Source organism: Tympanuchus pallidicinctus, unplaced genomic scaffold (genome assembly GCF_026119805.1).
Source record: "Tympanuchus pallidicinctus isolate F22 unplaced genomic scaffold, pur_lepc_1.0 scaffold16, whole genome shotgun sequence".
Taxonomy (NCBI): domain Eukaryota; kingdom Metazoa; phylum Chordata; class Aves; order Galliformes; family Phasianidae; genus Tympanuchus; species Tympanuchus pallidicinctus.
Genome location: NW_026294679.1, coordinates 15,979,960 through 16,124,138, shown reverse-complemented (window position 1 = coordinate 16,124,138; position 144,179 = coordinate 15,979,960). Strand labels below are relative to the sequence as shown.

General features: G+C 41.3%; 5 protein-coding genes and 2 long non-coding RNA genes across 7 annotated transcripts; 3 read left to right on the top strand and 4 right to left on the bottom strand.

Annotated features, from left to right (window-relative positions):
- The first annotated feature begins 10,823 nt into the window (after positions 1 to 10,823).
- Positions 10,824 to 25,166, top strand: FAS (Fas cell surface death receptor). The gene is made up of 9 exons (XM_052677209.1): positions 10,824 to 10,941; positions 16,941 to 17,109; positions 17,705 to 17,836; positions 20,580 to 20,688; positions 21,124 to 21,188; positions 21,498 to 21,581; positions 21,736 to 21,800; positions 22,282 to 22,306; positions 23,086 to 25,166. Exons 1-9 carry the CDS (start codon positions 10,912 to 10,914, stop codon positions 23,499 to 23,501), a joined length of 1,095 nt encoding a protein of 364 aa, XP_052533169.1. The 5' UTR covers positions 10,824 to 10,911; the 3' UTR covers positions 23,502 to 25,166.
- LOC128077707 (uncharacterized) lies at positions 12,039 to 43,086 on the bottom strand. Its single transcript, XR_008205137.1, has 6 exons — positions 42,720 to 43,086; positions 41,859 to 41,932; positions 41,366 to 41,488; positions 38,500 to 39,278; positions 36,802 to 36,946; positions 12,039 to 12,116 (listed from the first exon to the last, which is right to left on the bottom strand). It is a non-coding gene; the product is annotated as an uncharacterized LOC128077707 (long non-coding RNA).
- Positions 43,087 to 44,192: 1,106 nt separating this feature from the next.
- Positions 44,193 to 50,698, top strand: LOC128077708 (uncharacterized). The gene is made up of 2 exons (XR_008205138.1): positions 44,193 to 45,674; positions 46,044 to 50,698. It is a non-coding gene; the product is annotated as an uncharacterized LOC128077708 (long non-coding RNA).
- Positions 50,699 to 83,230: 32,532 nt separating this feature from the next.
- On the bottom strand, positions 83,231 to 87,944 carry CH25H (cholesterol 25-hydroxylase). Its single transcript, XM_052677377.1, has 3 exons — positions 87,925 to 87,944; positions 87,063 to 87,160; positions 83,231 to 84,714 (listed from the first exon to the last, which is right to left on the bottom strand). Exon 3 carries the CDS (start codon positions 84,596 to 84,598, stop codon positions 83,774 to 83,776), a length of 825 nt encoding a protein of 274 aa, XP_052533337.1. The 5' UTR covers positions 84,599 to 84,714; positions 87,063 to 87,160; positions 87,925 to 87,944; the 3' UTR covers positions 83,231 to 83,773.
- Positions 87,945 to 89,614: 1,670 nt separating this feature from the next.
- LIPA (lipase A, lysosomal acid type) lies at positions 89,615 to 103,888 on the bottom strand. The gene is made up of 9 exons (XM_052677367.1): positions 103,574 to 103,888; positions 102,468 to 102,588; positions 98,319 to 98,517; positions 97,851 to 97,960; positions 97,134 to 97,270; positions 95,574 to 95,720; positions 94,078 to 94,149; positions 92,416 to 92,487; positions 89,615 to 91,557 (listed from the first exon to the last, which is right to left on the bottom strand). The coding sequence occupies exons 1-9, from the start codon at positions 103,676 to 103,678 to the stop codon at positions 91,324 to 91,326; spliced, it is 1,197 nt and encodes a 398-aa protein (XP_052533327.1). The 5' UTR covers positions 103,679 to 103,888; the 3' UTR covers positions 89,615 to 91,323.
- Positions 103,889 to 111,454: 7,566 nt separating this feature from the next.
- IFIT5 (interferon induced protein with tetratricopeptide repeats 5) lies at positions 111,455 to 115,279 on the top strand. Its single transcript, XM_052677360.1, has 2 exons — positions 111,455 to 111,699; positions 113,341 to 115,279. Exons 1-2 carry the CDS (start codon positions 111,695 to 111,697, stop codon positions 114,773 to 114,775), a joined length of 1,440 nt encoding a protein of 479 aa, XP_052533320.1. The 5' UTR covers positions 111,455 to 111,694; the 3' UTR covers positions 114,776 to 115,279.
- A 2,274-nt stretch (positions 115,280 to 117,553) lies between these two features.
- Positions 117,554 to 143,956, bottom strand: SLC16A12 (solute carrier family 16 member 12). The gene is given in 9 exon segments (XM_052677359.1): positions 117,554 to 119,750; positions 120,649 to 120,908; positions 121,943 to 122,534; positions 124,748 to 124,891; positions 126,000 to 126,103; positions 127,632 to 127,824; positions 143,583 to 143,616; positions 143,619 to 143,656; positions 143,659 to 143,956. Coding segments are annotated over 9 exon segments (1,917 nt in total). The 5' UTR covers positions 143,948 to 143,956; the 3' UTR covers positions 117,554 to 119,487.
- Positions 143,957 to 144,179: the final 223 nt, after the last annotated feature.

Below are 144,179 nucleotides of genomic sequence, written 5' to 3'. Positions count from 1 at the left end.
ACACGTCTTTGCAATTTCCTTCCATCTTACGCAAATTCTTATGACGAGGGACAGTGATAATTTTCTTCCTATACCCTTCCAGCTTTCTTGTGAGCAGTAGAAGGATTTCCTGAGACAGGATTTTGTATCAATATCATCATGTAGAATAGATGCTGACAGATTCTTTTCCTCCAAAAATTTGCTTGATTTAAACATAGTTTTGGAGATACTTCATTCTCCATGATTTGCTCTGGAAATAAACCCTGCATTTCATCTGCAAGACACCACCCACAGCTCAAATTGCAGCTGGAGTGGACATCGCTCATGTCAGAAAGAAAACATCAAGTATATGAGAAGCACAGTCAAAGGAATGCTGTCTCCATACCAAGAGCTGCAAATCCAGCAGAGAGCCTGGATCAGTATTTGGGCCACTAGCCAAGGCTGAGCTCTGCCCTATTGTTCCTTAATACAGCAGCTACTCAGTAGCTAGTCCACAGTTCATGAAGGCTGATCTGCCCTAAATGACACTGCATACAAGGGTTCCAGATAACATTACATCAACATGTTTCCTAAGAGTCATGAGAGAACAGATTCCCCCAGACTCAGAACTACTCTGATAATACAGTCTAAACTTGCCCAAATATAAATGACATCTTCCTACTGCATTACTTTGAAAAACAAGCACTGTACTTGTAAGAAACTCAGAACACATGACATTTGTACATGGGCAGGCAGGAAGCAGGGGTCCTTCCTCCTCTCTTCTTTCACATATGTTCTTAGCTCCTTAATCAACATATTCCTGTACTGGCAGCAAAAAGAAAACCTAATGGCTGCATGGAAGAGAAGCCCTACTGCTAGCTCACCAAAAGAAAAGTTTCGAGATGAGCTTGTGCACTGGGAGAGATCAGATATTTCCCATCAGAAAAAAATATTCTGAAAGCAGGTTTCATAAGGCTTCTATTCACAGATTAAGATGTGGACTCATGGCATGTCTAGTCAAATCACAGTTCCATGAGCTTCAGTGCCTCTATCAGCCAGTCAGCTGCCCCTCCAGAGAGCAGCAGGGAAAAGGACCTCTAGAGGGCAGTTTTTCCACTATTGAATTTACCAGTTCTTCTAGAGTTAGAATTTCATTTTTTCTGATCAACACACAGCTTCTTTGCATGCAGGCTCTGGCTGATAGCAAACTTTACGGTTCTCCTCAAGACGGATTTTCACAAGAAGGTACTTACCTCTCCAGATGGGCCAGCCATGGCTTCCAGCTTTTTTCTCCTGGCTCCTTGGCTGGGCACATGCAGCATAACTAAGTATCATTGCTAGGCAGGACCAGAAAAACCCATCCTCATAGCAAATTCTTTGTCTCCTAGAGGAGTTACTCAGCACAACTAACAAACAACTCCTGAGAGTACAGTTGTACTTTCTTTTTTTTTTTTTAAAGCTTACATGAGAAATACTATGTCCCAATGGAAGAATGAGCATCAAATATCAATAAACTGAAGGACATTTGAAAACAAGTGGAAATATAAAACCAGTAAGAATGAAGTTAACACAAAGTTTTGAAAATATCTTAGGGTAAAAAGGAAATATACTTTTGAGACCAGCATACTACTACATGGAAATATATGCACATACATAATTGTTAAAAACAACACACCAAATGCAAACACATTTAATACATGTTTGTTTTCTGTATGAGAAAAGAGCCACGTGGCAATTCAAAGCATTGCAAAATGGATTTGGGCTATTTCATACCCACTGCAAGAGAGTGAAAGAACAGGCAGTAAAGTTAGACACATGCAGTGCAGCAGTTCTGGATGGCGCACGTCCATCCACGTAGTCCAAGACAACAGGCTGAACCGCGTCCAGAGTAATTAAAGCTTCTTTTTATTGGCTCTTAGAAGTGATTAAGGGGATTTTACAAAACAGGAAGAAAGATGGCTTACCAAAAATGTCAAGCATGTAACTGGAAAAAGTAGCCTCTTGCAAACTTGTCAGGTAAACACATTCTAACTGCCACAGCCATCACCACAGAATTGAAATAATTTAAAAAGTAAAACGGGATATTACAACAGATGATGAAGATGGCTTTACAAAAATTACTTCTCAAACTTTTTTTTTTTTTTTAAAGAGAAATATTACAAATTCAGGTGTAAAAGATTAGTCCTAAAGTTTCTAACTTTCTAAATCTTTCTATTGTTAAAAATTAGGCCAATACAGAGTTGACATACAGATGTCTGTAAGTCTCACAAAAAGCAGTGCAGGGATGTTGCTGCTGAGTGGGTGTGACTGTGTGGGACTTTCCCTACTCATCACTGGCTATGACATTTATTGCTTTTAGCAGTGGTCTGAATGATAACAACTACAGATCAACAAAGTGTCTGCAAGTATATTTGCAACTTGCTATAATCTATATTGCAGATCTAAAAGACAGAGTCCTCCCCTGCAGGATACTGTATATAATATGAAGCCCAGATAATGAGATGCCTTTGCATCTCTGAACTGCACAAAAGGATTTCCACTTCTATGTGTATGATTTTTGCTGGGTGTCTCTTTGGTTGATGAAAACAAGGTGCAGACAAACACACCTGGTAAAGGGGTGCCTAACTCGCTGCTGGTGGTAGGAAGGACAGAACAACACTGGTGCCATCCTCTGTCCTCTATGCAGTGTCCAACTGCCTCTGTGACATCTCCCCACACACATCTTGGCTGCAGCCTGGGCCTAGAATAGCCACTCTTGTCCTCTGTAGTGCTCCAATCGACCGATGGCTAAAGATGTTTGGTCACTTAGCCAGGATAAATTTACCACACAGCAGCTGTTCATATTCTGGTACATTCAGTTTGTGAACTTCTCCTCAAGTGACAACCAAGTCTCACAAAAAGATTGAGATAGGCAGGTTTTCACCTTTGCTTTGCAGATGCATTTTGTTTACTTAAGGTAGGTCCTTCCTCTTTCTTGTCTTGTCAACTATAGAGAAGCACAAGATTATGTCATTTTTCTTTATAATAATTTGCTTGGTTTTCTGAAAGCATACCACCATTTTCTAGCCAAATGCTCCTTTTTCCTTTCCCACTAAAAGTATTTTACATGCCTACCTGTAACTATTTACTCAAATTTTCTATCATAACAAAGAATATTTTGCTGTTTTCCTTTTATGAATGTAAGAGACGGTTGGACATATATTTCTGAAACAAACAAACAAACAAACAAACAAACCAGAAAAACAAACAAACAAACAGAATTCTACAAAGTTTTCATTCATTCCAGCCTATTCAAGTTCATTTTTTCACTAGAATCAATGGCAAGACAACCTCTGGCTTCATAGGGGGTGGAAAAGAGAGGACTTGGATCTGATCTGCTGGTTGTCCAGCTGCAGTCTTCTCTGACCTCAACTGCTTTTTGGTGTATTTCTTAACAAGGAAAGGATCACAGGTACTGTTCTGTATTGCCCATACACATTTACTGTACATGTAGAGATTGTTACAGACACAGCTCTGCTGCACTGCACTGCAGACTGGCCTCTGTTCCACAGATGGAAAGCTAACATCCACACAATTTCACTGAGGTTATCAGGACTTCATGAATATTCCAAGTACTCACAAGCAGAAAATGATATAACATGCTTGTTCATGTTCTGTTTTTCTAGCAAGTCTAACAGCACTAAGTAAAAGACAAGCTTTTGTAAACTTCTGTCCCAGAATTACTGTTTCTACCACACTGTCTCTGTTTTGGGTACTTCCCAGGTTTCTCTTTCTTTCAGTTCCTCGCTAGGAACTCCTTGAACAGACTTAGTAACTTCTTTCACTGCTGCAAAACACTACTATCCAGGCATCTGAAAATGTCTGGACAGCTTTCACAGGAGGATACCAGAACTACACACACATCTTTTGGCATCCTAATTAATCTGTCACTTCCTGTATTGTACTTAGCTGTCTCTGGGAATTCACTGACAAGTCCAAATGCTCGTACCTCTTCAACACAGCATAAATCTTTCCTTTGCACTCTGATTGGTCTGCATTACGCAGCACGAACACACTGCTTAACAAAAGGAGAAAATTAACTAATTAGCCAGTCTGCAGCATAAACACATTTCTGAACTGTATATAAATAAAGCAACGTTGGGACAGTAGTGGCAGCATTAAAAACTCAGCACCACTCTCACTGCAAAACAGCCTGGCCTCCTCAGAAACAAGAGCTGCAGGGGGGAGTGGGGAACAAACCACTTGGGAAAAAGGGCTTACATCTGTTTTCTTTTTTTCTGCTTACACCATGGAAACAACAGTCTGTATGAACTTAAATCTTCCCTACTTTGTTGATTTTTAGTAATTTATAGTTACACTTTGACAGACTTTTTTGCCAGATCCCTTTTTTACATGTAGGCCCTCTAAAGAGAAAACAAGACAGTGAGTTCTGAACCAGGTCACTCAGGAATAGAGGAGCTGTGGCTGGGAGAGCCAAGAAGATGCTCCTCATTGTAAAAGCCCTTCAGTACACCAAGCCAGGGTGGTCCAGGCTCTGCCACATGTGAGGCACAGGGCAGAGCATCTGCTCCTCTCTGAAGCTGAGAGAGAAGGGAACCAGCCCTGCCCTGCAGAGGGCGGGAAGTCCCCTGTTAACGACACAACACATCTCAACATCCGCTTGGTGCACATGTGGTAAAATCGTAGCTTCACTCGAGAAAACATCAAAATGACCACTGATCTCACATATGGCTCACCGAAGTGACTCAATAAGAGTGGAGAACCCTTCTGCTTGTTCCCCCTCAGGAACTCCCTCCTTCACCCCATCTACTCTTGCAGGAGACAGGCTGGTGGCAGCAGGAGAGAGGGGGATCCCATGCAGCGTGGAAAGAATGCCATTTCAGAAGTGCTTGGCTTCAAATAAGTACGTATGTGAGAAATGAGTCAGCTGAAAAGTATCACGAACATACTATCTGGGAACTAAGACTGCTACATCAAACACCAACATTACTGTCTCCCTTGTTGTTACAGCCACCCTCGGAGACATACAGGATTCTAAACCCATAATTTAATTGCTGAGAATACTGACAGAAAACAATCAACTGTTTTTTCACAGAAATATAAATTAGTCCATACTCCTTTTATCTGCTTCATGCTCACAAAAGCTCAGCTCAGAGGAGGTTGTGCAGCTGAGCACAGGAGATATGACTCATCCCTGTCACTGTATGATCTGCCCAGGCCTGTTTGTGCAGATGTGCAGTGAATGTGGGTGTGTGAGTGAGGGAAGGGAATGGTGATAGTCCACCAGGTCCAAACCTGCTCCTGCCACAAGTTTACTTTACCAACATTTTGCTCTTGGTCATCTCCCTGAAGCTCAAATCCCATTGAAAAAGCACACAGCAGTGCCTGGAGACAAACGTTCAGAGTGAGAACACTGCATCCTGTTCTCGCTCTGAAGAATGTTTGATGTTACACAGGATGGCAAATCATATCTGAGATGCTAATGGGAGGGATAAAATTTTCCACTTCACTTTCCCTCCCCAAAAAGAATTTTAAAGGTTAAGTGATATTAAAAGCACAGGAGAGTTGGGAGCATCAGTCACCAGGCACCATGTTATCTCCCTGTGCTAATCTCAATTGTCAGATGATATCCCACAAACAGAGCATGACGGAACAAAGCTGACTGGAGGTCCTAAATCACAAACACACAGTATTTGTTACAGTTTTAGAAGCTGTGATCAGGAACAGTGTGCTAAGATCTTTCAAGATGTTTCTTTTAGTTTCTCCTCCCTACCGTCACCTTTAATAAAATCTTTGTTAACTTTAAACACATTATGAAAATGCTTTTCCCCAGAGTGTGGCTGGTTTCATGTCCCTTACTACCTGAAATTAAGGCAACTGCCATGCTCATTACTTCCACCTTCAGACCAACAGTTAAAAGCAAAGCTCCTTTTACACACATTTACCTTTTAACTTCAGACATTCCTCTACAGATATTTCTGTCTCACTGTCACTGCTAGGACTCAGCCTTGGATTTTATTCACAGTTGTAGAAAACTGTAACACAACTCAAACCAAATCATGGCCAAGCACTGTCCAAAGGAATAGGTGTAAGCACTTCGTCACTCATCCCCTGGAGGACATGTAGACTGCCTTGTACATAATCTCTAGAGCTTTTACAGTTCATCTGTTACACATTGGATAGTTAGCATTTGCTTTAAACTAAGCTTTGCAAGGAGAAAGCATGATCTCAGTAACACTATCCTCAAAAATGCTGCTAAGAGAAAAAAGCCTACCAGCAAGCCACTGAAGCTAAGCTGCCAGCTGTAAGCTCTGGATAAAGACAGAGGTCTGCAAAAGTTTCCAAAGAGATGTATTTACAATGTATTGGATGGTCACATAGTCAAATTTTAACTGAGCCAGTGAGACGTGCAAAATATTCGCTAAAAAGTGCAGCTTTCAGGATCTCAGCACTCACAGTCATAGGGCACATACTCAAACGACTGGGACAGGACAGTCCCATGGCTAAAATAAAATCAATAATCAACCCTAAGATAGAAATACATCTACATTTATGGTAAGGTTATAGTGATTGGCTGTGAGAGCTACCAGGCATCCAGCCAATTTGCTTTTCCAGTCTAAAGAAATGCTCAGTTTGTTTGAAAAATGATTTTTTTTCCTGCTGTGAAGAATGCATTGACGTCATCAAACTGGGCCTGCTGAACAAGAGCCTGGAGCAGTAGTGGCATCAAGAAGCTGAACTGTGGGAGTAAGGGTACACATCTATTTTACCTTTCAGTGCCAGGGACAGTTCCCAGGTCTTATTCATCCCCTCTAGAAGAGAACTGCTAATGGGATAAGTGACTTGTAACAAGTTTCAGTTTCCTGCTGTTTTTTTTTTTTTACAGCAGTCACACACACAGACCAGAGAAACAGAGGCTCCTGAGATGCTCCCGCTGAGAGGTCTTTAGTTAAACACAGCTGCTACCCTGGATCTCACTTGGGTTCAGACATCATCTATATCCCTCATTCCAGCAGTCCTACTACTGATACTTCTATCACCAGTGAGAGTTTTACATTTACTCCCTTCCCTATCCCCTCTTTTTTATTTTTAAATACACCATCATCTGCAGCTCTGCATGTCAGATTATCCAACTACTATTTCTTCTGACAGCAACATGCTGGAACTCTCCAATCTGTTTGATTAACACCACACAGCAGCAGCCTTACAGAACAACACAGGAAGCAGCAGAGTTTGCAAACTTCTGAGTGGACACACTGCTTTCCCATTTCTATGCTGCCATGCCGACAGGGTGTTTGGGCCCACCCAGGGCCCTGCTACCACATCATCTGTCCAAGATCCTTTCACTATTACCAACAACCTAAGTGCTTATCAGTAGCACTTTAGAAAGAGCAATCCTGAGATTTTACAAACAGGCCATATCACAGTGCAATATAAAAGCCAACACAGTCACTGAAGATTACTAATATTCTCTCACATTTTCTTCCCTTTTCATTCAAATCAGGTTGCCAAAGTACAACTTTTATCCTCCTTAAATTGAACTTCAGGGCAAATCTATTGTCTACTGAAGAACAGCCAACATATTCAAAACCAGAAAATGCAAGGTTAAGAGATGAAGACAATTGTATTGAGTTCATTACCATTCTAAATTTCTAGAGATCCTACATCTAGCTCACTAATGTACTCCAGGTTTAAGTCTTCTGTGCAACAATGTTCTAAAGTGCATTACAGGTCAAAGGAGAATTTAAGTTTGATGGAAGCACTTTGGCTAAATTATATTGTTTTAATCTAAATTGCCCAATTTTAGCACAAAAAAAAAAATTTGTTAAATAATCACCAATACACAGAAACCAAAACGAAATTGAGTATTAAAAAAATAACAATATATTTTAATTAGGAAAGAAAAAGAAAAAACAAAACCAAACACCAACAATGTGTAACAACCAAAGAACAAAGTGGTAGGAAGCAAGTCAGATCTTATGCTTTTCCCCCCAGAACACAAATGTGGATTCAATGTTTTGAAGTTCAGACCAATACAATGCACAGACCCCAGGTTTATGCTTATTTAACTGTGACATCTTTCCTTCATCTAAGAGACAAAGTGTGATGGCCTTCTCAAAATTTAAATGTTCATAATGTCATAATACCCTGATGGAGTCAGTTTTAATCTGTTCAAGTAGGCTTCTGGGTGAGAAAGAAAGTTTAATGCCAATTAAGGCTTGACTATAAATTCCCAAAACCAGAACACTGCAGTAATATGTTTAAACTCATCCCTATGCCATTTTTGCAGCTATTTTTAACAGAATTTTTTATGATCAGTGCCTGCATGCAAGCACGGAACAACAGTAAAACCCAATGCACAAATCAGAACAGCGCAGTGAGTAGGTCAACAACTTCACCTTAGATTCAAAATCTTACATTTCTAAAGGTAGAGCTGCAAAGAAGCCAAAAAACTCAGGCTGCTACATGGTAACTGTTTCTTGAGTTTGATCCTTCTGAAATCTGCTCCCAATTTGCATATTAGGAAACACGCAGGGACATCTGCTGGTAGAAAAAATTATGCAGCCATCCAAAGGGATTTTGATATACTCAAAAGGTGGGCCTATGGGAACTTTATGAGGTACAACAAAGCCAAGTGCAAGGTGTCGTAATTGGGTCAGGGAAATCCCAGATATGATTACAGAGTGGAAGAACTCCTTGAGAGCAGTCCTGTCAAGCAGTTCTTGGTGGATGAAAATCTGAACTTAAGCCAGCAGCCCATAGGCCAGCTGTAATCCTGGGCTGCATCAGAAAGAGGAGTGCCCAGCAGGATGAGGGGGGTGATTGTCCCTCTCTCCTCTGCTCTCATGAGGCACCACCTGGAGTACTGCATCCAGATCTGGGGCCTCCAGCACAGGAAAGATGTCATGCTTTTGGAGAGAGTCCAGAGTAGGGCATCAAAACACTCAGAGAGCTGGAGCACCTCTCCTATGAAGACAGACTGCAGAAGCTGGACTTGCTTTGGAGTTTTGGAGATGAGAAAGCTCCAGGGAGACTTCATTATGGCCTTTCAGTATATGAAGGGACATTATAAACAGGAAAGAAATCAACTTTTTACATGGGTAGATAGTGATAGGACAAGTGGTAATGATTTTAAACTAAAGGAGTGGAGATTTAGGTCAGATGTCAAGGGAAACTTCTCACTGAGAGAGTGATGAGGTGCTGGTGTGGGCTGCCCAGAGAGCAGTGTATGCCCCATTCCAGGAGGTGTTCAAGGCCAGGTTGGATGGGGCTCTGGGCATCCCGATCTAGTGCTTGATCTAAAGTCGACAACCTGGCCACAGCAAGTTGGAACTTGACAATCTTGAGGTCCCTTCTAGCCTAAGCTGTTCTATGATCTCATACTTTTGCACAGAACTCAGCTGACACATGAATTAAACCTCAGATGGTGGGTAAGTAAGAAATACATTCAAAGCTGCCACTTCTGCCAGCCTAAAAGTGCTGCTACAGCCCAAAAAGGAGCACAAAGTTGGGCACAGCAAAGCAGTGCTTTCATAAGAATAACCAGTCAACAAACAAAACCCCTCCAAACACAGTGCTCTCTCTTGGTTTGCATCTATTACATAAGGAAACTCCAAACAGCTACAGTTACCAGCCAGAAGGCACAACTCCAAGTCATGGGTAGTCACTCTCATTTTCACAAGAAGGTGGCGGCTTCTGAAAGATCTCTTAGAGCTAACTACCAAGAAAAAAACACTCCACCGCAAAACTGATCTGCACACGCTCTCAGTTACACCTCCTGGGGGGCAGGGAGGAATGCAAACGACTTGTACCAAATAGACGTTCCTTACGTTACTAGAAGATATGCAATAGTTAGGGCAAGGGGAATACCTTGATGTTGTTAAATGCTAAGCAATGCTTGGTGAGGACCCAGTTGTGTTAGATTTTGTTTACTGGACAAACCACAATCCTGTAAGTGATGCATTTGGAAATAACACTGTTGCAGTGCAATCTGCAGAGCCAGGCAACACTGTTTGCAGTAACCTCTTTACCCTTATGCAAACTTCCGCTAAAATAAACAACCCTGAGTGCATACCAGTTTGGGTTTGGCCTGTAGGAATGACAGGCCCATAGCAAAGGTACCACACCAAGGAGGGCTGTTACCTCCCAGCTTCTCTCCGTACTGCCAGTCGGAAGGAAAAGAGCTGATTGCTATGGGATACTCCAGAGGCAGCACCTCCAAAAACTGTGTCAGTGCTGCAATTTGTTCTGTCCGGAAGTGGTCAAAAACCTAAAATATTTTATACAGCATCTTTTTATCTTTTTTTTTTTTTTTTTTTTTTTTTTAATGATACACTGAACTCAGTCATCTGCAAACATGGCAGCTAGGAGACAAACCAATAGAAATCTGAAGAGGTGAGTCATAAACTACTGAAAAATGGAGTTTAAAATGAAAATGCCAGCTCAATTACAACCTTCCGAAGGCAGCAGCATCACCTCGAAGATCAAAAGATGCATTGGTAACTGTTACTGTCATGTCAATCCTAACACAGCTAAGGAGGCCACTGTTACATAGGAACTCTGAACCACTAAAAGTCTGTAGGAAAAACAGAAAATCACTGAAAATAGCTTTGAAGTCACAGAAATCCTTCCAACGAGACAGCACAAGAAAGCACAACGCACTTAACTCTGTCCAAACACCTGCTGCACTTCTGAGGATTCAGGATCTTACCCTGCCCCACGCTGCCCATACCAGTACCACACAGTGAGAGCACAGCACATCCGCTACCCAGGGCTGGCTCCGGGCTGCGGCAGCCAGGATCGTCACACACCCGCGCTGTGCAGGAATACCCCGAGGGGCCGGGCCGGGGCGGGCTGGAGCGATGTTTATCAACATGGGAGGAGCCGGACTCGGGCAGAAGCCCGGAGGCTTTCGTTTTGTAGGCGGGTTGCGAGACGGCGCTGCGCGGGGACATGGCTCGGGGACTCTTTCACCTGCTCCTCGTAAGTGGCCGCCTAGCAGCGGGGTGCCGGCATGGGACGTAGGAAGCTGCGGTAGCGGTGCCGAAAGCGCTGCCCGGCCGCCAAACAAAGAAACTTGTTCTATTTTCCTGGGGAACTCATGTAATTAATTCAGGTTCAGACTCGTAGCTATGTTATAGTCACCGCGTAGGGCGGCGGGAGCTGAGGAACAGCGGTGGGAAGGAGGGGACGGGTGCCGGTGGGGCTGCTGTCCGTGGCGACGCTGCGGGGCGCGTATCGTCACGGTGAGGGGGCACGGCGGGCCGGGCCGGGAGGGCAGCGCGGAGGAAACGGCTTCGACGGAGGAGCTGCTGGCGGTGACCAGCGGTGAGCCCAGAAAATCTGGAGACGTTGAACGTAGCACCCTGGGCAGAGGCACTTACTGGAAAGCGGGGCAGGGCGTTTCTTTCTCGCGTGAATCATTGCCCCGTGCAGAGTACACGTCTTGGTACCCTCAGGGCACGGGTCAGCCGCCTACGTTTATTACTACCGATGGAGATACCTTCACATCCATTTTGCCACATGGAGGTGGTTCAGCACCCGCAGCACGGGCAGCCTGTAGGAGCATTAGACCCTGGGGAGAGCTGGACGCTGGCTGCAGCTGCGCCCAGAGGGGGGACGGCGGGGAGGTGGCCTGAGACAGCCAGCCCTGTGCCATGGCAGAGCTGCGCCTGTCCATCCCTGTGGACACTGCATGCGTCACTGCCCCCGCCTGGCCCTCGCCCCTTGGAACGTGCTGGGATTCACACTCACAATCTCTTTGTACTGTTGTTGTGTTCCCTCTGAATATGAGTTACCTTGGGTTTGGCAGGTGTGAAAGTTAGAAACAGTATAGATATGATTTATTATACAACAGGTAGTAAACAAAAGGATTTATAGCGTGATTTTAAGGTTCTATGCACACCCTTGCACAAAGTGTAAGTAAATACAAAGAGCTGCTGACGGAAGTATGCATTATCTCTTGCTGTACAGGCAGCAAACAAGTGGCAGAAATGTATACATGCAGAATTGGCCTCGCTCAGTGTCTCAGAGCTATTCAGAACAGAAATTAAGATTTAAAAAAAAAATACATTCTCTTACCACACAGCTTCCGGAGTAGAAAGATCATTCTTATTCTTACTTTCCGATTGTTTCCAAACAGCACTCCTACATGCATTCTATTAAAAATATATATATATTTTTATTAGCATGTGGTTCCACTACTTATAAATCAGTAAGTCTGACAAATGTTTGACTTACTAACTTGATTAAACCAGAATGTGAAAGGAGTCTGCTGAATTAAACGTCAATTTTGCAAACCCTCTGCTGCGCTAAAGTAAAAGCAGTTGCAAGGATACTAATGCAAAATAGCAACGAGACCCACAAAACTAGAAAACATCTAACTTCACCCTAATTCAAAAAACACATATTATTCAGAGATGCACTCTAGAGAGGAATAAGCCATTTTGCGAAATGTTATCTAAATATTTTGTAATGATTTATACAATTATTTACAAAGCAGGCAGTCTTCTGGGAAGTTAGAAGATATGCCTTTGAAAACAGTGCCACACAGCTGTACTGACCCCTCTTTCTTGCTTTGCACAGGATCAATACAAATATTTAAATGTATGCATATAAGCAGCCATAAAATCATAGGATGACCCCGGAAACAACTGAAAAGTGTAAGCATTCCAGCTCTAGAGGAAAATGGAAAAAAAATCTAAATTTCTACCACTCCACCTCTTGGCCACAGTATCACAAAGTGAAATGGTAGCTATTACTACCCTCCAACTTTCTGAAAGTCGGTAGTGTACAGAGCTCCTAAAAAAAGAAAAATTAACAAACAACCAAACTACTCCCATCCCCAAATATGTTGCTGTGATTGGCACGTGAGACAACTGAGATGTGAAATAGTAATGGATTGAATTTGGATTGCGATTTTAAGACATGGCAGTAACTGAGGGTTGTTGCCATTGCAGGTGCTGAACACATACACTTCAGATTTCAGGAGGTTGGGATGCCTCTATGTGTGGGGAAATACCAACTCCCATTCCTAGGCCTCAGAAAATAAAACTTTCTTAGTTCTCCTCATACAAAGACTTACAACTTGAAGAAATACTACCTTCAGTGCCCACTTTGGTGCTAGCTACCAACTTCTGCATTAGTGGGGGAAAAAAAAAAAAAAAAAAAAAGAGATGGGGAAAAATTGATACTGGAAATACTGGAAGCAGTAATTTTTGTTGTACTGAAAGAACTGAAGCAGAGAATACTTGTAACAGGCACTATATCATTTCTTACTCTGAAAAAGCATCTTGAAATGTTTGTGAAAGTGAGACTGCTTACAAGGAAAACTGTACTAAAGTGGAGCTAACTCTAGAAAGTCAAAGAAATAACAGAAGCAAGTTAAAAAAAAAAAAAAAGGCTAAGGTTTTTCTTGGCAAAAAAAAGAAAGAAAAAGAGAAAATCCTCAAATCCTCCCTCCCCCTCTTTTCTTTTTTTAACACTTAGAAAGCCCCTGATGACCTCATGCATGTTGCCCCAGGTAATAAACATGGAAGGAAAATAGTCACCAACTTCTGAAAGCATCAGCTCTCTCATCTGTAGGCATCTATAGCTTAGGAAGGGGGAAAGTGGCTTAATAAAGGTCAAAGGTATTATAACAGAAAAAAAGCAGTGACAAATTTTTACTTACAGGGTGAAATATCATAAAGCTTTAAAAAGGCCTGCATGCAAGTAAAAGATTCATGCACTTCCATAACGATCTTACAGCCCCACAAGGTGTGTCTGCTGAAAGGTTTCCAGTCAAGGAAGTTGACCCATTATGAAGAACACTTGGATACAGGAAGAATCTGAGGACTGAGAGTTACAATACCGCAAGTTTTCAAGGGAACTGTAACTCTTGTCATTGCCTTGGGAACATAGATGGAGACAGATTTTCTATCTCTCATGCTGTTGCAGAAAGCATTTTTGAGGAAGGAAAAGAGGAGAGGGAGAAGATAAAGGTCTCTTAAATTCCTATGCAACGCAGAAAGAGCAAAACCAAAAAATTTAGGCCCACGCAATAATTCTTATGGAACCTGTTAAGATCAGATCTCCCTGTTGACTGCCCAGTTCAGTCAATTTTTAGATATGAAAACTGTTTTTTAGTTTAGGATGAGTAGAACAAAGCATTTGTGAATCATTTTAGACTGAAAATACACGGCCTCTATTTGAACATACACATCATAAAAAAGCACCTTTCACCCCTGCCTCTCTGAAACCCCCTAAAACACTTCCTTTCTGCTGGCTGCACTCACTGCTCAGCAGCAGCAAGAAAAAGAATTAAGCTGTGCTCTGAATGCTAAACAACAGTCCAACACTTACAGAGCAAGTGAAGTTATCTTCATAGAGTGCAAAACCAGGAGAAAAAAAAATTCAAAATAAAAATGTTACTTGGAAAACTAAAATCCTCTAACTTCTGTCATTGTTCCTTATGCAGGAAGGCCCCTGCAAGCAAAAGCTATGTAGGTGTTGGGTGCTGCTTAAAGTCAGGTTCTGAGAAGTGATCCCCACTTCTTGTAAGTGTACCAGGAAGTTCATCTCTGCAAGTGACAGTGGCAGGCTTCCATAAAAAAAAAAAAAAAAAGCAAATTTCTGCCTCTCCCCACTCTATCAGCTTAGTTTGTCTGTATAAAAATGCAAAATTGAGTTTTGCTTGGCAGAAGTATGTCCATGCCTGCACTGTGATTGCAGTGGTTCAGTAAACCCTGAAAACAACTCTACTAACTTTAACTGATAGTAGTCATTTAGAAAGAAGTTTCCTTCTTTCATTTTATCCCATTTCCTACATGATTCTCTCTATGTTTTCTTTCACGGCACACATCCTGTTCTTTGCCAGTATCATTCAGTTCTTCTGAGAGAAGAACTGAACGATAAACCTGAGACGTTTATAGATGTGTTAGGGATGCAGTAGGGCTATAGTAATCTTCACTCTCCATTAGTGTGGCTTGGGGTTGTCCTCTTATTCCCCAAAAACCACAACTGCTGCTTCACAGCTCTAAAGTGGTAAATTTGAGTGCCTAAAGCACGATGGTGGCTGCTCCCCAGCAGGCATATTACATAGCCAGGCAACAGGTGAGGGCAGATGAGGAGGAAGGAACTGCTTGGTGCTATGGTGGAGCAGAGAATTCTGAGATGCAAGTGGGTACATCCAGGAATTGGCTACATGCTCAGGACTGGCACTGCTACTCATCACTGCTGAGTCACAATATCTCCATCAGAGAGGAGAGAACCAGCTACTTCCCCACTGACTTCCTCATGCTGCAAACACTGCTCACATCTGTCTTCTACGTGCACAGATGGGGGCTGAAAGCCTGGTGCCAATGAATTTCCTGGAGCTGGCTTCCACAGAGCTGCCAGGACCTCCAGATCCAAATTCCCTGCACCATTTTCTTTCACAAATGGATGTTCTTGGTCCAGCTCAACAAACAGTGCACCCACTAGTTTCCTCAGCCCAACTCCAGATTTGGCAGAGGAGTAGAGACAAGGGGCTCTGTCTTCATCCATGGGAAGCCAAACCAGGCTGATGGCAGGCAGTGGTGGTCACCCCTGCAAGGCTGCCCTTGAGGCCTGGCCCCCAGAGGCAGCAGCATGTAGAGCAGCACACTCCACCACCACCTGACAGAAAACAGGCACTGCGCTGCAGGGAGAGAGACCTGCTTTTTGGTAACTGCCTTCTGATTGGACTTTCTATCCCAGCTGTTAGACTGATCTCCCAGGCAAAAGGAAAACAAATCACATGCGGCACAGCAGTTTGAGAGTTTCTGTAAAAGTTTACTTTGTAAACAACTTTGCATGCAGTTTCTGAGAAGCATGTCCAGAAAGCTTAGGCACCAAAGTCAAAGTGCTGAACAAGAAAAGTCATGCATCCAGCCCAAGCATTCAGTTAGTTTTTTGGCTGCTGAAACCCCTCCTCCAGGTGCAAACAAAGGCCTTCCTAAGTTCCATCTAGGAGCTGATGGATATACATTTTGAAACAGATGAGTATTAGGAAAAGGTTCCTGTCTGTGAATAGCCTAGAGGATCAATAGAAGTGGCTACTTGTAGAAGTCTCCAGTCAGTATACTGATTACTTCTGTTCATCAGCTACAGATAATGCTTCCTTGACATCAGAAGCCAGTCTGAAATCCAACTCCCTTTTCCAGTAAGTTCATGACATACACTTTTTTGCATCTAACTGAAGTAAAAGTGTTGAAGCAGTTTCACACAAAACCACGAGGATTACATGAATTAGCCACTAAATATCATCCTCTGGCAGACAAAAGCAACAAACCCAGGCATTATGCAGCTTTACTTGAGAATGCATTCAAAGAAATGGAATAGGGTGTAAATTAGATAGAATGGAGAATGAGACTTCTTTAGGACTGTATAAACATCATCTGCTGAGGAGAAAAAGGAGTTGAATTGGAAAGCAAAGTAAGAATAAGATCAATTTAGAAATCAGGTATTTGGGGTGATATTAAAGCACAATTATTATTTTTTTCTTTAGAGAATTATTAACATTCAGTTTGCAAGCAACACTACAGTAATAAAAACATAAAATATATCATTTGAAATAAGGATATTCTGTAAGGAAGAATGTTACCAATGACTCAGAAAAATAAGATTATAAAACAGTGATGTGATGCACAGAATGCTCTTCAAGAAAATAATGGAAGTTTCTTTGCTTTGCACCATAACTAGGCATATGAGGTTATCTTTTACATCTCAGATGTATGGGCCTGTTCTCAAGCACTAATTTTCAAACAATCAGTGCCTGCAATGGTAGAGATGATAGCATTAAATCTGATATGTCTTCTCATTTTCCATTAACTCTTCTGACCTAATAGACAACTTTAGTAAGGGGGGTGAGTGCCAACATCTTTAGCAATGGAATAAGAGTGCTGATGTACTCTGTGCTAGCAGTAACATGCACCCACAGTCCTTGGTAATTTCCTATATAATTTGCTGTTTTTCTCTCCTAGATGGTTGCATTAGTTATGGAAACACATTGCAAAAATGATACAGAGATTCCCATACACACAGCACACAATAAATCTGTTACAAGGAAGAGAAACATTGCTAAGCGAGAGATTATCTGTGCAGAGGAAGAGTACATTTTAAATGATCAGTGCTGCAAGAAATGTAGACATGGTGAGTATCATTGTAAGACTGTGCTGAAAAGTCATTAAAGTAGAAACCACAACACATGCAGATGCTTTCTTCTGGGATTAGCTCAGTTATGGTCTTCTGGATGCACTTCATTCTAGCTGCATCTTTCTCTATTGCAGGACTTAAACACATCAAAAGCATTTCTTGATTCAGTGCACCTGTAGCTTTTCACTACAGATCACACATTAAATGCTTGCTGCAAATAATAATAATAGTCTCACATTACTTACACAGCTTTAAAAGAGGTTAAAAAACTGCAAAAATGAGGTTTTGCCAACAAGATACTCTATATATTCATGGGTTTTCTAATTTTGCATGCATAGTTTTGTTCGGTGTGTTTTCTTTCTCTCCTGGATAGGAGAAGGGGGGGTTGGGGGGGGGAGAGAGGTGGAAATAATCTCTTACAAACACTGCCCTCCTGAAGAGAATATATGTATGCATAACGAATATGGATTCTATCTGTATTTGTAAACTGAAAGGTATTAGAGATTAAAAAGAAGTCTGATAGGTCTCAAAGCTGATGGCCTTTGTCCAAAGGTATTACATATGTTTTTCTTGTTTCTCTGTCTTTCTGCAGGTCATGTCAAAAGTACTGAGTGCCCAAACACTCTAGCACATTGTGTACCATGCAAATCTGGAGAGGAGTACATGGATCATATCAATGATTTGGACAAGTGTATGAGATGTCGTTCATGTGACATAGCACTTGGTATGTCTATAGAAACAACAACTCTGTTTAGAGGCAGGATTCAATTGAAAGATCTCTTCAATCCCCAAGTAACAGGTAGCATATAGATCAAAACGTTTTACAAGTTCGACCCTGAGAAGTTTATGACAAAGTCTTAAATTTATCCTCTGGTTTCTTTTCTAAGCACAGAGTAGGAAGAGGAACAAGGTAAGTTGCCCCATTATTTATTCTTATATCTGTCTTTGCTCAGTCAGGAAGCATTTGGAGAGCAACATCCCATCTCTTCCACACTTGCCTCTGCAGTGCCTTTCTTCACACAGAGGCAGGAAATCCAACTGTCCTGAGGCACTCTGATGTTGCTAGTTTGATTTACAGCAGTTAATGCTTGTGCACTAACCTCAACTTTGGGTTATGATATACTCTTATTAAATTGTCTTACAAGCACTGTATTATTTTCCCTATAGTAAGGGACTCTACAGATGATGATTTTATTTGGTATGTAGTAGTCCACTCATTAGAAGCATGACAAATATCTTTACCCAGTAACTTCACTGATAATAATGTAGGAAAAAAACAAAAAAAGACTGACAGGATACCGCACCTTATTCCCTCCATCAATCTTGAGATGCAGATAGTTTCTGAGTTCTCAGAGGTCATGTATCCCCAGAAGAGTGTGTTTATCTTTAACTGCCCTCTAAGTACATAGAATTATAGAATCACTCAAGTTGGAAAAGACCTTTCATTGAGTTCATTGAGTCCAACTGCAACCAACCATACTACCCTAACTCTAGCAACCCTCTGCTAAATCATGTCCCTGAGCACCACATCCAAACAGTTTTTAAACACATCCAGGGATGGTTACTCAACCACCTCCCTGGGTGGTTGGCACAAAAAAACCCACGTTGGTTGTAGTTTTGAAGTGATGGTGGAAAAGTGAAATAGAATATAAAAATCAATTCAGTTCTGAGCATGGGCTTTTCTTCTCAAAAAAAAAAAAAAAAAGAAAAAAGAAAAAAGAAAAAAAAAAGAAAAAAAGAAAAAGAAAAACCACCCAATACAGAGTGGTTAGATTCAGTGAAGGAAAGTTGCTCTCTCCTCTTCATTCTCTGTTTTAAAAGGAATGTTGTAAGAAGTAGAGAAGGGAGCATTCCCAGTCATTTCCTTTGCAGTCTTTCATGTAATTAATATTATCTGAAACTTCTGGAGCTGATAGAGTGATGCTTTTTATACATTCAATGTACAGCATGGAATATAGGATCAAATCATTATACTATAAGGCTTGCTCTCCTGTGTCAGACAAGCAGTCACCCCCCCCAGTATTCAGGCAAGAGATGCTATTCACAGAATCATAGAATCACCAAGGTTGGAAAAGACCCACAGGATCACCCAGTCCAACCATCCACTTATCACCAATAGTTCTTACTAAACCATGTCCCTTGACACAATGTCCAAACATTCCTTGAACACCTCCAGGGTCAGTCACCTGCTCCTGGTGACAACACTGTTTCTGATGCAAGCCAGGATGCCACTCGCCTTCTTGGCCACCAGGGCACACTTCTGGCTCATGTTCAGCCAAACATCAATCAATAACCCCAGAGTAGAAATACACAAACCTAATTTCTGTGTTCTAATTCCTGCAAAGGCTGCTAGCATTCACAGTTGTGGAAGAGGATGTTTGAAGGTCCATCTCTACCTAGATAATTTCCTATCTATTAATGAGCCCTTTGTGTATTTATCTGCTGGTCTCACCAAGTCTCAAAATCCAGTGACAGTCATATATATATATATATATATATATATATATATATATATATATATATATATATATATATATTTGAATTCATAAAACACATTTCCCTGCCAGCTTCACCAGGTTTCTGGTATAGCTGGATTCAGGGAAGAATAGTTCTGCATTCATCACATCAAAAATCCAGATTGGTAAGTAGGGAGACAGTTTTTAATTCCAATGCAGTGGAAGGATGGCTAGTCACATTATCTCATGGAAAATAATGTTGAAGAGAAGTTAGTTAGAAAGTGCTAGGCAGGAGGAAGGCTACCACTTAAGCTCCTAGAGGACCATTCTTAGGATCACTTATGTTTTGTATCTTCATGAATGGTGTCAGCATTGGTTTCACAGTAATCAATTTTTAGAAATAACATGGTTTCCTGTTATAGAAGGACACTGAATATGGTAACTCAAAAGTTCCCTTCATAGCCAAGAAAATAGCTTCCACAGTAAATAATAAAACAAAAATACTTCTTTTGAGATGGAAATCATCTCTTCATACACATTGAGGCCAAGAAAAAAATAAACTTGGTTTGAAACTTATGCAGGGAACATGTTAGATAGAGGGAGTAGAATTCCTCACTACTGAAGGTTCTCAGGAAGAGATAAAACCTGTCTGACAGACAGAAAACCAGGAGGGTTATGTGATATCTTTTAGTTCCTTCTGGCTTTACGCCTTTTTCCTATGGGGAGGAAAAAACAACAAACAACAACAACAAAACCGACAACACATGACAATGCCAAATGAGTCCTTTACTGTGTGATCAGCTTTTTGAGCTCTTAGCCAGCAGAGGTCTCTTTGCCATCTTGGTGTTTCCAGTACTGTCAAAGCAAGGCTCATCATAAAAGCTACGTTGTTGTTATTAAGTGCTGCCAGCGCCAGCAGTGGTGGTGCTAAAGACATGCAGGTCTGAGGACAAGAGCTTGTAAGCAAAGACTTGTGTTTTCAAACTAACGAACTTTAAGAATTCATTTTAGGTTGGAAGGTTGTAAAGAACTGTACCCCAACAGAGAATACAGAATGCTCCTGTGCAAAGAACCATTATTGCAATCCTCCTCAATGTGAACACTGCGAGTCATGTACCGTGTAAGTGGATGCCTTCATTGTTAAATATGACACTGTTAAGATCATGTTACCACACTTTTTTTTCCAGTCAGTTTCAAGACAGAGTCTATGATAATATATAAGCTAAGAGAAAACAGCCTAGTTTTGCTTTGCACTTAGCATATTCAGCTGGCTTTGCTCAGTTTAATTAATTAAAACGTATGCAGAAAAACATAAGTACTCTTCAAAACCTCTAATTAAGCATCTAAGCTTTCCTGTTGCTTTTGCGTTATCTACTGTTATGTCATTTCCATACTTTCTCCCATACTGTTTTTCATACTTGTTAAGTTCCGAAGTCTAGCATCCTGGTGTATGACACCATTGGCTGATTAGAAAGCAATAGAAGATTGTGATTTGCTCTCTTAGGCAATTTATAAAGAGAGAAACAAATTCCAAAGTCATTTATATTTTCTGCAGATGTGAAAATGGCCTAGTTGAAAAGGAATGCACTTCAACTTCAGACACTGTGTGCAGAATGCAAGGTACCATCTTAAAAACTAGAGTGGACTACCATCTGCTATATTTTGAGAGGCTATTGGAATTGTACTGTGTTCTGCACAGTGCCCCATAGCCATTCCTAACACTATCTGCTGGGTCTTGTACTGACTTATGGACCATGACTGCTCTTTTGATCACAGTGGAGATGGGGTGGCTCAAGTGCTACCTTCTGCTATTTGGAGAGAGTAGAAGGGTGCCTATAATCTGATGAAATCTTGTTAAATTTTTCAAGTGTGTTGCTGTATTGCACTGCTTGACTCAGCTTTACTGTAATGTTTCCAATGTTCCAACAGAAGCAGGAATGCCACCTTTGGGCACCGCATTTATTGCCGTATTTGTGATAGCATTAGCAGCTGCAGCAGGATTCATATACTACCGTAAGTGATTCCCTGTTCCTTGTTACTGCCATACTCTGAATAAGATATTCAGCTGCTTACTCAGATGTAATTTTATGTTTTTGGAGTCCAGAGAAATACATTGCCCTGGATTATTAAAATGTTTTTTTTTTGTTTGTTTGTTTTATTGTTGTAGGTAAGAGAAAACGGGAGAATATTATTACCCAAGGTAACACAGCCACTGGTAGAGACAGTTCTGATGTAAGTACTATTGCTTAGATCAGATAAAATTCAGCTTGGTGTGGGGAACTTTGCTCCATTTAAATTACTGTGGGATTGCCCAAGCGTGTGCATGCCTCTCTTCTACGACATCAGTGAAGTAAATTTCACTGTGAGGAATCTTGGCAGAAGCAAAAGAAACTCCATATCATTTCTTCAGGATTTGCTGGTGCACTCAGTTACATGACCAAGATCAGAAGTTCATAAATCATCACACCTCCACTGAATTGATATCCTATCCCTGTGCATATTTTTATTCAATAGCAATTGTGAGGTGACTCCTCAAGATTACTGAAGTGAAAAGAGGGGTCCAGTCTGATTCCATATCTCATAGAACAGAAGAATCACAGAGAAAGCCAAAAGAAAATTTCAGAAGTGTTATGACAACTATTTATTCTGTTATATGGGGTTGGCCTTTTATAAAACATTTTTGCACTCATTTCTTGCTTGCTTCTCTTTACAGGAGACTTTGACACTCGTATCTATAGGTAAGAGACAAGTAGTTTCTCAAACTTCAGTAAAATAAAAATGCAGACATAAACTCTATTATACTAAAGAAAGGGTATTTTTCTGTATAGACTGCCACTTTGTAGAGCTGTCACTCTGGCACAACTGTGAACACTTATAGAAATGCCAGGTCATAATGTGCTTAAGGCATTTAGTGGTGCCACTAAACTTTTGCCTGAGGAGGAGTTGTTGTTGTTTAGGAAGCAACTACTGATTGACAGCAGGTAAATTTCTATTCTGTATATGGTACAGACACTAGGAGGCAGCAAGCTGGATTTCTGGAATCACAGATAATTTTAATAATTGAGCAGCCCTGCAGCCAGCAATGGAATCACAGAAACCTACCTTAGCACAGGACCTATCTTATGTTCATGAGCAAAAACACAGTGGTAACACTCAACAGGAGAACAATACAAGCTCTGAGACTACGTAATAATAAAAGACCTGTCTTGCTCTTTTATCTGCTATTTTGAGCAAAACAGGTAAATGAGGAATGACAAGGCTTTGTAGTGGTTACATATGATGAAGGGGTTACAGAGGAAACAGGTTCTAGTTCAGTTGCCAGAAGGCAATAGTTACTTAGTACAGAATCAAATTGAAAACATATGGAGTCATGAATATCTGAATCTTGATCTGTTTTAAATAGAAGTATTAGCTCTGAATATAGATGATTAAAAAAAAAAAAAAAAAAAAAAAAAGCACACAAAACCAACAAACAGATGTCAGTGTCCAGGGCATTCATTTCTTTTCATGTTTCTAGATGATGAGCTGAGCCGCCATATCCCTGACATCGTGAGGGAGATGACACTAGATGAGGTCAAGGCATTTGTTCGTCATCACGGTCTTTCAGAACCTACCATAGATGAAATTATCCAGGATAACTTCAATAACACATCTGAACAGAAGATTAAGCTCTTTCAGAAATGGCACCAAATGCATGGGATAAGAGGAGCCCATGGAACCCTAATAAGCAGCCTGAGAGATTTAAAAATGCGTGCAGTAGCTGATAAAATTGAGGAAAAACTGAAGGCAGCTGTTTCAAGCCACCAGGAAAGGAGGGAGTCTTATAATGATAAAACTGTGCAAAGCAATTCCTACAGTCAGGAAGGTGGAAAATCTTATCACGATAAAGCTGAAATAAGTAAAACCTACCCTGAGAGTTTGGAAGAAACATAGCATAGAATTATATTAAAATTATTTCTGACTGAATTAGTATTTTTTTACTACTACAAATAACAAAGCTTCTGAAAGCCATTTGGTTGGCAGCTCAGGGAGTTTTTCAGGGTACTTATAACACGAAGAAATTTTGGATTTTTGTAAAGGTATGTTTCCTTTAAAAAGAAGTCTTAACTGTTTATTTTGATTGTTAAAAACAGGACAGATTTATGGCTTATTAAAGGTAACAATAGAAGAGTTCAGCCATAGGACTTGCTACAAAAAGAACAAAGTAGTAACTGGCAGAAAGGTTTAACTCAAATGTGGTAGTCCTGAACACTGACTCAATGTAGAGTTTCAATTACATTGTAATTATGGGATGTTACATTTTTCAAAGCAAAAAGTCTGATGTTAAAAGTCAATGAAATAAACAAGGAAGAATGCTTCAACAACAAAATAATAAGCCTTTGTATAATATACCCCTAATTAATTCTAAATATATATCTTAATCATAGAATGGCTTGGTTTGGAAGGGACCTTTAAGGATCATCTGCCATGGGCAAGGTTGCTAACCACTAGATCAGGCTACCCCAGGAACCTTGTTATAACACCTCCAGGAACTGGGCATCCATAGCTTCTTTGGACCATCTGTTCCAGTGCCTCATCACCCTTTGAGTAAAGAATTTCCCCCTAACATCTAACCTAAATCTCCGCTCTTCCAGTTTAAAACCATTCCCCCTTGACCTATCACTACCTACCTCTGTAGAAACTCAATCTCACTCCTGCTTATAAGCTTCCTTTAAGTACTGAAAGGCTACAGTGAGGTGTCCCTGGAACCTTCTCTTCTCAAACCTAAACAAAGCCCAGCTCCCTCCACCTATCTCCACAGGTTAGATGCCATCCTCTGGATCCACTCTAACGCCTCCACATTTTTCCTGTGCTGGAGGCCCCAGACCTGGATACAGTACTCCAGGTGGGGTCCTCACATCCTCCCTGATTCAAGTGCAACACGTTGCATTTGTCTTTGTTGAACCTCATTATGCTTATGCAGCCCCACTTTTCAAGCCTGTTCAGGTCCCTCTGGATGGCATCTCTCTCTTCTATGTCAGCTGTACACAGTATTAGTGTCATCAGCAACTGTGCTGAGAATGCACTTGATTCCATCATCATTGATAAAGGCATTACAGAGCACTGGTCCCAAAATGGAATCCCAGGGGACACCACTTGTGACAGGCCTCCACTTGGACATAGAGCAGCTGAAAAAAACCCTCTGGCTGTAACCATCCAATTAACTCATCATCCACCAAATAGTTCACCCTTCAAATTATTTTCTCTCTAATTTAGAGATAAGGATGTAGTATGGGAAAGCACCTGTGGTTTTATATGTCTATATTTATCTGAATGTATAGATGTGTTTTCTTTCTCAAAGCCCTCAGTACTAAGTAAGATTACTTCCTATATTCTCTGCACTGATTACAAGCCTATTTTCATATTAAAAACAAAAAAAACAAAAAAAAATACCCCACAAATACAAAACCTTCAAAGAATCAGAAAGAGAGATAGAGCGGCACAACAAAGCCATCGCTATTTGAAGGCAATCTGCACAAACTGTGATGTCTCCATACCCAGATGTGTAGCAGTCAGCACCATGCTTTGAAAAGAATAAAAAAAAATAATCAACCAAAATCTTACCTTCCTTTCATCACAGATTCCAAAGGTCTCCTAAATTCAATGATCAATAGCACTGAGCTGCTTTGTAGTGAGGCTTTTCTTACTCATGCACAGATTTATGCTATCATTCCAAATCTTTCAGCAGAAAACCTTACTGGAAAGGTTAGATTTTTTTTTTTTTTCACCCAGGACCTTTTTTAGTTCTACCATCCATTCCCTAGAAGGAATTTCTTATTAAGCATCAAGCAAAATACAAGAAAACCTTTCCAAAAGCTGAAGGCTGGGGTCTGTAATCAGGTTCAATTTTTGCCAGCTGGCCCTAGGGTGTGGCCAGAGCAGAGTGGGTATACAAGCAGGGAGCCAGGTGCTGGGAATCAACCCCAGTGCAAGGCTGAGTGTCCACAGGTGCTATAGGGATGCTCACAAAGTCATGCTGCTGGCAGGGCAGTGTTTAGCCCCTGAAAACAATTGGGAGTGCAACCACAGTTCTGAGTGTTGTGCTAAGCTAAAATGAAGAATAGGGCTTACATTAGTTTCAATAACTTACAACTTTTCATAAACTAACTTGTCCAATGTCTGAAGGTCACTAACTATTTTGTTGCCAAACCTAGCTTGGCTCTTTCTCAGTTTTCTAACACCACAGAAGTCCATGAGCCTGGAAAACCCTTTAAGCCTGCATTACAGCCTTTTTCCTCTAAATATTCCACTTTTTCTACGTGACCTGATAAGTCAGCTTACTATACTACCAAATTCCCCACAGTGCTGCTTTTGGGCAGCCATAGCTGAACAGTTTAATATATGTGCACTTGGACATTTAAGGACTAACTCCACAATGTGGTTAAGGCATTGTGTTGTATAGCTGACTTGTGTCTGTTCTAGCTGTGTACAGATCTGATACTCTGGAACAGTGTGTTACTCATTGCCATGTTTTGATCAGACTCTATGTATAGGAGAATAAGCTGTCTGCCTTTTGGAAAAGCAGCACAGCAGTGGTGTAGGCAGTGCTGTAATTGTTTCCCAGGCTGCAGTTATGCAGAAGTACAGCCAAAACAGGAAGGAAGAAATGTTCTATGCTCTGATAACTCCAATCCTGGTAGGCAAGCTGCTCCCAGTACCACGTCCCACCCAGGAAGACTTACATATAGCTTAAAGGTATGTTGGCATTTGCTTGACTTGAATCTTGGCTTTTCTTGGTTTCCGGCTTCATCTCTCAAAGATGGCATCTGGTCACCAGAAACCAAAGTTCTTAGGACTTTAGTGTCAGTTAATATAACTGGTCTGAATAAGACAGATTTTAAAATGGAAGCAGCAAATCTCATAAACTGTGGCAGTGAAAAAGAATGTGGATTCTATCTTTCAATACATTGGAATTCCCCAACCTCAGTAAAATGAGGATGGTTAACTTTAAAAAAGTCCCTGAACAATGAGTCATATTCTCCTTAGGAGACATCTACATGGCTGAAACCAGGCTGCCATGAACTCTAGTAGTCAGCACACATTCTAATTTTTTTTTCTTTACCAGGACATTGTGCAACAAATAAAAGGACTGATAATATCATGAAGTTGTTTTTTCTAAGCACTGAATATATGTCTACATTGACAAGTGTAAAGCTACCTGTCAAGCTTAAAGAAGTTGGACCAGGGACCAAAAGTGATTTAGTTCTGCTGAGTCACACTAGCACATCCAAATTTCCATTGCCTCATGCTTCTGGCCTCATTCTCAAATTTGGACTGCAAAAGAAAATATCACTAGTATGGTGTCACCTTTTGCTCTCACCTTTCCTTCTCCAAAAGTCTGCAGCGAGTTTCATGCTGATGAGATGGCAACCACCACAGCTGCTGGCTGAAACTTATTTCTGATATCTTTATCCTGTGCACTGCAATCTACACACAAGCAATAATTAGCTTCTATCTCCTCAGTAACAACGTTGTGTAAACAGACAGCCATGTAAAATAATACTTTTCAGCTCTGAGGAAAAAGGAAAAAATAAAAATTAAAATAAAGAAAAAGGAAAACAAAACAAAACAAAAAAAAGCAACAGAAATGGCTTTGACTAATACAGCTGTACAGTTAGTAGAAACCCAGCACCAGAAAAGCAAGTGGAAAGTGAAACAGAAATTTGTCCAGGGAATGAGTTGGCATGTTTTGAAAAAGGGGAAGCTCCCTCTTCAGGAAAGCAAAATTTTGCAAAACACCTGCATTTATTATAGAAAAAAAATAAAAATAGAAATAAAAATAAAAAGGAGTGCAAAGCCTGAAGGATGAAGTTCAGTCACCTGCAAACTGAAGGTGACCCCATGAGAGATGAGTCTACTCAGAAACTCATGCACTCCTAGCAGTGCACACCCAGCCATCCCCTCACCCATGCTGCAAACAGTAGAATGGTTGCTGCAAGCAGACCTGACCTGAAGGACATTAGCGAGATCACAGTGACAGCCTAGCACAAGAAGAAAGCAGGACACTCCCAGGATGCCTACAAAGACAGCAGTGCTGCTGTAATTGCTGTTTTAAAGTCATACTGCAAGCTGCCAGTTTGTGAAAAGGCACAGCGGAGAAATAAAGTGATTAGGACAGAAACAAAAATGCTTCTTTACAGCCAATATGACAAGCACACTAAAATGCGAGAGAGCCATAGCTTATTTTCCTGCATGGAGGAGACAGAAGGAATACAATAAAAACAAATTTGGGAGAACAATAAAACTGTGTTGCAAGAAGCTTCAGAACTGGACAGATGTCCATTTTGAGGAAAGATACAAACTTATAACATACAGCCGTCTCTTACTGTTGTTAGGACTTTGATTCTGGACTTGAAACGGGTGCTTCCATTCCTGCTGTCCCACTGCAAGCAAGCAGAAAAGTGCCCTCTGCATGCATCTGGCCTCCAGCACGGAGCTGTGGCTGAGAACTAAGAGAGATGTGGGAACAGTGACAAAACCTAACGCACAAGCAGTATGTTCTGGATAGCTTTTCAGTGGTTTTAGTTCCTTTCCAAACTGAAAGCATGGTTTTTAATGCAGACAGTGCTAGAGGGCTCTTTCCCACAGCTTTAAGCCAAGGCTTCCTGCACCCTCAGTGAACCGGTGACTGTGACAGAGTGCTGTTCTTCATTGAAGGCAGGCACAAAACACTCTGGTGATGGCAGCATTCAGAACAGAGGGCACTGAACAAATCCAGGGAGGAGGCTGACCGAAAGCCTAGGCAGAAGGGAGCCAGAGAGCAGAGCTGGGGGGCAGTGCTTGGCCCCCTGCATAGTGAATCTCATAGCACACCAAGGCCCTCCTTGCATCCTTGTACCCTGAAAAGCAACACATTTCTGATTGCAAACATCTCACCTCTTACATTTGCTTTTTTGGCCTTATATAGGGTGTAGGAAGAAGGAAGGCAAGCCAGGAGGCTATGGGTTTGCCTCTGTGATGTGAGAACAACAAATACTTGTGTACTTTATGGAGGGGTGTGACTGGGTTTATAACAAAGAGTGTTCTCTTGTATATAACGGATAGCGGTCACTCAATAGTTGAGTATTTTTGAACCTCTCAATCAAATCTCTTCACATTTGAATTCCTCTAAACTCGGAACTTCCAAATAGCAGAACTTCCCACCGCACCAGAAGGCAGTGATCGGGGCCTGGTAGGGGCAGCTCAGCAGGTGGCAGCCTATCACCATACAGCCCATGTATACCTCTTGCTGGCAGGACGCTGCTGTCTCACCCACGGTCTGCAGCAGAGCATGAGGCCTTGGCCTGGCTGTGCAGAGCCAGGCTGGGCTAATTCCAGCTCCTCATGTTCCTCCTGCAGCCACATCCATATCCTGAAGACACATTCCACCAGCATGCCACCTCAGTGCCACAGAATGATGCCTACTGGCTTGTCTGGTATGAGGATGGGCACGACCTGGCTCCCTTTCAAGTTGCACAAGCATTAAGAGGCTCAAGGAAGTCCCATGGTGCTATGCCAAGCTCTGCAGCAGCACAGCAATGAGTGGTATCACTAGTTTTAATGTTAACGACACATGGAAAGAAAATGTAATAGTAAAATATTCTGACTGCAAACAGAGCACTCCAAAGCCTGGAATTGGCACTATTAGTGAAGTACGTGCAGCACTACCTGTGCCAGCATGGATGTGCGCTGCAGTGAAGCCTTAATAATTGTTCACATATAAGCCAGCTGTGAGTCATTCACTCAATCAATGCCTACGCAACATACCATGCAAAGGCTGGTGTTAGCAGCAGCTGAAAAAGTCAAGAGAAGAGGGGACAATTGTCCTGAAATCTGGCTCTCCTAGGAGTAATCTTCTTATCATTACAACTAAGTGAAAAAGTAACTAGGGAAGACAGGGAGGAGAAGGGGTGGGCAGTGACAATTCGGAAGAACTTGCTTATGAATAACAACCTTAATTGTTACAACACGCTATTGTAAATGGTTTTGTCTTCCTTCCCTTTCAGATTTGTAAGTTATCCTATCACTTTAAATAACTCTACATTAAACGCAGTTTTGATTTCTGTTTTAGCAATGGGAACTTTGGGAATAGCAACCTCAGAGAGCTCACTTGCCAAGTTTTTTTTTTAGTATTACAAGATCTGTGGCTGTTGCTTCAATTAGAAAAACTGGAACAATCATTACTGCTTAAAAATATACAACTCTGTACCAGGAGATATCAGAGCTTGCAAAGTACTCCACATATTATCCTTTTCGTTAGCATAAATAATTTAGCAAGAAAGCTTTTTCTTTTGTGGAAGGTACACAGCTCCCTTTCTGAGATATTTCTCCTGAGAAAGGGCCTTCTTGTAGGAATTCATTCCAGTCTCCCTGCAGCACTCAAAAGGCCTTTCCCTGCCATCAGACATGCTGCTATAAGAAACTTCCAAACATCCCAGGAAGAAAGGAATGAGCAGTGTTGCTCAGCACAGTGTAAGTAATAGGTTACAGGGACAGGCACTCAGGCACCCTTTTGGAAAGCATGTGTTAATTAACTTGTTGAACAGTTATGCTAACAGGTGCTTTCTAGTCTCCCTGAGCTGTGACCCCTGCAAGGTACTTGTGTCTCAGCGTCTACGGAGTGCAGGACAGCACCACATTTACCTGGTGACCTGCAGTGGGACTGTAGGGGAGAGCCAAGGAGAGACACACAAAATTTGTGGGGCTGTTTCTCCTTTCCTCATTGCTTTCTTTTTCAGTTTGTGAGACTCTATGAGCCTGCTGTCTGTGCAAATTCTTAGGATCTTTTTTTTTTTTTTTTTTTCTTCATTTGGGAATGAAAACAGATGAGTCAGTTAATGAGTTGGAATTTTGAGGCTAGACAAAAAGTAAAGGCTCTGTTCTGCATAGGGGCTGAAGTCAAGTCTTCCAGAGACCAGTTCCCTCCTCTAAAGGCATCCCTACACACATCACAATAAATATGTACAGATCCTCCAGGAAATTCGGTTTTCACCGTCTCTGAACTCACTGAAGTCCAAATGAACTGCCAACAAAATGTGCAAAAGCATTATTCAGAAGGAAATAATGTTTTCCTACTTTCTTCTCAGCTATGGACCTATTCCAAAGAAAGAGGGGTCATTTTTAAAATACATGGAGGAAATAGTTCTTCCAACTGTGACTGAAAATTTTGCTGGTCAAAGTAAATCAATATATTATGTTCAGGCAGCAATCATCTCCAGAAAATTTCAGCAAAGAAAAGTAAGCTTTAGAAGCTGTAAGTAGTTCAAAATAGGAATTCATGTGAAATCCTGCTTTACACAGATTCAAGACAGCAATTGGATCAAAAGGGCAAACTATCACTAAAATCAAAAAGAGAACTTTTTTTTCTAGGCAGCATTCCACCCAAGGATCTAATCAGTCATCAACTTATACGTTAACAAATCTGGGCAGACTTACAGATAGCTTTAGAAGAAATAAATCTACAGGGGGAGTCCATGACAGAGCCAAAAAGCAAAAGCAGGCTTCTTGAATCTAAAAATACTCAAATAACCTTCTTGGATTAAAAGTCCTATTCTAAAATGGGATAACGCTTATCACATTAATGTCTGGCCACACCACCAGACACAGAAATGCAAGTCAAATATTCTTTCCCATTCTTCCACTCTAACTGTACACACATTGGCACAGTAGATTTTAGAACTCATAAGGTGTGGCAGAACCTGGCTGGAATCCCCTTCCTTGGTTTAGCGAAGAAAATTGCATTCAGGTCTCCCATCTCCCAGAAGCATGAGCTTGGGCTATCTGAGGACACCTCTTGAAGCTGTTCCATCATGTCCAATCAAGTATTCATTGCTGAGTACATATGAAATTGATTCTTTCTATTCCAGAGAATTCTTATTCCTCTACTGGGTCATCACATCACAAACAGTCTGCATGCTGCAGGTAAGGCAGATGGAGAATTGTCTGATTTGTGAACCTGCTAAGCCACAGGGGATCGGCAGCTCAGCACTGGGAACTCACTTTTAGACACTGAAATATGAGGTATCTACATTCTTCTGTGGGCATAAATGTAGTTAGGATCAGATAACAGTTGATAGCTAAAGGAAATAACTTGCTTAAAGGCAATGTTATACTAGAAAGTTTTTTACTTTGTCACACTACCCTGTTCGTTGGGATTTTTTGGATGTTTCTTCTTCTGTTGTTGTTGTTTTGTTTTGAATAAGATATCTGGGAATTTCTTCTTTGACAATACAATATTATCTATGATATCAAGCAGGAAATTAAGTCTTCCAGCTAAGGTGAAATCCAAGAATTATTCCTGTTGAACAGTGAACTCTAATGCGAGTTCCTATTTAGTTGGAAATTCCAGCCTCATTAAAATAAACACAGAGAACACTGCCTTAAAAGCTGCTTGTTACTTTCTCAGAATCAAAAGACTTAGAAAGGCCACTTATTCCAATCCCATGCCTCAAAGCAAGATTAACTAAGATGTTTTTGCTTTATCTCCAGAGATGGAGATTTCAAATCTCTCCAGGAAATTCACACTGATGCTTCAAAATCTCCACTGTTAAGAAGTCTGTCTTAATGTTGGAGAATCCTTGGTGCAGCTGCAGTTGTCTACACCTTGTTGTATCTACTATGATATGGGGAAGAGATTGTTCCTTTTCCTTTTTTACAATAGCCTTTTACATAGAGAAGACTACTTACGTCAATCATTAAGTTAGGAAAGGCAATAAGCACAAACTGAAACAGAAACACAAGCAGCTTTGACTGAACATGAGGAAAAACTTCTTTTTTGTGAGGGAGACTGGAATGAGTTGCTCAGAGAAGCTGGAGTCTCCTGTCCTGGAGATATTCAACACCTACCTAGGACTGTGTCCAGGCAATGTGCTGAAGAGAATTTTGCTAGAACAGCGAGGCTGTATGAGATGATCTCCAAACATCCCTTCCCACCTCAACCATTCTGTGATTGCCTTATTCTGTGAAAACAAGTAAGGCCAATTGAACAAGTAAATCTTATGTTCACAGCATTTTTGCAAGTAATTTAGGAAAAAGATACAGCATGGCTATATAAATTGTCTACTTTTGCAAACAATCAAGTGTTATTGCAATACTATATTTTAACTCCATACTGTAATTTGCAAAAATGCTGGTATATTATTTATGTCTGTCCTTGCTCTCTTCAGCATTTTAAACACTCGAGTCAGTCCGTCATTTTAAATATAGCTACATTTCTGCAGAGGTATTATTACCATCTCAACAAAGGAAGTACTAACAGCATAAATTCTGCTTAAGTTCCAAAAATGGATGCCAGAACAATAATAAATTGGTTGAAATAAATTTCCTTAGTCCCTCACAAGGCACCTTTCATAAATATTTTATAAATGGCAAAATCTACTGTCATAACAAGGTCTTAGCCTATTCCAGCACATTTTTACATATTCTCTAAATACTGGTGCATGAGAATCCCCACAGAATTGGTCTCTGTATGAAATTGTTGGGAATTACAGTGCATCGGATTTGAATTTCCAGGAGAAATTTCGCATTCATCATGGTAAACTTTGTATTCCCCTAGTTTAGATAAGTGATCTATGCATCTGTTTTCTTTATTCTGCTGTCATGCTATGGTTCAGCTGAAGAGTACTCTTTCCTGCCTCATTCTTCTTGTAGTAATGCCACAAATATTCAGTTGGAGCTGAAGTGTGTTTCTCAACTTTTACTGAATCATTAGGTCACTGGAGTTCTGTTATATATTACGAGAATAAGATATTATTAACACACTGCACTAACCAGAGTCCTTTGACCCCCCGCCATGACAACTTTGCTACTTCATCCATTTTCTCAGTATTTACTTAGAAGATGCAGGAAGACTATCACCAGAAAAATTGATGTAGGTATGACTTCTCTAAAATAAGTTATTTCCTAGAATTAGTCTATAACATTTCATTTCAACGTCAGTCTTATGCTTCTTGTGACTGCAGCTCTTTGTGAACCAAATTAATGAATTTCTGAATCATTAATCAGCTCCTCCTACCTTGCTGGAACACTGCAGTCAAAAAAGGTGCTATGTTCCTAAAGCCTAACTCCACACGTGCCTTGCATCAGCTGCCAGCCCCGTGTGCAGCCAGAACATCATGCAGTATGTCATTGCTCTGTTGGCAACAGCCACAAGCTGTTACTGAAGACTTCCAGTGCTCCCTGCTATTCTTCCTTCATGAAGCAGAAGCATTAAGAAGGTATTGAGGTGAAGGTCAGCCTTTTTATCCAGGTAACAGTGAAAAGAGAAAAGGTAATGGCTTTAAGTTGCAGCAGAGGAGGTTCAGGTTGGATATTAGGAAAACTTTCCTCTCAGAAGGAGTGCTGATGCACTGGCACAAGCTGCCCAGGGAGGTGGTGGAGTCATTGTCCCTGGCAGTGTTCAAGAAACAGATATGGCTCTGATGGATACAATCAGTGGTCCTAGTGGTGATGGGTTGACAGTTGGACTACACGGTCTTATGGGTCTTTTCCAACCTTAATGATTCTGTGATTCTAAGGTGAATTACAGTTATGTCTCAGGTCTACAATGGCAAGTTGTTTAGCTAATATATCTGCAATGGAAAAGCAAGGCCCAGTCAGATCTAAGTAAGCAGCTAAGGTGAAGTGATAACACAGTACAAGTTTTATGCTTATAGAAATAACAGTAGGACAGCATAAACATTTATAACAATGCCAGGAGAAAATCCAGTATGCTTCCTAAATGAGAGCATTGACTTTTCTCTCTGCAATAATCTAGATGAACAAAGACTACTGGGAAACAGGAATAACGTTCCCAAATACCCATTTATCCTGCATGTCACCCAATTCTGGTGTGACTCATGTCCCTAGTTAGGCACAGACTATAGATTACATAATTAAGGCCCTACAGATGTAATTATTTTGTGATCTGTCTCTGCCCTGAGGGGAGGCTAGCATCAGTTGTCAGATGATTCTGGTGAGCCAGTTTGTTACCAGCATAACTTCAGATTCCAAACTGTCTTTGGAGCACAAGCCCAGACAGGGATCTGATCTGACTTTTGGATCTAAATGATTGGAGATGTTGGGAAGAAAATGTAGGGAAATGTAAGGAAGAACACAGTTCTAGAAAGTTGAAAGCAGTCACATAGCTAACACACTTCCAGGTAATGGCCCATCAGTTACGGTATTTGTCATAAGCCAAAATAAATCCTGATTCAGCAAAGCAATCCACCACTGGACTCCACTAATATCTAAAATGTCATTCTGTGGGGACTTATAGGTGTGTTGTGGTTTAGATATCAGTAGCATTTGACAATCTCAGCTACTCCTCCACAAATCTACTAACCTGTCAAAGCTCTGTGTTTACAGTGGCATTTAAACATCCATGTTAAAATATGCAGAGCATTACTGCAAATGCATTGCAACTGCAGACACTAATATATCTATATTTTGACATTTACACGCTATTGCTTTATGTGGCCACAGTAGTACAGATGTCCAGAACACAAACACTTGTCAAAATTCACTTTCTAACTTCATGATATGTTTTTCTTTTTCCACTTGCCCGCCTCACGGGGGGATTAGCAGTGCTGATGACTTAGAGACAATAGATCTCTGTCCAAGGGTTCAAGGTAACATTGTCATGGAGCAGATGTAAGACAGATTAGCTTGAGACTGTAGGAAGACGGTCCTAATAATTAGGAAGAACTATAAATACATAGTAGGGATCTAGCTAGAAATGTCAGCTGATTAGATACGGGATGCAAGCAGGAACCTAAGACTGAGCTGGAAAGGACCTGGCCAGATTCCAGGCTGGGAAGGAGGCAGATACAGGACAGGGGAGTCCCAACAGAGTCCCAACCAAGTCTGTATTTTCACAGGAACACACACTGTTATCACTTGCTGATTAGATGTGCTGCCTAAACAGAACCTAAAGAGGAGGAGCTTGTGCAGGCACCACATTCAGTCCAGCACTCCAGACTCAGCTGTGGAATTCCTTTTTTTCCCTTTTAAACTTTGCCTTAATATCAGAGCCAGACAATCACAATTTGACATCCTCTGTGAAAGTCTCCTGCCATATTGTAAAAACCTTGCTTATATCCAATTTCAATTTCCCTTCTTTCAATTTGAAACCATTTTCCCCTCCCTATCAAAATAGACCTTCTAAAGAGTCTGTTCCTTTCCTTCTTCCAGCTCACCCTTTAAATACTGAAAGACTGCTCTCAGGTCCCCCTGGAGCCATCTATTCTCCAGGCTGAACAGCCCCAGCTCTCTCAGCCTGTCCACACAGGGGAGATGTTCTGTCTCACGGATCACATTTGTGGACATCCTCTGGATATGCTCTAGCAGATTCATGTCTCTCCTGTACTGAGGATTCCACATCTGGATGCAGTAATCTAGGTGAGGTCTCACCAGTTCAGAGCAGATGGGCAGGATCACCTCCCTCACCCTGCTGACCGTGCTTCCTTTGATGCAGCCAAGGATACAGTTAGCTTTCTGGGCTGTGAGGGCACATTGCTGGCTCACGTCCAGCTTACCAAGTCCTTTCAGCAGGGCTGTGATAAATCCTTTCATCCTCCAGCTTGTACTGACAGTGGGAGTTGCCATAATCCAGGTGCAAGAACCTGCACTTGGATTTGTTGAACCTTATCAAGCCTACTGCTCAGCCTGTCTAGGTCTCTCTGAATGGCATCTCAGGCATGTCGCCTGCACCACACAGCTTGGTATCATCTGCAAACTTGCTGAAGGTGCACTCAATTCCACTATTAATGTAATTAATGAAGATGTTAAAGAGCATCAGTCCCAGTATTGACGTCTGGGGGACACTACTTGCCACTGATCCCCATCCCAATATTGAACCACTGACCACCACTCTCTGGGTATGATCTCACAACCAGTTCCTTGTCCATTGAGCATTCCAACCATCAAACCCACATCTTTCCAATTTGGAGAGAAGGATGTTATAGGAGACTATGTCAAAAGCCTTAGTATCCCAGCATTAGGGTGCTTTCAGCTAAGTCACAGATTTAGGATCTTGAGGCCTTGTTCGTAAGTGCACTGGATGAGTACCAACCAAGAGCACCCTGTGACTGAACTAAATGCAGGTACCTTCAGGCTTACTCTGTCATAAGGTGGATTTTTTCAATATCCTAGAACTACATGCACCATGCCAATAATGCTTTGCTGTGCCCTATAGAGGCTTTATGTGGAGTGTCTAGAAGCAAAGTGGGGTGGTTACCATGCCTGGTGGAGTTAGAGACAAGCAGATAATCTGGAGAGAGCAGCAGGTCCAGGTCAGATCCTGGCAGCTCTGAGATGTGGCAGCAGACTGCAAATATTGCAAGAGGCAGCATAACGGTATCTGATCCATGGGAATGTGGAGTCTGTATGAGAAGAAGAGTAGACAAAATATTTACAGTAAAACAAAAAACAAAAAACAAAAAACAAAAAAACAAACAAAAAAAAAACTGCAAATGAAAGTAAGAAGAGATAAAACAGATCTTAAGGCGTCTGTAGTGCTTGATTGCTATTTTTCTGCGTTAGCCTGACCAATGCCAGGATAGAATATTTCCCAAACATCTGCTGTAAGTAATTAATGTAGCTAACCACAGCTAATTGTACACATCTAGACATAGTCAAAGTGCTTCCTTGTTTACAACAGGCACTAAATAATACTTAAACTTATTACAAGGAATTGTCCCTTGGAAATTTTTTAGATCAAATTTTCCCCATGTTTAGATGGCTGGCCTAACTCATTCACTTCTACAGCATAATTTTTAATTTTTACCAATGTAAGTTACAGTAGAATCCTAACAGGAAGATGTCTACTTGCCAAAGGACTCAGACCAGATCTCCAAGACAGCTGGTAGCACCTAATAGTTGTGTTATGTAACGGCTGCAGAAAATTCAGTTCCATCTGTGCATGAGAAGAATAAAAATACAGAACTGAAGACATCTCAGGTTTTGAAATGTGCAGGAAAAAGCCAAAACCAAAGGCTGTGATGTGTTGCGTCATGGTAAATGAGCACAGGAACAGAACTTCCTTTTGCCTAATATAGAAGGAGAAAGGAAGAAGAAAGACAATACATACAAGTCTGATGTCTAATGGGATGTTGGCCCAAAATAATTATAGGACCTAAACATCAAAAGAAATATATATTTGGGTGTGGCTTTTACTGAGCTAATTTCAATCCGTTTTCCCATATTTTTAATTTCCAATAAATAAAACTGCAAATGAAGAGATTTTACTGACTTTCAGAAAGATAGACTGTTCAAACAGCTGCAGCCACAGCACTTAAAGCAGCAGATAAAACTTTCACATGTTAAATGACATGACAATGGCTCTATATAGGCCACAACTGCAAAAACTTGGGTTCCTCCTTCACTGTTAAATGATGGTGTCAAAAATAATAGCAAAACTGCATGTACAGTCACGCATCTTTCTCCTTCACCTTCCTATTCCCAAATCTCAGGCTGCTTTCTTGGGATGTATTTAACTTTCTGCCATGAACGCTGGCATTCCCAGTGCTGAGGACAGAAATACAGCAGAATATCTGAGGTCTTTTTGTTGATATACTATAGAGGTCATCAATTCAATTGCTCTTTAAAGGCCATCATATGCTAGCCCTGTGCTTTTTCCCTAAGGTGCAGCTCCTCTGCCTGTCCTCCATTGGAGCAAGAGATTGATGGCTATGCATTACCGCACAGCAAAGCCCAGTCTGTTCTCTTAGCCCTCTCCAGTAAGCCCTACATGCAGCTCACTCCCTGTGTGTTCAGGAAGGACACCATCAGGGACCAGTGTGTCACCAACAGGACAATTGCTATGAGCTACTCCCAGATATGTTCTTCCTCTATAGTAATTTGAGAGCACTCAGGGACTGAATCAAGTAATTGGAAACAGAAAAAGCTTGGCAAAGAGTTTCTCAGCCTCTCCTACCTGTTATGTATGCATCTTCTTGCTTGGAAATCACCAGCATGTGCAGTTCAGGATGACAGGCAAGAAGGTTCTCAGTTTTATTTGTTGAGGTATACCTGGAGCAAACAGGAAGAAGAATGTCGAAATGCTTTGCCTGACCTTGAGGGCATCTGCTTCTCACCTGGCGGTGGTGTATCCTTGCCAAGGATCTTGTTCTGAACAGAAATTTTCCACTGATCCTGCAAGGCAGTTTTGGAAGGAAGAGGAATTTTCTTAGCCTTCCCTCAAGGATCTTCATTTTCTCTTGTCTATCATAAAATGTACTTCTATGAAGTAGAGAAGCCCAAGTTTCCATCCTAGTCAGAAGTAAGGGTCAGAAGTCCTGCCTTTCATCTTTACCAAAGGAAAAATTTTAAGTTTCAGGCACCTTTGCAGAGCATTTCTGAAGGTTTGCTTCTGGAGACAGCTTAGTGTGCTTCTCTGCTCTTTTCCCCAACGGACTCCCTCTGTGCCTGGCAAATTCACCATGGCATATGCCACCAATACATCTCACCACAACTTCACATAGAGAGCTGATTCCCAGAACTGCTGTCCTGAGGGAGTTTGCCAGAGAAGAAACAATAGGCCATTTCCAGTGTTATTACTCTCTTGTTTCCTGCCTTCTCTGTAAAGCAGTCTTAAGAAGTTTGTACTTTGTAGAAGTGACCAGGCTAGCACCAAGGAGATGAAAGAAGAGACAGGATATGTCTGCAGAGCCATTGATGTCATCAGCTGAGGTATGGGCAGAGCAATCAAGCACTCTGGAAAGAGACATCAGGAGAAAATGTGATGAGTAAACAGAAAAGAAGAGGAGCTGAACGATTATGCCATGTTTCTCAGGCAGTAGGTAATACAATTGCTTTACAAATAGCTAGACCACTGTCACAGTAAGCACTCCTATCCTGATAAAAAGCTTCAGATGTCTTGCCAGCAAGACAGAAAATGTTCACCCAATATGCAGTAGTATTAGCCATTTTTTCCCTCCTTCCATCATTATTTCTTGTCAGAACACAGGAATCTCCACTCAAGCTCCTCCACTGCTCAATACAGCAGCATCTCTTCCTCTCCCTTACAACAATGTATGAAGGTTCTTTCCCCTCTGCCCCTTAAAAACCAAACATCTGGTCAGTCTAACCAAAGCTAGCTAAGTCCCTCCATATTCCCACTTCACTACTTCTCAATTCCCCTTTGGAGCAGTTCCACTTTGCTGTGGTACAAGCACTCCCACCTCCAAATATTTCCCTCATTGTGGCTGAAAAAGAGAGGAGTAAGATGTTGTGAACAGAATCAACCTGCTGAAGGTCTCAGATGCTGCCTCTTAGTCAGAGCTTGGTATGACATACTAGCCACAGTTTCCATGAGTGTTTACATGGAAGTGGTTTGCTTTCTTTTGGCTGCCTGCTTGAGATTTGCTTTCTCTGTTTGTTTGCTTCCTTCCCTCAGTTCTCATCCCAAGCAAAAGTTTATTTGCAGTGGTATGCAGATCTCTCTTTGACCACTATAAAACCACACACAGGCTGCATTTCCTTTCTTCCTTTGTCTGAGCTGTCTTAAAGCTAGGTGCAAAGACAAACATCAGTGCACTGCCCAAGTGCCTTTTCAACATGACAGAAAGCTTTTTCTTTCTTTCTTTCTCTTTTTTTCTTTCTATCTCTTTCTTTTTTTCACTGACTTAGCATAAGGCTATTCAAAATCAGCAAACAGCTCTTTTATTCCCTCCTACCACACGCTAAGCAAGACGTTGTCTCTCATCTTCCAGGACATGCCACTGCCCTGCCTATAGAGCTGTAGGAGCGTATGGCACAGCAAGTCCTGCATAAGGCTGCTCTCTATCAAGGCACAGGGCACCGTGGCATCCACACACCTCTCAGAGCTACAAGCTAAACTTCACATTACAGGCACAGTTTCTGCTGAGTCCCTCTCACTTTCCTTGCACTTCAAGCTCGAGTTGGCTTCCTTTGTGGAATTAGGGTAGGAGCAGCTACGTGCTTCAAAGCCCTACTTTACCCTTCCTGGATTCCAGTGAGGCAGTGGACCTGTGTCTGCATAAGTAAAATGTGAATGAATAAATCTATTTAAACATCACTGAAAAAAAAGAATCATATTTCGTAATGAGAAAGGTAACCACTAGTGTCATGATGTTATTTTCCTTTTCCACTCAGTAAAGTCACTAAAACTAGAAAAAAAAAAAAAAAAACACACTAAATTCCCTTCTAGTTAAATGAGAGAAACTCTGCTGAATTCAATACTTCTGCACTGATGCATGCAAAAACATGCCCATGTTGTTTAAACTTTTAGGCTGGCACCTCTGCAAATTGTCAGAACTTGAACGCAAAGTCCAACCACTGCTGAGAAGATTTGAGCTTTAAGCACCACATGGAGCAAACAGATCAAATCCAATCACCCCTGCAAAAACTGCAGTGAACAGTAGTACTGGGGGCTTGATGTTCACATTTTAGAAATGTTTTCGTAACTTAGAGATTCCTGTAAGAATAATTTTTTGGTTGCATATTGACGTCATGACTTTTTTCTTTTAAATTAATGCAGCAATTCATCTGTGCTATTTTTTTTTTTCATTCAAACTTCTGCAGAATCAGAACAGTCCCTGATGAATTAAAAAAAAAAAACAAAAAAGGAAAAAATAAATTAAATACAAGCCTTGTTACAAAGTTAGTACTATCTGAAATTCTGCATCTAGTTACTGTTAATAGGGAAGCTATTAGCACATTTGGTCAAAGGTCAGGAAACAGCAGGAGCTAGTTTGTAAGTTTGCTGTAGTGAATTAATAGATACAAATGGAAATGTGATTGGAAAATATTTTTTGTATGTCAAACAAAATTCACCTTACCAGCAAATCTCAGAAGAAGCAGAAGTATTCTATGCCCTGGAACAAACAGCCCAGCAAGTCTGATCTTGTACACACTGAATTCAGTGGGAGTTCTTCCAGTAGGTTCTCCGGAAATCTTAACCACTCAAACGAAACATAAGCAAAAATAAAACCTATTTAGAATCAATGTTTTAACAGAAAACTTGACATCTTATTGATTTACACAATATACTCAAAGGCCTATGGAAGAGAAATCTCCCTTATCCTGCCAAAAGGCAAAAAATTCCCTGCTTTGCATGGGTGAGGATTCTACCAGTGCTGGCACCTTGGAGCGCAACCATAGGGTAGGGAAGTACATTTGCACAGCAAACAAAGCAGTAAAATGCCTGGGTTTTGTTCTGAACCATGAACCAGTCATGACTTACATAAACTCCCAATTCCATGCAATTACACCCCAGTTTCTTCCAACTCCCAGAACATAAATGGTAGTCACAAAGCCTTCGCTACTACATACCTGAGAATCACAGCCCAGAAACTTCACCTTCAGACCTCCCTGAAGTTATTGTGCAGCCAGGATCCTTAAAGAGCCTGCAAGTATTAGCACAGGTAACCAGCAGTTGGCAAGCAATTTGATTTTTAACTTGAATACTTTTTTTTCAAAATTCTGTCTCAGCAAGCTGATCTGGACGTACCATTCAAATTTTAAAGAGTTACAAGCACTTTTCTTTCCAGATGCCCTTAGAACTTAGCTGGCAATAATGTCAATAACGTTATGTAAGCATAGTACACCTGCCTATTTGCCAACAGAAAATTAATTGAGCATGAAATACTGTAAAGACACCAAACGGTGAAACTTCTCCTCAGTCTCTGTTCCTCTACTCACTTTCCAAAGAGATCATGCCTGTGGTCTTGGCAGATGCTTTCCATTCTATTCCTGAACAGAGATCTCTATGGATCTGCTGTGGGCATAAACACGCATCTGTAAGAGAGGCAGCTATAGATTCTGTGGCAGAGAAGCAAGAAGATACTAAGAAAAGCTAATAAGAAAGTTGTGGAACAATTTCTGCACATTCCATTGCCTTTTCAGTTATTGCCATCAGAAAACATTTGATCAGTGGTTAGTTTATATTAATCTATCACACACACACACACACAATAAGAAACAGAAGATTGAAACCAGTAATGAATAGAAGTCCGCAGACCTCTGTAGATTCAGAGTTGTCCCAAGGGGTAGGCTAGTTATGTAAAAGAATGAAATTTAAATTATTCTACTCCATGCAAATAAAATCCAGCAAAATACCAGAAATAGGCTCCTTAAAGTCAAAGGAAAACATCATGAGACAAGAAAATAGGCTTTCAGAATGACCATGCTTACATTCCTCGTGAAGAAATGGATTCTGTGGGATGAAGAAATTCTGTGGAGTGACCTTTGGCCTCTTCAATCCTGGAAAGAGATATACAGGCATGCCAGCAGACTCCTCCAACACTGACATCCCTACCTCTCCACAACACCAAAGTTTTAAGGCCCCTGCTCTCCTGCAGATGAGAGCTCCTCAGCTCCCCAGAAACAGCAAGGCAGAATGCACAGTACTGCCTGCATAGCTGGAACAGTCTCTCCTGCAGCCCACAACTGTGATCCACACAGGTTTACAGCAAGAACTACTTAGCCCTTGCTATAGTTAACCAGCTCACAAACACTGATATATATTTTGGTGCGAAAGTTGTTCAAAGCAGGCATTCAGAGCACTAAAGAATTCCCCTGCATCACTTCCTCTGCTCCTCTCCATCCTCTACTTCCTCTGCTCCACTGCAAGGCAATAAAACTGCAATCCAGTAGCAATTAATGCAGACTTATTTGATTGCTCTGCCTCCTGTATAGCACTCCGTCTGTCTTTGACATTATTGCTTCTCCAAATCAATTCATTCCCACTGAACAACTCAAAGATCTGACAGTAGGATTCCAGCCAAAGCACATTCTCCAAATGGCATAAAACCAGACAATAAGAAGGGAGATTTTATAACGAAGAAAGAGTTATGGTGCAAGTTCACTTAAATTTGACATCAGGGAGTCCAGACATAATCTACCACCACAGGAGACTGGCATCCGATTAACTCTTCTGCTTGCACAATGCTGGCAGCTGTGCCTTCGGAAGTGCTCAGTCCTTTGGTTATTTGTCTGGGGAAAGTGGGTATGATATCATTACAGGAAGTCCAAATAAGCTGATAACCCCACTGTGTTTTCACACCTGGGGAAACTTGCTGTCTTTTAAGAATGTCAGGCCACCATCAGATTTGCTTGAAACCGGCCAAAGGGTGAGTGGGAAGTTGCTGGGAAATTGTTGATGCTGTATAACAGATGACTGTATTAGTCACTGACATTATTCTGTTTAGACAGAGATTACCAAAATATAACAGCAGTAATTTGTTAAAAAGTAAAGTTAGTGCTGGAATTGTTTAATGAGGAACCAGCTTCTATAAACACAGATTTCTGGGGATCTCTACATAATTTGTATATAATTTGTCAAGGCAGTGAAAGCTTCTTGAACAGATGGCTGTTCAAAATGCAATGATTTAAGCATTACAGCATTAGGGAAAAGTCACACACTGTACAAGAAAGCTTGAATTATTCTCTACAGAAAACTTATTTCCATTTGTCAAGCTCCCATCATCCTCTGCCTTTTCTGTCCTGGCATTCAGTAACTAATCAAACTTACATTCAGCTCTCTGTACTTCAAAGGAAGTCAATGTGAAGGAGAACAGGCACTATAATGATTCAGCAAAACCAGAAGCAGTATGATTATCTACCACTACCCTATGGTTTTTCCAGCATCTGTAGTAAAATTCATACTGTAATTTAATACAAATCTCTGGTGGCAACCCTGCCTCAAGTAGCCCTGCTGAGGCTGCCAGTCACAGACTCCTTCTCCTTGCACGCTGCACCAGGCCACCATGGCAGACCACACCAAGGCATAGCACCGCAGCAAAGTCAAAGCATTATAGACTGACTGCAGCCTCCATTCTGCCGCACCACTCAGAGAGAGGAGATAGGACAGGGTTGGATGGGGTGACAGCATTTGCAGTTTTCTTTTAGCTCTCGCTACTCTAGTTTGTAAGCAATACTCAATAAATTATGTTCATCTCTCTACATTAAGTCTGTTTTGCCCATGACAGTAATTGGTGAGCGACATCCCTATCCTTACCTCAACTCGTGAGCCTTTTTCATCATATTTTCAATGCCAGTTCTTTTTAGGAATGGGAATGAGAAAGCAGTATGGTGGAACTGAGCTGTCAGAGTGACACCACTCAGCTGTGGGCCTTTGTGTAGCCAGGTTGGGCATGTCACAGGCGAATCAGACAGCAGTATCCCAGCAGCTTCAAAACATCTGCTGGTCTGCAGCCGTGCTAAGATTTATGGCGCAGGTGCCACCCATGCAATCAACATTGCCCTCAGGTCCCTGAGCTACCTATTCTTTTCTCAAGTTCTCTGTTCTTCTTTAAACACAGCTGTGTGCTCTGTTTTTTACATTTCTCTTCCCTCCTTCATTTTCAGTTATTTACACCTAGATCTTGACCTCAAATGTCTCCCTGGATTGTGACTTTGAGTTACTCCCATAAGTCCCCCCCAGCTCTTGGTTTCACAATCAATATCACAGCACATTGGTGCTCACTCAGAACCCCTCCCCGTGCCAAACCAAGCCTTAACTTCCTGCTGGATCTGGTCCCATACCACAAGCCCTGCTCAAGAACCAGGCAGAGCTGGCAGACTTGTTCGTGCCTTGGTGAGATGCCTCTGGGTAGCAGGGCCTCAGCAAGAGATGCTGTGTCAAGCAAATGGTGACGCAGGGTGCAGGACACCATGTGAAGCCAGAGATGGCTGCTCCAAGAGGAAGCGTCTTGCTGCTGGTCCTGAAGAGACTCCGAGGACTTCACAGGATAATCCTGTGCTTTCCTGCCCTTTTCCTGAGGATGAAGGATTTGTGTGAGGTGACTGTGAGGTGTGGAGGAAAAGGAAAATCCTCAAGTGAAAGACAGGGCTTTTGGAAGTCAGAATAATCTCGTTTTGCTGGTAATTCCAAAAATAACTGAATGACACTAAGATGTTTTTGCGACTACTTAAAATGCTGTTCTTTACACCTCTGTATGTTTCTCACTGTTTTCTGGCCTCACAGCTAGAGATGGCCCACACCAACAGCATGCTGCTGCCCTCTCCCTGCGCTACTTGGCCTCTATGCCTGCATAGCCTCTACAGTAGTGCCACAGTGCCCCAAGAAAACTCCCTGTCTGAACAGCAGGCTTCACTGACCCTCTGAAGATACCTTTCTCTGTTCACGTAACCTGGATCCCTATCTGTGGCTTGTACAAATCCTAACATTTATGAGGGCTGTATGATGCTAGCCTGTGAAAAAGATCCTCGTGGAATCTTCTTTCTCCATTGCACCTCATTCCCCTGCTTGATCCATCTTGCTCACACAAGAGATCCAGGATCACTAAAGCTTTACCAAACTCATACATGTTCCAGAAAAGCAGCATTCATTTTTCCCCACACATACTCCATGCAGGACCAGCACTGCTCAAGACCATTCATTAAGTACTAGCTACTACAAAAGGTGTCCAAGCAGATAACCACAGCTCTTTGAGTGAATCGATAAAACTTAGAGCTGATTGGGAGAAGATAACAGGTTTTATTTTCTCACTTCAGGAATAAAGCCAAAGCTTGGTGACTACTGGTGGATGATCTACAGCTACAGAGAACAGTCTGGAAGCCACCTTCTCAGACCATGAGGATGAATCATTCCGTGGCTATCATGAATCAGGGTCCTGTGACAAGTGCCCTGAGCTCTTGCAAACATACATCAAAAGGGAGCAGCATGAGGTGAGAAAATATTAAAGGCTATATGAGATCTATCACCATAACAAGATCCCTGAAGCAGTCATCCTCACCTCTCCAATACCTTTACTTATCTCTGCTTCATGGACCCAACCACTCCAGCCCATGTTCTGCACAACAGGTTCCATGATCTTGGGTACCATCAGCAGGCTGCAGGACTTATTTTGTGTCTGAGTATCAGCAAGACTCCATCTGGAATTTAATCCAGCATGGTATCTCTGCAATACCTGAATACCCCATGCAGCCTAACACCAAATACAGTCAGTGGTAAGCCACACATTTTTTTTTCTACAGAGGCTGTCAGAAGCTTAGCAATGACAAAGATCTACACTGTGGCTTTGTGGCAGCATTCACCAATAGTTTTTGGGAGGAGGGTAAAGATGAACACTACTTTCACAATGACAAAATGAGAATAATTACTGGTTCTAACATTGCTTACAAAAGCTTTTTCCTGAGACAGTAATTGATCTGAGAAACAGAAGCTGAACCACCAAGAGAACTGACCCAAAATCCCCATAAGGGAACAGACTATACACCAGACAATCTATGACAAAACACATCTATAATTCAAGCCAGCACAAAACTACCGTTATCATATTATCTTAATAAACAGGCCAAGGGAAAATAGATCTGCCTATAACCACACCTTACACCATCCCAAAATTTTTCAGCTGGCATATTCATTGTGCACATTTGTTACAGCTGTTCATCAGAGCCTGGCCTCATTGTTCTCTGGACTTCTATTTTCTGTGCAGATCCACATCTTTTAGCTCTCCTTTTTCAGCTTAGGCAAGAAAAACAACCATTTAGTGAGTGTCCATGTTCTACTTCTCTTCCTGGGGAGTGACTTGGAGATCAGATCTTACTAATTCAATCATTAACAGGCAAGAATTCCTAAAGATGTTGCCTGGGTCTGTGAGTTTGCCAGGAACACTACCACAGGCACTAAAACATTCTTTGTTGTACGAGACACTTCTGCCCTTCACACACACCTCTCAGAACTCACAACAGGGTTTTCCTCCTGATGTCTTCTCTTGGTCAAGCAGAAGTGCTTGTAAAGAACTTTTAGTGTTTTGATCCTGTAACACACAACAAAGCAGATGGATGACTGAAATCATGGTATTTTATTTAATTAGCAGATTGGTATATCTCAATGATGTAGTGGGGTATTAGCACAGCACTTCACCCATCATCATTTGCCATAGTCTCTTTCATTGCACAAGGCAAAGATTTAGGTGTCTAAGTTCCTCTGTATCTTATGCTTTTGGAGACAGACTAAACTTGTTGAGAGAGTAAGGCTATAAAACCACCTCACAGAGGAGAATAGGAAGAAAAAGACTGAGAACAGAAAGACAGCGTAATTGCTCTTATTTGAAAAACAAAAGCTAACAACACGATGTGAAGAAAAGGAATTAAAGAAGTACTGGCATTGTTAAGTCAAGAACTTCAAAGTTAAACAATTATGTTTGTCCAGCCCATGTGGGCCAGTAGCAATGGGAAGGGCCCTGTGACTTTTGCTGACCCAGTGCAGAACTGCACACCAGTGATACCCCAGGTCCAGATACCCAGGCCACCAGTTACCCACCTGCCTGTTTAACATGGGTACACCTCTTTCCCTTTGGACAGACTAGCAGGATGAACTAGAGAAAGCGAGTTCTTGTTCTGAGAAGGAAGCATCTCAGCCCATTGCATCCCTAAATGCACTGGTGAGGGAGGTCTTGCTCTTGGATGAACCTTAAGATTTACTCACCCCAAAACAGCACTGAACTTATTCAGATGCTTATTTTTAAATGAGATTTAAGTCTATTGCCCTTAAGCAGTACTGGAAGTGAGTGGCCAATTCAGGACAATCATTAGTTTGAGATGACTGTTCCCCCAGAATTTTTAAAATATGCTTTACCACATTCTGCGTGTATTTTGCAAATCATCTCCACTGCTTATTTTTCACAGACAAGTGGGAAACACCCCCAGTCTGAGGACACACTGAGACATTTTTCAGATACATGAGGGTTAAAATAATAAAAATGAGTGCATATTTTCTCTTCTTCCCGCCAACCACAGACTTGAAGCTGCTTCATGTCACTCCTGTGTCTTTTTCCCTTGCCATCTGGTCTAGCTCTTAACTCCTCAGTATTCAAATCAAGTGGCTTCTTCCTTCTAGCTGAGACAAGCTGGGGACCAGGGACCGGGAGCCTTTGCCCTTATGAGTCAGAAAGGACCAAGACTACTCAATGTCAAGAGAGCTTCAGGAAATTTTGACATTCTATTTTAAGACAACAGTTCTGAGTTACTTGTGAACGGTTCAAATGTAGGACATTTTTAATTAGAAAAGTAGTATGTTTGTTATAAACTCAGAGGCCACCCGCTGCTGGTTTCTTAGGCCTCTGACATGCAGGGGCAAAAGACTGTCTGAAAGAAATTAACATCAGAATATTTTTAGCACTGCAAACAAGCTCATTTTCAATCCCTAATGTTAATTTATTTCTTTCATTTATCTATTCTGGGATTTAATCAACTGTCCTGTTTTGTTTTGTTTTTACTATCCTGTTTTATCCTCCTAGCCTTAAGGAACAATAGACTTTTAAGTATTTGGAGCAGACACTGTGTGATGCCTTTCATGAGGGACTGGCTCAGGATTTTTACTTTTAAGGTTTACACTACAAGCAAAGCAGTCTATTTTGTAGCATTGCGTAGTTTGGCAGGAGATCTTGTGTTCCTTGTATGTGTGCAAAGTATATGGGATCTTGGATGTCTTTTCTGGCCAAGCTCTTGATGTTCTTAGTTAATAGTATGTAGTATGCATTTGCAGTGATATGTGCTTAAACTAAGTATATATATCCCTGCTGAAATACAATTGCTTTCGGTGTGTGGTCTGTGGAGAACAGCAGTTGAAGTTTGGCCTCAGTGCACACAACTATGACAGTAAATGGTCATCTACACAGTCCTTTTCGATATCAGAATGTACAACTCCTAAGAAGGCTCTCAAAAACAAAACAAAGATCTGAAGATATTTCCAGCTCTCAGCAGAGTCAGTTTACAGTATTTAACTACGAAGATTAGACAGACTGCACTTGACACTGCTGGGAACTGACAGATGTTTTTGGAAAAAAAAAAAAGTGAAAATCAGCTAAAAGATTCCCAGTTGTTTACTACATTGTTAATAAAATGAAGCTTCAAGAACACTCACAAAGGAGAACTGGGAATTACCCGACATTTTCAAAGTTGTTATCCACCTATGTTCCTGTTCATACTTATAATCAAATCTACCTTATGTAACAGAAGGAAGAGAGTTATAGTCTGCAACATTAGCCAGTGGCTCATTTCTAGCAATTGAGTAAAAATGACATTCATGACATTCTCTTCATTACAAATGAAGAGAAATAGCACAAGAAACCATCTGGAAGATCCAGCCTGTACAGTGGGTAACTTAAATTCACAAGGGAATGCTGCTTCAATCTTTCCACTTGGTATGAGATCTGTTTGACTAAATCACCATAGCTTCCCTCATCAGAAATCCAACTACTAACTTTTCTAGTTTATTAGTAATTCTGTTCATAGTTCACATGCATCTACTTGCCTAAAGTCACAGAATGCACAGATAGCCAGGAACTGAACTGAAAGCTCTGAAGGGGGCTAAATGCAAACACAGGGTAACAGAGGAGGTTGACAGCTGCTAATGGGGCAGAAAGATGCTCCACACAATATACAGCAGATCTGTACCATCACCCACTAAACCAGCCTGGTTTTCTTCCCAGAACTGTACAGAATTAAGCAAGAGGAGAGCCAAAATGATATCTAAACACTTCCTCTTTGAGGAATAAACAGTGAATCCATGCAGATATTAATGCCTGTCTCTTTAGACTGCTATTTCTGTTGATGAGGATGACTGATAAACCTCCTGAGAATTATCTTTAAAACTTTCATGATTTTTAACCTCACATGTTTTCCTAATGTGGTCAAATCTTCCTTATTTTACTCAAGACTTACTTTCTCTATCCTACTTACAGTAGATAAAGGAAGGGGGGAGATGTGGTTTCCTTCTTTGAAGCAGCCCTTTAAGCACTGAATACCAGTATGCCTCCCTTAGTCATCCTTTTTGATTAAGTAGCTCCAAAATGTCATTTATTTCCCATCTTTTCTCATAGGTCACATATACCAGAAGCTCTTTCATTGCTTGCCTCTTCTCTGAATTATGTTGAAACAGCCCACATACTTATTAAAGCTATGCTGCACCAACTAAATAGTACTGAAAAGTGAAAAGCTTTCATGCACTCTTCAAGCTATGCTTTTTGTTTGTATGAATAAGGATTTGTCACTTGAATAGCAGCAGTGCTGTTGATGCATTTTTATGTTTTCACAAATTCAATCCTTGTTCTGCCACTTAACCATTGACTCTCCAACAGCACGCGACTGACTGTTCTTTGTGCTCAATTCAATTAAAAATCACATCCTTTATGCATCCTGTAGTAGGTTAGCATACATTGTTTCCCTGATTTACTAATCTGAACAGCATCAAAAGCATTGGTAAAATCAAAACCTCTGAAACAAGCTCTTTCCTCCATGCTCAGAAGGCCAATTTCACAAAGTCTTAGAAGGAAAATAGGCTGTTGTGCTTAGAAATAGTTTCATAGCTTATTATGACTTGAAATTAATCTGAAAAGTCTTCAGTTTTTCTTTCCTACTGTCCTTCTCACGGTCATGGAAAAAAATATAAAAGAGGATCTGAGCAGAGGATACAAGCATGTATTCAGCTCAACTATGAACAGTTTTGCAGATGAAGTCACTGAAGTCAGTATACAAGGAAATAGCAGGAAAAAATAATTACAGAATTCAACTAGGACTCAGTTACTGCAGCAATGCAGAATCTATTGGAAGCTAACAGATTTCACAGCTAAATGTCAGATAACAAATATTCAAAAGGATAGAATGGAAAGCTACATCAAAAGCACATTAAAATTGTTAGGTCAATGCTGAAAAACGTTTCTAAATTGTGTTCTAGAAGTGAATTTAACAATCAGAGGACACTCTGTCATTTCCAGGAAAACAGAAAAGCTTATTTTATCCTGCTTATTCTTGGCAAGTAAAAGTAAAATTGTATGTTTTGAATTCAAAGAATCCAAGAATTCTGTCTGGATACTAAGTGAAGAAATAGAGCCAAGCACCTTTCTTGAATGAGAAAGTAACTTCTGTTTAGAAAATTCTGTTTAGAAAATTGGTTTTAATGGACCGATCAGGTTCTCTCTCACCTACCTATAAAAGTGCTTCAGTCCCTACAGTTAAGTATATTAAAGCCAATTTTCCTTCCATACAGATAACCCTTCTGTAGCTTCCTACTACTATGAGAATGAAATACTTCCATTTGCATACGTTACATCCCATGAAATCATTAAAGAAGTTAACCAGTGAAAGATTACAGCTAAGATGCATTCAAATCATAGAAACCCTGAAGTAGGCAGTGGTTCCTAGAGGCCCTCTGCTCCAAATCCTGCTCAGGGGAGGGATAGCTTTGGAGTCAGATCACACTGCTCAGAGCCTTGCCCAACTCTGGCTCACGTTACTATTCCAGTAGTTATTTCACCATTAAACCTTTTTTCAGAGAAACGTTGTTGCAGTTCGTCAGGTTTCTGTGGCTTTACCACACACAGTAGCTGTGATGAGCCCCTGCTCCTCCCACGCTGAATTTCACTGTACCCCATTACTGCACCATCAGCACTCTACTTGCCACATACCTTTTATATTCTATTCAAGAAGGCACTTCTAAAAGAAATGCTGCCAGCATATTTGAGAAGAATTGAAATGGTTAAGTAGCATCTGATCAATATGAAGAGTTTCTTCTGTCCTATATTCATGCTTACAGAATGACCTACAGAAACCTTCCAAACAGTACTGGAACTACACCTTCCACACATTTTTATGGTGTTATTCAGTAAAGAAAGAAATCTTTAGGGGATTCATATCAAACAAGGCAGTCAGGATTTGGCATCAGCAAGCTATTTAAAAAAGCTTCTCAGTTTTACTTAAAGCAAGGAAGATTTGTCTGCTGAATAACTATGCTGTGCAAAGTACCCCTGGGGCAAGAATATGTTCTGGAGCACCTCACTGTTGGAATGGAAAGTATGAATGCCTCGGAATGCTGACAAAGTACACGTAGGAGTGTAAAACAATTATATTCCAACTGTTCCATAAGCCTACCTGCATTTCAATCACTCAACATTGGCTTGCAGAAACAAGTCTAACAAAGGCAGGTCTTCCGGTAGCATTCATGGCACTGGTGGAAGAATGTGTGGGTAGATAACTATTCTCATTAGCAAAATTTCTATTCACCTCATCTATTCATTCTAGCTCATTCATGTACTCATTCTAGCTTCAAGAAATGGAGAACCTTCGTAAAGTAACAGCAATCCTCCAACATTATTTGCCACATATTAAGGCATGCAAGGAAGTATCAGGCTCAGAGGGCTTAGACTTAAATTATCTCTTCTCTCTTGATCTCTGTGCAGGAGGTTGAACCTTACATGTTAAAATACATTGTTTCATCCACTACAGGTTTACAGTAAACAATAATTCCCTCAGGAAATAAAAATAAAAATGCAGAGCTCATCTCAGTACCCATAAATCACGATTTTAATTTAGGCTCCTTTGAAAAAATATTCAAAAATCAATATAGTCTCATCACTGAGTATCGCTGTCATTACTGAAAACAAGACAAAAAATATATCTGTGCAGTGCAATGAATCACCCAGGTGGGCTTAAAATCTCAGCTTCCTCTGAAGAGTAAAATGAATGAGCCCATCCTGCTTCCTACCAACTATGGCTGCTTTTCATCCTCACTGTTCTCAAAAGCACAGCTAGATGAACTCACACTAGAATGGCTGAACTGCATTTTCTTCCTCTCTGCCAGCTTACTGTCTGATAAAGTATCCCTTCTTTCCGTATTCATAACATCATCCTAACCAACACTGCAACCATGTTAACGTATTTGCAGAGAGACATAGTCTACAGAAGCTTTCAGCCTTATAACTCCCTCAATAGTTTGAATGGATTGCATGCATTTTACTTGAGAGGAGGGGAATAAAGAGAAACATAGAGACTTTGTGCCAGACATACAATATGATACCCGGGAAGTGGTATCAGTATCTGAGAGTAGGCGTCAGATCCACCGAAAAAGAATACCCCACTGAGGAAATGATACGTTGCTAGTATTTCAACTGAGGAAACATTCATTAATAACTTTATAAGAGCAAACACTTGTCCTGACTACAAAAGAGAACTCCACAGTGTAGATTCCAGCCTTTCGGCTCCTGACAAAAAGGAAACTTTTAATAGTTTGGCAATGGCATGATCACTGAAAGAGACAATTTGATGACATCACTGCACTGAGATCCCAAACAGAAGGGCATGTCCCCAGAGGAAACATCTGGAAAGATCAAGGGCTTTTTAGCTTGTTTTTTCTGGAATCCAAAACCTTTCAAGCCTACCTTCTTCTCATAATTAGGCAAAAGTCTTCTTAGCAGGTGACTAATTGTCCCAAAAAATACAGCCTCCATTGTATTTGTTGAATAAACATATCTGTTACAGACACACGTGATATGTGAAAATCTGCCAGAGATAAACGTATGCCAGGGAAATTCCTTTGTTATCAGAATTATTTAATATTAAAATCAAAGGGTACTGTCTGAGAAATTGAAACCAAATTGATTTCGTTTTCTAAAATTCAAGGCTTACTTGTCTAATTACCCTGCCTTGGTCCAAGCTTTGGAATGTTTAATAAGTTGTGGAAGAGACAGCTGGAAGCACATTGAGTCTTTGAAAACTACACATGAAGCAAAGGCAGACAAATTTCTCAAACTTCACAGTGTTCACTTTTCAAATGAAATTTAGTTCAGTGCTGGCTTACAGCTGTCCCCAGACGTCAGTAGGCTGACCTCTCTGCAAGAATTTCCTCTGATAAAAATCTCATGTCATTTGCTAACGTTTCTCACAAGAACCATAAAAATTTAGTTGTCCCTGCTGACCAGGAGCTTCAGGACACATCCATTGCTGTCAGAATGGAGATGGTCAGAACATCAGGTGAACAACCTGCTACCTTTCTATAGTGATTCTCACTGATACGACCAGAAAAAACACCTTGTTCTTAACTCTCACCTTGCTTGGTAATGGCACCAGGGGTTGTCAGCAGAATACAGTGAACACTTGGCATCTCTCAGACCTGCTGCAAAATTATACCAACTCAGACCAATTACTCTTTTAAACTATCTCCCCACTCTTGAGAGTTTACCCTGTAACCTGATTTGAGGGGGAGTGCAGCCACTGACAAAGAGAACTTCAAACATAAACTCATCATCTCTGCTGTCATACAAGGGAGAGGCATACATCCAAAGGAACAGGAGAAATTTTAGAACAGAAATAACTGTTGTAATGAGTGGGAAAATATGGATTATTAAACTGTATAAGAACAATATTTCCAAAAAAGCAGGAACTCCACGCACAGCTGGAATTCATATGTAGAGTTAGCAAGTGCTTGAGGAAGTAGCCATGTTCTGGGGAAAATTTCATTATACAAATATGAATCTACACTGTTTTCAATAGATTAAAATGTTTAGACATAACACCAGTCACTGATTCATGCAATATTTGCTCAGAATATTATGTTTATTTATAATTAATATAGTTTATAATTAAAGAAAGCTGTGGAATTTGTCAGTAAACATTGCCTTTGTAGGAAAAGGCAGTAAAGTTTGGATTTTCCTGTGTACACATAAAGGACTGTTCATTGCTTCTTATTGTTGTTATTTTTGCCAAAACCAGCAATAACATAATCAGTCCCACTTAAAAAGCATGTATTCATCTTGCATACACTCATCATTCTTTCAGTGACATCTTTACTAAGGAGCAAACATTATCCCACAGAAAATGACTTTCCAAAATGGGCCTGCAGGGACTGTAAGAAAATTAATACAATGTTTTGCATCATCAAATAAAATTAAGTAACACTGTAGGTGACTTTTTAATATAACTTTATAGTCTAGTGCTACCAATTTCTGAAAGTGGTGTGCTGCATCAATGTTTTGTCAATGGGAAAACAACCAGGAATAAGGATGCTGAAAAAAATAAACAAAATTGAAACTACGAGCCTGGATTCAAAACTACTGGTCTTGTTAATATTCTATATGGCAGCAGCCCTAGAATTCCCCTAGGAAACAGAATATGGATATAGAAGTCTGAAAAGCATACATTTTATCATATTTAGAATGTTGCTTGGTAGTCGAACAAAGATGCACTGTGTTGCCCACAACTGTGAGACTCCTAACTGAAATAGTCTATGTGCCAAAAGCTTTCAGTGTTGCTAAGTAGGACAAAATGGGGCACGTTTAAATTTATGAATAAATGCGTGCTACTAGTACCGATGCCTCCAGTATGCTTCAGGACTTACTTTTCCCCACTGACCAGTCTGCTGATCAAATCTGCAGAGTCCTTATGTCTATGAGGTAATTTTAAAATAATAATGGTAATAGGAGTAACACATTCATCACTAGGAAATCCACTGTGATAATACTAAGGAACAGTTTACAATTCAAAGTGATTCTTTAATAAACTGTCACCTATTCAGACAATTATTCTGTAGTAAGTCCTCACTCCTCAAGCAACAAGCAAAAAAAGTTTGCTGCCCTCAGTACACTCTGCCCTTCTTTTCAAATGAACAGAGTAACAAAATACTTTTCATCATACATCTCACAAGAAGGAACAGTTTAAATAGCCTTTTAAATAGCTCCCAGAGTAGAACACTTATGACAATACAGTGTTTAAAACATCTGTTACACTTCTCTCAAAGCCAAGAATAAAAGTACAAAAATAACAGGAACCAATCCACATGACAGTGCCAAACATACCCATAGTATAAATCAACAGCATCGTCCTGTCTTTTATCCCAGGCCTAGTACACCTCCAAATGTATCTCATGTGGGTTACTTCAAAATATTTATCAAAAAAGACAGGCTTACCATGTTGCTGAAAGGCATTCTTCCATTGCATCTTTGGCACAAGCTGAAGGCCAGGTCCCTGCTCCCAGAAAAATCTGGTCCATCACTGTTATGTCCAAACAAGGAAAGAGGCAAGCTGCAAGTCCTACCTGAAAGGTAGCAAGCACCACCCCCATTAAGAGTTCACAGTAATACTGCCATACAGCTGCAGAAGTGATTTTCCATTATCTCAAGGGTAAAGGACATGGGAAACAATCCATACCTGGCCTTAGTTAACGTTTTCAAAATACACATACCCCTCAGTGTTCAAGGCTTCCTTGGAAGTACAGCTTTTCACTGAAATCTATTTAATTAAGAAAAAAATAACTTCCATGAAGAAAATATTCATCTATTACCAGTGGCACAAATTTTAACATAGTCAATGCTGTAATTTTCAACTCTTTCTGGAAAGCAAGTCAGATAAAACCATAGTTAGAAGGCCACCTCCCTGCAGGAAATGTGTTTTAGGGCTAGTGGTGGCAATGGTGATGAGGAGATAGTTGGACTAGATGATCTTGTAGGTCATTTCCAACCTTGTTATTCTACGATTCAGGCAAAGGTGATGCAGAACTCAACCGAAGGAACAAATGGGTCAGGTTTCAGGCAGCTCACAGTAAAGTCTTCATTCTTCTCTTCTTCTAAACAGCATGCATTCAGTCTTTTAGATGGAAGGAAATCTGTTGCTCTTCAGTTTGCTGGCCATCTAAGAAGAGTCTGAGAATGACTTAAATTGATGGAGAGATTCAGATCTTTAACAAGAGAGGAAAGAGGCAGCCCAGCTAACACATACAGATAACCAAGTGCTCAACGTTTGCCTGAAGAGTTCTGACAATATTTTCTCAAAACATATCTGCAGGGTTTCTTCTGGTTCTGCTGTTACTGCATGTCTCTGAACACACTTTTGTGGTAACTGGTTATGGAAGAGGCCTATGTAATTCAAAGACATATTGTTAAATAAGGGAATGAAATTATCTGGGAAAAAGTACTGTACAGAAAGATATTTTTCTTCTGGGTTTCTCCAAATTAGAGTTGGTTTTGATATGGTCAGGAATGTGTGAGGTCAGCTTCATCTGAAACTTGTCAGCTGTCCAGATGTAATGCCTAAATCAAATCTGGAGCTGACTACCTCATTTCTTGCGAAGCTGTTTGTCTTCCAATCATTTTCTTTTCCTCTAGACAAATATCTTAGAAGTTAGTAAGTTTTTTCCTTATAAAACTCAAGAAAAGAAAGTTAATGCTCATGCCATCCTCTACTCTTCTCTGGAAGAGAGTAGTGTTTGGTAGTGCACACATTCAACTCACGCAACAGTTCCGGGACTTGAATCCAACATTCAATTTTTTTGATCCCTGACAGCTCGAGGTGTGAATTTTCACGAGGGCCACAAAGATCATTCAATCACACAATATGTCCTCCTCTGCGACATAGGCCAAACATTTCATTTAGCTAGAGGTCCAAAATTCTTGGTCAGTTCCAAAATAGATGCAGAGAAGAAGAGAAATAAAAGGTGGCGGCTGCTGCTTCTTCTTGTGGATGTAGGGGCATGAGGCAGCTACGGGCATCTGACAGCAAATCCCAAGGCAGTGAGAAGGTTGAATGAAAGGAAAGGAAAGAAAAGAAAGGAAAAGAGAAAATGAAAGGTAACTGTGTCTAAAATTGACTCTACTGTTACTCATCTAATTCTCCTCCTACAGTTGCACATAATCTTTCCATCTCTGTCAACTTCCTTTTAATTTCACCCAAAATATCACTTCCCCTGTTCTCAGCCCTTCATCCCTTTTTCCTCTTCCACTGATTTCACACTCCCCTTTTTTTTTTTCCCCTCCCCCTCTTGCTGAATAAAATTGGAAGGCTCCAACATCCTCTGGGTAGAAAAACTCAAATAGGCCTACCCAGCTAGACAGGCTTTGACTGCCTCTGCCAGCCAGAAGTTTCCTAGCATAACAGCCCCGATTAATGTGATACTTGGAAGTCAAACATCATTCATACCTACATTTTCAAAATAGACCTAAAAATAGTAACAGAAGTTGTTATTATGCTTCCACAGCAGAGATGTTCCCTAATTTTCCATAATTACAGCTAAGCCTCATGCACAGAGGATATAATTAGAAAAATAAAAATGTTTGTTGAAGCATTCAGTTGGTAGGCCTAAAATTGTAGTTTTAAGCTGTATGCTTGTGATTTCTAAAAATTACAAGCATTGGTTCTTGTAACAGGAAGTACTTTCATACAGGAATGTCAAGTCAGTTCTATATTGGAAATTTTTTTTCTGGAATGCAGAAACAAGAGATTGCTACTGTGCCTATTCACTGTTAATGTCAGCAGAAACTGATGCTGACTTCAAGCAGAGCTGGTACAAACTCTGCAACTGAAAGAAATCCATTGATAAAATTAGATTCCTCTCTAATCTGCTCAGAAATGAATTTGTGCTTTATTGAATGAAATAGAAAAAAGCATTTCACAAATATGTTTGGTGCCTTACTACTGCCCTTTCACATATAATTAATCATCCTCTGTATTTTTCAAAGGAAGAAATTACACATGTGAGAATGAGAATTTGGAATTTGAGATAGACTCTACCACAGTATATATAGCCAGGCTGGTTCTCATCTTTATTCAAATCATTTCACACTACTCTTGACAACCCTCATAATGACTGAAAACTCCTTGAAGCCACACTGCTTGTGCTGTTTGTCCAGTGTGAAGTTAGATATCAATTGAATATTTCTCCCAGAATTTTAGAGATAACATGGCTAAATTACAGCATCAGTGATAAATCGTGTGAATTAGGAAACTACCTTTGTGGTGAAGAAACATTAGCTCCCACATCAAGTTTATTCACATCTCCTTCATAATTGAAGAAAATATTCACAGCACATAGCCCACAAACATATAGAGGCTCTTTGCATTAGCAGAATTTTGAAATCAGATAAATTAATCATAAGAAGAAAAATCTAGAGCTTGAAGTATCCTCTTGGAAAAAAATGATAATAAAAAAGACAAAAGTCTCCACAGGAAGAGTGAGTAATGGATATCTGGAAAACTCAGTTGGTCCAGCAGAACAAGATAAGGCAACTCAATACTACAGAATTAACTAAGGTACAGTTGACCTTCACCTACAAAGCAGACAGAAGTTCAGTTCAGCTGGAATTAAAACATCAGTCATAATTTTCTTTTGTTATCTGGATGCTCCAGAAACTCTTATAGGTCTAAAGACAATGAAAGCTCAAATAAAAGCAGTCACATTATTTGCATACAATTAAAAGAAACGAGCAGCTATCACCCTACTCAGAACCTCTGTGTTAGCAGATCCTCCAAAATCCTGTCCTTAGTCCCTGTACAGCAATCTCTGTAGTACTGAAAGATGGAAGCCATCTCTGCAGTTAATACCATTTTCCAGGCTACGTTTGCTTGAAGCTTATTTCAGTGTCAAACCCCCATCCAATATTAAAGCACACGTAATTGCTCAGCGGGACCTGAATTCAGTGCAGTGTTTAGTGGCCAGAGGAACTCTCTCCCACTGCATTACTGTATATATTCCCTGATGTGACAGCAAATCACTTTTCTAGACTTCACTTTATCAAACTCTAGTCTCAGTCTCACAACTCAAGACAGGTTTAAGCACTATATGCTGCCTCAGCCAAACGCAAGAGCTGCTTGCTTTCAGAGATCCCAGTTTTTGCTTGATCTTTATAACATTACAGGATCCAGCAAGAAACTTTGCTTTCCCAGCCCTACTTGTTCAAACACTGACCCTGATCTCAACTTTAAATACACAGCAGATAGCTCAATGTTTCCAAAAAACAATAATAGTCTTTGTTCTTGGGTGATCAGGATCCCACTCTACCTCCGATCTGACAATATCCAACTAGACAATATCTCATTGCTTGTTTGCTTCAACAGTCTCTCTAACTCCAACCCTAACTTACCCATCTCCACGACCAGAAATTATCATTTCAGTCATTACCAGATGTAAATAAAATACATCCTGCAGCAGTCTGTCAGCTCTTGGTTTCTATTGTTTCCACCAGTAAATCTTCCTCCGAATCCCCAGAGAAATCAAACACTAAGCCTAATCCCAAAAGCCTACCTCAAATTCTAACACAGATATCCCAGCCAGCAATTGAATATGACGCAAGCCATACTTTCCCAGTGGTTCAGACTTGAAGCCTGTTTTTACAGACAATACAGGCTTCCTCCTCATGGCAGCAAGAGACATTTGTCAGGGAGAAGTTATACAGTGCAGACTGGACAGGGGTCATCCAGTAACGCCTTTGTAATGTAGAAGATCCAACCTTCCAGGGTGCATTTCCGGAGAGAATAGATGGGACAGGAAATGGGCCAGCCCACATGATAACATCAGTGTTAACTTTAGTAAAATGATATAAACACGGTATCCTGTTCATGGAAAGATGGAGGAAGAAATGCTATTCAGAATTCATATAACAGTAATTACACTTCCTCATTAAGGTTCATGTTACTGATTACATTTTCCAATTATATTAAACAAGCCAAGCTTTTGTAGTGCATTTTAAATAAACTGAGTAAAAGAACATTCATGCTATGAAACTTCCTGTCAAATCATTAATGAATTAAAAAAAAATCATTTTTGAGAATCTTATATTCAAGTGAGTTTGTAATACTCTTTATTTACCTGTCTTAGCTGGAATAGCACAAATAAGTTTATAAATTTCTCCTGACATTTTTCAGCATAAAGGTTACAGATGGACTTTACTCTCAGTAAATTTAGCTGGCAGTCAGTTGATTCTCAGAACATTACTAATTCTTAAATCCAGCCCTGAAATGCCCAGTATACATCTCAATTGTGCAATTTTTTTCCCTGAGTATGGAAGAGGGAATTCAAGAAAGTAATTGCAAAATCTGAGGCTGTGCAGCCTCACAAAGTAGACTTCATAGATTCCTCTAGAGAGGTACATCCAGTGCAAGAGTCTTGCAGGTAATATGAAGCATCCCCTGTAGAAACCATGCCCCCTTCGCCACAAAAGGAACACTGGGAATCAGTTCTGCGTGTACAAAAAAGTATTTGCTACTAACCCTTTGAAGCTGGGTTCTCGAGAAAATAACAGGCAAGATTTTTAAAAAAAAAAACTTTTTTTTTTTTTTTCCTAAGTCCAGAAGTGAATTTAAGATATTCATGTCACATTGAAAACAATTCCATATAGGAAGTTTTAATTGCTAAATCCAGGTAAAATGACCCACAGAAATATTACTTAAATGTACTTATATTTGCAAAGTTTAATCAACACTGCAGGACACAAAACTTTCTACTTTGCATGAAAAGGAAAAAATAAAAGGAATAATTTCAAAAAATAAAAATAAAAAATCTGAAGCCATATTTAGGCTTAAAGATTAGAATACTAAACAAGGCAGTTTGGAGAAATACTTTCCTGAAGAAAAAAATCCAGTTTCTTAAGGAATTCTTCATTTACTATATGAACTTCTTTCAAAGTATCAAATGAATTCTGTGCGAAGCAGAAACATGCCACAAAAAGGCAGTTGTATAAAAGTTAAAAAAAAATGCAATGCCACTGAAGAAAGAAAAAAGAGAAGATAAAGAAAAAGCCAGTTTTCAATCATCTGACTCTAGGACTAGGAGCAGGAGAGACATGCTAACTATGAATGTCATACAGATTCTATGTTATTAATCATTTCTGATGCTATTAAAACTAGATGGCCATTCAGTTGGATGCATCTTTTGTTTTTGTTACAGCCTGCAAAGTTCTGCATTTGATCTCTCCCTCTACCTATTTCCTTTCTGAGCTTGTTCCCTGATCTATTTCAAGCATAATCACATCACTTTACATTTCCCTCTCATTCTTTCCAAATATTTCCTCTAAAGACTCCAACATGCCTTCAGTTTCCCAGTATGAAAAAAGTCCAAGTACATCCTGGGTTTCCTTCTGTCTTCATTGAACAATCAACAACAAGAAGAAGTTGGTTGGGTCTCATTCGGTGCTTTCCACCAATGATCTGGATGAAAGGATAGAAAGCACCCTTGCACCTTCAGCAAATTTGCTGATGGGATGAGGCAGTGAGGACTCTGACACACACCAAGGCTGTGCTGCCTTTCCATGAGACCTGTATAGGCTGGAGAGTTGGGCAGAGATGAACCTGGAGAGGTTCAATAAGGGCAAGTGTAGAGGCCTACACCTGGGGAGGAATAATCATATGCATCATGTGGGTTAGGGGCTGGCCTGCTGGAAAGGAGCTTTCCAGTCAACTAAACAAATTATTCATAAGATACAGTTCTCCTCATTGAGATTGAACTAAGGAACAGTTAATTCCTTTGTGCTAAGGCAAATTGGTTTGTTTTCTTTTTTCCATTTAAATTTCTCATTCTTCCATCACTTGAATTTGGATGCAGTGAAATAGGAAGGCTCAGAATGGATCTGTATAAAAAAAAGGGTTTTTTCCAGGACAGAAAAATTTCTCTAGGAACCACTCTGTCAGAGTACAATAGAATTCTGTTGTGCAGGAATTCAAAATAAGAAATTATTAATTATCAAAAAAAAAAAAAAAAAAAAAGCTGAAGTATCAACAGACTTGTATAGAACAAGGATTTTTGACACTAGAATGGAAAATATTCTCCAAAATAAAGGTAGTTTGAGAGCTTAATTTTAGTTGCAGAGTGCAATATTCTTTGTTTTATAGACATCCAAAACCCAATATGAGAGCAAGGGGAATTTCTTCTTAAATGAAAACAGACTTCGGGGAGCAAGACTTGTTTGGTTTACATTTTTTAGCTTTGACCTTACTTGTGAGACACTGTGATTTCAACAACTACATTATTGCTAATCTGTGCTGGAAATTTTAAAGCATTTAGCTGGAAGAGGTCATTTCTGCATTAACTGTATAGTTTTCCAAAGCCCTAAAGATAAAAGGAGACAATGAAGACTGTAATTTGTACACTAGGGGGAAATTTTCTAAAACAATAATTTCAAGATAGGAAATGAGTGTATATGACAAACTTGTAAAAATGTTACTATTAAGAACCAGTTATGGTATGTCTTTAATATTATCATAATATTGAAGGAAAACCGTAACAGTAGGAACAATAGGAAAGACATACAAACAACACCACTACAATTATTTATAACTGAGCAAATGAAGCTTGCCTTTTCCCCCCTGTAGATTTTGGAAATGAGTGTTTAATTTGGAAAAAGGATAACCAAGCAAGACTTACTCATAGAAGGAAAAAAAGAGTGTTTCCTTTTAAAAATAAATGTGTTTACAAAAGCTGGAGTCATCTGATATGCATCAGGTCAAAATAGTAAAAACAGGGCAGGGGGAGGAGAATAAGCAATTTCTTTTATATTCTTACATGCTATGCTATGACTAACAAAGAAAGAAAAAGAAAACAAGAGAAGTCTCTAGAAATGTTGAGACTCCTTTGAGGCTGAGAACTGGTACAGTTACATTGGTTGCATTTACATCTGCGTGCAGCACTGTGTTCTGTGCTGGTACTTTTTCCCTCAGGGATTCTTTCAGATTCTCTGCCCTCAAGCTTCACTTCCCCATCCAAGGCCACTCCTCTCAGAAATAATCACCCAGAAACATCCCCTTCCAGATGTTCCCCAGCCTTCACCCACAGCTTATGTTATTGCAAAACGCTGCACTCCTCTCTCTTCCAGTGTGGCCTGAGAGCCTGGATCTCTTTTCTGTTGGCCTGCTTGGGTCTGACTCATTTACTGTAAACGTGTAACCAAAGTGTACACTTATATAAAATACAAATTGAAGCATCTTCCACATTTCCCTATATGCACACATGAGGAGGTGCAAATATTAACAGGAAGATTAATTTAACGAAGGGAAGGTTAGAATAATCTTGTTACCAGGTGATGCTTTGCTCCATCAAAGGAGGGCTGCAGCTGAGCCAGATGTGTGCTCAGGAATCATTTCAGAGGAGTTTCCTTTTCTGGTCAAGCTGGCACATTTTTGTGGCAGCGAACATTGGTAAAAACTACAGACTGTTGGCCAGCAATTTTTATTAGGTTCTCCATTGACACTGAATTTTTGTATAATAAAAGCACATGAAGCATTCATCTAGCTAAAAGACTATGTTACTGAGCTTTCTGACAACAGTTGTAAATGCCTTTGTTAACTTCAAAGCTCACCCTTGCAGCATTCATTCTCTTTCCCTTGAGGGGAGCAGCATTTGGTACAGAGAGCAGGGGCTGGCATCCCTGCAATCAGAGGGCCCCTCATTCAGAGCCCTTAGCAAAGGAAAATGAAGCTGGGAAAGGCCTGAGTCCTCCCCACTCTCAGCCAGTACACACAACCTGTAAGAAATCTCTGACAGCCCACAGCCAGCCCTACAAAAGGAAGGTGGGGATGCCTGGAAAAAACAGGCACAGAGTAGGCTGCAGCCAGCAGAGCAGGGGGGACACTTTTGACCTGTCTGTAAAATATAAAGCCCTGCACAGCACCATCATGTTTTTATCTCCAGATTAACAGACAAGTTAATCCTAACTACTTGCACACACTGCCTTATTTGACATATCTTGTCCATCCCTCCTTTAAGCAGCCAACTAAGACCAGAGTGGTATTGGGATACACCAAGAAGTATTTACTTCTCTGAGATGCACACTGGTCCCTCATAGGCAGAGCCCTTACTTTGAGGCAGGTAGGTGGCAAGTTTGGACAATGAAAGGGATCTTACAATGTCCATGTCAGAACTAATGCATACATTAATCAGGATTAAAGCTAAAGATTAAAATGGTCGCAGATCTTACCACAGCACCATTCACATAGCAAAGTTACTTCCGATCTGCCCTCTTATAAACCCAGAAAAAATTAGTACTGAAACAAAGGTAGAACACTGAGCTCCATTGCAAAGTGTACCTTCCACACTGCAAGACAATGGAGTGGAGAATATCAGTGGTGCCAAGGGAGCTCATGTCCTGCATTGTGCTTGCAAGGTGCTGTGGTGCAGGAGGTCAAACAGAGCTGTGAGCTGAGCAGAGAGGCACCAGCTTGTGAAACGCTGTCTGAGAACTTGACACTTCTTGCTGTTTTGTACTGTGTGTTCTGTCCGCATGGGTAGGCCAGAAGAATTTTTAGACATAAATTTACTACTGGGAAATTTTTGTTAAAAAACCTACTATAGGTTGTGCACTGAAAACAGTAGCAGGAAACGTAACATGAAAGCAGCACCGTCACTAGGTACTCCACTCAGAGTAAAACCAAAAGAGAAGAAACGGCTGAAATTTATGTGCTGTGTCTGCCAAAATTCCCACTTCAGGTTTCATGGGTTTAGGCTCATATTTTCCTTTAAAAAGTATTTTCTCTTTTCACTGCAAAAGAAGATACACCATCACCAGAGGAAACTCAGCAGACAGAATACTTTCTCTACAGTGAGGTTAACAATCACAACAAACTGAAAAAAATTGCACCGATAGTTTGGTTACAACTTCTCCTTTTAAGCTTATAATAAAAACAGGTAAAGCAATATTTCAACATTTCCAGAATTGCTGAGTAAATAAAGGCTAGAGCCTATATTTGGGCATCTACAAATCTCTGGCAATTGGCTGTATCTACCATCTCTTTTGTGTTAATTGTTTGGGTATCAGAACTAAACATGTCTAAATGCATACTTTGATTTTCAATATATTAATGCTAGCTTCTGTCATTGCGAGCTGATTGTTACCTGTACTTTTAATTTTGCAGCTTTTTATTTTTGTGCATTCTTCTGCACAGAGGGAATGAACCTTCTCAAAATCAAATCTGTAGTATTCTGCCTTTACTATGCACTTTGCATTAATGAGGACTACTTCATCATCATTAAGCAGTGGGCAAAAATTATACACTCTTGGTCCAACTACGATTAGAAGAAAATTTCCATCTGTGCTGTCATGTTCAGAGCCAGAATGTGAAATTTGACCAGATCTGGCTGCAAGGTGGGGATAGGCACCTGGGCACGGCAAGAGGAGCTGTGGCTTGCATAGCTGATGACATGTCTGTGGCACTGCCCTGAAGAGCCCTGCTTGGTAAAATCACAGCAGTACATTCAGCACAGGAATGGAGGAAATATGCTGCTTTATTTTGTTCTCCTATGCTGTCCTCCTTCCCTGTATTGGATGGGAGCCACTTCTGTGGCTGCTGAGTGCAGGGCCATGAGGAATTAATTGCCTGCTTGCCATCTGTATGCCAGATGCAGAAAAAAATTATTTCAGCTCACCTGTGGGTGAGCAGAAGTTCTTGGCTTTAATTCATTACAACTCAGATGTACTGCCAGCATGTGCTTCGGTTGCCAGACTTTCCCAGGGAGCACAGAGGGGATTTTCATACATGGGAGAATTTGCATACAGCAGTGTAAACATCCCAGCAGAGCAGGCATCCAGTGACTTTTCCACCTGCCAGAATTGCGGAAGTTTCTAAAGCATGTGGCAAAAACAGCCCACAAACAAACAAAGGTGCAAATCCATTATAAAAGTGAAGGTTTCTTCTTTTGTTGACAAAAGCAGAAGCCTGTCCAAGGCTACAAGATCTACTTCTATGTTTTTACCAATCAAATCTTATCAAAATAAAACACTTGGGTTGTAACTTTGGAAGAGCATTCTTAAATGCTTAATATATAATACTTTAAATATTTAACAGAATCACAATTAGCATCTCTAAATGAAAACAAAGAGTTCGTGTATTCCCCTCTAATGTACGCAATGAATGCTAGAGAATTCCCCAAGTTTCCTGCAGAACCAACAACTTCTTACTGTAACAGCCTTCTGCCTGTGGGAAGCTACCATCTTCTCAGCAATATGCCTGATGAAGACAAATCTTTCCCTTGTTAAAAAATGAGCCCTGTTAGAAGTACAGTGAGAAGATTGCTGCATCGTTAGCACTGATTCATCTTACTCTTGACTGATATCTGATACATTAAAAACAAACTAAGGCACATTTTAACATCCTAATCACTTTCGCTTTCTTTGTCCAGGTCAAACAGAGGGAAAGAAAACCTCCTAAAACCAAACCTTGAAAAAACAACTTATTTAGCTTTGCAAGTTGCATCTTGCAAACATCATGCCTCCAGAACTTCTGAATTTTGGTGGTTTACCAAAGTACATTTAATTTTGCTTTTGTTCAGTACTGGGGACCAGATGATCCAGAATAGTTCAGAACTTTCTGTCTCTGTCTTATGACTTCCAGTGCTTTCTTCAACCCTTTGTGTCACACCCCATGATCACTCCTAATCCCTTCCTCTTGCTTTTCACTTTTTCAGTGAAAAAAAGAAAGAAAAGGAAGGAAGAAAAGGAAGGAAGAAAGGGAAGGAAGAAAGGGAAGGAAGAAAGGGAAGGAAGAAAAGGAAGGAACACTTGCAACAAGATTAGTCCGCTCAATCTGCCTATATACACCAATTCCTATTTTCTATATTCCTATGGCTCAGTATTTAAATCCACCCTGTTGTCAGCACATTTGGCCTTCTGTATACCTTTCTTTTCTCCTTCTGCCTAATGTACAAAGCACACCTTGACAGATAATTCTTATCTTCTATCTCTAAGTGTTCTTATCTGTCCCTATAATTTCTCTAGAGAACTTAGAGGGATAACAAGAAGTTTTTTGACAAGCTTCAATCTAATGTACATAAAAATGACAAGGGAGTTAATGTGCAGTGGAAAAGGGAAATTAATTAAGGTGCAAGCTCCTAGTAAAACCCCTAGGAATGTTCCAGTGAACAGTAATGCAGGCCATGGGCAAGACTAATCAAGAGATTAATCAAGAGCTATAAAAGCTCTTGTAAAGTAAGAGTCACAGTCTGTTTACTTTTATCCACACAGGCTTAACTTTTAATCTAAATCAATTCCCTATTTTTCTCCTACGTGCTTTTTAAAGCTAGCAAGAAACTACTGTCTCAAATGACCCCATGTGAGTACCCTAAGTCATCTATCATACAACATGAGATGCCACAGAGAGTGTTTGCATCCTCAATGCAAACCAGCAGCTTCAGCAAGAGTAAAAAGAACAGTATAGTAATGGACTTTTGCTTGTGATTAAAAAAAAAAAAAAGAAGAAGAAGAAAAGAGAAGAAACCCTCACAAAGTAGCTCATTAAATGGCTACTGGCTACTAAATGGCAAAATGAATAATGAAGCTCAGATGTCTGTCACAAAATGCTACCAAGAAGACGACAAGTATTACTATATTTATATCCTCAATAAATCTTGCAGTTTCTCTTGTTTGCCTTTCTCCATACTTGAAGTTAAGCCATGTGTCTACCAACAAACAAGGGCTGAGACTTGGTAACTGGCTTCACTTTAAGACTTCAGGCTCAAGCCACATCTAAATCTCAACCATTCTTCGTCTAAGACATTTCCTCCTCCAGACAGTCAGCCAAAAATCCTGTCCGTGTTCTCATCATGTCAAGTGTTGCACCATCCTTTTCTCAGAAGTTAACAAGCACAATGTTCTCCTGCTCCACTCTACCTAGAAAGCAACCATGAGGACAGCTTTCTCATTTTTCCCCCATTACTTCCTTCTGCTGTCAGCCCCTCATCAATATCTCTGCCTATGTGCCCATCAATATCAGATCAGTCAGGTCCACTCAGCCTGCTCATCATCACTGCTCTCAGCAAGAAATCTCTTGCAAAACCCACATGTGCATGGAGCTCCTATTAAACAAATACAAAAGCATTTTGCTGTTCTTCAAGGACAGACAGTCTTTTCTGTCTCAACACACAGACAGGAGTGCTGATCCAAATGAACTCTCTATCTCCTTGCTCTACTTCTCCTTTCCCTTCCGACTGCTTGGGACTTCCCGTTATCTGGCTTTGCACTTTATCTGTAAGTTATGTTGAGAGGGCAGTGAGGAGAGGCAGGAAGGACGCAGATACCACTTTTACACAGGTCACAACAGAGGTCTTCATGCAGAAGCAGGCTTCCCAGACACTGCAATAACAAACACACACAGCATAGCTAGTAGAGGCAGATTCGTTCCTCAGTTCCACCTGTGATGCCGAGCAGCCAGAGCAGGGACCAAGCTCCCAAGGCAGCAGAACTCTGTGCCTTGGAGCAGGCCCACACTCCAGCGCCCCTCTTCTTCTTGTCTGAGACGAGATCCAGTGATTTCAGAGAAAAATCAAAAGCCTGTCAGTAGCCCACGCCTCCAGCCCCACTGCGTGATTCACAGCTACCCACTACACATCCTCCTGCCAAGATGACTGCAGTCCCAGCCTCTCACGCCTGGCTGACACACTGTAAATGAGTTCTGGAGGTCAGCGATCTCACAGCAGGGGCCAGGAAAAAGCGAGCAGCCACATCACTGAGGGGAGGAGCAGCGCTGCTGGTGCTGCTGCACACTGTTGTGGGAAACAGAGGGTCAGGACTCCGGCATGCTCCAGAACATCACCAGCCAATGTGGTAACTGCAGGAAAGTTGTGAAGATAAAAAAAAAAAAATGCTCATCTACCTGCTAAAATGAGATAATGGACAAGTGTTGCAGTGAGAAAGGGGTTCTGCTTGGTATCATTGCTTCTCTTCCAACTGTGAAAGCTGAGTGCCATCTTAGAACAGGAGAAAATTCTGAAGTCACAAATATTTGCTCCTCTACTCATCTGCTTTCTCTGCATCCTCTGCCAGATGCAGATCACTGTCTGCTGGAAAGCCACACAGCCTCTCATCTGCATGCAAGAAAAAAAACCACATAGCATCAAGAAGTCACTTGCACAATGATGACATTGTATCCCAGACATCTTCATTATCTGTGCTGCTCACGAAGGAACTTGGGGTGGGAGACATCAAAACCCTCAGCATGGGAAGCATTTTGGTTGACATTCCAGTACAAATAGCCTTGCCCTATTAGACTGTTTGTCACTAGAAGTGACGACATCAGGATTTGAGTACACCCTGATCTAGATTTTCAGAAGCAGATAAAGAAGATGGGTATCACAATCCACTTTCACATGTATGTACTGATTCATTCAAGATAAATCAACATATAGAGAGAGTAGATGGGAGCTGGATTTTGGGTAAAGATACAAAGTGTTCTGGTTAGGAAGTGGGAGAGGTAGGATTTTATTTCTCAAAAGTGCCTGGGGAATTTTTATCTTGTGAGGCTCAGCAGGAATATTGCAAGCTGATTAAGTGACGGTCAGACCAATTCCCTGGTCCTGTTGCTAATGCTTTTATCCATTGTCATCTGATATTTGGACAGTGATTCATCTCACACTCATTAGTAGTAAAACATTCTTTTTCCCTTGATGATATCTCTAAGCTAAACTGGAAATAAGAGCATATTTGGAACACTATGGGAGTCACGTCTGATACAACTTCCTTCAGGAAATCACCTGGCAGATCTGCGCTTGATACCCTCAAAAAGCTGCTGCTGTTTTATAGCAATTTACCTAACAATGCCTTAATGAGGAGCCACAAAAAAACCTATTTTTTCAAAGCATGAAGACTTAAAAGTATCAGAAGTTTTCTCAAATAAGTGTTAAATCAAACTTTTATAAAGAACTTAGAATCTTCAGTTGAGAAGATAAGTGATATTATATTGTTAATTTTGTTTATGATTTTCAATAGTCCTTAAGCTTTTAATAGGAGATGGATGTTTCTAACCAAACCAAGTTAACAGAGAACACATTTCTAGCTTCTAAGTGAAGAAATACTTTGATGAGCTCAAAAATTACTCACTGTTGCAGTCCACTTCCAATTTTCCCCTTGTGGCTGTCCACGCCATAATGACAAGGTAAGCAATTTAGCAGTAAGTGGTTGTAATGGATTATTATGAGCTCCTTTCACAACCTCACTGATCCTTCAGAATCTTATCTTAAGGCATCCTCCACCTCTTCCATAAATCACATCCCACAGCCCTGCTATTCCAACCACCTTTCCTCCTGCGTGGTGTGCAGCTCCACACCCTGTTTGTCATATCCTTGGCTTCCACATCCCCCTTGGCTTAGCTTGTTTTTTAATCAAAGTAATCTATCGGGATTTCATTTTCCTCCTCCCTAAGGAAAACAGTAGCATCCAATGCTATTAAATCTTCCTTCATGGGAATCAGAATGCTGGTGCTGTTTCGTGGATATATTTTATTTTCCTAAAGAAAATAAAAACAATGATACCAGAACACAGCCTTCCTTTAGTTTTGCAGTCAAAATTTTAAAAGTTGCATAGCAGCACTAAGAATCTCAGCTCTGATTTTCACACTTTTTGCAAAAAGCAGCATCTCAGGCTGTTGAACTCCAAGTTCTTTGAATCATAGAATCACCAAGGTTGGAAAAGACCTCTAAGATCAGCCAGTCCAACCATTCAGTTACACATGTCCCTCAGTACAACATCTAAATGTTTCTTCAACACCTTCAGGGATGGTGACTCAAGCACCTCCCTGTGTAACCTGTTCCAGCACCTGACCACTCTTTCAGAGAATAAATTTTTTCTAATGTCCAGCCTGAATCTCCCCTGGTGCAAATGAAACACAGACGACCCCTATCTCACCACATTTCCAATAGCTTTTAGGCTCTACTTCTCTCTGATCCTGCTCTGCTCAGCATGTTACTGAGAGTTTCTTTGCTCAGTCTTGTTTGCTCCCTTCTTTGTGCGATACATGGTTGGAGATCACAGTAGCCTTCAGAAGAGAACATAATTCAACAAAAGAGCTTTGTAGAGTAACCTCATACAAGCTATCATGAACTCTATAATAAAGAATTGAAGATTAGTTTCAACTCTGAATATGTGATATCTTCCTTGCTACGTAGCACCTACAGTTATGACTTCTGTCAAGTTAGAAAATGTGTTCAGAACAGACTAAGTAGGAATCAGATTGCTTTATATGTTGCAAAATAACTCTTGGTAATTTAAAATACACAGTAATTAGGGGAGGAACTCTCTTGTAAAATAAACACAAGGGACATGATTCAGGAGCTGTAAAATGCTAAACAATCAATTGCTTTAAGGAATGGGTGGATGCAAAGAGTTACTCTCACCTTTTTGCTCCATCCAAGGACAAAAAGCAATGCTTACAGACTTGACTTGTAGATGATTTCCAAGCCCAAAATAAGTCTCCAGTAAAATGGGAGCCTACTGGCAGGAATTTCATTATTTTCAACACCTGGTTTACGTGAAATCAATGTACCAATTGTGTACAGCACCCTCAAAACAGACTACATTCCCTGGAAACACAAATAATCTTTTTAAGGAAAGTGAAGGATTAATGTATCTTAATAAACCACAATATACATCATGGAAAAGCTTTTCATTAATGAGATTACTAGATGAAAAATATATCATATAAAGAAAATAGATGCATGCATTCCTGATTGCTATGCAATATCAGTAAGATAATTCTGAGTAAGGAAATGTAAAGGAAGAAAGGAAAACACACTATTTTAATGTCAGAGTTGAAATGGGAGAACATATCCTCTAGAGATGGTGCCATGCAAATCAAATTCTCACATAGCAGATAGGTGACATTTTTCAGAACAAAGCTCTTATTTGCTGAATATTTGACTATTGCTAAATTCAATGCAAAGATTGCATATTTGAATCGCTGAAAGTAATTAAGAAATCTGTATTATTTTTGATGAGTTTAAAAGTCTCAGCTTTAAAAAAGTAAGCAATCATGATTTATTTGCGTTTTCAAAATTAAATGCTTCTGTTGTTTATGAATTAAGGTAATAATTTTGTAATAATATAAAATTTAGAAATACTAAGGAACGGAGAGTGTTACTTGCCTTTTAAAAAGAGAAAAAAAAAAAAAAAAAAATCCCCCACATTGCTTTGATTCCAAAGGACTATTTTGCCAAAGGGAGATAAAGTCACAGAAAGCTATTCTTCTCCTGTGATGTAAACGGCTGTTTCTGGAGCTGTTTCACCTCTGCACATCAGCATACTCCTTCCTATATGGCCCTGGGAGGAGGGAAAGCAAGGGTCTTCCTCAGTGAGGCAAGTAGAGACATAAAAACGTGGACTCTGTTCCAAACTTGAATCTGTCCCTTGTTAGCTCTTCTGCATTTGCAAGGGCTGCCATCAAGCTGTAAATCCATAGAGCCACAATGAGCTTCTACACAACAGCATGGGCTCTGGAAGGACACAAGAACTTGAAAACAAAGCAGCAAGTGCTAAGTGGAAGGAGTCAGCAGACAGAGAAGTAGGAGTATGGGAGCAATGGAGATATGGTACGGAATGAGATAAGGTAAAACAAAGAAAGGGATAAACAACTCTCAAAAGACATTTTTAGCAATGAAAAAAAGACCCAAAGTTTTGCACTGCAATAGATTCATTGTGTTAAGTTGCTGTTTTCACTTCGGAATGAATTTTAAATATGTGAAATGTATTTCTTGCAGAATTTGTACATATCATGAAGCTACCTTGGGCAGCTTTATCTCCTTGGTTGTTCAGGACATTTTGTGCTTCAGCTGCAGTAGCTTTACTGTCTAAACAGAAAGCATATCTACCACTTGAAGGTGACCATTTGTGACCTTTCTTCTAAATCTTCCCTGAGGACTGGCAAAACCCTGGAAAAATCACACAACCTACATTCCACTTCTGCAGTTTCTGAGTAGAAGAGGTATGAAATAGCATCACTTCTGTCTTTCAATTTACACTCCCTTAAAAGAAGGTCCAGTATAAGGTTGAACAGGAACCAGACAGCTTTTGGAGGCAAGACTAACATTGCAGAGTGGTTTAACACCACAAAATAGAACCTGGGGGAAAAAACACTCGAGAAAAAGGATGAATTGGAACAATAAAGAAAAAAAAATTGTTAACGTTTAGCACAGAGCAACTCACCTTGCTGCAAAAATAGAGTGAGAAGGGGAAGGCACACATAGTTAGCTTTAGCCACCGCTTAGAACAATAATTTCCACCAATTTTGTTTTACCTCCCTAATAATCTCTCTCAGGGTCTAACAGGAACAGAAAACTCCCCCTGTACCACAAGAAAAACTCCACTCTTTCTGTCCTTAAAGGTCATTATTCCTCTTATTATGAAGTTGAGAAAACCCCAGAAAACGTTTCAGATCCTTGTACTTTTTAGTAAGCATTTTTTTCAAATATTAGTTTCAGCTTGTAGGAAACATTGCTTAAGTACTCATAGGCACTTCCGCTTTTTCAAGGGAAAGGATTAATTTTCATTTTGACATGCTGCAATCCAAAGCCAATCTTCTGCCTGTGAGAAAGGATTAGGGCCCACGCAGTTTTCCTTTCATTCTTTCTATTCTGCATTATGAGAATTTGCATCATCTGGGATTACACAACTCAGATCAATGCAATCAATACCTGCAGGCAAGGTGAAATGCTGTCAGAGTATTGCTCAAACAAAGTAGGTTGCAATGAGCTGCATTTACCTTCGAAAGAGGAACTAGCACAGTGTTGTAACTAGTTGTCTTCAGCTCAGGCTGACAGCAAAATGATGAAGAGAAACTGCCTTAAGAAAACAAAAGCTGGAGAGGCTTTTTGCCTTTTTGCTGTGTGCAGTAATGCACTGAGCTATTACTGTGCACTGAGAAAGGGAAAAAGAAGAAGGAGCACTGAACCTACAGTGTGTAAGGAGGCGTATGGCGGCTGGGATGTAGACCTGGAGGACAGCTGGGCTGGATGAGAATAGGACTGGTTTTGCTATGGAGTAGAATTCACAGGTATTTGAAAGATAAGATGTGGAAGGGAGTGGACAACATGGAGGTCTACCATTCAAAAAGACCAGAGAATAGGGTACACAGCTTGGGACAGACCATTTGGATTTGTGAAACAGTCATATATAAGAAGAAAAAGCCAGATGAACTGAATTTACGAGAGTTGACTTCTTGACTTACTTGCTAAATTTTCAGAAGCCTTAAAATTTTAGAGACAAGTAAAAGCAATTTGTGATTTTTAACAATTCTTCACAGTTATTTCACCTCCACTTAATCCAGAGTACATTTAGTCCCCAGAAGGCTGGTTCATTTGATGATTTATCTCTTTGATCCCAGGAGTTATGATAGTTTACATTATTATCATTCAATCTTAGGTCATAAACTAATCCAAATTACATAAACTTAAAGGGAAATGATGCTATGATGCTACAAACATTCTTAATGTTCAGTGATGATTAAAAAAATGCAGAAAATTACATATTCATGCAATTAAATGTCAACATTTCCGTGGTTTCACTTAAAACTGCTGCTATTCTACACCAAAACTTCATTACTTACTAATTTCAGTCCAGAAATATAGGCTTTAAAGTCCACAGAATACCATCCTTCACTAACTTTCATAGACCTTCGAACCTGATTTTAGGACAAAGATTATTTGGTTCAGGTTGAAACCACCTATCTCAACAAGTATCAGGCAGACTGCTATTCTCCCAGTGTTTTCAGCCTGTCAAACTACCACTACCTATCAGGTAAAAAATACAGTGATGTCATCAAAGATCATTGTGATTGTGTTCTTGCCTTGTTTCACTCTTCAACTGGTTTCAGAGGTTGAGCATCCCAAGGCTTACTCTTTCTTTCCATTAAAAGATAAAATAAAATCAAGTCAAGCCTATACTTGTTTTGCTCACCTGATGAGCTTCTTTTTAGGCAGAATATCATTACTGTAAATACCTGAGACTTCTTGAAGACTGGTAATAAATATGTGAAATTTTCTAAGGCACTTTACTGCACTACCTTAGCTAACCCAGTCAGCTGGTCAAAATGCATGAGAACCAAAACTACAACAAAAATACACAACAGCAGCACAGTTTTACTTGCTGCCAGACCTCTTGTTGCAAAGGAAAACAACAAGATTCTTTTCATAAAGACCTCTGGTATTATAGCATATTTAACGAACTTGAGAAAATAAGTGCAAATTTGTGCTTAATGTGCACAGAATGTCTGTCATATGAGCTGCCTTCTAAAGTTCATTGGATCCTCCCCATTGCTCGCTTATCCTTGTGGCAAGCCTAACTCAGTTTGCTTGCTGACAGCACTGGCCACCACTGCTAACCTCAGTTCACCCTGCCACAAGAGCCACTCTCCCTTTGGGAAAATAGGAGTCAAGCACCGGAGGTCAGCTTCCTCTGAAGAGGTGCAATACTGCTGAGCTCACCATTAAGTCTTTTTTATAGAACTGTTTACTCTGGATCATGAGTTGGCTCCATGATTACATCACATTTGTCTTCACTTCAAAGAAGGAAAAAAAGCAGAACTATAGTTTAAATCAAAGCTGATTACGAGCTGTATATCCTTGTTTCCTGAGAATTATCTTCATGATTAACATGCCTCTACCACAAAAACCACAGAAGCTCTGACACAGCAAGATCTCTAGCTACCTGCATGCTTCTGTACTGTCCCATAGTCCTTATTCACATCCCCCAAACCCACCTATTCCCACTCCCTCTCCACTATACTGTCACTCTTCTGTCTCATTCAGACTTTTATCCAAAGAAGAGATGCTACAGGCTACAATTAATCTGGAGCTGCACACTCTCGAAGGGTCTCGCAGACTATATTCACACAGAGGCCTGTTCCTCCCTGCCTTCTCACAAATTGGGGTTGTAAACCTCTCTCTCTTCTGTATAGCTAAAGATTTTCATAAAATTCATGAGCACTTACTACCTTACAATCCCCTCTGCTCTGTTCTGGAAGACCCTGACAGACACTGCAGTTGCATAAAGACCATTTCCTTCTGAAACTGGGCTAAAAATGGCACTATCGCCACCACACAAGTTTCAGATGTCTTGTTCTCTTGTCAGCATGTCTCAACAGAGGAAAACCCTGAGGTCACTTCTGAGGTTGAGCACATAAGCCCCATTCTCCCAACTAGTGCTCCCTCTTGGTTCTTTGAGGTGTGCAGAGATTTGCCTCTGTGAAACCACCAGCCACAACTCTGATTTACTATCATCTCCATACTTCTCATATCATATATTATATACCATAGTTATATATATATAATGAATATACATACAAACTACCCGAGACTACCTCACATATTGCTGGACAATCACTGGAACTGCAACACGTCCGTTTTTAATAATCTCATCCTGGAATTCCTGTTCAAGAGGAATTAAAATCCAATTATTCCCAGAACCGATTGGCAAAGGTCATTAGACTGAACATGACTGAAGTTCAAACCTTGCTTTGGTTCCTATATTAGTATTTTCCTATGCGTCTGTGAGCAATTTTTATATTAGAAGGCAGAAGTATTGTAAATCGTGGCACATATGAATCAACAGTTCTCAGAGAAACCTTGCACAATGAAATTTTATTCCTCAGTAGGCACTGCACCTATATTAAATAACCAAGATCTATAATAACAGCATTGGGAAATAAATAATGTCTCATTATTACTCATCTTATTTGGATATTAGTGCTTTGCAGGTAACACACATCAGCTTTTCAGGTATCTGAAAGGATCAGTGATAGCTAAGTCAAATTTAGATGCTTACATTGAGGAAGTTTTGATCAAATCCTGATAACAAAGACAAGAATACAGCTTTCATAAAATACATTAAAGCTTATGCATCTCTTGGTTTAAAACTTCAGTGCAGCCCCCAGGAACACAGGTACTATGAAACCCACTTGGCATAGTAGGTTAAAACATGCAACTGAATTTTTTTGCTAAAGTAGTCAGAAAAGTTAGACTGGATATTTATTTTCCTCTGTTATCATCATTTGTTTCTGTCAGCATGGCTAACTTCTAGAAACAGTCCTGAAGCTGGTATGCGTGTACTAATTTATCCCATTACTCTATGGATTAAGAGCCTTGAGAGATCAGCTATGAAACAATAAACTGGTGCTCTGTAGGCAAAAGAAACGTAGAAAATTAGCCGTTTCCATGGATAAAGAACTTTGCTCTTTTGTTATGACAAAGAAAGTGAACTGTGTACATCAGCTTTCAGAGGAAAGCAGTGTTCTGCTGTGTCACATGCAGAGGAAAATAAAAGCTCTTCTTCTAAGAAATGGTCCAGCTACTCAAGGAACCAGTCTGAGTCAAAAAAAGTGCAAGAGAAAAGCAGAAGTTGTATGTAGCATGTGGACTAACCTGCACAATTAATTTCATGATGCAAAGAAACCAGAGCAGCAGGCCCTGGGGAAGTGGCCTTGTCCGGAAGCAAATATAGCAGTTAAGTATTGGTGTGACACTTCCAGAAGAGGGTTGCTACATACAACTACATACTTGAATTGCCCCCTAGTTAGTCACCTGCTAGCAATTGTGCCCAAACTACCCGGCACAGAGAGAGGCCAGGAGGGCAGAAAGGCTGCCAATGGAAGAAGTGATTCCCACAAGCAAGCTGCAAGAAGAACTGAGTGCTGTCAAGACCAGGGCAGACTACAGCTGTGGGAGCAGAGGAACAGGGGCTGGACCTAGTCAACACCATGGAGCCAGGCATTCAACACTCCTTGGCTTTCCTCTCCACCACAGCCATTATTCTTCCTCACGCTTTCCTGAGTACAGTCGGTTGGACTGGCCATACCAGAATGACAGGATGGTGAGGCACTGCAACACGTTGCCCAGAGAGACTGTGGGTTCCCCATCCCTAGAGGGGCTCAAGGCCAGGTTGGATGTGGCACGATCAAGCCTGAGGCATCTGTTCAAAGTCCTCACAAGAGGACCTAACACTCATACTCTGGAGAGACCACAAACAGAAGCATTTGAGCCACTACCATCCACATACTTACATGAGTTAAGGCCATTTCAACTAGCATACACACAAACCATGATCTCCCAAGACTAGGGCTAAGGAGAGGAAAATTGCATTGTCTCAATGCAGGAGGCTCTTAACACAGAAAATTACCTGAACTGCAGGTCAACCTGCATGGAGCTGAGCACACAAGGAAAGAGGCAAGTGCTGGACTATAGAGACGGGTTTCAGAACAGGCTGTGAGGTATAAGCCCCTACACACAAGCAGGCTTGTGTATGCAGTATATTTAGTTTGTTCTCAACTGCTGGCTTTTTCCAGGCACGAGGGAATAGTCATCTGACTGCCTAAGTGAAGAAACACTGCAAAACTGGCAATCCAGCTGGCAGCACTCAATCAGCTTCCTGAAAGGAGGCCATCAACAGCTGAGAAGTGTTTAGGAGCACCAGAGACAGAGAACAGCAGTGCAGAAGGCACTGAATACATCAAGGAAGGAAGGCAGCTGGTAATCATTTGCTCTCTCTGTAAGCAGCTGATAAGGCCACCTCTGAGATTGCAGGTTTTATAAGCTCTGCCATCAGCAGAGCATACACATAGTGTTTAATTGCTCCAATCCTATGCATCTATGTCATTCCCATTTTTTTTTTTTTGTTTTTTTTTTTTTTTTCTTTTTTTTTTTTCTTCTGGCTAGCTTGATGAACTGTTGAGTCAGAGTAATTCCAGAAGTTTTTAAAATAATCGCTTAAAGGGACATTGTAATTACCCAACTATGTTTTTTCTTAAGATTGTAGTCTACAGCTTCTGTAAATTCTGAAAAAGCATATGAACAGCTTTACATCAATATGGTTCTTAGCAGTACTTTTTCATATCACTTTGATTTTTATATCACATCAGCTTAAAAACAGATTTTCAATAGCTCATCCTAGACTCTGGGCTATCAAACCTCCCCAGACTGCTAGCTATTCAGTTCCGAAGGCAAATGAAAGGATGTACTATTTAAACTCTTCCTAGAAATTCTGGTTATCTATTTTTCCACAGCTCTCTAAATTGTGTATCTGTTGGAGACTATGCTTTCACTCCTTACATTGAAATAAAAACGAATGTCTTGGTTTTCCATAAGTAAAACCTGACATCTTAATGCTCAGTTGTTTGTTTTTTTAACTTAATGTTCTAGCTGACAATACAAAGGTATATTTGAATGTGTGCAGATCAAAGGTGGAATTACCTGTTACAGGTTGCTGGATTTGTCCTTTCTCTCCTTTCCCTGCTCTATACGCATCTATAGCCTTGATTATGGCAAGCTGTACAGTTCAGGTGATGAGGTGACTAGTAAGCTTCAAGTCTTCTTTTTTAAAAAGAAGAAAGTCTGAAAAGAAAGATTTAAAAGAATCTTAAAATTAAAAAAAGAAAAAAGATAAAGAAAAAAGCTCAGCATTATTTTTCACAGCTAAAAGCCTCTCTATATGAATTCTGACTCCTTTAAAATTCTGGAATGCTTTTATTAGTTGTGTTTGGTGTGTGTGTGTGTGTGTGTGTGTGTCCTGAGCCACTTCAAATTTCCACAAATTAGAAACACATTCGAATTTCTGGAAATCAACAGTCTGGTTGTTTTTTTTAATAAGGAAAATGTTACAATAAACACAACTCCAGACTGTGTGACAAATAACTTTCGGGTTGGGTTATACTGAGCATTGCAGGACCAGCCTAAACATTTGTGCACACTGGCACATAGAAAGCCCAGCACACAAGCCTAGAGTCTTAAATGCAGTTCATTTGCATTTTACAGCTTACAAGATCTGTGCAAACATCCACTATCTGCTAATAAATCACAAGAGACAGCTAAACTTCCAGCAGATTAGGTAGGAAGTCCGTGGCACAATCACACCATGTTATAATGAGGAAGGAAGCTAGGAGAATTTTGGAACAGAAGATGGAAAGTTGGTTTTGGTTGTGTGACATAAACTCTTACAAGGCAATGTTACACTGTTCCATTTGCCTGGTGAAAACTTGTGGTAAGACTGTGGGGAAATGGAAATATAGGAAGTAATATCTGTAAAATCCTGTTTTAAAATCCCAGTCATCAAGACATAAAACTTGTTATGCTCTCACACTCGGTGAAACAGAATATGCTGAATGTTCAACAAAAACAGAATAAAAAAACAATTTCTATTTGTTTTGCCTTTTTGTCTCCAGTATATGTTTTTGTTTCTATTTTGCTTTTCATTAAATTGCATAAGCCTGAGGTTACATGTTTGCCTGGGTCTTCTGCTCAGAATTTTTTCTCATATATACATCTACAGTTATATTATAGTGCACTGTTGGAGAATGTGCTTCAAAATGCCCACAGACTATTTCAACAAACTATTTCAACCTCTTGAGATTTAAAGCTTGTATTACCTATGAAGCATTGAAGAAATAGGGACAAGGTATGTTAAGAAAGAACATCTCATGATGACACAGATTTGTAACGCAGAATGTAAATAAGCCATACTTGGAAAATTTTCATTTGACATTTTATTTGTATTCCAAGCTCATGCAATAACAAGCCTTTAAAACAAGATTCCAGATCTGATTGGCAAGAAGTTCAGTATTGATACAACCCGGGGAAAATTTCCATATTTGAGGAAATGCATTCTTGGCATCTTTGTGAAGTCATGCAAACAGTTGGGATGTAAAGAACAAAGAAGAAGGTGGAACTCTCATGAAGAGGATCGTCTCTTTGCATTGTCATTTTGAGACTCCTTCCTGCTGTCAGTTCTGAATGTGACTCTCTCTCTTGACGTAATAATTGCAATCCCTGTTTTGCCTGCAGGTGATTAAGACTCCTTCTCTAGCATTAAAGTATTTGTTATACCAACTGCTAAGCTTTACAGGCACAAATAAAAAGCATAATAATCCCTATGAGTACAGCTACAACTCTTCTTGTGGCATTTACTCTTAGGTTCTTATAGAGACATAACAAATTCAGCCTTTACTTTGCTTAGAGAGTCAATGGTACATAAAACAGGCTATTAAAGTGCACAGTTACATAAATGCTTATATTATATGGCATAACCCATTAAAACCACAGAGCATCCACACCAGATGTTCAGTAATAGCTGATCTGAGTTAGCTGGGATTTCTAGAACTGAGAGGGTAACTTTGGGATACCTCAAAATGGCCTCAAGATGGCTAAGCAGCTCAAAGAAATCAGAGACTGCATTTTGCCTCCTGCATTTGGAAAAGAAAAAAAAAAAAAAAAGCCAATTTACTTTTCTTTGTAGCACACCCCAAAATACTTAAAATTATAATAATCAGAAAGATTTGGAATTTGTTCCTTCAGCTGAATAAACTCATAACAAAATTCCAGTTCTGTAATCATTTTCAGTCTCCATTTTTGTTCTCAGGATGCTATTTTGTGTCATGCTTTTACCACTGAAAAAGTGTTGCACTTCTGTGATATCCAGAGAGTTAAGACAGTTATGAAGTAATGACTGCAGCATTTCATACTATTTAAGAAGTTCATCATCATTATTTCATGTTATCTAAAAGATGCAGTGTCCAAAAGTACTGCTCTCCCTAAATATTCACAGAGTGGGAATTACTAAATGCTCTTCATTCTCCTGGACAAATAGCCTCTACAAGGCCACAAAACCTTCTGGACTGACCAGAACAACAGATACATTTGTGGGTGATGATGCATAGGCATTCAGTACACATTCTCTATGTTATTTGCACTTGCTCTTTTCCTATCACTTTCCTGAGCAACTTATTAGCAACACAGGATAGGTTATCAGCATTAAAATGGCATACAGCAGACATGGGAAACCCATGTGGGTTCTGCTGAAGGAAGCACTGAAGATTTACTTATATCTTCATGTGGGTCCTTTTTTCAGTGGGAGCCCTGTGAGACTTCATGGCTACTATTTTACATAGAACTGTTCCTCCATCAACATGCAGCCATGTCACTCTGTGCTTTAGGATCCTCCAGGTTTTGATTGTACTCCTCTGAAATCTAAATGAAATATCCCTTACTCTGCAGAAGCTCTCTTTCTATTCCTTGTAAGGCTTTTACATGCTAGTGCTAATTAATTGGTGTGTTTGTGAAGGACTGACACTGGGAATGTTCCTGTTCATTAAGGGGCTGCTTAATGTTCTGTTCTCACGCTGTAAGTTTAGTGAAAATAATTCAAGCTTCCCCAAGATGTAAAAACGAAATTTCACCCTGACTTTTAAACTGCATTATCCAATATTCTGTTTCTCCCAAATCAAAATTTACTTAACCATAATACAATTCTGAAGAAAAAAAGGTATTTGGTTCACTTTTGAAATAAATTAACAATATTTTAAGGAGAAAACCCTACCTCTAAAACTGAATTAAACTACACCTATGAAAAAGGAGTCACATACGTTCCTAATATGAACAGAAGAATGAATAACCTGAAACATAACAATTTTAAAGGAAGGACTGTATTTATTTAAAAACAGAAGGAACATCAAGATTTAAAACACAAATGTCAAAATTATTGCACAGTCAGCAAACTAGTACTGATTGCCTGGCAGCCTTTTTTTACAACATCAGTGTGGATTAACATGACCCGGCAGGTTCAACTCCACAAAATCCACGCTGTGTACCTTCTCTGTTTACATCACAGACCATCTTATAGCAGTAAAATCATTTTTTATGGTGTATGTATAAACATCATACAGTAAAACAATAAATGCTTTATGAAAGCTAGAAAGAAGAGAGAACATCTCTTTACACTTTTACACAAACAAACTCAAGTAACAGATATTTACTATCCCTTTTGCAGTCATTTAACATAGGAAGTTCCAAGTATACAAACAAATACATATATTAAAAGGATTTGTTATAAATAGCCATAGACTTTATAAGTAGCTTCAAATATACAATCTTCTGTATAGCTTTGAAAAATTAATGTCCTAGTATAGTTTATCAACAAAAAATTCATCCACAGGCAAATAGGCAAATATTCTTAATTAGGATGTGACTCTGTGTATGTCCCAAAGAGTCTGTCCCAGTGGGTGAAGTAAGGAGCATAGTTTGACTTGAATTTCAGATGATGGAGATCATGATGTGGTGCTCCTCCAAACCAACCGAAAGGCACAAGTCGGTGAGTTGACCACGGAAGGTCATATCCTGAATGGTCCTCCACTGACAACCAGATGTTGACAAGGAAGAAAATCATTTCTGTCAAAGGATGGCATCCAAGGAGGAATGGATTGATGGCAGCAAATAATCCCAGTGACAGCAGTTCCCACACGCTGGAATACTGCGTAGTAAGAGCAAATGTCGATACGTGCTTGTGATGCACCTTGTGGATGGTCTTGTAGAGCCAAGGCACTCTGTGATGAAGCAAATGCCACAAGAAATATTCGAAATCAAACAGAAGCAGGCAAACTCCTACTTGCAGCAGGACCTGAGGCAGCTCTGGAGCTATCACCGGTAGATTCGTTGGTTTCCAGTACCAGTGAAGAAATGTCACTGGGAAAATCCACACAACATGGTGATACACACTCTGAATAAAGCAAGGCACCATCATTCCAAGAGTTGGATAGCTCTGTGGCTGGATTTTATATTTTCTCAAGTCTGGCAATCTAGTGCTTAAAAAATCCAGTGCAATAAAAGGAAGACAGAAAGCCATGTACGCTGTAAAAGAAAACAACACTGGAAAAAACGGTGACTTGATTAATGTCTCTTTTGCTCTGACAAAGTCCCAAAGAAACTGGAGGCACAGCCTATCCAGCTGTCTCTCCATGGCGCAGCTGAGCAGCACTCTGTCCGGCACGCTGCAGTTCATGCTGATTGCAGTCTGAGGCTCTGTAAATCCTGGTAAGCTTTTATCTAGGCTGTTCAGAAGACAACTCCGCCCAGAAACTCCTTATTTAGCTTGGCTTTAAGGAGGAAGTTCCCTTCCTGTATAGAAGTGGTGTAATGCATTACAATCAGGACAGAATTAGCTGATCAGGTAATCACTGGAGCTCCACAAAAGACTTGCATAGTAGGAAAAATAAATTGAAACGTAGAATTCTCTAACAGTGGAAGGGGGTAAGAATATTTTCCACTCCACTTACTGCATACACTTGAAAGACTGCTGTCTTTTACTCATTATATCAGCCTTTGCTATCCTTTTGCCTTTATAAGTGAGGAAACATAGTCTATTTTTTATTTTTTTCTGTGACTGCTACAAAGATGTATATGTACCTAATCTCCAGGTCTGACCCATGGATGTTTGGTGGTTAGAGGAGCTAAATTATAGGTACTACATTCAGACTGGAAGCACAGTGTAGATCTTGTAAGGTTTCACAGAATCACAGAATCATAGAATGGCCAGGATTGGAAGGGACCTCAAGAATCATCAATCTCCAAAACCCCTGCCACATTCAGGGCCACCAACCTCCACGTTTAATGCTAAACCAGGCTGCCCAGGGCCCCATCCAACCTTGCCTTGAACACCTCCAAGGACGGGGCATCCACATCCTCTCTGGGCAGCCTGTTCCAGTACCTCTCCAGGTAAAGAATTTCCCCCTGATGTCCTACCTCAAAACCATTTCCCCTCGTCCTACACATATCAACCCTTTCAAAGAGTTGATTCCCCTGCCCTCTGTAGGCTCCCTTTAGGTACTGAAATGCTGCAATGAGGTCACCCCACAGCCTTCTTTTCTCCAGGCTAAACAAACCCAGCTGCCTCAGCCTTTCTTCACAGGGGAGGTGCTCCAGTCCCCTGATCATCCTAGTGGCCCTCCTCTGGACCCTCTCCAACAGCTCCCTGTCTTTCTTGTACTGCGGGCTCCACACTTGGACACAGTACTCCAGATGGGGCCTCACAAGAGCGGAGTAGAGGGGGACAATCACCTCCCTGTCCCTGCTGGCCACGGGATGATTAAGATGTATACCAATATTTTTGAGGGATATGATATGGAATTCATTATTGTACCAAGTATGGTACAAGGATACGATTCTTCACCTAAGCATCACAACTTAATGTAAATAAAAGATTCACTGATTAGACCAGTGTCCTCTAAAGAATCTTCTTTTGATCACAGACAAGCACTGAGCAGAAAAAAAGCTAGCAAATTTGAATCTCAGCATTTCTAATTTACTGAAAGTATTTCAGTGATAAAAAACAAGAGTTCTTGATTCAACGCTACAAGATCACTTCTTTTGTGCTTCTTGAAAATGGCAAACAAACCTTTGAATACTTAGGGAAACAATTTGCCATCGGCTTCCTATGAACTCACCTCTTTTGTAGACACAGCATTTATTCTAATATTGGAAATGAGCTCAGCTTCCTGGATGACTTTATTAGCTTGTTCAGATGATTTTAAATCTTTACAGGTGTAAATGAGAGTTTCCTAATTTCTTAATAATTAAGAATAATGAGTTAGCAGTGAACTTTTCTGATCTACGCATGGATGTTTCTTAATCCTTAAGTTTGTCTTCAGCTTCGGCTATTTCGTCTTCAAGAGATTCTGCTCTAAAGTAAACACAAATTTTGCTCCCTCCTTAGACTTCCAGTTTGCTGAAACAGTAACGTTACTATCACTTGTGCTATTATTCTGTCAATCAGAAGTTTTATGTTGGAGACAGCTCTGGCACAGCCTTCAAAAACTTTATCTGTTGCACACACGTTTTAGAAATAGATTCAGATTTTCTGCTGACATGAGATTGTGCTGTTGAATTCAATTAATTCAGGTTGTTGAATGTAGGGAAACTAAAGCCCTGTGAGACATTCCAATCTGATGGATGAGGACCTATATCCAAGAGATTTGTTTCAGTCCTGAAAGTATGTTTTAAACTGACCTCCATTTCACAATAAGAACATGAAAAATGCATTTATAACTCAATCAATGTGTAAGACACAACATTTTCTTCTGAGAGATGCTTTCTGTTAATTTATGTAGTTACAATCAGAAATTAAGCCCCCAGACACAATATATGATTCTCCATTTTATTAGATTTATGCAAGGACTGATTCTTCTCCATAATATATTCCAAATCTGTCAAAAGGGAGATTGAGGGAAACTGATTAACTGCCCTAAAGACAGTGTTCCAACTAATTATTAATGGCTATATGAATTCTCATGAAGCTGTAGGACCAATTACATCTATCAGCTAAAACTTTGGCATTTTGCCTGCAGGTTATGTCATAGGAAAATATTCTTAAATCCCTTAAGGAACAATAACAGAATTTTGCAGCCTTACTTCTAGTACATCCTGTAACATAAAGCATAAACGAGCTGAGGGCTGCAAGCACAGCTTACCTCAGAGGCAACCTGCAGCTCCAAGGCAGACAAAGCCACCGTCGCTGTGCCCCATCTGCTGGCGCTCAGGAGGATGAACTCTGCTGTCAAGTTGCACCCTGCTGGGAATTAATTCAGGCTCAGGAAAGCGAATCGCCATGCACCAGAGACAGCAAATTCTTCTTCTCCAGAAACCGATTTCAAGTTCCTTCGCTTTGCCATCAAAACTTATTTTGCATATTTTCCTTCCTCTGATTTAGGTTTTCTTGTCAACACAAAGCGAAGAAAAGACAAAGCATACACAAATCCACTCTGTACTTAACAATACAGCCCTGGCTTTTTTCATTCAGCTTCCCCATGTGTTACAGGACTCTAAACGAGTCTCTTAAAAAGCCAAGACTGCTGCTCTGGAGTTAGGTTGAAGGGCACATAGCTTGGAATGAGGCCCCGCAAAGGGTCTTAAATAGATTCCACATGAGCACAAGACACAGGCACCCACCCCAGGCCCTGCAGTGAGGTAAATAGCAGAACACAAACAAGTGGTTATGAAAGCGAGGAAAAGTTAGGAAGAAGGGAAACCAGGATGTGCATGCTGAAACCAATCTCACAGCAGCAGAGGCAAAACCCTTTCTCTCTCCCACCGGCCTCCCGCTCTCTGGGCAGACAGATGGTTGCTGTACCAGAGCTGAGGCACAGCCCGGTGCAGCCGAGCCCGCTGGCACAGGCGGGTGCTGCAGAGCGGAGAGGAAAACTTAGGACAGTGACAGGGGAGCAGGCGAACAGCTGCAGCAAACGATGCTAAAGGCTGTCCCTTCTCTCGCTTTAAAAACAACTAATCAAGCTGGAATCGCAGCGAAACTGAAGCCTTCGCACATGGACTCACCTTGCTGCAGGAGCCCGGTGCGAGGAGCCCACCCCGCCCGCTGCCCTCCCGCCCGCCGCCCCCGGGCCGGGACGGCCGCCCGGTTCTGCTCGGCCCTGTGAAGGCTGCGGCGGCCGCGCTGCACAACGGCGCCACCCTGCGGAGCCTTCCGTCAGGGGCTGCCGGCTGGGGGGGCTCCCGCCTGTGGAAGCGCTCCTGGAACAGCAAAGCGCTGGGCAGGGGATGGCGACTTCACGAAGTTGGGAGGCGCACATTTTTGTCACAGATGCGGCTGGAGGTTGAGTGGAAAAAAAAAGGGCTTCGCATATTTACGTCTTTTTCAACTTGTAGACTCTTCATGTTTTGGTATATTGAGAGTCAAATCCTGGAGGTGAATCTAGAGAAGGGACAAGAGCCACTACTTCCTGCAGCCCCCCAACACCGGGCTCCCTGGTGTGCTGCGCACTTGAAGACCCCTCCTGCACACATTTCTCTCCTGTTTGGATTAAAATCTTCAGATCAGCCTACTTTTCTTAACAGAACGAGCAGGTTTTCCGAATCTGAGTATTTCTGTACCAATGTTCCAAACCCTGTGTGCCCATCTGTGCTGCAGATTGGGAGCAGCAGCCCAGGATGGTGCGTGCTGCTCACATACAGACAGGTCAGTGAGTGACGATCCATGAGCTGCACAGGGATCGCTGCCTCCAGCTCCCTGCCGTAGTTGGCTCACATTGCCAAATGCCAGTGGAAGGTGTCCTATGCCCTCTGTCAGCTTTTGTATTATTTGAAGCTTATCTTTCAGCCAATCTTCAACATCACTGTAAGAGAAAAATGATCTATAGAACAGGCATCAAGTACGCAAGATCTGCTTCGAAAAATGCAGCATTCAGTATTGCTCCTTACTAGATCAAAAGTCTTGCTCTTCTCCATCACATTCAGATGTGTTATCTTCCATGTCTCTTTCCATTGACAATGCCTCTCCAACTTTGTCTTAAGAAATGTTTGTAACTAGCAGGCCAGGGACAGTACAGCAGCTCCCAGTTTCCACAGACATCCCTGCTCCAGCAAAGGAGAGGAGATCCAGAATGGCTTTGTTTAAAGCTTCCCTTATTTGGTTTTATTTCCAGGCACACAGGAATTCTAACAAGTAACAAAGCTGGCAAAACACAGGATTTGATACACCCTGGTATTCTGACTGCACATCTATTGCATTCAGGATGGACAGAAAGGTATGGCCTGAGCTTATTTATTACTGATGCTGGCCATTCACGTCAAATTCACCAAGAAAAAGATTATTTCCCTGTTGTATAATGTGGTTACATGCTATTTATGAGATTACCAGACACTCAGTTAAGCAATCTAATTACCCAAGGTTTAAGAATGTAACACAAGAAGCTTTTCACCACGTCAGTATTTTGAAAGAAACTCTTAACCTGCAGGCTTAAAGAATGACTAAGTAGTTGAGCAGTTATTTATAGTTTGTACCTTACCTAGAAGTCTCAGAAAAATCTTCTGAAACAATATGAATGGCCCTTTATGTTTAGGCAAAGCCTCTCTGATGACAAAAGTAAAATGGAAGTTGTACTTTTATATTGTACTTGTTTTATGGATGAACAGCTGTGAGAATAGACTTGGCTCTCTGCATTCTCTGCCACAAAGGTTCACAAGCATACATGAAACAAGAAGTCAAACAGATCACATCACTCCAAACTCTGAGCAGGTCTCTCACATTTATTGAAATATCTCAAGTTTAACGAATGTAACACACATGGCTTTTGCCATCATACTATCACAGCTGCAGAGTTAGTCAATTGGGATTCCTACAGTCTTCCTTCCAGCACATCAGTGTGAAGCAAATGTAGCTGCTACAAATACAAAGCAAACTTAAAGGTCCTGCTAGGAATCACAACTGAAATACCACAAACCACTTTTTTCCTTAAACAAAGCCTGAGGACTCCCTGAGACTGAATTAGGAGTAAAAAAAAAAAAAAAAAAAACAAAACAACAAAACAAACACTAATTTATGGCTTACACAACTTCTTGTGTCGTTTCCTTTTTCCAATTAAAAAAAAAAAAAAAAAAAAAGAAGAAGAAAAGGCTGCCTCAGTTTAAAGTGTACTGTTTTCTATGCCATATACAAAAGGCAGTTCCTTCGCTTAGGATTACAGAGATCTGGAACAAACTCCAACTATGGCACAGAAATTACCATCTGGACTGAGGTAACTGACTCCGGAGATTGTTCATCTCCATTAGGCATGAAATTCTGAGGAGCCAAAGTTCTCTGCACAGTCAACGGAAAGAGCAAGGCACCTATACCAGAGACAACCGTAGCTCCAAAGTCAGGCCTCTAAAGCAAATGTGAATTCTCTACCCCCACTGAATGGGGGCTTAGCCCCATTATAAAGTGGAAACAAACAAATGGAAATTGATGTAAATACTGCCAGGCTTCACCACCGTGCTTTACAGTTCCTGAACACAATGGCCGCAAGCACCATACAACCAGCTAAGAAGTAAACAGTCTTTCAAAGCAGCAGATGGAAGAGTCCATGCAAACTAAGTTGCTCAACATACAGAATTAATACATTGGCTCTTCCCTGACCAGAAGTGTAGTGGCAGGGGGAAAAGGAAGGTTTTCTAGTGGTCAGTGCAAATAAAACACAAATGTTTTACATCATTCTCGTAGTAAGTCACAACCTATTCACAAAGATAAAAGTGGTATTTCTTTTATTCCCTCTAACTGCTTCTTCTGTTCCAGGATTTAGCAAAGGCAAGTAATAATCCTTATCCATAGCTATTATGTGGAACATGGAAAGCTTCAGTGATGCTGTTTGATTAGTGCATTTTTCTTGATTTCCAATCGACAGCGGTGATCTTCTATGACTTCAAGACAATTCTTCTTGGCAATATTGAAAAAGAAAATCACTAGCTAGCTTCTGAATGATGGCTAAAATAACACAACAGGAAGTCACTAAGTGCTTTTTGAAGTACCAGCATCAAATGGGGTCACTGCAATACAAGGAGTACTTCTGAAAGGTACTCAAAAGTGGCAATGTAGTAAGAACTGGCAGCATTTTCACACAGAGCAAAACACTTCTAAATTCTCAAGTTCTCTGGTGCTCAGTGGACTATTTTGTCTTTCAGACATAACTAAATCTATACACATGATATGTGTGCAAAGTTACACTGCTTGTTTTTTGATCTTGTGCCACTGTGTGCAAAATCAGCAGGTTAGAATGAGGATTTTTGCAAGAGGGAAAAATAACACTGAGGAAAAAAATCAAATGTGAATCCTATTCAGTAGGCATTCCCGGCATTTTAAAAACATAACATAAATAAGCAATGTAGCATTATTGCCAGAAAAGCAAATGCTCCAGAAAAGTGAATTTCTGGTGAACTAATACTCTGAAATACAATGCTGGTTTACGAATACTTCCTCATCATGTTAATCATTTCATTATACATGCGGTGAGGTGCATCAAGGCCCCAGATGAAATCCAAGTGTTCCCATTCTGGAATGTGTTTGTGGTAAACCAAGTTTGTGATCTGAGTGAGCAGCATAGCAACATCCTTTGGGTCTGCCAGCAAATCCTGTCCACCGGTCCATACAGCAGTTGGTACAGTCATCTCTTTTACTTTGTAGAAAGGGGGAGTAGACTGAGGGACACAAAAAATGGAAACGAAAGCATTAGAAAGAACAAGTCTCTAGGACAGTACTAAACTGCAGCATAATATACTAGTAACTGTAAAGATATGTCAGATTCTGACTTTCTCTTTTGTTTTTGGACAGCCAGAGGCATAGATGGAATCCTGACTTTCAAGAAGAAAAGTAATTCCAAAGTGTTCTGCAATATTATATTATATACAGCAGTAAAAATGTGGCTTGGAGAGCCTGCAAGCTAGGAAAGTAACACTGAGACTTCTGAGTACACATTTCATTCAAGAATTTCAAAACCCCAGTCAAACAGAAGTGACAGCTCCTTTGGAAGTACACTACTGCAGTATTTTCCAGTCACTAAAATGACGAGGAGCAAAATATTTTTAGTACTACACATAGCAATTCAGAAACAAACACAATTGAAGATTAAGAAGCTGAGGATAAGCAATATGCACGAATTTACAGTATGTCCCTACTTGTGAGAAGTGCACTGGGATTTCATGACATAGGCAGAATTTTAATTACATTTTGACAAAAGGATGACCTTCAAGAAACACTGTGCCACCACAACTTCATATCTGAGCATGGACTCCGTAATGATTGAGGACTACCTCAGAGCTGTACGGCTCTGTGTTTCTTGATTGTGGGTTTGGTGGGGTTTTTTGTTTGTTTGTGGTTTTGGGGGGTGGAAGAATACTTGTGTTTTGTTTCTTTATTTTTGAAAAGGCACATCTCCAGTCTGGTTACAGGGCAACACCATTTAGAACACAATATAAACGCAGCACCTTGAATAAGTGCCCAAAGACTTGTTTTTGCAACACTTTAAAATTTTAAACAGATCCATGAAAAGTATCTACCTGGTTGTAGTGAGCCATATTTGCAGCCTTGCTTCCCCAGTCATAAGCTTTGAGTTCCCCAGATTTCACAGCCTAGAAATGAATAAACATTCGCACACACATTGAAAATCCAAAACACTTTTATCAAAGGGATTAAAAAAAAAAAAAAAAAAAAAAAAAAAAGCACTATCTGCTGAAGAACTGGCAAAGGCAGCTCACACATGAGACACTGAAATGCGAAGTACTTACAAGGACAAGGATCACTGCTTTGCCTCACATCTTGGGAGTTGGAAACATTAAGATCGAATACCAACAGACTACCGACTGTCATAACAACAGTAGGAAAGACTAAGAAAAACAGTTTTCAGTATCCAAAGCCAGGATGTGACAACTTCATGCTTACTTCTGAAACAGTTGCATAGTTGTTTAAATGTACCAGGTCTGCTCCAAAAGTAATGCCCCCTATATTATTATTTCGAGCCACAGTGTCAGAGTCAGATGTTGGTACAGAAGCAGAGGTTGAACCTTCTGCCAATATTCTATTACTGTTTGTTGCTGAGAGACAGACAGCAGCAGAGGGGCAGTCTGACACAATGGTACCCGAAGCAAAGATGTATCACTGAATTCCTCCACGCAGAAAAAAAATTGCACCTATTGACATCCCTTGATGCTTGCTGAATGTTTCTGAAGACCAAACAGTAGGAAGTGAACACAGTGAGGCAGTGGGTGGTACATTTCAGCAGTGACAGTAACAGTGTTTCACCTCCACTGGTGCAGATGTTTACAAATGCAGTATGCATGCTCTTGTTAATTGCTGGCAAAAATGCATAGCTAATGGTAGTGACTATGTTGGAAAACAGCTGAAAATTGGCTCTATCAGATAGTGTTACTGTACTTCTTGCGTCTTTCATCATTTCCATGGAAATAAGTAGAAGGTATTACCTTCATGGCAACCTACACGAATACAGTAGTGAACCTTTATAATAAAGTCTATTCTGATTTAACACCATTTCCCCTCTCTGGGGAAAAAAAAAAAAAAAAAAAAAAGCATTCACAAATTTCCTTCTGTTCAACACTCAACCACTGTTTGCAGTGCAACAGATCACTTCTGAATGGATGAACAAGTCCACCTACAAGATCAAACACAGCAACGATCACTGCTTCCATGACAATCTCCTCCTGTTTGCCAGCATATAGCTGGGCCTGCTGAGCAGCACAGCAGCATCATAGGCAGGAAGTAACTGTGCTCTGAGGTGAAGTACAAAATATATTAAAAAAAAAAAAAAAAAAAAAAAAAACAAACCCATAAAATAAAACCAAACAATATGGTTGAATATAAAGCTACTCTTCCCTGGTTAAAAATATAACTTCTAGTCAAAACAAGGCTTGCTGAAATGGCAAGCAAATATTTGTTACTGAGTTAAGTCATTCCACTTGTATTGTTTACTGGCCTAAACTGCTTAAGATCGGCATGTTTTTACTGAGATAGGGAGGAGGGCTCAGTCACCATAAGGTCAATATCAAAGCAGCTGCAGTGAACAGCTGCTGTTCTGATTATTAGCAGTTCCATAATTTCATCAAGGCTATGCTACATACACACACTGAAATTTTATTCCACTTAAATATCAGGGGGTGTAGGTATTCCACAGGCTAGAGTCATGAACTTTAGATTCTGAAAACTACCTGGCTCCAGTGGATCATGTTTTGTACAGATGTCCCTGCAGGGCAATGTGATGAGTACACATCCACACGGCTCTGCAACAAGATAATTAACACAATTTACACTTCACAGCACAAAAGATCTACCCATTATTTCTTCTGGGACAACTAACACAAAATTGACAGTTCCTCTTAGAACTATTCTTAAAAAGAAAAAAAAGAAATTAAAGAAAACACTTCACAAGCACCATACAAACAGATGAGGTTAAGGTTTCATACGTACTGTAGTTGACTGCATAACTTACAGCTCATTTTTAAACATAATAATGACATACCTAATTATTCTTATATAGTTAGAGCACCTTTCAAAAAGTGCTGTAATTGTAAGAGTTGGGAACACATTAAATATTTACATGGATCTTCAGAGAAAAATCAAAATCGCTTTACATCTAAATGAGTCGCTGTCAACTAACAATGACTCAAAGCATCATACACCTTCAGCTTAAAAGAATCCTATATCCAGGGGAAACTTAGAATCCTGGAATTAAAAATATACAGTTTTAATGCTGACGAATACATGTATCTTGGGCAAGAAAATATCAAAAGAGCTGCACCCCTGAGTTGACATACAAAATGCATTTTCACACATGGTGAGCAGTGACAAAAATAACACTAATTCCATCTCACTCCAACCAAAGACATCCTCTGCTTCCTTCTACTGATGGGTAATCTGATACCAGCTTCTGCTTTTGTCAAGGACAGAAGCATTTAAAAAAGAAAACAAAAAAAATACACACCAATTGCTGTTAACTAAATAAGATGGAAATTTTCACTGACATGGTTATTAGGTTAGCACCTAGCATGGCTGCCCAGAGAGGCTGTGGATGCCCCATCCCTGGGGGTGAGGAAGACCAGGTTGGATGGGTCCCTGGGCAGCCTGAACTAGTGACTAGCCTGATTCAGTGGTTGGCAACCCCACCTGCAGCAGGGGGACTGGAACTGGATGCTCTTTGAGGTCCCTTCCAACCCAAGCCATTCTATGATACTATGAACAAGCTTTTAGATAACAAAAAGTTATACGGACAAACCCTGTGCAACTAGGACCAGAGATGAAGTCATCAGCGGGGGTGGACATTGGCTCCAGAGAAAACAACTGCACATGTCCACCAAGAGACCAGAAAATTTTAACAGTTTCACTGAAAGTGGTAGAAAGTGATATCTTTATTCCTCTCATCTTTCAAAGATGAATGACATTCCTGCTCCATCACATTCATTTCTTTTACCTACTGCTCCAAAATACCTAAAATAATTTAGTTTCTCAGTATCTTTTCAAAAAGGCGAATTCTATCCATTCCAACTGGACAATTACATCTACACCAAGTAAATATATATGTGTACACTTTGCATAACAAAGGCATTATTTTCTATTTACACGTAAAGAACAATTGGTACAGTGATATAGTCAATGCTGTTGTTAAGAGTTTGCAATAACTTCACTGTTAAAAGACATCAAAACATACCATATTCAGGTTTCTCTCATTAAAGCCACACAGAAGAAAGAATACATTGCCACAAAGGTCATCAAGTATTCTGTGGGTGCAAAAATGGGTAGCAAGCCACTTCAGCCAAAAATTCTGAGGAAGGAATTGCTTCTTTCCAAACAAGTTCTACAAAATAACAAACGTAGCACAGACATGTAACTGAACTGAATCACCTGGTTTTAGTTTTAATACTAAAAATCCTTAAGGTAATTATTTCCATTTGCACTGGTGACAGGTAAGTCATACTAAAAGAAGAAAAAAAAAAAAAACAAACCAAACACCTATCTCCTTATCAAGCTTGTTTACAGTCCTATGGGAAGGTCAGGGTTAGTGATTCTGCTACGAACAGTGCAGTGAATTACCACCCACAAAATGTATATGGGATCTGGGACAATGATGCAATTTCGAATCTCCTCTCAAATTCATTTTTAAAATCAATATTTTAAAGGAGTACTGTAGAGCTTCTTGTTATCAGAATCGTTTAAGGCTAAGCTGCACCTGCTAATGTGAAATGGCCTTGCACTTACATGGTTTGAAGAGAGGAACTTGCAAGAAAAACAAGTTGCATGAGCTGTTGTGGCTACTTCCTCTTGTTAGTATTTTTAAAACTTCCAAAATTTTAAAGTGGCCCACTCAGCACTTCCTTAGAAAGTGATACAGCGTTTTTAAGAATGTGACTGACCCACAGGTTTGTGGCTCTCAAGTATTTGTGCAATCCAGTTGGTTTATTTTGGTTGGTTGGTTTTTTTGCAAGTCACCCTGAGAGTCAAGCACAACACAAGCATCTGCACAGGGCACTGATCAGCTACTCCTTCTCACATAAAGTTCATTTTTTATGTTAGCTGCTTTTGGTGCAGGTATAAGTAACGCATACAAGGACGCACAAAACCAGCACAAGGTTTTATCTCCGAGGACAACCAGGCCTGCATGGGAATCGCCACAGGTGGTATAAAGAAGTGATCATTAAAAATGACACACAGGAGGGTGTTCACAATGTTTGACTCCAGGCGCTGACTGCAGCCTGCCAGTCTGTCTACATTCCCTTTGTTGTTAATGGTGAAAGACAAACTCCAGAAGATGACTAATAACATCTAAATAAAGCTGCTACACATCATCACCTTCTGATGGATCTTCCTCCTGTACTTAATAGTCATTGTGAAATAAATCTGTTAAAGTTCATCACAATTCAAAAATAGTATCTAAAGCTATCACACGACTCTCCTAAAACAGAAGAACTGTTGCATTATTCCTTTAGCCTGAATTCCAGAAATATGTAACCACAACAACCATTATTTTATTCCACCTAAGATGTTGTACTTGTAAGGTACACAACACCACCAATGCAAATTGTATCATTAGACAGTAGTAAAACCAGAGAAGTCACTGCTGACTTGCATAGCATTACTGTGGAAAAACTGGCCCAGTGTTCCTGTGGAACACACTAATCTCTAATCCACAGCTATTAACGTTCTTTGTTATACTGTTTTCAGCCAGAGACACTCTTCCTTTGGGTTAAAATACAAACATGAAAAAACAAACCTTGATAAGCAGATCAGGAAATGCTCCCAGCTTTGTCAGAGGGCTAGTGGCAAACTTGACTGTAGCTACTGGTGCCAAGGCAAAGAACATTTTTATTTTTTTGGCCAGCTTTGGCAAAGTTGAAAAAGCAATGAAAGCTGCAAATGATAAGAGAATAATTAACAAACATCATCACTGAAACACAGCAGACAAGAATTTCTTATGGAGGTGATTTTACCTCTAACCATCTAAGATGTGTGCAAAACTCTTAGATCAATAGTGTGACTATTTTCTGTAAGATCAGAAGGATTTCTTATCTTCTGAAAATGAAAAGTTGGTGCTGAGCAACTCAATATTCTTCTTTTGTTCGCAGGCCTAGAAGTACTTGATGCAGACCTTCTATACAGTAAATATTCCAGAAATGGTAGATTTATTCTACATATATCTCATAACTCTACATTATTATTATGTGTAGCTTATCAAAATACATATTTCAGTAGGAACTGTACTGAATCTATAACTTCATTTTCTCATTTCAACAGCCTCCCACTTAAAGTAAGAACAGAACATTAGTCATTTTCTTCTTAATGACGAATATTTCAGGAAGCAGTCAAAAAACAGAAGCTGTAGATTTTTTAATTTTTTTTTTTTTTAAACATCATTAAACCATACGCATAGAATTTGTCATCATTTCAAAAACAGCATTTTCTACTGAATGCATCTTCTCTTCTCACATACCCATGGTGGTGCCCTGTGAATGGCCAACATAAAATAGTTGTTCCTGGCCAGTTTTCTTCAAAATGAAGTCCACAGAAGCTGGAATGTCATATTTGGCCATTTCATCAAAGCTACAATGCAAAGACAAAATTATCGGAGTGCAATAGTTGCATAGAGCTTTACTGTTCTGAAGACCAACTGCCTGGACATAAAGAAAAGCTTTCTTTGGATGAAACTGTACACTCTGGTGCTGTCATCACACCAAGTACTGCTGAAAGCAATTACTGTCCTACTGACCATCTATGAGAGCCGTCTCAGGATACAACACCAACCATAAAACTTCCCTTTATTTGCTCTACATATGCGTCAGGGCACTAACAGAAAGAAAGCCTCTTGTACATCCACACCACAACTGAAATGGAGTGACAGGAAAAGACAGAAACTTGTTCACAAATAGCACACTTAGTTTGTCTATAAAGATGAGGATACCTAAAAATCCAGAACTCTTCTTGCTTCACTGTGAAGTGTATATGTTTCCTGGACCAGGTGTTCCCTCTGCTGTTTCCCAGCCATACATCATAGCCTGCATCTGCCAGCATAAAGCCAAGGCTGTTGTAATCCAAGTTTGTGATCCAGTTGGTGCCATCAGCAAGCAAACCATGCTGCAAAAACACAGCTGGCCTTGGACCTGAAAAACAAAGCATTTATCACAGACTTTCAAGTCCATGTTAATAGGAAGCTAAGAAAGATCCAGGTGAGTGACTGAAAGTCTGCATCAGATTCATACTTTGAATATTTCAACTTCAATATTTGAAGATTAGCAGTACCAGTATTGGCCCCAACCAGTATCTTTTTGTTACCAACGCTCTTAGCAGAACCCAAAGAACAATGTGAGTAGACAATAAGGAAGTTTAAGTTTCAAAGGCCCTTCTTCCCTCAGAATCATAGAATCACAAGATTGGAAATGACCTATAAGATCATCTAGTCCAACTGTGCCCTCATCACCATTGCCACCACAAGCACTAAACCATACCATGCAGCACGTCATCCAGACGCCTCTTGAACACTGCCAGGGACGGCGACTCCACCACCTCCCTGGGCAGCCATTCCAGTGCCTGACCACCCTTTGAGAGAAATAGTTCTTCCTTATGTCTAATCTAAACCTCCTCTGATACAACTTGCAGCCATTACCCCGTGTCCTGCTCGTTGCCTGGGAGAAGAGGCCAAATCCCTCTTCACCACAACTTCCCTTCAGGAAGTTGTAGAGCGCAGTGAGGTCTCCCCTGAGCCTCCTCTTCTCCAGGCTGAACAATCCCAGCTCCCTCAGCTGCTCCTCATAAGACTTGTGCTCCAGACCCCTCGCCAGTTTCGTTGCCCTTCTCTGAACATGCTCCAGGACCTCAACATCTTTCCTGTAGCGAGGGGCCCAAAACTGAACACAGTACTCAATGTGCAGCATCACCAGTGCTGAGTAGAGGGGAATGATCACCTCCCTGCTCCTGCTGGCCACACTATTTCTAATGCAGGCAATGTAAGTAGCTAAAGCACAACAGAGAATATCCACATGAAATTTTGCAAACTTCTCTCCTGACACTCCTACTCTAAAACAGAAAATGACTCCTTTATTCCTGCTTTAATAACTGAAATCCGAGACATGGTAATTTTATCTCAATGCCAGAAATTACTCAGGAATTGAACTTCCTCCAATGATACGTCGTTCTACAACAGTCCCAAGTTCACACAGTGCTTTCTCCATTGATAAAGTGGACTTAGATCTTTCAGTAGAAACAGCCACAACCAGGCTGTGTTCAGAAAGGTTTATTGTGAGTTCCATAAACCCAAATCAGCAACATTTCTCTCCCTTGACAGCCTTTTTGTCTGGGAAAGGGGAGCTTTCTCATGCCTGTTTTTCCCATTTCATTTGAAAAATAAAAACATTGTGACATAGTGCCCATGCCAAAAAAACAAATCTCCAGCAATGCCAAACAAACACTCAGAACAGTACAATTCCACTACTGTTTTCTATAGTGTAGTAATAGCTCATCTCTTTCTGCGTGCAGGATTTTCATGCCTCACACTAAATTTATTTTCAGTAATGACCAATTCTAGCTTTGTATTTTCTTTCCTTTTATTAAACTCAGATAAACCTATATATATATTTATTTATTTATTTTTAATTAACATAGAAAGGAGGAAGCTGTTCAAATCCTTCAATGCTTTAATTCTGTCCTCCTGTTAACCACCAGCTTCTGAACTTCTGCCAGTTCCGTTTTCACTTCCTGAAGCACATGATTTGTGCAATCACAAGACAAACTGACTTCGACAATAATAATTTTTAATCACCTTTGGTCCTAAAAATCCAAAAAGGGAAAAAGAAGGGTGGAAACTTAAAAATACCCTTTCCTATACATAACATTTTGTTCTAATCACAATCAATCCCAATTCTAACTGGAAGATACACTTAGAAATATAACCCTCTTACATTCTTTTACTGTCACATCAACAACTCCTTTCAGTAAAACAGTTAAAACTTCAATAAATCTATATGTGGCCTAAGTAAAGTTATTAAAAATATTAATCTGTCCAAAAGAAAGAAGAACTTATTTCAATGCTATTCTCACCTGTACAATGCAGTTACCTAAGATTTTTACTTACTAATAAAAATGGAAATCATTGACTTGTTGGGTTTTTTTATGCTCCCCATTTGTTTTTTCCTCCCCCCTCCCCCTTTTTTTTTTTAAGCAGAGGATCTGTAGGTTTGTTCCAAAACATCAGGTGATCCATAACTCCAAGGAATCCTATTCACATTAAGCAGGTATTGCAAAAGAATTATGGCGTATATACGCTAAGTCAGCAGTAACACATCATTGGTATCTTTCTGGGAAAAGATACCAAGTCTGTAAAAACTTAAGATCAACATGAACTTTGAGATCTCCATTCTTCTAAGAGATCATACTTCCCCAAATGTGCTCAGTAATCCTTGTTTTTAAAATTAAGGCACTTTGCAAAACATGAACTTGGGATAGAGGGTGTGGCAAGGGGAATGTGGAGAATTCCCACAAGTCAGGAAACTTCTGTTTGCTTATGTCATAGATGAAAGATTTAACAAAAAATCAACACGTTCCAGGCAGATTTTTCCTGTGGTTTCTCTGAAACTTCAGGACAAAGACATCTGCCAGGTTTGACTGGCTTCATGCATGCACCAACCTTGTGAAAGACAGTGCGTGGTGCAAACACCCCAACACCTGCAGAACCAGCAGGCAAGACTGCTGCCTGGCCTTTAGAAGAGGAGAGGCATTTCCCATAGTCTTGTTTGCACCCACAGCAAAAGGGCAATCAATTATTATTTGAACACCACTTGTTTATTCTTAACCTCTCATTGCAAGTTTTTTTGTCCCAAAGGTTCTCAGGTAGTCTTTAGGATAGATGCAATCTGTATGCAAACTAGCTGCTTTTGTACACGTGCAGTTGTCAGTATGACCTTTTCTAAGGGGTGGTGGTATAACCAGTACCAAATTCAGTGACTGCTATTCAGACACACTTATTTCTGCACACAGAGCAAGAAACAATCCAAAGGTCATCTATTTCTCTTCCTCCACACACATTTCTCTCATTTTTAGAGCATTCCATCATTCAGTCTCTGCAAAAACCTTTGCTCATACTGCTCCCATAAGTCTCAGCTTATACTCCATTTCTATCACCTGAGCACCCCCTGCACTCCTTCCATGGCTTTAAGCAATTTTATAAACTGTAAAGATTACTGTGAAAGAGTCGTCTGGTGGTTTATGCCAAACACCCTTCCTGTTCCCCATCAAATCACACCCAAAAAAAAAGCTGGTCTGAGCTCACTGCTGCCAATAATCTGCTACATATGTTAATTTGCACTGTATTTAAACTGTATTCTACTCAAGATGCTCTGAAGTTATTTTCTCTCATTACAATATCTTCCAATTTAAGCAGCTACGTATACAAAATGACACCACAACAGCAGAACTTGTTCTAGCTTGTAACTTGCTGCAAAGGCAGATTCAGTGGTTACAATGAGCAAAATGATTCTTCCCCCTATGCCCCAGAAATCAGGAAGTAATTATTTAGTGAAGCTCCCAATGGGAACTCTTATAGTTCAGTTGTATTTCACAAGAAGAGGAATACAAATTGTGCCTACTTCCGAAAATATTCAGGCACTTTTAACAAAATTCTTTTTTATAAGGTTTTTTTTTTCAATGTGGTTTGAAACAGTGCTACAATGGTACAGTCAAACTCTTTTCAGGACACAAAATCAATATTTAAAAATGTCTTAGTCCTATTTTCTCCCTGCCAGAAGATCTGGGCCTCTCAGGCCATCAAAAACCAAACAACAAAGGGACTGTGTTAATGTCACAAAATGGAAATGCCAGGAAAAGGCAGCTTTCTAATTCTTTCACCCCTCCCTCACTGAAGTCACTCTAAATGCACCTGAGCCATTCTGGCCATGACATTCACTAGTCACAGATCGTAACTCCATAGGTTACAGTCTGTAATCTTCTTCTGAATGATTGTAGGAGCAGAAGTTCTGTCAAACTTTTTTTTTTCCCTTTTTAATCAAGTGTAGAACTTTTCCACGCCTCACTGTTTTTTCCAAGCAGAAATAAATCTTACCTTTGCTCTGTCCCAGATCTTTTCTTCCATAAGGAATTCTGTTAACAGAAAGAATGTACCCATCTTCTGTTATCACTTCATACTCCTCACTGGGGTATCCCCTGAACGTGATAATCTGACTCTGAAGAAAAAGAAGAAAGAAGTCAGGCTCCCAGCCTGCTTCATTCATTAACATGCTCAGAGTACCCCGGGCTCCTTCCCAACAGCAAGGTGAAATTACAGGACACGGCAGGAGTGTACCATAGCAATCCCTCCATCCACCACAGACAGGTTTCTTCTGAGACCTACGCGAGGTAAGAGCCTGCTGGAGTACAAGCATTAGCCCAGGGACCAGGGAGGACTTACACTGTCCCCACACACTGTCACACCTTTGTTATAGTGCAAAAGATTGCAGCATTGAAAAGGGAGTTTTTGTAACAGGGCAAAGCTCTGAGACAGAAATGGCAGGCAAAAAGTGACGTGGTCATCCCCTGATTCTATTATTTTCTCTCAAGAAAAATAGTATCTTCCAAAAACAAACAAGCACTGCAACGCCTGGTACCACAGCGGCATGCAGAGGATGAGAAGGAAGGAAGAAGCCTGCGTGGCACAGGTGCTGCAGGGCAGCGTCACAGCACAGAGCCTGGAGTTCACGCAATTCTTGGACACCGGCTTTGATTCTGGGAGGTGTTGCGTGGAGCCAGAAGCAGCGCGCTGCTCGCGGGACGCTCCCAACCCGGGGCATTCTACAAAGAGTTCATCTCTCTTCGGAAGGGAAGGACCGAACAGAAAGGCAAGCAGCTGTCGCTGCAACTACGGGAGGACGGCACCAGCATTACGTACATTCTATAAGCACGCTCTTTTCTAGCGAAACCCACACAGCGAGCTCAGAAGTCACAGAAGAGAGATCGACTGCAGGCATCAGGGGCCGAAGGAGGACTCGAAAGAGAGGTGCGGGGCTCGGGGCCGGCAGTAGCCGAAGCCGCCGTCCCGGAACCACACGGCACAACGCACCTCCGAGCTGGCACCGCCGCTGTTCAGAGGCTGCAGCCCCAGCAGCGGCTTCTCCACCGCACTACAACCCGCCCGGCTCCAGAGGCGTTCCCCAGCCCCGCGCCACAACTCACGATGTTCATGTTCGTCTCGGGGTCCACGTTCCTTCTCCCGACGGCGAACGCGCCCGGAACGACGACGCCATACAGCAGCACGGCTGCAGGCAGCAGGCCCCGCATCCTGCCGGGCTGAGGGAGGACGGCTCTCCGTATAAGAAAGCGGCCCCGCCGCGGGCTTATGTTCCTCCTCCGCCGAGCCCCGCGGCCGGCACGGGACCGCGTGACAGGGCGGGGGCGGACGCCCGCTGACGGGGCGAGGACGGGGCTGCGCAGCCCTGAGCAGCTGAAAGCGCGCGGCTGGGCCGGGTGTGTCCCGCGGCCCTCACGCCTCCCCCCGGCCACGGAACCGTCCGCGCACCGACCCGCGGCGGGAGGAGGGAGCGGGGCCGGCGGCGGCGCTCAGGCCACGCGGCGCGGCCTATCGCGGCCCGAGGGGCGGGAGCCCGCCCGGGGGCGGCGGCCGCGCTGCTCCGCGGCGCTGCGCTGAGGGGCCGCGCGCCTCAGCTCTGCGCCCTTCCTGCACGCCGCCCCTCGCCGGCTGTGCGACCTTGGGCGGCGTGATTCAGCGCTTCTCAGCAGCTACATGGGAATTTTTCACACCCCCCCCCGTTCCCTGAACTCACTTTTAAAAAACTCTGTAGACTGAAATTTCACGAATGCCCCCCCCACCCCCCCGGCCAATAATTGCGCAGGTTTCTGCCCCGATGACCCCTCAGCCTGCCCGCAATCCCGTCCCCACCCACGGGCACTCCGTTCCTGAGGGTTTCGAAGCGTTGCATCCAGCACCGTTATCCTCTCACAAAGAACAGATCATCTATCCATCATCGTTGAGCACAATCTAAATATATCAAATCTGATACAAGCAGGCTTGAATTACATGCAGGTGCACAGCTCCAGCAGCTTGCTGCCAATCTGGTCCGTCCCAGTGCTCTGAGGCAATGAGCTGGCAGCACATGTAACATCTGTCGTGTCCCAGAGCCTGTGGTCAGGCGGCGTGTGGCCATGCTTGCAAAACCTGAACCACATACAGGCCTGAAGTACAAACATTCACATCACTTGCACATAGTAATATCCTTGGGATAATACTGAAACCTGAAATAAAATACATAGTAGCAGAGCAGTAATGTGTCAAGAAAGCAAGTGTTTCTGTCTATTTAGAGGGCGTGAAGATTTTCATTGGAGTTCTTACTTTCAGAAGTACCGCAGGGCCCCACACAGCACACGGTTGTGATGTGGGCCTGGCACAGGACAAACCAAACCCAGAGCTAACTCACTGTCAGCACCTCTCCTTGAGAGCAGTAGTCCTACAACTTTCCATGAGAAGGGATGAAAGTCTTCCACCCAGCAAACTGATAATCATGTCTCATTTTCAGTTAATGAGGTTAAAGCTCAGGCTTGGAGGTATCACTGTGAGCTACAGTACAGTATGGACTGCAGTGAAGTACATACATGGGATATAAGGCTGAAGTAGTCGTAACCTCCTGTATTGTAATAGTGTGTTTCCATTTTGCCCTGTCTCCCCCAAGAGGGGCACCACAGGAATTGGAAGTTCACAGCGTTATCTGATTGCTTTACCTCCACTGCACCTGTAGGTATCCTCCTTGTGCGTGACTTTCCCACCTGACAGAAGTGTTTTAGGATGCAATCAGTTTAAATGCTAAACCATCAGATGAAATATGCTGTGAATAGTAAGGGGTAAAATACACATTCAGAAGCAGACTACCACAAAATAGTACTAAGGTGGACTCTCAAGAGCTCTTTTAAAAAGTCTATAACACTTTCTTTCATCTTTCTCAGCAATGAATGTGCTAAGACCACACACAAGCTGCCTTTGGAGAAATATATCAGAAGAAAAGAGGTATCTTGGGCACTTCAGCACCATTGCATCCCCTAGTTTTGACGCACAGAGATGTCCTGGACACTCAGTGAAAGTGACGCTCTTTCTATTCTTGAATTGAATTTCACAGGATTACATTTTATTTTCAGAAGTTGGGTAACAAAAGTAATGCTGAACTATTTGCGTGGGTTTTCAAGAAGATTAATTACAGGGTACTTTTCTCCTCAGAGGAAAATACAAATTATAAAATGCCTGCAATGCTGTTCTCAAGCATAGTAATTAGATGCTAACTAGGTTTAATGGAAACTAGATATTTAAATGATCTATTTATTACAATGGTATAGCTTCTTTACATTATTTTATTGAAGAAAACTGCATTTCAGACTATTTGACTGAGCTAATGTCACTAGGAGGGAATTCCTTGTCAGCAGATATCAGCTCCAAGAAACTGTACAGGCATGAGTTTTCTCTCTAAAACACATAGATATTTTGAAGTCATTCCCTTTTCTTCTATATGTACAGAACACTCAAGTAAGTAAAGCTTTTGTATTAAATACGAAGGCAGTTGTTTCTGTCAATTTCTTCATGTACTTTTCACGAATCTCTTGCATTTGCTACTATGACCGTATTATATTTACATGCCAGCACTGACACGTGGACTAGATTTTCCAAAGGTACTTTTAAAATCAAACAAGAAAGCTTCAGCATCGATAGTTTCCCAAATTAAGATTATATAATTGCTAACTAGATCTCAGTCTTCCTCTCTAACTTGGTTTATCTATGTTTTCTTCTGCTTTATCACCATCTTATTTGCACCTCCTCAAACTCCAGATAAGCCTCCATGCTCAGGCTCTTTGCCATTTCCCTGCTTAATGCCAAAGATACCGTGACCAACAGCTGCTGTAAGAAAATGCATCTCCGGGACAAGCACACCAAAGCTCCTGCTTATGGAGAGCCACTGCTGTGCAAAGAGAAGCACTGCTTGTTTTTATTCTAATAAAAAGGTGTCAGCTTTCCACCAAACCTGCAGCACAGCCCAGTCCTTGGGCAAAACCTGCACCTGGGGCAGGCTGCTAGTGAATGGACAAACTCCAGTGCAGCTCCACCACCTACTGTGTCTTGTCTGTGGCTTCACCCCGCTGCTGTCCCATCAGATCCAGTCAAGAGCTGCCATTCCTGCAGGCTGCTGGGTGCTCCATGCTCCCTCATGCTCCCTGTAGCTAGTCAGGCACAGCCACATCCCAGCCAAGCCATGAGCATGAAATCAGCTGATGTGTACCAGACACCATGAGATGTCTCATGAGGCATCCTTGGGAGCACATTTATTACCTTATTCTGACAAAACAGGGGCGCTCAAATTCCACAAACACTAATTATGAAGTTATCTTTTTTTTTTTTTTTTTTTTTTAGCCTAATTACAAATGGGTGGTTTATATCCATAGGGCTCTATGCACCAGTACTGAGTCCCATCTCTTGCTGTCCACACAGCCCTATAACAGTACTGCCCTCACAGAAGCAGCTTTGCACTATGTTTGCATGGCCTCAGGACTGGGGTGTGTCACGCCTGCTCTGCTAGAGCTCATCTCCACCTGCTCAAATCTTGTTTGGCTTGGTACAACTGTGACAGCAATTGCTTCAATACGTCAGGTGTCAGTATTTGATTTGCTCAACATTTGTTTATCTTTGTGGTGTAAAACTGTAATTTGTCAGGGAGAGCAGCAAGCAGCTGCTCCAGGTAGCACAAGCCATTGAGGACAAAGTAATACAATGGCAGCATGGAGCAACACAGGGCTGGTTGGATAGCAGAGCCCTCAGGAAATGGAGGCAGAGGATGTAGCATAGAGGAGGGCAAGCAAAGGACCAAGTTACGTGAATGTTATGTGTATAAACAACACTGCCATAATAGAAGCTTAAGGCACGGGGCAAAACCATGCATATATTCATCAGCAAAGGCAGGAGGGGGAATGACCCCGAGATCCTGCTTATGTACGATAACCAGGTCAAGCTATACTAACTTGAAATACTCTCCTTATCATAGATGGCTTTACATTTGAGCAAAGTCAATGCTTTGAGCTGTTAGCAGCTGTTGCCATGGGCTCCACAACACAATTTAGTACATGGCACAAAGCCAAGATGAAAACAGAGCAGAGTGATTCATGAGTTTCTATTCTCCATCTGGCAGCCTTTGCTGCTCCTTGCAGATTCAGAGAGAAAGCTTGCTTTCACTTCCTCTTTCTCTCACAATCACGTGACAGCTGGGGAAACAGAAAACAAACACAAACAAAGCACTGAACCAGAAATGGAGGGCAGAGCACAGCTAAAGCTCTGGGAAACTCGAGTGCAAGGTACAGGGGGGAAAAGGGGTGGGTGAACACAGAGCACATAAGAAAGGAAGAAAAGGGCTGAAAGGAGAATAGATGAAGGAAGGGATTGCCTTCACAGATCCAACTAGTGGTATCACTCATGACATGCCAGCTTAGTTCTACAGCACTGTAGCTTGGTATAATAGATGGTGAATCTTAGGAAACATGAACACTGTTATTAAGGTACACATTTTGGTCTACAACAAGCATCATAAGGTGTAACAGCGTCAGTCACTCGTACAGCAACAAGATGATTGAACTGCCAGTGCCCAGGTAGCCAGCACACTTGTTCCAAAGAGAGTGCACCTCACACCTCTCAGATCTCACTCAAAGGCTCTTTCACAATACAGGCCAAAGTGATCAGGAACCTAACAGTATGCTCAGTCATGCCTGTGGTTAACCAATGTCTGTTGATCAAATGTAGGTAAATTTGTCCTAGTTTTCCAGCTGCCAGCTTTTCCTCTTACAAAACTGGCCCTACCTAGGGAAAAGGGAAGGAGGTAGAAGAACAGAAGGATGAGGAACCACTGCTCATAGAAGCAACAATAAAGTTGAAGCCAGAAACCAGTGATAACCTACAGTGTTGATCTTGACTGTGGTGGAAAAATGGCACATTAGGTGACCCCACTACCATTCACAATCCTGAGTTTCTTGTATTGGTATTGTTTCCCTCCAGATCCTCCTGAAGGTGGCAGAGAAGTACTCAGTGCCCAGCTCATGGAGGTTCCTGAGGCCCTACCTGCACATCCCTGGTCCCCACCATGCTCTGTCACCTGAGCCCTTTGCCTCTTTCCTGCCTCTCTTTTCCTGCAGAAACAAGGAGAAACAGTAAGAAAAAGGTGAGCTTGAAATTTTGCTGAGTCAGACTCCATCTTCATCATAGTGAGGCACAGCGATGCAAGAAATCAGTGTCTTGTGTTCTCTCTTCTGTGTGCTCTGGAGGATTGCACTGGTCTGTTACCACCAGTGCAAGCGTGTTTGTGGGGAATGTTTGTGCAAGCGTGGATTTGCAGTGCTCAACCTACGTCTGGTGGATGCTGCTGGACAAGGCACTAATGGAGACAACTTGGTCAATTCTAAAATGTCAGAAGACAAGCAGGCAGGGCAGAAAGTCCAGGGATCTTCTTGTAGAGCTTAGAGAGAAAAAGAAAAATGTATGGCCACTGGACATGAGTTCAGGCAAAAGGGGAAGATTACAGAGATTCTGTTTGCCACAGCAAGGATAAAATGATTGTTGTCAAATTTCAGTCAAAATTAAAGCTGTAGAGGAACAACAAAAGGGCTTCTTCAGATACATTTGCAGCAAACAGGACCAGAGATAATGTTTCATCACTTGATGAAGACAGTCGCCTCAGAAACAGGGTTGCAGGCAAAGCAGCAATGTTTAATGCCTTCTATGCCTCTGTCTTGGACACTGATGGGGCCTGGGACCAACAGAACCCTGAGCTGGAAGACCATGATTGTGTGAATGATAAACTCCCAGCCAAAAACAATTGTGTATTGAACTTGCTGCTTCAGATGCACGCATATACATCTATGGGGCCTGATGGGATTCATCCCATGGAACTCAAAAAGCTGACTGATGTTATCATGAGAACTCTATTATTTTTCAGCAGTCTTGTGAATATGGATTGGTTCCAGTTGAATGGAAACTAGTAAATGTTGTCCTAGTTTTCAAGAAATAAGACCCTTGTAATTACAGGCCACCAGTCTCACTCAATGCTTCATAAAATTAAGGAGTTATTATTGGACTTACTGAAAAACACCTGAAAGACAATACTGTTGTGGGTCACGGCAAACACAGGCTCATGGGGGGAAAGTTCTGCTTAACAAACGTAATCTCTTTTTACAACAAGGTTAGCCACATACCTGATGAAGGGAAGCCAGTTATGTAGTATTTCAGAAATCTCAGCAAAGCTTTCAATACAGTTTCTCTCATTCCGATCAGAACATCCAGCATACAGCTAGACAAAAACATAAAGTGATGGGTGAAGAACTGGCTGATGGATTGAGTTCAAAATGTCTTAGTAATTGGGGTTACGTCAGGCTGGTGGCCAGCCACTTGTGGGGTTCATTTCAGTGGACAGATCATAGAAAATAAGACATTCAGACAATGCTAGAAGGAGGGCTGTAGAAATGGTAAAGGATCTGGAGAGTAAAGTGAATAAGGAGTATCCAAGATCTCTTGGCTTGTTGAGCCCAGAGCAGAAGAGGCAGAAGGGAGCCTTCAGCCTACAGCTCCTCTCAAGAGGAGCAGAGGGGCAGAACTGAGCTCTGCTCTCTGATGACAGTGATAGGATCTGAGGGAATGGCATGGAGCTGTGCCAGGGGATGGTCAGGTGTCTCTTGGGAAAAGGCTCTTCTCTAGAAGGCAGTGAGCATGGAACAGGCTCCCCATGGCACTGGACATGGCCCCAAGCTGCTGGAGTTCAAGATGTTTGGGCTCCCATACATGCAATTGTCATAATATATATAGAATGTATTCACCATATAATAGCAAAGACACTTGTTTTTCACAAGTATCCAAGCTGGTAGGAATATATATATATTTTCTCAGAAGGGGATTATTTTTTAACAGAAAGTACTTTACTTTTCCAACACCACTGTCACACCATTATTCAAGGTACAGTTTACTAAATGTCTCCCTTCCTCTCCAAAACTGATTTGATGAAGTATTCTCTCTTAAGTATAACCAATTTCAAAAGAACGATGATTTTCCCATATCAAAGCTCCTGGAACAGAAGCAAACGAAATTTAAGCTTTCACAATTCACTGTATCTCACTGCTCTTCAGGAAGCCCTGGCAGCATCCAGCTTCTGTCCAGCTGTCTTGTCCCACTCAGTGGGTTTCAAAAGAGTGGGTTTCTTTATCCTCAGTCACACCTCCTCACATCAGCAGGGATCTCTATTGCAACACAGTCATCGAAGAGTTAGCAGAATAATACTAATCAATTTATTGAGATAATTCTACTAACTAAGTAAATAACTGATACTCTACTTGGATGTAAAATTGGTTAAATTGCTAATAACGATTAATAAGCACTACAGGTGGGACAATATTAGGCAATGGTTATTACTAAAAGTGAAAGAGTAAAAGATAAATGATAGGGAAAGAGAGACAAGCAGGCATACAGATATACAAACACAGCAAAGCAAAGCAGTTCACCACTCCTCAGTCCAGCCATGTCTTGGTGGTGCTGATCTTTGGTAGTGATGGGCTGACCATTTGTTGTGGTAAGTTGTGAACAAATGACAAACGTCCATCCTCTGCCTTTCATCCCCAGTAGGTGAGTCTGTTCTTTTGGAATGACTTTCTGGCTTTGGGGACCTTCACTGGATACAATAGTATCATTTCCCAGTCTCGTGTATCAAGCTGGAAACATTTGTTTCCAGGCTGAGTCCCCAGACAGAAAATACTCTTGGACCCTCCCATTCGAAGGTAAACAGCTCCAAAGAAACACTTTTGAATGTAAAACTGTCCACAAAGTATTTCAATCCTCTCACACTTATTTGAGACACTCCATGCCTTACCGGTCCCAGGGACCAGCAAACACCCAGCTGCCGCTGACAGAGCAGCCAGTCAGCCACGGGCTGCACTGGCTGGGCAGTTCTCAGTGCTAGCCATTTGGAGTTAAGTTCAGACACAGAGCTGCTAGCAGCTGTTACCATGGGCTCCACAGCACAAGTCAATGTGTGGCATAAAGCCAAAATGGAAAAAGCAGAGTGACTCATAAGTTTCTATTTCCCAGCCGGCTGCCTTGAAGCTCCTCCCAGACTCGTGAAGCTTGCTTTCACTTTCTGATTCCCGATATCATACACATCAATCACGTGCACGCTAGAGCACATAAAAGGCAACTCAACTGCAGGAAGAAGCTGTTGGGCTTCAAAGCTACCGACAAACAGGCAGAGAAAGGAAAAGAAAGAAGGAAGGCAAATCATGAGGTAAGAGAGCAGCTTGGTCTACAAATGCTGTTTTTTCTGTACTCTCATGCTATGGGAATGTAAGTTTGTAATTTGCATAACTGGAAGCAGTAAGGTATGCAGGGACTTAAGCATCAGAGAATAATTTACATAATATTCACTGGAAGAATCGAAGTAAGAGAAGGATGCAATTGGATGCTGTAACATTATTGCTTTTACAGAGTTGATTGTCAGAAACTGTGTGCACGCAATTTCTGGATGAAATGCAGGCTGCAGTTGCAGCTGCTGACCAGCCAAGGGAATGGCTGGCACTGATACAGCTGAGAATTTACTTTCTGCTCTCTACTACTGTGAGGACCAGAAAATCATTCTGGTCTGCAGTCTGGAGCAGAAGAAAAGGGATAGCATTTGCTGAGGACTGTTCTGCAAACACACTCAAATAGGGCGAATCTAGGATGTTTATGACAACTTGGAAAATTGCACTGGCAGATTATGCACAAAAACTGAACTGCATTTTATCTGCATCACAAATCTGTTTTGGGGATGTTGTTGCAAGTTCTGTTTCGCTAGTCACCAGTTAGCTGCGAGGCTGTCTATTAACCAGTCAGAAAGAGAGGGAGAATTCAACAAATTACAGTTCTGTATGGTGTAGTCAGTCTGAGCTAAAAAGAAACATGTCACTTAAATCCCACACGTTCACAAATGTGAAATTACTCATGAAATTACTCTCTACTGTTGTTTTAATTCATGGAAGTTTTCTGGGTACTCAGCTGAGGCACCAAAACCAACAGGAAACGCAGAATCGCTTAGTTCACTTGCACAGAAACACAGAATCCTGCAGGTTGGAAAGGATCTTCAAGGTCTTCAAACATGTTCCATCTATCTGAGCTTGAGTCGTGCCACCAGATGGGATTAGATTGCCCCTTGATGTGACAATTCGGACAAAAAAATTTAATTTTGGTTTGAGGGGGACAATTTAAAATGCTTCAAGCTGGTTTGGCAGCCAGGGTTCATTCTTCCATGGTATTCTCCTGGGGAAAAAGATTTCTGATGAGGTACTGGTCTTATCAGGAACTTGCTCTCACTTCCCTTTCATCCCAGAAAAAAATACAAATTCCTACATAGCTTTCTAATTGGGAATACATGGCACCATAGATAGGGTAGATACATAGATAGGCAGGTAGATACTCCTGATTTTACAAGGAAAAAGCAGAGCAGTCTTTCTGACGATGGACTATTCGACCAAGAAGTCATTGATAAGAGGGGGAACTGATGCAACACGCTGCCCCAGCTGCTGCCAGGCCCATCCCCACATGCATGGAGGAATCCAGAGGCAGAAAGGCAGCAGGGTCTCCATGTTTATGGAGGGGTAATACATTCCTGAGGCCTGGAGGAGTGCTGGTGTTAGAGTAGAGCAGCCGTTCTCTAACAGCATCCAGGCCACCACCCCTTTCTCTATGTAAGTGGTGCTCTCAGTTCTACTGGCAAGGAGAATTACTAGAAGAATTACTCTAGACTTACAGCTTCCCACAGTTGTGGCTTACATGAGCTATTGTTGACTAGTGGCACCAGCCAAGGTACTGCCTGCTTTTATAGTACATCATGCTTGGGTTAAAAACACAAGCAGCAGGAAGTTAATCAATCTTCTTTAATTTATTCTAGCACTATTTCTAAGAATTCCTTGAAGATCTCCCTTCTGCAGCTAGAATGTCATTTTACATGGACTTTGCTGAAGGAAGATATAGATCTTGCCAGCCTGGAAGAATCAATAAATGATCAGATTGAGTTTTTCATAAAACCCAACGTTTCAAATTACAATCTACTATCTTACATATACCACCTACAGCTCTCAGATAAAGCAGCTCTAGAATATCTCCAAAAAGCTGAAGAAGAAGTTAAAAAATATTATCCAGATGAAATTGACAGGAGAAGTCTCATTACCTGGGGAAACTATGCTTGGATCTACTACCACATGGGTAGATATGAGGAAGCTCAAAAATATATAAATAAAGTTGAAAACAGTTGCAAAAAACTTTCAAATACTGCTCAGCTGAAGATTCAGCTTCCAGAGATCTATGCTGAGCAAGGATTTGCACTATTAAAATTTGGAGGAAAGTACTATAACAGAGCAAAAGAGTGCTTTGAAAACGCTCTGAGGGAGGAACCCAACAACCCAGAATTTAATGCCGGCTATGCGATAGCAATGTATCGTTTGGAAGAATTTTCTTACAGAAGATGTGAAGAAGTGAACTCATCTCTGGAGCCTCTGAAGCGTGCACTGGAACTGAATCCAATGGACACATACCTTTTGGCATTACTTGCTTTGAAACTTCAGGACTCAGATCAAGTTGATGAAGCAGAGAGATGCATTGAAGAAGGAATGCAGAAAACTCCTGATCTTCCCTATTTCCTGAGGTATGCTGCTAAATTTTACAGAAGGAAAAAAGAACTGGACAAGGCACAGGAAGTTTTGGAGAGAGCCCTGGAAATATCACCAAAATCCACCTTTTTGCTTCATCAGCTAGGACTCTGCTACAGAGCAAAGCTGTATGAGTTGAAAAACAGTACAAGATATCCACCTCAAGATCAAATAGAAGAACTCATTCAAATTTGCATTTCTCATTTCAAAGTGGTGGCTGAACAAAAGCCAAAATTTTTCAGTGCCTTAACTGATTTGGCAAGGATGTATGCAGAGGCAAAGATGTATCGAGAAGCAGAAGAGACATTTCAGAGAGCACTGAAGATAAATATTCTGACTTGCTCTGATAAACAAGAAATATGCTACTATTATGGAAATTTTCTGCAATATAAAAAGAAATCAGAATCTGAAGCAATTAAATATTACAAAGAAGGTTTAAAAAATGGTAATCATTCTTTTGCAAAAAAGATCAAACAATACTTGAAGAGACTGTTGGAAAGGAGAATTCAAGCAGGGTTAGGAAGTGAAGAAGATTTCAGTACACTTGGACATATTCATAAACTAGATGGTGAGAAGCTTGAAGCAATTGAATGTTATGAGAAAGCCAATGAATACAATCCTGACAATGAAGAATATCTGAGTGCATTATGTGAGCTACGAATTTCCCTCTCAAGTTGAAGCACTCCCAAATCCCTTTCAACAACAATAAAAGCACATTTAAAGAGAAAATATAAATGCATTTGTTCACTTTTTAAGGCTAGGGTTATAACCAGTTGAAAAATCCGGTGGCATCACTCCTCTATGATAATGCAGAATCTGCAGATGATGACCAGAAGATGATTGTGCATTTGCTTGCCTGTTCATTGCCAAAAAGCATGCTACCTTAGGCTGCCATGCTAATACTGGTATGAAAGTTGTCTATGAGTACCTGCAGGACATAAAGCTCCTAAGCTGGAAAACAGTTCTCACCTTCTATTGAGGAAAGAGAGCCATAATATTATAACATTTAACCTATCCGCTTGAAAGGCATGCTGATACTAACATGGTCATTTCTGTTGTTTTTTCAAATATCAAGTGTCATTTAGGAAAAAAAAAAACTGTGTTGACTTGTTCAGTTTGTTACCTTGTATGTTGTTTAACAATAAAAACAACCACTGTTTGTCTGTTTGGTTCACTGGGAAACATGGGTTTATATTAAGGCACTTTAATACATAAGATGTGGGAAAAGTAAAAGAAAACCAAGAAGAACAAGTGATGCAAAAAGCACTTGCTTACCACCAGCTGACTGATGCCCAGCTAGGCCCTGAACAACAGCAGCCCTGGCAAAGTCCATCCTCAATTCACCCTTTCCAGTTTTTATTGCTGACCACAATGTTACACAGTATGGACGCATCCCTTAGGTCAGATTGCATCAGCTGTCCTAGCTGTGATCCTTCCCAGGCTGTCAGGCATCCTCAGCAAGCCCTCAGATCTTCAGCAGGCTTTTTGCTGGGAGCAAACATCACTGAGACAACTTCAGGTCCTGGAGCCCTTGGCTGTGCTCCCCATCAGGCTGTCTCACTGAGACAGGGCAGGGGAAGGCATCAGCAACACGGGAAAAGCAGCCTCTGTGCTAAACAACGTCAGCTGTGCAATGACTAAGAGCAATACTTTGTGCTGTAGTCTTTGGCTTTTTCGTTTATTTGTTTTTTGTTTTTGTCTTTAGCTGTAGCCCTGCTAAGTGCCATTCAAAGGGTGGCCTCCTGCAGGGTTGTTGAAGCTGCTGGCCCTCATCTTTGGAGGACAACACAGCTCTGAGCAAACAGTCCCTGCCCTGGCCAGGAGTAGAGGAACTTGCTGCCTCCCTTTCCCAGGCTCCTCAGGGAGCTCCTGCTGTGCTGCAGGGATGGCAGCACAAATGGCATGTCTGGGGCCTCCACAAAGAATGGTGTCCAATGTACTTGGAAGTTCATCAAGATGCAGTCTGAAGGGCTGCTGAAGGTCCCTCTCCAACCATGGGGCTGTCCTCCTGCTTCATAACAGTGCAGCATCCTGTCAGGCCAGCAGCTTAGGGGCCTCTTCAGTGCAGAACTGCACAATGAAGGCACACACGAGTCATTCGTGGTGCTCTAGGTTAGGCTCCAGCACCTGGGTAAGGGCCTCCTCATCCACTCCATACAGGCTGAGAGTGGAGATTATTAGGCTCTCTGCTACAACTGACTTCCACCACCTGGCCTCATACATAGCTCTCCTACAGCTCCCATTGCAGCTGGGGCAGACTGGGCTCAAAGATGATATGGTGCTTCTGGAAGAGGGCTGCCCATACGTCAGGATGGGGGGCTGCCCAGGACCTTGGCTGCAAACAGCACTAGTTGTGGAGCAGATGGTGGAGATGCCACAGGGCCATAAAGGCTGTTAGCATCTGAGTGTCTCAAAGTTCTTTATGCACTGCTGGCAGTGCTAAAAATTATCAGCTATAAAACCAATTAGAAATCGTATTCTGCACTTACTTGCACTGAGTTCTGCTATGCTGCACAAAATGCAGCATTACTGCAGGCAGGATTCATTTGCAGTAGGATCCATCTGTTTCTGTCTTGGGCAGATGTTGCCCCAGCCAAGCTCCGGGCAGCCAAAGAGGTTCAGCAATGCAGTGCCCCATCCAAGGTTATATCCTCCACTGGTGCTCAATAGTGCCGGTGGGAATGCAGTGTTATTCTGTTCACAACTTGCCCAATATCTGCCTATTGCTGCATTGTGCCCTGCCGTTGTACCCTGTATGAGAACAGCATGAATAGCATCATTTCTGAAAAAAAGAAAAAAAAGAAAAAAAAGAAAAAGAAAAAGAAAAAGAAAGAAAAAAATGTTGCAGATATATTACTGATTTTTAAAAGTATTATAATCCATTTCACTTGTCAGAATGGAGAAGTTCATTTCTGTTTCTGCAGAGCAAAGAGTAGAAGCTTGTCGTGAGGATTTGCAAACTTGGGTTGTATTCTTAGTTATTCCACTTCCATTTCTTTGCCTCATCCCTTCTGAGTTTCTTAGATGGAGAATTTCACCACAGGGCTGATATTTTATACTTAGTTTTATGCACAGAAAGCATCATTCTGGTACCTATGCCTTTAGGTCAAAGCAGAAACAGGGCTAGAAACCCTGAAATGATTCTACCATTTTCCACAAAAAAATGTCTGCGTATAAAACAAATGGGATGTTTTCTGCTGAATTGATATTTAAAACAATAAATACTGCCTTGATTATAAATGAATGTTCATGTTTATAAACAGGAAGCCCTATGAAAAAATATCTTGAAATTGTTTAAGACAATCCCCGTATGCTAATAATTTGTTACCAAATTTGTATTATTTACCCATATCAAAATGTGATAGCACTATTCCAACAGGCTTTTATAACATGCAGTCATGGCACCAACAACTGTTGACATATCATGATGTGATAAAGAAAAACCAAACAACTAAATTTTTGTAAAACGAGTGTTTGATCACTATATAAATTGCTGAAATAATCTCTTATAGACCACACTACCTATTTTTTTAATACAAAACATTTGTAGTGGAATCTAAAACAATATTCTCGTCACTACTGATACACATAACATCTTTCTTCCAAGTGTGCATATTGTGTCCAACTCACAAAATACTGAATGGTGTTTTTTTTTTTTTTTTTATCTTTTTATCAACGTACGTTAAAATGAAACATAGGACCTCAAACTCATTTGCCACACAGAACTGAAGAAAGGTTGTGCTGATAGTTTTAAGCAGCTTTGGCACTCTCACCTCTTAATTTGCAGTCTGTGCAGGAATTCACACTACTTGCTCTGACCATAGTGGGGCATAGCAGGATTGGTATATGCTTTGAGCACAGACAGCTGAAGTCAAACAGTTTTAATGCATTGTATTTGAAATATGCATGAAAAATAAAAGTAATTGATACACACAGTATTGATAGATATAAAATACATTATGACCCTGTGACTGTTCTCTTATCTAAGTCAAAGTCGTGAACTGCAGCCCGCGTTGGTCTCCCTCTTGAGGCACAGAATGGAATTGGACACCAACAGCAAACACCAAGCGTACTGCAGGCAATCAACAACATTACAGCATTAATGAAACTTATCTGGACTCCAATCAATTTGCTAATGAATAGACTACAGCTTCATACATCATCAAACAGAAAAAATCTTCATCTCAGAATGTGAAGTTTCTCCATCTCTTAATGGATTCACCAAGGAAATGTAGAAGCATCCCATTTTTAATGAACTGACCATCAGTAATTTGCGTTATGAGCTACATTCAGTCTCCAGGTCTCACAAAGTAGCCAGTTGTAGTAAATATCCCTAGCACAAGTAGCAGAAAATCATTGGCAAATCACAGCTGTTGCTTTCTGTCCAGAACAAGTGACCTGATCAGTCAGTACAAGTGAGCAAGTAGAATCATCTAAAGATACAGCTCCTGGATGCAAAAAAGGGGCACTCTGGCCATTGCAGTACACAGGAGCAATTTGTCAGCCAACATTCTCTTTACTAATAGCTGGTGTGGTGAGCTATTACTTCTCCATAATCTGCTTGCGCAGATCTGATTTTTCCTAAAAGCTAGAGATGTTCAGCTGGCAGAGCAGCCATGATCCCTCTTACACCCACTCAGAAAACACCAGCTGGAGGATCATACCTGGAATGTCAACATTCAGAAATTCAGCCTCTAGAGGTTTCCAGGTAAAAAAACAACCAACCAAAAACCACCAGCAACCAAACCACCTGAACATTTTGCTGCAGGGGGACTGGGAAAGCAGCTCTCAAGCCACCCTTGAAATGAACTTGCAACGTATGCACAAGATTCAGGCACACTATAGAAATTAAAGCTGCTTCAGATATACTTTCAGCATAAATCACAGCTTTCCGTCAGATTTTCTAAAAAATGACTTTGGCATTCAAAACAGTCATTGGCAAAGAGATGCAGCCTGAAAAATGGAGGGGCTTTCTGGTGGCACCTGTGATTACTCCATTGAAAACTAACAGACAGGAACACTGAAATGTCTACTTCATTAATACTATTTTTAAAATAATTTAAACAGTATTTTTCATCTTTGGTGACTGATTACTTTATTGTTTTCTTTTGATCACAGCCAATTATATTTTTTCAGGTTACCTGTGGAGTCAACATACTGCTTTAGAACTAAATCTGTTGAAACTTTTATCTACCAACTCTATTCTCAGTATAGTTTTGATCTACTATTGTTTCAACTTCCTATGCTGTTTGCAGATCCTAGCCTATCAAAACATGATAGAAATATCTAACTGGCCTTGTGTCACAGGACTATCATTTTCAGCACTGCAACATGATGCAGTCTCCTCTGTCTCATCGTAGTTGCACAGTACTGAATCTTGACAGTGATTGTTATCTGTTGCTGTAGCTGTTCGTGTCCACAGGCAAAAACTCAGCATCCTTGTGGTCTAATTCTCCTGTGACAGAATAAGCTATTGCTCCATTTGTCCAGATGTGCTGTTTGCTGTGAGTATCGTTGGAGAGTGACTTCAAACGCGTCCTCTTCATTTTCTTTGCCACTCTGGCAAAACATAATAACACTGAACTAAATATCATAGAAAATCCACACAGGAGGAATGATGCCGTGTAACTGCCAGTTGTATCCACAAGCCAACCTGTAGGAAGACAAATTACATTTTTTTATTTACAAATAATCCTGTGATCAGCTGCACTTTGGGGATTTTATCACATATGAATACCATAAAACCAGAGAGGCTCACATCACTGTCACTATTCTTTTACCTCTTGGGGTGGGAGAAAATTGGTCCATAGCATCAGCAGGAATATAAGATTTTTATGGGTTTTGTTTAGATGTCAAACCCACAAGAAAAACACAGCAGTCATCCCCACAGTACTACATAAACATCTTCACACCATCAGTCTTTAGACATGCTTAACAACTTAACTACTGTGTGCATGAGATCCTCATACCAAAATTGCTAGTGAGCTGCGCCCTGGGCTCATGCATCAGTTAAAGCATTTTCTTTTGCAATATCTTTTGCTATTGAAAATTAGATTAAAAACTTCAGAAACAGAGATTAATTGGAAATTGCTGTGAACAGCAGACAAGATATGCAAGACATACCTATACATGGCTCTCTGGAAAAGATCTCTAACTTTCCATAATATTCAAAACTATGTCAAGAGCTTTCCAAAGAATAACAAGAGTAAAGTTCCCATCATCACTCTTTTGCAATTGAACTGTTAGGGAAAATGATGGGTGAGCTTGGGAAAAACAGTAGTGAAATTGACTCAACCATCTGTCCAAAGCAGCTCAGAGATGAAAAGATTAAGTCCTCATGATGAAAAAAAAAAAACCAACAAAAAAAACCCCACAAAACTTGGAATGAATTGCTTCAGCTAGCATTTTCAAAACTGCATAACTCCAGAGAAATCTTTCATTTCTGCACGATGTGAAGTGGTAATGTCACAGCCCTTAGAAGCTTAGGTTATTCTGCTTTTGGTCAAGAGGTGAAAGTAATAAGATTACAGAAAAGTCATTTGTGAACTGACCTGCAACGGGTGGGCTCACTAGATACGGTATGGCATGCAGGAAGTACACAACACCCAGTGCTGATGATAAAGAAGAAGTTCCCACTACATCCGCCGTCACAACAGGGATCAGCGTTACATAGGCACCATCAAAGTATCCAAAGGTAAATGAGAAAGGCACAAGCAAGGGGAAGTTTTGGAGAACTGGTAGGAAAAGGCAGCAGAGGCCATCCATTCCTACAGCAAAGAGGTAGCAGAAGTACCGATATTTTTTCAGACACCTGCAAATTTCAAAACAGGAAAGAATATCACTGGACACAGCACCTCAGTTGCTATGTAGCATTCAGTCTCTCTCGCTTACATTTTGCTCAAATTTAAGTCCATCTTATTACCCAGGCTTCTAGATGAAAATCTCAACCGGCAATGAGGATAGATGCCAACCTACAGCTGCAGAAACCCCTGGAGAACAGCAGCCCAAACTGTTTTTAGGACTGACTGTAGTGAGGGCAGCTCCTCACCTGCCAAGATTATGCAGCCTTCTGAAGTTTCAGTGCTCAAAGCAGTATTTCATGGGCTTTCCAGCTCAGCAAGGCACTCCCAGTACTATGCATAACAAGCTATAGCACACCTCTCTCAGCTGTCATCTTTCACATCAGCCCTCCAACGATGGAATTAGTGAGAGCCAAGCAAAATGGCAATTCCCCCTCCCTGTCTCACAAAACCAATGATTGACTTTTCCTAGAAACTGAACAAACACAAAAATAATGTGTCTTTTAGAATCAAAACACCTCTTAGTTTAGTCAGATGTTCATTTCTCAGTATACTAAGAAACTTATAACAATTTTACATCAGTCCTTATGAGTATATGCCTGACAACGGCAAGCCAGACCTTTGCTTTTTCTCCATTACTTCTGTAATGGAGACCAGCAGCACAGAAGAGATGAAAAGGCACAAATTGTCCTGTTGCGATTACATACAGAGGATCATGCTTGAAATATCTTGGGCAAGAGGTTACATTTCCAAGGTCAAATGCAAGAGCTTTGCACAAACACTTTGTTTCTTCAGGGGAGAAAAAACAACCACACACACACACAAAAAAAAAAAAAAAAAAAAAAAAAACACAAAAAAAACCACCCAGCAAAAGCCAATGAAGAGACAAAACATTTCTGAAAGTTAGATTGTGTGTTGGTTTTCTGGAGAAGTTACATGTGCTACAGAAAATGTCCATAATGTTAATTCTTATATGCATTGCACCCTACTTGCATGCAGCCTCCTACTGGCTAAAGCTTGCATTTCCTTAGCTATAAGCCATTACCTTCTGTCTGTTAGCCATCCAAAGGTGATATTACCAATGATATCAATGACGCCAAGTATGGACATGAGGAAGGCAGCCTGGTGATGGCTCACTCCAACACTTAAAGCATAAGGCACTAAGTAGACAAACAGAGGGCTGCAGCCGTATGCCATAAATAAAACAGACACTGCTAGCACCATGAAGCCTGGCATGAGTAAAAAGTCATATTCCTTCCATGAACAGTAACATAAACACTCATGTGACCATGTTTTGATTAAAGGTGAACAGAGAGACATTCTCTTCAAGTCTTGCTTCTGTGCTTCAGGGACATAATCTTTTTCAAGAAGTCCCGGAACAGTTTTACGGTCCTCCTCAAGGGCAATAGGTCGCATCAAGGCACCACAGACACAGAGGTTCAGGACAAAACCTCCTAGGATAAGTAATGCTCCACGCCAGGAAAACTGCTCGATTAAAAGTTGAACTACAGGAGCCAGGATGAAGGTACCGATTCCACTTCCAGACATAGCTATTCCATAAGCCAGGGCCTTCCTTTTGTTGAAGTATTTGCCCACCATTGCAATAGCTGGAGAATAACAGAGAGCAAATCCAAGTCCTAGGAAAGAAAACACAGTGCAGATGGTTTAATTCCGAGCATAACATATAAAAAATAATTAAATTAGCCACATAGTTTACTTCAATTACCACTTCAATGAATAGTAAATTCTTCCTGATTCTGCATCGTGAAGTCCAGTGTGGGAAGAAACCAGGACAACTCCTTCCTTCCACTATCAGGGCCATTGATTTAACCTAGCACATCAGTATTAACCCACAATAACAAGGCTCAGAAAGGAGCAGTGGTGTTTACTTAATCACAAGAACAGGGCTATCAAACACCAGAAAAATGGCATGTCATCTCCTGGATACCAGATAAGGTCTTAACCCTGTGCAGAGACTTTGTGGGGCACATTCATGAGGCAATGCTTTGTGTTTCAATCTAGTGCAAATCCAGCTGTTAATTTTCAGATCACAAATGCAGTACAAGGAGTCTACCTCTGTCACTAATATCCTGCACTAAAACTTTTTCAGTCAGCTCAACTAACTCCACAGAACAGCTGGCTGGAGTCCTGAGCATTTGTAAATCCTTGTGCACAAACAAAGAGAGGAAAAATGCCTCAGAACACAAAGCCATGTCCAAGCCAGTAAACATGTAAGATCCACCTCTTGGAAAAGATCACGACTTTCGCTGCAGAAACCAGAGAGATTGTAACTATTAAACGTTTGTTACAATGCTAAAACATTTATTTCCAAATGAGACAACAAAATGAGCTCCTGAATGGAGTTCTGGAGCATGTCCACATTTGGGTTAAAAGTGCCCTAACGGTCCCCAGCAGAATGTGTCAGCTGGGAAGGTAATCACCTGTGCCATAAACAGCTTGCAAGGTTCTCCTCAAAGGCCTCTCTGTGTTGGGCAGGCGCTGAGCTGAGTGGATTAGAGGGGATGAGGAAAGGAGATGACAGAGGAGCTATGACAAGTGTATTCAGTTTTGAATGAGGTGGCAGGGAAAATAGGTTCCACGAGCCAATGAGTGAAAAGCGGAAATGCAAAGTTTGGGACTGAAAATATTTTTATACCTCTTAGAACAAGCTCTGCTGTTTCTCACCAGTCAGTCTCCCATCTCATCCATTTCACTCTTCACAGTTTCAAGTTCTGCTGCTTTTATGGACTTAAGACTTTTTTTAGTTACTTTCTGACCTCCTTTATGTTGGAGCATCACTTCCAGCCTTTACCAACAGTTATCTCTGTATTAATCAGTCTCTACAGACTAGAAATTAATTGTTTACAGAATGGACAGCTTACAATCCCATCTACAAAGTGCAATTGGGTTTTCACCCAGTATTCACTGTGGTTCTCACTAAGGAAGCCTCAGTAGCATTAGGGTGGTATGTGGCACAGTCCTTTTGAGCTACAAGGAGCTTTTTTATTTGTTAGGAACACATTTGTCAAAAGATTAACATTGTAATGCAGGAACTACATGCACTATTAACAAAACAAAACAAAACAAGAAGAAATCCTTATTGAATAAGCTGCTGGCAGCATGTGAACTGCAGTAATTCCACCACCTCATTACTAAACAGCAGGGGACCAAATACAAGGGCTTATATTACCGTGGCTACCAGGTCAGTATTAATGAGGAAGGAATGTCAGTGTGACCATGGGCACCTCTCATATTCCTCTGTGCATGACAATGCACAAACACAGGAAAATAGGACAGAGCAAAGATATCTGCTGTCACCATACCTGAATGCAAATGGAGGATCTGCTACAGAAATACCATTAGCCAGAAATATGTTTGATTTTTAAGAGGAATATAATGCAGATAAAAATAAGGTGCGCAGCTGAGGTTCTAGGTATTCATCTACTTACTCATTTTGTTTCGATTTACATTTTATTTTTAATTTGCAAATATGTGGGAGGCATTCTAGAACTCCCATCATAACAACCTCCTCCCAAATCACAGGCAAAAGAGGAAATCTTTTTGGGTATCACCTACTGCAAAAATCCTTCTCAACATCCCAAAACTTTGGAGCTTTATCCATAGCCCTCAGTGGAGCAAAGGTAAAGAGATAGATGCTTTGCAGCATGCTGTATCTGGGCTGCATGAGACCTACTGACTGCAGCCAAACCCTCTTTTCCACAATGAGGTGAACAAGTTGCTGTGTGGTACTATGATATGGGGAGATCACCCATCTTTAAACGGAGGACCATCATTTTTGACATTCCTGTGCTGCTTTCCCAACTGGACCAAGAAGGTGAGTGTCACCTACCTGTAAGGACTCCTAATGACAAATAGAGATGTTCCAGGCTGGTGGCAAAGGAACTCAGAATTAGTCCAGTAGATGAGAGCAGCCCTCCTAGCATGATACCAACTTGGCAGGATACATGATTACTGATTAAACTCCCAAGCGGGGCTTTAAAGAAACAAAGCTGGCAGTTAATAGCAGGTCTTCAGACACAGTTCATTGCAACAATCGTCAAGGGAAGTCAGACAAAATGGTGATCAGGATAGCCTTTCAACAGTCTCCCTTACTAGAATGGGGTGAGCATCAAAAACCTAGAATTATTTTCCTGAAAGTCAGGATAAAACTGAAGTTTACAGTAGCTCTTTCAGCAGATCAAAATCACCGTGGAGGACAATTACTCTGCATATTCGGGGGTCAGGGAAGGCCATAGCAACAACTACAAGTGCCCACGCTGTTCTTTAATCCATGCTTACAACTGCAGAGACCTTCCTCAACTTGCAATCCATACTTCAGCCCTGAGTAACTCCAAGTGCCATTTCTGAGGGCACTGTGTGAGACACAGAGAAGATCTCACACCATTTGACCACCCCCAGAGCCACCAGATCTGTCCTGCCCTTCTCCAACAATGACAGTTCCCAGGTCACCCTGCCTCTACCAGGGAATGTCATCACCAGCTCTCTCCCTCCCTATTTCTATGTCTCATTTCAGCTGTGTCCCTGTGCCTTCAAAGCAGTGCCTGTGGATTAACCCCTCTACAGCAGGATCAGGGCCTGGATTTTCACCTAATTGCACAGTTTTGAAGTAAAACCCTAAGAAATTCAGAACAATTGTTGAACTGATGCACATAATTTGTGGTAGCACAAAATTTTCTTTTAAAGGGAAATAATATTTGTAAACACTAGTGGCTAAAAATGAGGAGGATGTGACTTGTTCCAAAGGCAAAAAGTACAGTCTGTGCTAATTCTCAAATATGATTCCAATCAATAGGCAAAAGAAATGTGCTCAGCTAACAGCTCTCAAAAAACTTGTCCCATTAGACCTCATACATTTCTGCAAACTTAGATCATTTAACAAAACAAAATTCTGTTTCTTTTCTTTAGTGTGAAGTCAGTCTCTTCCTGCTCAACTACACTAGGGGAAACAGCTCAGATACACCATCTCTGAGAGTCCGCAGCATCCATTCTCCCCAGCCTACTGCACTGGCTGATGGGTGCTCCCAAAACTGATGGAGCTGAAGAAAAGGCAATCATACTACTTGTAAAAACGCAATACACACCACAGAGCATCGTGGCACAGTCGACAATGGAGTGGATCCAAGCTGTTCTGGCATAATCCTGCCCAAAATATGCCTGGAACTCCACAAAGAAAATGGAGATACACCTAAAGAAGAAAATACAAACACCAAATTGTTGAAGATTGCCTCCCAGAAAGCAGCAATCTCATTCTTCAGAGATAAGGAGAACTTGTTGGAAAGTCCTCCCCCAGCCTCCAACAACAATCAAACCTGTGATTTGCCTGGATCCCAACTGAAAGGAGATATTTTTAGAGAGTTGCAAGGGAGTACTGGAAATGAAGATAATTAATGTATGAGACACGAGACATGAAACGGTGCATGCAAGTTTAGTAACCTCAACAGAACTCTACATGAAGTACTTATGTTAGTGTGATTCAAGCAGGGAAGAATCCTTGCTTTGCATTGGCAACAACTGAATCACAAAATGGCATCCAGCTATGATCCCAACAGGGGGATTAGGCTGATTTAGAACATATTTCAGACAGGTCAGACTAATCCAGAGGGATTATCAATATTAAACACTGCATTTCTTATTGTGGTATTTGCTGCTAGATTTTTGTAACTCATATGATTTTTCAACTGAAATGAAACTGAAGTTGTAACTATCACCAGCAATTTTTAGCCACATCATGATGTTGTTACCCTAGTACACAAAGCTCAGCTCCTGCTCCTGACTGACATGCTTGCTCACTGAAATGGTGCTCACGCCTGTGCAAGCAGAGCAGGTGTGGTACAACACCTGTAGAACCAGCACCACCTATAGCTACATGTTCTTACATGCACAAGTACAAAAATGGTAGCAAGTACAAAGCAACAACCTCCAGAGGATAAAAATACCACAGGAGCCAACAGCTCTTCCAGCACTTCTTTAAAACATCTCCAGGAGTGGTTACTCCACCTCACTGCACAAGCACTAGTGTTTCACCTGCCTCTGCAGGGAACAAATGAATGGGTGCATGGCTCTTTTCCAGCCACTAGCAGCAGTGGAGATCTCTTTTTCCCTCTTTCTACTCTAAAACATGGACAGTCACTTTCTTCATGTTTTTTTCTTGCATATATTTCAGTTTTGTGTGTTCTCCAGATGTTTAACACTTGTCAGATTATTTATTGGGCTCGTTCATGTTTCATATGTCAAAAAGGAAAGAAATCCACTAGGAAATCTGCATTACGGAACAGATATGTTTCCATGCAGAAACTACCATCATGTCAGCATTCACATGTCCCTTCTGTGACGTTTCTCCCAAGCTCCTCATACTCCTACACCTGGCAATTTTATTCTAAACATGATATGAACGTGAAGTAGGAAATGCTGCGTTTGTGTCACACTGCCTGGCCAAGAAGTTGCTGCCTGAGTCTCTTTCCCTCACCAGAGTGCCCGCCTGTGCTTAACACAGCTCAATGTCCACGTTCACCAAGAGCGGGCTCCTGCCACCAGCCAACAACAAAGCGAACCAGCAGCAGCTGTGGAAGCCATCTCACCCCAAATATACACATCACATGTGTGCAAAGCCGCAGTCTCTTCCTGTTCTTTCTGCTTTTGAGAAACACTGTTGAGATGAAAGTGGAAAAGAGGTAGCACTACAGCAGGCCAGAGCCGAGCAGCAGCCCCTTTACCTCGTCACAGCCCTGGTGCAGATAGTGACCAGGAAGCAGCCGGCCACAATCATCCAGCCCCAGCCACCATCAGGTGGGCCGGCACGTGGGGCCATGTTGTGACGGGGTGATGCTCCTCTTCCTCCTCTCAGCAATGCTGGTTGGTTCCCACCAACACACACCAGAGAAGGGGGGCCCAGAGGCTGCTCGCCATCTGCAAAGAAACAGGCAGAGAGCAGTCAGGATACAGAGCTGTGAAATGTAAAGGTGAGTTTTCCTTCTAAACATGTGGTATTAAAATCTGTTGGAAGCAAGGCTGAGTCATCAGAACTAGTCCTCACGTCTGGTATCTTACACTAGGGTGAACCCCCTGGCAGCTGCACCCTACTACACAGCAGGCCTTTCCCCACAGCTGTAACTCACCCTGCTGCTGCCCAGAGCTGCAGCTCACCTCAGCGGGACTCCAGCACCACACACCAATCTCTGGACTTCATTTCAAACTGCAGCCTCTGATTGAGGCAGCTCTACTTCTGGTACACTGTTCGGTGCAAAATTCACATTTCAGGGAATACGATTTTAACCTTTGTGTAGCTTGCAAAGGCAGGAGTTGAGTCCAAAAGCCAATGCCTGTGCTGTAGTATGAGGCTCCTGATCCTTTGTCACCTCACCCAGTGTGTGCTTGTCAACACTTTCAAGCAGTGATTTAAAGCAGTCACGTCTGAAACAGTTTCCCTATCAGCGGATGAAAATGCCCATAAAAAGATGCCAAAACTCTATGAAATTGCCATCCAACTACTTAAGCTGAGAAGGCTACCAAGAAATATCCCACTCTGTGTATTCTTCATGTATCATATGTTCATGCCTGTTGCTCCTCAGACAGTGAACTCTCACTTATTTGACTTGAGGCCAAACATCCCATACTCTGTGAGTGTATTTGGAAAGAAAAAATGATTGTTCTGTTTTCTCTCTTTGTATGATAGGCTTTACTAGTATATACTTGTAAGTAAATATCTGTATTTATAAAGCTTTCAGTGATTCCAAGCCCAAATCCAAGCCAACTATAAGCATCAGAACTTGCACTAGTGCACTCTTTATTACTCTCTCTTCTTCTATTGTGCCAAACATCCATTTCATCATAAGTTAAATAGTGTTTTGAAGTCTCTGCAAAGTCTATGTTATCCTCTGTGCTTACATGGATTCTAGCATGAATGATCTTCACTGTAGCCTGAAGTACCAGCCCAATATAACATGCATTAATCAATTACAGAAGAGCTCATATAAGGTAAAAAGAAGGCCTAGTGACCTGTTTCACTTGTCACTTCCACAAAGCTCTGGAGAGATATACATATATACATTGTTCCACTCCGCATCATCATCTAAGTGCTCCACAGTTCAAGAGTAGGCCACATCTCAAATGGGACATCTGACATAGCTGTGTTTTGGATCACACAGCAGTGGTCACAGCAGCTCACAAAGATCAAACAAACACGCAGCTGGGTTATCAGGGCTTTTGAAAGCAGCCCCAAATCTGGTATCTCATGCACACTTCCAAGTGAGGGTAAAGGGTCCCAGATGGATGCAGTCTTTACAAGTTCATTCCCACAGCTGATAAGAAAAAGCACACAAAGTAAACAAGATCCAAGTAAGTTAAACATTTCAAACTTTGTCTCTGAGGTATTCAATTGCTAAGACTCAAGCAAGTAAAAGATCAATGAAGTTCCAGAGCGGTGACCAGGGCAGTTTTCCTTTTCTGACACGACTTTCCAGTACGAAGCTAAATTTGCCTAGGCAGCTGACAGAGCTTTCTAAGCAGCCTGTTAGATGCACACATGATCAAAGGACACTACTGGCCTCTTCACAAGCCTTGTGACTTCTTCCTTGAAATGTAAAGTCCAGTTTTTGACCTATTTACTGCAAGACAAACATGCAACACTACATGGACCAGTGTATACCTACACCCTCCTATCTCACTATGTTTGGAAACAAACTCTGACAAAAACAAAACACGCTCTCCTGAGGAACCATATGAACAAACTGAGGAGAAAAGGTACAATAGACTGCCTAATGCAGTAAGAAAAGAAAGCATTTGTACAGGCAGAGTACTATAGCATTGCTCACAAATTCTACGCTAATAGACCATTATGGAAGCTGAAAAAGCAGGTAGTCAGAAGTTACAGGGGCTCCAGGTTCATGACACAGAGGTCACATCCATGGATTTGCTACTTGCTACTCACATTCCTTATTTGTCTTCCAGCATGTGCTGCAAATCTGTGAGCTGACCATACTTCTCATGTGCTGAATCGATCCATACAGCACAAAGGCTTACATTACTTTCGGAGTGAGCTGACATGCACTAATGACTCATTCTTGATGGTTTTTTTTCTTTTTTTTTTAAACTAGTATTGTCAATTATCCACCCCTTTCTGTATAGCTCCAAGCAACAACTGCTGATTAAATATGTGCAGCTGTTAGATTGACAAGCTATCTGATGGTGAAGGCTGTGTCCTTACATGATTCTTCAGCCTGGATCAGTGAATGATAAGAGCAAAATGCACGGTTTGATGGCAACAGCCACATCCCTGCCTATGTAGATGAAAACCAAAATGCAACGTTTCTGTGGGTATCCACTTCTAATCTAGACACAAAAAGCTGGTAGCCAACCAAGCATAAAGCCAGGGTGTCACAGATTGGTTACACCCCTGTTTGGCAATGAAGCCTCACATTACAACATTATCCTACCGAATTCATTTGAACAAGAGAGAAATCACCAAGCAGCAACCACATTTCATAGCCAACACTAGAGATCTCAAAGATGGATTTACTGCAAGTTTAATGTGTTAGGTTCAAAATGCTGGAGTGATGGAATAACCCCTGAAAATCCATGCCAGTCGCCTGAATTAACAGCGTACTGATAAAATGCCATTGACGTTTTACTGGCAATCAGGAGTAACACAGTTTGGTGGAGTGTATATAGGCACATGATACATCCCAGACGGATTCAATGCAGTCCAGACACACCTTTGAGTATACCTTTAGCACCCTTTAGCATCTTGGTACGGCAGAGCTTCTTATTTTGGATTGAAGCAATGCACTTCACCATCCCTCCTGGAGGGATGGAAACTGCATTTCAAATTCTGGTTATTAAGAGTAGAACAGGAAGTTCTGGAAATGCCAGAAGAGATAACAATAACTCTGATTTATTATGCATGTTATAGTAAAGTAAAAATATACATACTATCTTTCAGAGGAGTCTACTGTCTCCAAATAAAGAGCCTAAATTCCTTTTTACATACACAGCAATAGCTGAGTGCCAGGAGCTCAGCCTGGGTCCCTGGCCCAACCTCCCAGACAAAATTAGGGTGTGAGACCCCAGTTTGTGTTTTAGTTGTTTATAAGCACACTTGTGAAGCGTTTGATGACATATCAGGCTAAGCAAACACAGATTAGGTACTTGGTTACATGATCACTTGTCGATTTCCACAGAGCCCTTCCTACCAACACACACACCAACAGCAAACATTAAATGAGGCCACAAGCAATTCAAAACAACTACATTAGAGATATCTGGCACACACAACAACAGAAAGCCCATAGCAGAACCTGTGCAAACCACCCCCTTGACTTACAGCCACTGAACTTAGTTAAACAATTACCTCTCTTCTTGCTGCATGAGTCTAACAAATACTCAGTATGACACCCTAGCAAACATAAGCTGAAGTTAGAAAACTTCACTGGCTTACACCCCGATGCTATTTCTTAATTATCCATTCCATGAGCGATACAAATTGCAGCCTCTACAGACGAGGACAGAGACAGAAAGGCCGCTCTTCGTGTAGTCACTTATCTCCTCCTGATCCCACCCTGGCTGGTTCTCATGTTCTGTCTTTTCTTAACTTTGTGGTACAAGAGACCCTTGCTATGTATGTTGTGTAGTTAATCACCCCCCTCCCCCCACAGGGGTTGGCCTCAATCTATATAACAGATAAATAAGCACAGGATCCCACACACCCATGGATACCTGTTTGGCAATACAGAAATGTGCACGGGACAAGAACTTCCTCTCCGAATCAGAGCAGAATTGAACTACATACATACACACACACTGTACATGCTTTACACTGCTTTCACAGCAACGACAGCAGAACTGAGCCTGAGAAACTCATGTCAGCCTATGTCTGAGCACCTGGCCGCACTCCCACAGCAGGTTCACTTGCTCAGAGGAATTTGAACTCTGTTTTTCTGGTGAATAGCAACATACACAGCTCTCAAAGGCACTCTGAGAACATTTGTGCAGGCAAATTTTATGAAGTACAAAACAGCCTAAGCTCAGCTGGAGAAAATCCATTAACACTTAGAGTGAAAGATAAGGGTCTATTTGCTACAGTTACCCTGTTCGCCTAGCTCCAAGGCCGCTTCTGGTATTTTCCTCCACATGCCTTATTTGCATAGCTCCCTAGGATAGATTTACTGCATTTCTTACTTGTCCTTAAGATTGTATTAAGCATTAATTAGTTGCAGGTCTTTGCTACATTTATTCATGCTAACTTCTTACTCTTGTTTTCTTTTTCTCTTGCCTCAACAGCTGCATCTTTAATAAAAAACACAACTATGACTTAAGAAAAACAAACACGGCACAGAATGAGCAGTAAAGGGTGGGAGAGAACACTACAATGCTAGAGAATAGAAAGAAACACCGTTCACATTCATTGACAGTGGACAATGAGTCACTTAAGGTTTAGTATATCCCGTGCTTTGAAAGAGTTCATTTCTTCAACATTTCTCGCATGGTCATGGATAGTCTCATCTGTAACTGTGTAGATCTGCTGTAGAGAAATGACTTTACCCCAGCAGCAGATGAAAGGAAAGACAAAAAAAGGGAAATAGCCCTCTCTATGCCACCATATAGTCCCAGATGTCTCACCACACAGGGTCAGACCTCCCTTCCCCAACAAACACCGCAGGCATGCTAGCCCCTTAACCCATCTCCTACATGATACCAAATACAGCAGAGCACATTCAAATAGGACACAGGAGATAGTGATAGACGTACAAGTGCCTGTCAGCTGGGTGGCTTATTAAACAGCACTTTTACAACCTCCTTTTGCCTTTTTAGCCCCTCACAGTTGCACACCATGGTAGGCACCTCAGTCAGCGGTCTGGCAGCTAGCTAAATTCCAAGGTCTTCTTACACATAAGGGAAGTAAATGCTCTCTAATTCTGTGCAGCTTTTGGCATTCATAGGTTGTATTTCTATCAGGCATATTTTTCGATCAGGTATATTTTTCCCAAAGCAAAGCTGCCCCATTCTACTCCCAGGATCAGCTATTTAACTGAAAAAGAACAGTTTGTTTTGACATCTGCTGAGACTATTTATCAAAAATTGCAGGATTATGACTTCCTGTTTCAACATGACCCCAGCAGTTCCTTCCAATTCTCTGCTCCTAAAGAAAAATACCTTATTGAGCATCTCAAGGCTGCAGGGTAAAAAGGTGACAAAAGTATTACAGTACAGTATTATAAGATAAAGGTGACAGGGTATTAAAGGTGACAAAACTTTATGCTTTCCTAACACCAGCAGACTGCTCCACTGAAATCCTCCAGAAATCTTGAGGATTATGGGGTACGTATGTAAGCAGAGTACACAGTCACCTTCTCAGTACATCTCCACAAACTCAGTGCCTCTCCAGCAGTTCAATAAATGGTTATCATCCACCTGAAAGTTCACTTAGGGTATTGTACTAGAAAAAAAGTAAACATACAAATAAATAAACAAACCCTATTTCTAATTGCTGTCACAGCATTAAGACAAGAACCTTACCATAGCAGATTGTCCTGTGTGTTTCACTCTTTGTCCAGTTTTTGATGTGCAGTGTATCTGAATCAATCTGGATACTTTGCACATGTGTAACCCTTTATGCTTCTTATGGAAGGGTTTCCTTGTGACACCAGATAAGAGCAAGATTAATAGCCTATTTGTATTCTGATAGTGCTTTGGGACTTCTAATCAGGAAGTGGGGGTCACAGTGCCAGGCATCACACCAACATTTAATAAAGCTTGCTATCCAAGATGTCTCAGGATAGAGAAGACAAAATGTGAGAGTACAGTTTATGGACTGCCATCCATCAGGACACTGAGCAGCAGACATTGTTCATTTGCTTGAGTTTGCGCCTGTCGAGAAAGGAGGTAACTGTTGAAGATGACAGACTGACTGGAGCATAGATGTGGGGCCTGGAAAGCAGAAAGGAAAGTAAAGGGATGCTTAAAAAAGCAAGTCGAGGAGGGAGGTACTGAAGAAGTGCATAGCTGAGTGGGGCAATGCAAACAAGGGGCAGGAGCTGAGAAATGTCCTTTTTATACAAGAGTGAAGATACTCAGAGCTGAAACACAAAAGCAAAAATGGCAGAAGTAAAGGCTGCAGAAGGACACTAGAGCCCATGAGTCATTGCCTTGCTGAGTGGCACAACGCTGACAATGCTGGGAGAGGAAGAGCCATGCTACCACCCATCACCAGTACTTCACAGCTGAGTTGTTCACATGTGCAATTTGCCAGAAATCTCTAAATGAAATGGTGCATCCAGAGCTCTACCAGAAGTATTTACTGTCTGCTGGGCCAGGAGTATATGGGGGAGCATAAGATACTGTCAGAACCCTCTGATTGCTAATTATTTTTCTATTATGTTAATGTGTCATTAACAGTGACTAAACATTTTATCAAACATTTCTCATTTGTAATTTATGTAGGTGATGCTCCAACCACTTTCTGAGTCACTGCTATTAGTTTGAGAAATGAGAAATGCAATAATCTGGATCAGGAACTTAATAATATACCATTATACCCTTAAACAAATATTAACATATGACCATATGTTTGGAAATGTTGAAAAAACTTTTTATTTAGAGGTCTTCAGCTGACCTTTTTCCTGACGCTGCTATATTAATTTTTCCACGTTCAGGAAAATTTTACCCCCTGATGATACCACTGCAAAGCTGCCATAAAACATGTGGAATGGGTCAGTTTTTGCAGACTGCCAAGCAGTCTGTTTAGGGAAATTATTGCACTTGCCTTCTTTTACTGTCACTGCCCACTGCATTCCACACTTAGGGAAGAGGGATCCAAAATCACTCAGATGAATAACATTTGCACTGATAGTTCTCAAGATGTCAATCGTACAGAATCACTTTCTAATGAGAAGGATGATGATCATTTTAGAAAAAACAATCTGCACCTACAGAATAAGTTATCCAGAAGATTGCCTCTATTTACCAGATGTTCCAGGGCTGCTGTTAGCAGCAATTCATTTTATTTTCCTTCAATATGTGGGATTTGTTTGTAGAAACTAATCGGGCATGGAAAGGCAAGGCAGGCTATTTCCCTTCACTCACCCAAGCTTACCTTTCAGAAGAAACCTATTAGGATACTTAATGCCATATGTGCTCTTCTACTGGACAACACACACCATATGACAGCAAACTGCCACCAGGATCATTATTTTTCTTGGAAGGCTTACAGCTGAAACCATGAGCCCTGTAAAATTATGATAGCTTTATTTTAATCTCAAAGTCACTATTGTTTTTTTTTTTTTGTTTTGTTTTCTGTTTGGAGAGCAGTATCATGTACAATACAAACTGTGTGTGAATGAGTCAAATACACACATTGCAAGATAGATAGCCAAGCACCACACACCCAGTTTTATTCTAAGTGTTGAACACACTGAACTGATGGCTTTTGGAAGCACAGAAGACAAGCCTATACCAAGACTCAGCCTCACAGAAACATCATTCTGTTCAGCTTCACAACTGGGGCAACCTATAGCAAAAGGTCCTTGTTCATGGTCTTTTCCAACTAATTCTATGATTCTATGATTCAAATTAACAAACCCAAACATCTCCTTAAATGCTAGAATTTAGATTTTGAAAGGAGTTGCCAGGACCGGTAACATTCCCATTTACTTTACATTAGCTGCCACACCTTGGCCAATTTTACTGCTGCCTAAAAATGTCTCTGCAATACAAGAATTTTCCTCCTTTGGTCATATGTAATATCAGCATCCAACACAATAAAGGCAGACATATTTACTACTGAGGCCTTCTGCATTTTAACAGCAGACAAAATGATTCATATGTGAATTATTTCAGCTGAGAGCAATCATATATTATTTTGATAAGACTATCAGGAAACCCTAAACTTTCTAGCCAGTGCAAGGGAAGCCAGGACCTTACCTGCCACAAGGATAAAATCACAGCACATGCCTTTCCTGCACTCCACACATTTTAAGAAAGAGTGAGAAGCTTCTGAAAATGACAACACAGAAGCTGCCAAGCTGAGAAGGAAACATCAAATGCTACAGTGAAAGACAAGGGAACAGATGGAGGTCAAGAAAAAAAATGACACTTTGTTAGCTATAAAAAGTAAATATCTCTCTGACCAGGAAGAACATGACTGACTGCACACACACTGTGAAAAAACGCATCTACTCACCAGTAACAGATTGTTTTAGTGAAATCAAATCCTCTGAAAGTTAACAAACAACTGACACGTCTTGAGCAGATCAGCACATTCTTCATGCTCAGTCTTCCATTCAGCCTCACCAAGCTGCATTTCAACTAGATCCAGAAACTTCTTTTAGCTCTTAGGAAGTCTTTAAAGCTTCAAGAAAAGTGCCTCTGACGAGTGCATATTGGTGCAGCTGCTCGATTACATCATTTGCAGGAAAGACCAGCAAGAACTTTCCATGCTCCTTAAGGGTGTACTTCTAATTACTACAGCCCAGATCTACAGCTTCCAAATTTTATGTTAAAGAATACCTCTTTCTTCACAGAGAAAACTGAGTTTTTTGGTAAGTGAAACACAGGAAACCAACCTGCCCTGTTAGAAATGTTTTATTTTTGCTTTCTAGATTTCCAGCCATTTAAAAATTCCTTTCTATTACTTCTCTGATGTTCCTGTACAGCTCCTCAGCTTGTATCCCCTCAACTCCGTACACACACTGAACTGTCAGCAAGCAGAATATCAGAGCAATTTTTCTCACAAACACTTCCATGTTCACATTAAGGAACTCATGGAGATGTAACTGGATAGAATGCTTGAAAAAATAGCCAACCAGAAGAGGTAAGGGATTGGCTTAACTCTTAAAGAGACCAAAGACAAGAAGTGCCTCTGCAAAAAACCCAGGGGGCCTCTGGCAGAAAATCTGACCTGAAAGCAGGGAGGGCTGAAGTACTACAGAAGTGAACACTGAGCTGCATGAGGAAGAATGAGACAGTAGGAAAACAGGAAACCAGTTTCACCAGATTGTATCATGCTTTTCTTTTTTCTTCAGTGGCTACACTGAAAAGGCACAGATGGCTCTGTAAGAGGAAAAGAGTGCCTATGGAGCAGCAAGACACACATTAGAGAGTTATCTTGCATTTAGACAGCAATGATAAGAGAGACCATAAATGGCAAAACTTTAAAGGACCTAAAAAGGAGGGAAAAGAAAGAGACTGATGCTATCTACAAAACAAAAAAACTAGAAATGTCTCTAAGAACCAGTCACTAAAGAATTGATAAAAAGGCTTTATTTCTTCCCATTAGACTCAGTCCTCCCCATTAGAGCAGCAGAGCATTTACAACCACAGGACCAGTTCAGCCTGCCCAACGTCCTGTAAAACACACAAACAACCCTATCAGCAGACTCACAAATGGAAACACTTCAGAAGCAGACTGTGCAGGCTCTGCCACTTAACGTGACCCCACAGACCAACTATGGGCAATTTATCACAACATTCTGAACTGTTACTCAGAAACCACTACATTAGGAAGTGTACAAGACCAAACACCTGGCTAAGAAACGCAAGAAAACTGCAGAAATAAGGGTAGGCCCCCCGATTCTACAGCAGTTGTGAAGAACCAAAAAAAAAACCAAAACCAACTAACCAACAGCCCTGGATCTTCTATCTCAGTTTCCTTCCTGACGTTACTGGTCAAGGAGCCATCATGAAGACATGTACGTGCTAGCTGCTCAGATGGAATAGTCACACACGCACCATTGGTCACCATGTGTGACAACTTAGGAACCAAGAGACAAGAGATTTCAAAGAAGGACTCTAATTATCCTCTTATCCTGTTATCCTAACCAACCTCATAATTGACCCTCCACTAGATCCCATTATCAATAATCCTTTCAGAGACATTGGTTTCACTTTAAACAGCTTATCACAAGTAATGTCAAAATAAAAATAAGAATGATCAGACAGTAAGAATTACCTTCATCATTTTTTTAAAATTCTTGATACAGAGAGAGTGACATTCCTTAAAATATTTTCCAGATGGAATTAAGGGAAAAGAGAAAGAACAGAGTATACTGTTGTTTTTAGTTTTTTGGGGGTTTTTTTGAGAGCTATTTACAATGGAAATTCACCCCATCTAAGGAATCAACGATTATGAGATCCTCAGATTACTTAAATTGCAGTTTCTGAAATAGCTGAAAGAGTGGCCTGCAGTATTTCAAAGAACCGTTGTTACAGGGAACTGTTGGTTTACCCCTAAGTTCATTGACACCGCAATAATGAAAGATAACCTTGAATTCATGTCAAAAACAATAAACTAAATTTAAGGGAAAATGATTAATGTTTTAAATTTGCTGAGAAATATCTCAGCTGAGCTAAACTTCCTTTATCAGTAAAGTAACACCAGTACATGGAAATATGTTGCCAGCAACTGCCTACAAACCTGCTTTCTGAAGGAAGCTCTGTTCAGCCTGCATCCTTCAAATCCTGCACTGTTACATCATGCTCCCCTTGTGCAGGCAATTCAGTTAGGTCAGGCTATATTTGATAAACTCTAAGCAACTATAAGCTTTCAAGTTCACCTAAAGAAAAAAACAACTTTTTTTTTTTTTCTTCAAATCAGTCCACAAGCTAGCTGAATTCACTTACCTCCATAAAACACTCTGCTTACTTTCACACATCGGTTTTTGCTGTCACCACTTTCACAGACTCTTCCTTTCATTCTTTCCCCATACATTTGTTAGTTTACTGCCAGGAGGCAGTGATATATTGCCAACACCATTTACTTTCTTATTATATTCCCTAGGAGCAATAAAGCCAACATCACCCGATATTCACAGAGTATGAGCTTTTCATACGTGTCTCCCAAAAAACTGCTTCCTCATCTAATTATACAAGACAGCAAAGTTGCCCAGTAAGAGCTCTGTGCAGAAACACCTGAGATGCCCACACAACAGATCTGATGTGAAGCACTTCACTCCCTCACCCTTCTGGCACACCAGCAGTGCCTGGAAGCTCAGACACATCACACAGGGGCTTCACACATCACACAGTGTGCCTGACAAGCACCATTGCACCATGTAGATTTCTATTCCCATAAGATTACTCTTTCCACAATTAATTAGGATACAAAAATAATTAAGAATAAACAAGCTGAATGAAACTGTTTTATTTATTCCCTTAAACTTGCTTTTCATCAGGCTAGATGAATGGGCACTAACAGAAAGAACCACAAATGAGATCAAGGTGAAATGCTGATTTCATGAACAGCAGCACATGATGTACCAGGTATGGAAGAACTTACAGCACGCCCAAAGTTACACATCCTCCCTTGCACTGCCTTGCTGTGCTGTCCTACACACAGCTCCTCCAGGTGCCTCAGCAAACCCAAATGGGAGCTGCCCAAAGCTCAGGCCCTGTGCTGTGCTTCCAGAGGACCTCACTGTGCTGCTTATTTACTTCACAGTCGCACATCAGTGTGCAAAAAATGAAAAACAAGTTTGATCAATTCAATCCTGTTCCAACTGCTGAGATTTTCACAGATTTAGGGTAGGCATCAGGTCCTTCAGTATATAATGAATTGCTTTAGATGAGGAAGAAGAACATACCAATTCCATACTCCATAACAAAACCAGCTCTTATACAAAAAGCCCTGGATGTTACTGGAGCACAGCACTACCACCTCTCAAGCAGAGAAATTACCTGACTGTTGTGTTCCCAGTTCCATCACAAGGGGAAGAGCTGCCGTTTTCAAGTCTTTCTGCCCAGCCCATTTCCGTGCCAACATTCTGTCTGCCCGGAGGAACACTTTTTCCAATCCCTCAAGCAAATGAGATGCAATTTTGCTCATCAGATTTGCTACTTCTGACATCAAGCAAATGAGATGCAATTTTGCTCAACAGATTTGCTACTTCTGACATCATGCCATAGCCATACCAAGGAACATTCAAGCTAATTAAATGCTGTTTCAGAACTTCAGTTATCAGAGAAAAACAGAATCAACAGAGGACTGTTAATAAATACATTTCTCAAATGCCTATTGCCTTTATCTAGAAAAAACACTGTCAGTTTGTTAGGTGAAACAGATCAGATAGCATGACTTCAAAGCTTTTATTTGTTTGGTTGGAAGAAAGTGTAATTTAAGGGCAGAGTCGCGTGAAAGCGGAGTGCCCAACAGATACAGCTAATAGGGAGAGAATCCCCCAGTACAGTAACATGCTGCAGCACTGGGCATGGCATGTGATCACGGTGAAAAAGAGATGGGCACAGATGGCTGCAGCCAAACAGAGTTCGGCCCTATCCCAGCAGCTCCTAACTCAGCACCAACAGCCACTGTGCTGCCTGAACGGGCTCGAAGCACCTCTGTCAGTGGGGACTGATGTTGCCAAACACCAGCTCAAGGATGTGAGTCCAAAAAGAGACATGATGAAGAGGTATCTGCCTGCATTAACAGACTAAATCAGTATGTTTCAGTGGTCCTCAAGAAGTTCTCAAAGCCAAAGAACTTTAAGATGTGCATACAATGAACACTTAAAGACAGAACTTATTAAACATTGTCCCAGAAATACACGGGTTGTTAAATAAGCTCCCAGAATGCTGCGGCCAGCAGGAAAACCATCTGGCTCACGCTGGACGCACTATTTAAGAAGCTCAACAGCAGCACGGACTCCAAGAAACCCCCATAGAGGCAGAGGAAAGATCCCACTTTGCAGATTTGCATTTCGCATCTGGGAAATTTGAGTCATCACATCCACATTGGTACAAATCCAGAAACTGCAGGAAGGAAGGAAGCTCTGAATTGGGGGAGGGGGGTGGAAGAGCGGGGGACTGTTTCCACATTCAACAAAGGGAGAGAGAAAGGTCAGCGCTGTCCTGCTGAGGGCTGTGCGTGGGGAGTTACATTCCCAACTTCAAAGCTACTTCAGGTCCTGTGCAGAAAAGGGGATGCAGGAGCAAAGCAGTGGTGAACTGAAACATCTCCACACTTTCGTACTCCAAACTCACCCACAGGGTTCTATGCAACAGCTGAGAAACACCTTTTATTTTTTTTTAATGGTCTTAGACAATGTTTTGTTCTCCTACCTATCTGGAACTTCGCTTCCAACTTTTTAATCAAGAACTGAAGTGTATTTTACTGTATTTTCATCTGCATTCTTACCTAATGCTCAGAATGAATTCAAGAGAGGTTTTTAAACATTATGTATGGTGCTACTCCATAAGAAGTGGACTGTAAGCAGGTGTGTGGGCAAGCCCCCAAGCAGAGCAACAAACAGATATCTGTTTTTGATTCTGGAAACCCAGAAGTGCAGTCATATCTCTGGGCAATCCATGGACATTGCTCTGATGGTATCACCAAGCATCAAGACCAGAAGAACCATTTCCTCTGTGCTCCCAAGAAATCCCACAGATTCTTGTGATAACCACTATGGGTAATGAAAACAATACTTAACAGTTAAAAAGCATTTTCTAGGAGTCCAGTGTATCTCAGAGGCATTACTTCCACATTCATTTTAACTCAATACAGAGACTTCCCCGACGTACCTTTGCACCAGCTCCCAGCCCTGCTTGCTGCTGCGCACACTGGGCACACAACACGTGTAGAGAGACCACGGTTACACACAGCTGATCACACCTCTGTTATTTACACCATATCCTGAAATTCATACCAGAGTCAATATAATCATCTTACAACAAAAACACCAAAAAAGGAGAGAAAAGGCCTATTAATCCTTTGGAAAAAACATTGTAATGCTGACTGAAAGCAAACGTTGATGATCACTTCACATACTGCCTTCTCAGTTCATTACTTCAACAAATGAAATGAGCAGAAACTAACAAATATGATGAACAAGCATAAGAGTGCTGCTTCTTTTGCGATAAGTGCCAAGGAAAGGCAGCCAGCAGACGGTGCTCTGTGACGGCCTGCAAATCACCAGCACCAAACTACAGCCAAGCAGTGGTTTCCCAATGGCTTCTGCACTGCATGCAAGGTACTTGATCACATTTACTAATGAAGAGGGAACTCATATTAGCTCCCTAATGAAATACATTGCCTGGCTCCCTGGGCAGCACCACAGCCCTCAGGCTCTGGGAAGAAGCCTGTTACAAACTGCTGGCTCATCTTAGTGCAGTAGAGATGAGCAGATGCTGAAGCTGCCCACAGCCGTGCCTATCTTCCCAATGCCAGAGCTGCAAACCCACTTGTCAGCACAGCCGAGGCAGCGCTACAGCACCTCAAGGCACAAAGCGGGGCTGACTGCAACCATTCAGCCCACAGAGACTCCCACCGCAGGGAAGGCTGTGCACGGGCTGCAGAGCCCACCCGAGGTCCCAACTGGAGCCCTATCTTATTAGAAAGACAAACACAGGAGACTGTAACTCACCCTCATGGCAACACACCCTGCAGGCTTAAGCAAGAGGAGAACAGAGGCCACATGGGTGTCTTCTCCCAGGGCTGCCTGACTGCTGGCACATGCTGGCAGCGGCTCACCTCCTGCTACAGTGCACAGCAAGTGCAGGCAGCTCCTGAGAAGAAAGCACAGCTCTCTTTGTGGTTCACTGAGCCACCACAGCAAACATCTCTGATTCTGATGAATAAAAAGAGTGAGCAGCCTGGGCGTTGCAGGCTTTGGTTTTAAAGGGTCACACCTTTCAGAGTGCTCCGGGTCACAGCTGGGAGCCACTGCGTGCGGAAATGCTGCAGCACAGCAGTCCCATTGCTCCCAGCACCACCTGCAAGGCACCCTCAACCACAGAGCGCCTGGAGGATGTGGCCAGCTCTCCTTGGGAAAGAAACAAAACCCTTTTCCTCTTAGAAAGAATGCATAAAATGAAGGATTGTCTTTGTTTGTTTTTAATCTGCTTTTTAAAGCTACCAGACTATGAGACAGTCCAAACTGCAGCCATAAGAAAAATAGTAAAAATCACATTTTTCTTAACTCAGTTTGTTTCAGATTAGGGATGAGTGATTTCCCCTGTTAAGCACAGGCTACCATAGCACATCATTGCTCCCCCAAGCTCCATGAATGCCAAAGCATGCTGTCACCTCCAAGCACACACACACCACACAGGAGCAGCGGTACCCTCTGAGCTTTCTTACCAGCTGCAGCTGAATCACAGCAGAGAAACATTACAGAAATGAGAACAAGAAGGAGTCCCAGAGCTGCCTGCAAAAGCAGCAGTCCTTTCCAGACTGGAGTAAATCATAGAGATTATGGGAAGTTTACAGCCTGCTGGCTGCAGGGTCTCACGGTGCCAGTTACAGCGGTGCTGTTTGCATAACCCCTTTTGCCACAGAGTGTGGCTGCAGGTCTGTCCCACACATTCAGCACCGTGGGAACACGTAGAAGAGAATCAGTTACACGCAGGTGGGATGAGAGGCAACCACAGGGCTCCCTTTGCAGAATTTGAGGTCTGTCTGTCCAGCACATCATAATGGCATTCACAAAACCTCTACGACATCTGAGTCTGTCGTCTAGAAAATAAAGGCTTAGTTTGCAAAAAGGAGCAGCAAAGACACGGCGCGCTGAAGTTACGCACAGCCAGAACCACACACGGCTAAAGCAGACCCACTGGCTGACGGCTCAGCGCAGCAGCAGAGCGCAGAACCAACCGCTCGTGGTGCGGCAGAGCAGACCGCACGCACTGACACCGCACGCAGCTGCTCGAGCCGGGGCTCCAACAGCGGCCCCGCGCCTCCTCACCTGTCCTCGCTCTCCGGCCGCTCCCCGACAGCCGCGCGGGTCTCTCGGACGGCCTCTTACGCAACCGTACGTCCCAAGGACCGATGGCCAAACTTCTCCCCAAGGAAGCAAATGGTGTTTGCTCCCAAACATCTGAAAAATCCGCCCCCTGCCCGCGCCCGAGCCGTGGGGCGCCGGCCAGGAACGCGAGCCCGCACGGCGCAGTGCCCGCAGGTGGACCGGGGGCGGGGGTCCCGCAGCGGCGGCGCTCCCGGGGCACTTCCAGCCGCTGACGTGGGACCCCCGAGGGGTTCACTAAGAACCTTCGATGAACGTAGAGCCGCCGAAAAGCTAGGAAAGTGAAACACCTCGTTAACAACGCGCATTCGGCAGAACGCCTATATTAAATAAAGGTCGATTCAGCACAGAAACAGAATTAGGGATAATACTCACCGTGACCTTTGGCATTCCTTCTCGCTGAGCGATCCCCTGCCCTCAGTCCGACCGCCAGCACGAACGCCCCTTCCCCAAGCCGAGGGCTGCGGTGCGTGTGTGCCTAGCGCTGCCCCGCGGGCACCCGGCAGTGTGCGGGGCGCGCACCGCCGCACCTCCCGCCCG

Excerpts from the sequence above, each read along its gene's own strand:
- FAS (XM_052677209.1), top strand. The coding sequence starts at position 10,912 with ATGGCTCGGGGACTCTTTCACCTGCTCCTC. Across the intron at positions 17,837-20,579 it reads TTCATGTGACATAGCACTTG|GTTGGAAGGTTGTAAAGAAC; the intron begins GTATGTCTATAG and ends AATTCATTTTAG. Across the intron at positions 21,582-21,735 it reads AGCAGGATTCATATACTACC|GTAAGAGAAAACGGGAGAAT; the intron begins GTAAGTGATTCC and ends TTATTGTTGTAG.
- CH25H (XM_052677377.1), bottom strand. The coding sequence starts at position 84,598 with ATGAACTGCAGCGTGCCGGACAGAGTGCTGCTCAGCTGCGCCATGGAG.
- LIPA (XM_052677367.1), bottom strand. The coding sequence starts at position 103,678 with ATGCGGGGCCTGCTGCCTGCAGCCGTGCTGCTGTATGGCGTCGTCGTT. Across the intron at positions 97,961-98,318 it reads GAAGAGTTCTGGATTTTTAG|CTTTGATGAAATGGCCAAAT; the intron begins GTATCCTCATCT and ends TTTGCATTGTAG. Across the intron at positions 97,271-97,850 it reads TTCACAGGGCACCACCATGG|CTTTCATTGCTTTTTCAACT; the intron begins GTATGTGAGAAG and ends TATCATTTGCAG.